The 121,896-nt window shown below is 44.0% G+C and overlaps 3 protein-coding genes and 1 long non-coding RNA gene across 6 annotated transcripts; 3 read left to right on the plus strand and 1 right to left on the minus strand.

Moving 5' to 3' along the window:
* Nucleotides 1–18,747: 18,747 nt before the first annotated feature.
* On the minus strand, nt 18,748–20,681 carry LOC309361373. The gene is made up of 2 exons (XR_014164458.1): nt 19,997–20,681; nt 18,748–19,037 (listed from the first exon to the last, which is right to left on the minus strand). It is a non-coding gene; the product is annotated as an uncharacterized lncRNA (long non-coding RNA).
* A 25,993-nt stretch (nt 20,682–46,674) lies between these two features.
* Nucleotides 46,675–49,229, plus strand: CCDC160 (coiled-coil domain containing 160). The gene is given in 3 exon segments (XM_081897006.1): nt 46,675–46,968; nt 48,214–48,297; nt 48,300–49,229. Coding segments are annotated over 2 exon segments (978 nt in total). The 5' UTR covers nt 46,675–46,968; nt 48,214–48,227; the 3' UTR covers nt 49,208–49,229.
* Nucleotides 49,230–53,125: 3,896 nt separating this feature from the next.
* On the plus strand, nt 53,126–72,360 carry PHF6 (PHD finger protein 6). 2 transcript variants are annotated; one of them, XM_081896742.1, is made up of 11 exons: nt 53,126–53,301; nt 61,498–61,671; nt 62,067–62,168; nt 63,403–63,536; nt 63,724–63,767; nt 65,513–65,673; nt 65,811–65,954; nt 66,456–66,560; nt 67,020–67,153; nt 70,136–70,262; nt 70,586–72,360. In XM_081896742.1, exons 2-10 carry the CDS (start codon nt 61,534–61,536, stop codon nt 70,260–70,262), a joined length of 1,089 nt encoding a protein of 362 aa, XP_081752868.1. In that variant the 5' UTR covers nt 53,126–53,301; nt 61,498–61,533; the 3' UTR covers nt 70,586–72,360. The 2 variants fall into 2 exon arrangements, with proteins under 2 accessions (XP_081752868.1, XP_081752869.1); XM_081896743.1 differs by lacking the exon at nt 53,126–53,301 and adding an exon at nt 53,715–53,768.
* A 20,739-nt stretch (nt 72,361–93,099) lies between these two features.
* On the plus strand, nt 93,100–120,644 carry HPRT1 (hypoxanthine phosphoribosyltransferase 1). 2 transcript variants are annotated; one of them, XM_081897029.1, is made up of 9 exons: nt 93,217–93,363; nt 99,682–99,788; nt 101,528–101,711; nt 103,849–103,914; nt 107,207–107,224; nt 107,794–107,876; nt 115,803–115,849; nt 116,892–116,968; nt 119,652–120,644. In XM_081897029.1, the coding sequence occupies exons 1-9, from the start codon at nt 93,316–93,318 to the stop codon at nt 119,697–119,699; spliced, it is 678 nt and encodes a 225-aa protein (XP_081753155.1). In that variant the 5' UTR covers nt 93,217–93,315; the 3' UTR covers nt 119,700–120,644. The 2 variants fall into 2 exon arrangements, with proteins under 2 accessions (XP_081753156.1, XP_081753155.1); XM_081897030.1 differs by lacking the exons at nt 107,207–107,224; nt 107,794–107,876; nt 115,803–115,849; nt 116,892–116,968; nt 119,652–120,644 and adding an exon at nt 106,005–107,170 and having other exon boundaries at nt 93,100–93,363.
* Nucleotides 120,645–121,896: the final 1,252 nt, after the last annotated feature.

Consider the following 121,896-nt stretch of genomic DNA (forward strand, 5'->3'; position numbering starts at 1 on the left):
AGGCCTTTCTCCTGGGTATGGTCAGCCAATTGGTGCCAAAGAAGGATAGAACATTCTTTATGTATGCTACAACAGCAGCAAGAATACTCATCGCAAAGTATTGGAAGACACAAGATCTACCCACCTTGGAAGAATGGCAGATGAAGGCGATAGACTATATGGGACTGGCAGAAATGACTGGCAGAATCCGAGACCAGGGAAGAGAGACGGCGGAAGAAGATTGGAAGAAATTTAAGGATTATCTTAGGAAACATTGCAAAATTAATGAATGTTAGAATGACGTTGGTTTAGAAATTAAGTGGTTTTCAGCTGTAATGATTAAGTAAAAAGAAAAGAAAGGCTAAAAATTAAATGAAAATTAAGGGAGAGGGTTTGCTGAACTAATAATTAGAAACTGGAATACAGAAAGGGGAGGTATGAGGAGGTCGGGGAAGTAAGTTATAAGAAAATAAGGAATTGAAATTATACTTGTTTTTGTTTGTGTTTTGTTTGTATTATTGTTTTTATATAATTTTTGAAACTTCAATAAATATCTTTTTAAAAAATATATATAAGCCAACATACTTTTTCCTTATATGTTTTGCAGCTCGGGCCACTCTGTGTTACAAAGCCATTATAGGCTGCCATCGTGTTTCCAAACCATCCATGCCCAACCCTTGGTCCTGCACATGCACCCCATCACCAGCCCAGAAGACCCTCCAAGCCCAGGACATCTGCTCCTCCTAGTAGCAATATTCTGCCCACCAGAAAGCAAAGTTTGGGTGAGTTTTCAAGCAAGGGATGAAATTCTGCTGTAGAAAAGAAGCTGAAGAAGTTGGGACTTGTTCCTGGGGGAACTTTGGGGAATCCTGTGGAAAAACCTACAACTTTTCTTTTTAAAAAATAGAATCCTACCATTACAGGAGCACATGTTTTAACTGACTGTAAAAGCGTCTGGGTGGGGGTGAATGATCCAACCAGGAGCATAAAAAACATTAAAATTGTTCAGTAGAGCTGGTCATGTAACACAAATGAATTGGATAAAATTGCACTGGCTTGTATTCAACGCAGCACTCCCTAAATCTGTTCTAGTGGCTCCCTCAACCACCCGGAGCAGATTTGGGGAGGGCAGGTGGAGCATCTGTAGAGAGGGGAGTGCGAAAAATTCCCATGGCGCAAACTGAAATTGCCCCACTCACACCTTCAGTTGAATACTGCCCACTGCACTGAATGACTTCTAAAAAGAAAAGATTATATGGATGTGCAAGCTCCACAATACTGGCTTTGGGAAGGACATGACTGAGGAAGTGCTACGTTTACCAATTTTTATTTATTTTTATTTTATTGGCAATTGCCAGCTATACCAAGGTGAATCTTAGGGAATGCTGACCATGATGAGGGTTGTGTAAACCGTCAGAAAAAAGAAGCTTATTTCTATACTAGGCTAAACTCATTTACCTCACAAGGAAACAAGCAGATTCCACAACTTGCATACATTTAGGCAAACATCCACATGTATTTTGCCAATGACCATCTGCACACCAAATTAAAATCTTACTTAGGCCTTGCTTCCAATTTTTATCAGTAATTTACAGTCATACATTATTATCTAGAACAGAGGTTCCCAAACTGTGGTCCATGAGCTTCATTCAGATGGTGTGCCTTAATATTCACTTAATTTTTAAATTGTAATTGTTGTTGCTTCTTTTATTTCTCATACTGTAGTTTATTTGAGTTCTATGGAATGCAAACTGTAGTACAATGAAACACAAGAAATAAAAGCAACAATAAAAATGCAATTAAAGATCATACATTGTCTCATCGCAGCATATTACAATTGCTACAACAGGCAGAAAAGCCATTAAATGGTCCACAAAGACCATCAGCAATTATCAAGTGATCCATGGAAGTTTGGAAACCACTGATCTAGAAACTTTAAAAAATATGCATATGTTTTGTCTATGGCGGGCTTACCAACGGGACCCTGGAAGCGAACTCACCACTTGGTAACCTTGAGTTGCCTGTCTTATCTCAGATTTAGACTTCACATATTTTTACTTCTTTAGAGGAATGATGAACCAGTATCAGTGGAGCTGTCATTCCAGACAAACACTCAGGACAACAGCTTTCTACCACGGGTTTAACATCAGGAAAAGCATTTGTAGCATGCACAAGAGGCTATTGCCTGTCGTGTAATAGGGGGTTCACTTGAGAATACATGAGGGGATCGTGCTGGATAGCTCAGTCCCATCTCAGCTATGTGAAGGGCCCTATGCATTCATCAATGCGCACGCATGGAACTCCTCTTTGTGAAGGGGATGCTGGGATACTCAAGACCATCTGTTGCATGAACTGGCAGGGGAAACTGATGGATTCTCCTTGCTGTGGCAAGTGACTGAGGTGATAACAAGGCTTTCAAAGCTAGCATAGAGCAAATGGGGAAATATTTGAGCAGAGGCTAGAGACTTCCTTTAACGGGATTTCTGCTTCATGCTAACCATTTAACACTTTGCAAGACTGCTTTCAGGCTGAAGACCTTTGTTTAAAGCTCTACAAGCTGAGCCTATGTTATTCAGAAGCAAGCACCGAGTTAAATGGAGCTAACTCTCCACAGAACAGCGCACAGTCGTGTAATCATAATAACCCAAATCCAGGCCATCTGATCCAAATTCCAGCATGCTGACCACTATACAGTGGTACCTCAGGTTACAGACACTTCAAGTTACAGACTCTGCTAACCCAGAAATAGTGCCTCGGGTTAAGAACTTTGCTTCAGGATGAGAACAGCAATCGAGCAGCAGCGGCGCAGCAGCCCCCATTAGCTAAAGTGATGCTTCTGGTTAAGAACAGACCTCCAGAACGAATTAAGTTCTTAACCCAAGGTACCACTGTACCAGCTTTTGCCAGCTCAGGGATCAACTACAGCTTGTCATGATGAGCTCACACACATCTCAATTTATCTCTATACCATCACACTTTAGAAAGATGACTTCCGTTTCAACAACAGAAATATCTGTGCAAATGTTTTTTATTTCTTCTTTTAAATAAGTGTGCTGAAGTGAAAAAGTGAACAAGTCATCCTTATAGGCTTGCCCACAGGGTCCACAAAATATCAAGATTGCTGCTTAAAACTTGTCTGTTGCTGTGTTAGTGGACTGGACACTGAAGACTTTGTGTCTGTTGGAGAAAAAAATACCGGTAGTTGGCCTTTTAAAATAAAAATGGCTGCAATCAAGTACACGTTTTCAAGACATCTGTAATTATTAGATACAATCAAAAGCAAAACCATTGTTCAGAAGAGAATGACCATTTGTGGGTAGAGACCTCTGGGCCTTTGTCTAAAGCGTAGCACAAAACACACCATTAATTGCTGTGATAATTGAAGCTCATAAGATGTACTTTGGTAATTCAAAATGGCAATGAGCTGAACTTGTGTCATTTAAATTTGTTGGTTAGAGTAGAGGTGGCTCTGCTGGATGGACGAAGCCACCTACCTGTCAATCACCTGACAGTCATTATGAAAAACTTTGCCCACAGAGCAAAAATGAATTCTAAACCATGCCTGCAATTGGACAAAGCCAATGGGTGAATTCCTGAGAGCCGCTGATGCCAGTGGGGCTTGCTGAGTGGCACTCTCAAAGAACAACCAGGAACACAGTTTGAGCTTCTGGCTGGTCCTTTCCGGCTGCGTCTGTCTGCCCCTGATCCAGTATCACATATGACACTGGGTGTGGGACAGGTGGCATGGCTTGAGGAAAGACAGCCTTGAGGGCCAACCGGGGAGCCCTGCTGGGTCTGATCTGACCTGCGAGGCAGAGGTTCCCAATGCCTGGGTTTGAGTGCTGGCTTTGGACCAGGGAGATAATCGCAGGGAATCAAACCCATAGATTCTAATGTGTTTGTAGCCATGCCTGTACTCCTTAACATTGTTTCTGTTAAAAGAGTCACACAAACAAGACAAAATAACAACCAGCAGGGCAGTGATAAGGAAAAAACACACATTTTATTCACACCCCTATCAGCAAGGATGTGGGCTTAAGCCTGAGATAAATGGTTATGCAAAACACTAGGATATGCCCAGGCTTGTTCCAAACAAGAAAAACAATTGGTGCCTCCAGCAGGCTTTAAACACAAGAAAACCACGAGTTGCCTCATGGTATGCTTGTTATGAACACTTACCTGCTATTATCCTAAGGTAAGGCTGATATTAATAACTTTGTTATTACACGGCCCCCGTACATAACAGCAGCCAGTACCACCAAATGATCACAGAAGTGCCACTGATTCAATAACATGGGTAGACCACTAGTGCAAAACACTGTATTCAAAATGATCTGTCAAGCTTTGGCCAATCAAAAGTTAGCAGCCAGCACCACTTGGGGTACAAATCACTGGTACTGCAGCCTTACATCACACTCCTTTCCATTCTACCTGTTCTTGTCAAGGGAGAAAATCTTAGCAAGCCAGCAATGCTTCACTGTGGGAACTTTTACTAATTACTTCCTGTCTAGGACAAGGCATTTTGCAGATGGTTGCAGACTAAGGTAAACTAATATAAATTCACTAAAAATCAATGTTCCAACAGATCTTCTCCATTCCACTTTTGTTCCACTCTGAAAAGGGATTGGGAAATATGACTCTAGATGCCAAGGATTCCAAGGCATGAAGTCACAGACTCAGTGAACTTCGCCCTAGAGAGAGTGTCAAGTCCAGGTGTCCACCCATCACAATCACAAAGGTGATGCGGTGAACCAGGAATGGATTCAGACCAAGACACAAAGAGACTGTGATTTACTTAGCTCAAGGGTAAATAGCTTTGTTTTCTATCATCATTGGGTGTCTGGTGACTGTCAGGAGGGAGGGGCAGGTACCTGAAACTCAGGTTACAACCCCTGGACCTCCCCTTGTGTGACAAACTAGTGATGTAGCAATGATGTATTGATGATGATGTCTGAACTGTATTCTGGGATATGGGGAAAACTTTTAAAAGTCAATGTCTTCTTTTGTTCGGGGTCTTGCCTCTCCCCGTTGGATTAGGTAGGACCCTGCTATAGTACGGCTACCAGATATTTTTCAATGAATCCAGGGACTTTTCAATGTCAATGGATTTTGTATGGGGACTGATTTGTAAATCAAGGGACTGTCCCCGGGAAACAGGGTTGTCTGATAACCTTATGCTATAGCAGTTTGCTTTATACCAAATAAAGGTCAGGCTTCTTAAGCCACTTCACTTCAAGTTATACTCTGGTTGGTGTCCGTTTTTACTCCTCTCCGACCGCGGGAACCACACAAGGATGCACGGGAGAAATGTACTGAAAGGAAGGCACATCCACACCGTGATCAACTCCGCCCAGAAACCAATGTCCCCACTGTGGAAGGACGTGGGGATCCAGAACTGGCCTCCAGTCACTTACGGACTCAATGTTAAAACAGTGCTTATGGAAGATAATTTTACTCAGCTACGAGGGATCGAAGAAGAAGAAGAAGAAGAAGAAGAAGAAGAAGAAGAAGAAGAAGAAGAAGAACCGTGAAGAAGTAAGGACCAAACAGGCTTTCTCCCAGGGAGACATATGTCAGACAATGTGAGGAACATTATAGACATTTTGGAGTTGTTAGAAGTGGACATTAATAGGAAGGCTGTTTTAATTTTTGTGGACGCGGAGAAAGCCTTTGATAATATTTGCTGGAGCTTTATGAAGAAGATGGGGGTAGGCCAAGGTTTTCAAAACGGTATAGGTGCAATATATTCTAAACAAAAAGCAAAGTTAATTGTAAACAATGTGGTAACGGAGGAAATACCAATAGAAAAAGGTACACGACAGGGATGCCCAATATCCCCTTTGCTTTTTATATCAGTCCTGGAGGTTTTGTTAAACATGATTAGAAGGGACCAGTTGGTTAAAGGTATTCAGGTTGGAGTCAAACATTATAAGCTAAGGGCATTTGCAGATGACCTAGTGTTAACTTTGCAACAGCCAGACACTAGTACCAAAAGAGTATTAGAACTAATTGAGATATTTGGTCAAGTAGCAGGATTTAAACTGAACAAACAGAAAACGAAAGTGTTGGAAAAAAAATTAACAATGGAAGAAAAAGAGAGATTTCAGAGTGAAACAGGTTTGGAAATAACGAAAAAAGTGAAATACCTGGGGGTGAACTTAACATCTAAGAATGTGAACTTATTTAAGGACAATTATGAAAAGTGTTGGACAGAAGTAAAGAAAAGATCTAGAAATATGGTCTAGGTTGAGACTTTCCTTGTTAGGCCGAATTGCTGTTATTAAGATGAATGTATTGCCTAGAACGTTATTCTTATTTCAGACGTTACAGATTTTGGACAAGATGGACTGTTTCAAGAAGTGGCAGAAAGACATATCTAACTTTGTCTGGCAGGGCAAAAAGCCCAGAATAAAATTTAAGATTTTAACTGATGCAAAAGATAGAGGGGGCTTTGCCCTGCCGGACTTAAGACTCTATTATGAATCAGCAGCTTTTTGCTGGTTGAAACACTGGTTACTTCTTGAAGATACAGACATTTTGGATTTGGAGGGGTATGATAATAACTTCGGTTGGCACGCATATTTATGGTACGACAAGGCAAAGGTGTATAAAAGTTTTAAAAACCATATTGTCAGGAAAGCATTATACAATGTTTGGATTCGATATAAAGATTTGTTGGAAAGTAAAACTCCCAGGTGGTTGTCACCAATGGAAGCTAAGGCGGTGAAAAAACTTAATATGGACTCTAAATGGCCAAAATACTGTGAAATTCTAGAACAAGATGATGAGAAGCTTAAACTTCAGAGTTATGAGAAATTAAAGTCCAAAGTCCGAGATTGGTTGCATTACCATCAGATAAATGAGACATTTAAGCAGGACAGGAAAATAGGATTTCAGAAGGAGAGGTCAAAATTAGAAACAGAATTGTTAGAACCCAATAGAAAAAATATGTCAAGAATGTATAACTTGCTGTTGAAATGGAATACACAGGATGAAACGGTGAAATCAGCTATGATTAAATGGGCACAAGATATCGGTCATGACATTATGTTTGCTGACTGGGAACAGTTATGGACCACTGGTGTTAAATTCACGGCATGTAATGCCTTAAAAGAAAACATAATGAAAATGATCTATAGGTGGTACATGACCCCAGTCAAGCTTGCAAAAATTTATCATTTGTCCAATAATAAATGTTGGAAATGTAATGAGACTGAAGGTACCTTTTATCACCTTTGGTGGACCTGCCCGAAGATTAAAGCCTATTGGGAAATGATCTATAATGAAATTAAGAAAGTCCTTAAGTGGACTTTTCCTAAGAAACCTGAGGCTTTTCTCCTGGGCATGGTTGGCCACTTGGTGTCAAAGAAGGACAGGACCTTTTTTATGTACGCTACCACAGCAGCAAGAATTCTTTTGGCAAAGTATTGGAAGATGCAAGAACTACCTACTCTGGAAGAATGGCAGACAAAGGTGATGGACTTTATGGGACTGGCAGAGATGACCGGCAGAATCCACAACCAGGGGAAAGAGACAGTGGAAGAAGATTGGAAGAAATTTAAAATATATCTTAAAAATTGTTGTAAAATTGAGGAGTATTAAGATGTCAAGGGGTAAGAAGTAGAGAATTACAGCTGTAACTAATAAATTTAAGGAAATTTGAAAGGGAACTAATTGACAAATTGACTAAAGGGTTGCTGAAGAATTGCAAAATAAGGATGCAGCGAAAGGGAGGTATGGGGAAGTCGGAGGAAAGAAGGTGTATGAAAATAAGATTATGAAATTATACATGTTTAAATGTTTTCTATGGTGCTGGAGGAGACTCTTGAGAGTCCCATGGACTGCAAGAAGATCAAACCTCTCCATACTGAAGGAAATCAACCCTGAGTGCTCACTGGAAGGACAGATTGTGAAGCTGAGGCTCCAGTACTTTGGCCACCTCATGAGAAGAGAAGACTCCCTGGAGAAGACCCTGATGTTGGGAAAGATGGAGGGCACAAGGAGAAGGGGGCGACAGAGGACGAGATGGTTGGATAGTGTTTTCGAGGCTACCAGCATGAGTTTGACCAAACTGCGGGAGGCAGTAGAGGACAGAGGTGCCTGGCGTTCTCTGGTCCATGGGGTCACGAAGAGTCGGACACGACTAAACGACTAAACAACAACAACAAATGTTTTGTATGTTTTTGTTTTGTGTCTTGTTTGTTTTTTATTATGTGTTTGAAAAAATGAATAAAAATTATTTTTTTAAAAAAAGAACCGTGAAGAAGAACCGTGAAGAAGAACCGTGTCCCGTAAGGGCCAGAAGCAGTTATTGCCGTGTCTTTTTCAGTGGGAAAGGTTGTCCAACATCTGGGAACCCAAGGTCAAGAAAGGCTGTTCTCAAGTTTTCATTTCAGCACTGCGATGAGTTTTCTAGGAATAGACTGCCATCGTGTGGCAGAAAGGAAAGAGACCTTGAAGGGAAAACACACTTGTAAGGCATCTTTCATTATTTTAAACAATGGTTTGACTTAAACTTTTACATCTTCCTTCCAATTCCCAGTTCAGAAGTTTGCTATTTAAAATGTAATAGATGCAGCCTTCATATTTATTTCCCCGTTTGTTTGTTTGTTTATACATATACACACATATTCAAATACTGTAGGTATTATAAACAAAACACGAACATTACAAATTACATACAGTTGTACCTCGGGTTACATACACTTCAGGTTACATACACTTCAGGTTACAGACTCTGTTAACCCAGAAATAGTGCTTCAGGATGAGAACAGAAATCGTGCAGCGGCAGCAGGAGGCCCCATTAGCTAAAGTGGTCTTCAGGTTAAGAAGTTTCAGGTTAAGAACGGACCTCTAGAACGAATTAAGTACTTAACCCGAGGTACCACTGTATTCACATCAGTCAAGTATTTATACACATTTCCCTTTCCACATATTCCCTTGTGACTTCTCCCCCCTGTGCATGGCATCTTTAATTCTATTTTATAATATTACTATTGTGTTTATATTTATTATCTAGCACATTCAAAATTCCTTCTTTCATTTCATAAATCTTAACTTTCTGAGATTAATCTATACTTATCAATAAATTACTGTTGGAACATCTTTGTGTCATGTAGTCATCAACACATTTCCATTTCTTTCTAAGATTCTGGTTGGATTGTATTGATTATTGCTGTTATTTTTGCAAATTCATAAAATTCAAGTTGCCAATCTATCACTGAGGGTATTTCTTCACACTTCCAATTTCTAGCAACCAATAATCTAGCGGCAGCTGTAGCATACAAAAAGATTCTAATTTATCTTTTGGACTGTCATTTGAGACTATCCCTAAGAGAAACACTTCTGGTTTCTTACCAAAATTTACTTTAAACATTTTTTTCAATTCCTCATATATGTTATTCCAGAATATTTTTATTTTGGTACAATCCCACCACAAGTGGTAGAGTGATTCTTCTGATACTTTACATCTCCAACACAAATTTGATGGTAATTTATAAACTTTTGCTAATTTAACGAGTCATGTACCACCTGTAACACATCTTCATATATTCTTTAATAGTGTAACAGGTGGTAAAATTGGTATGTTTTCCAAAGCTTTCCCCATTTGTCTAGCCAAATCGCATAACCAAAATCCTGTGCCCATTTAATCATGACTTCTTTAATCTGCTCATCTTTTAATTCCCATTCAAGTAATGTTATACATTTTTGATAGATTCTTCTTAGAACTATTCAGAAATTCTGATTGAAATTTGGACTCTTGGACTCATGCAGAAATGAATTTATCTGAACCAGGAAATAGAATGGAAAATAAAGCAAATGAGACAAAAGACATTTGAATCGGCAGATAAATGTGGGAAACTTCTGTCATGGCAATTGAAAAAGAGGCAAAAATTGAACACGGTGACAAGTCTAGAAATGGACAGAAAAATTATCCACAAACCGAATGAGATAAGTAATTGTTTTCAAAGCTTTTTAAAGAAATTGTATGCACAAGGGCCAGTTAACGAACAAGAAATTGAAGAATTTATTAAAAAATACGGACTACCAAAAATTTCAGAACAAAGCAAAATGATTTTGAACGAGAAAATTACAGAACAAGACATAGAGGGTGCCATTCAGAATATGCAACTGGGAAAATCACCAGGACCAGATGGTTTGACTGCTAGATACTACAAAGCGCTGAAGGAATGGTTAATACAACCACTGAAGGAAGTATGCAATGAAATTTTGGAGGGGAAAAAGGCTCCTGAATCGTGGAAAGAGGCTTTTATCTCACTTATACCAAAAACAGAGCCTGAAAAGAACCAGGTCAGGAACTACCGCCCTATATCTTTATTAAATGTGGATTATAAATTTTTTGCAGACATTTTGGCAAAAAGACTCAAGAGAGTGCTGTTAGGGGAGATTCATAAGGACCAGACAGGCTTTCTCCCAGGGAGACATATGTCAGACAATGTGAGGAACATTATAGACATTTTGGAGTTGTTGGAGGTGGACATTAATAGGAAGGCTGTTTTGATTTTTGTGGACGCGGAGAAAGCCTTTGATAATATTTGTTGGAGCTTTATGAAGAAGAATCTCCAAGGGATGGGGGTAGGCCAAGGTTTTCAAAACGGTATAGGTGCAATATATTCTAAACAAAAAGCAAAGTTAATTGTAAACAATGTGGTAACGGAGGAAATACCAATAGAAAAAGGTACACGACAGGGATGCCCAATATCCCCTTTGCTTTTTATATCAGTCCTGGAGGTTTTGTTAAATATGATTAGAAGGGACCAGTTGGTTAAAGGTATTCAGGTCGGAGTCAAACATTATAAGCTAAGGGCATTTGCAGATGACTTAGTGTTAACTTTGCAACAGCCAGACACTAGTACCAAAAGAGTATTAGAACTAATTGAGATATTTGGTCAAGTAGCAGGATTTAAACTGAACAAACAGAAAACGAAAGTGCTGGAAAAAAAATTTAACAATGGAAGAAAAAGAGAGATTTCAGAGTGAAACAGGTTTGGAAATAACGAAAAAAGTGAAATACCTGGGGGTGAACTTAACATCTAAGAATGTGAATTTATTTAAGGACAATTATGAAAAAGGTTGGACAGAAGTAAAGAAAGATCTAGAAATATGGTCTAGGTTGAGACTTTCCTTGTTAGGCCGAATTGCTGTCATTAAGATGAATGTATTGCCTAGAATGTTATTCTTATTTCAGACATTACAGATTTTGGACAAGATGGACTGTTTCAAGAAGTGGCAGAAAGACATATCTAACTTTGTCTGGCAGGGCAAAAAGCCCAGAATAAAATTTAAGATTTTAACTGATGCAAAAGATAGAGGGGGCTTTGCCCTGCCGGACTTAAGACTCTATTATGAATCAGCAGCCTTTTGCTGGTTGAAACACTGGCTACTTCCTGAAGACACAGACATTTTGGATTTGGAAGGGTATGATAATAACTTTGGTTGGCATGCATATTTATGGTATGACAAGGTAAAGGTGTATAAAAGTTTCAAAAACCATATTGTCAGGAAAGCATTATACAATATTTGGACTAGATATAAAGACTTGCTGGAAAGCAAGACTCCCAGGTGGTTGTCACCAATGGAAGCTAAGGCGGTGAAAAAACTTAACATGGATTCTAATTGGCCAAAATACTGTGAAATCCTAGAACAAGATGGTGAGAAGCTTAAACTACAGAGTTATGAGAAACTAAAGTTCAAAGTTCGAGATTGGTTACATTACCATCAGATAAATGAGACATTCAAACAGGACAGAAAAATAGGATTTCAGAAGGAGAGGTCAAAATTAGAAACAGAACTGTTAGAACCCAATACTAAGAATTTGTCAAGAATGTATAACTTGTTGTTGAAATGGAATACACAGGATGAAACGGTGAAATCAGCTATGATTAAATGGGCACAAGATATCGGTCATGATATTATGTTTGCTGACTGGGAACAGTTATGGACCACTGGTGTTAAATTTACGGCATGTAATGCCTTAAAAGAAAACATAATGAAAATGATTTACAGGTGGTACATGACCCCAGTTAAGCTTGCAAAAATTTACCATTTGCCCAATAACAAATGCTGGAAATGTAATGAAACTGAAGGTACCTTTTACCACCTTTGGTGGACCTGCCCAAAGATTAAAGCCTTTTGGGAGATGATCTACAATGAAATTAAGAAGGTCCTTAAGTGGACTTTTCCTAAGAAACCTGAGGCTTTTCTCCTGGGCATGTTTGGCCAACTGGTGTCAAAGAAGGATAGGACTTTCTTCATGTACGCTACCACAGCAGCAAGAATTCTTCTGGCAAAGTGTTGGAAGATGCAAGAACTACCTACTCTGGAAGAATGGCAGACAAAGGTGACAGACTTCATGGGACTAGCAGAGATGACCGGCAGAATCCAAGACCAGGGGAAAGAGACAGTGGAAGAGGACTGGAAGAAATTCAAAACATATCTTTAAAACTGTTGTAAAATTGAGGAGTGTTAAGATGTCAAGGGGTAAGAAGCAGAGAATTACAGCTGTAACTAATAAGTTTAAGGAAATCTAATGAAAGGGAACTAATAGACAAATTGACTAAAGGGTTGCTAAAGAATTGCGGAATAAGGATGCAGCGAAAGGGAGGTATGGGGAAGTCGGAGGAAAGAAGGTGTATGAAATTAAGGTTATGAAGTTATATATGTTTAATGTTGTGTATGTTTTTGTTTTGTGTTTGTTTTTTATTATGTTTGAAAAAATGAATAAAAATTATTTTAAAAAAAACAGAAATGAATTTATCATTAAGTTTGTAATATTAACTCCAATTTTCCCCCATGTTTTTCTTTTTAACTGAAATAATTTCAAGTGGTGCTGCCCACCAAGGGGTCTTGGGTTCTAATAAACTTTACTTCCTCCAAATTTTTATTAACGAGTTCCCAATTATATGGTTCATAATCATTTGTCTTGTACCTTTGTCTTGTTATCTAAATGGCAGGCATGCCACCCATGTCTATTGTTGTCCCTCTAGATCTAATATATCAGTATTGTCCAATGAAATCCATTCTTTGATCCCGCAGAGGCAAGAGGCCTTGTAGTAGATTTTCAAATCCGGGAGTCTGAATCCCCCCCCCCACTTTCTATCAGTAAGTTATTTATATTTGGTACGAGGTCTCTCATTTCCGTTTTAAAGTGTGTGTTTTTATCCTATTGTTTTAAATGCCCTGGTGCTTCTTTAGGAGGAAAGTGAGAAATTAAAAATAAAATACTTTAAAAATGTTTACTTCTATCAGTTAATGAAAGCATATCCTATTGACAGGTGGGTGCTTACACAAACAGGACATACAATGACCAGTCATTGCAACTGCCATTCTGCTTGGGCATTTTCTTTACTGCTAGGCTGCTGTTTAAAGCAGAGCTTTCCAAACTGTGTCACAACGCTGTGTGCAGGTGTTTTGCACAATCGCTCCCTTCGCTTCTCCCGAAACCTGCCGGGTTGCTAGTAAAACTGAATTACTGTGTTGCAAAATGATGAATGTCTAAAAAGTGTGTCACCAAAATGAAAAAGGTGGCAAAGGTGCAAGCAGAGCTGTGCATCCTGTGAACCTCTTGAGAGACCTGTGGGTATCAGGGGAACTATACAAATTGAATGATTAAATGGTTAGCAAGCAGCCAAACGATTGCAGCTGTCAGTTAACACAACAGATTTAAAGATGCAGGACATTTCGAATTCAAAGAATTTACTTGCACCTTCTCCAAAACTGGCAAACTTCTACTAGATCAGTGAAAGGCATTGTGCCACCATTGCAAAGTCCTCTGCAAGGTTTATCACATCTTGGCACCTTCATTTTTAATCTTCCAGTGGCTTGAGATGGCAACCTCCACAAGGATTAGTTCTGAAATGGTAGAATGCACTGTGCCACCTAGGAAGAGCATCACCCTTGTCAGGAAACTAGAACCTTTATTAGGACCAATGAGAATATGTGGTAATATAGTAATATGCCCCAATAGCCTCCATGTGAAAAGATGCAAAAGAAAAAAGAATGTGTCTGCCTTCAGCAAGCCTGATAGAGGGTGGACCCCCAGTTCTCCTCTTCCAGGTCGGATTCTGGAAGCATGCTTTTCCTCTGAGAACATTGGTTACTTTCTATGCATGTCTAAAGCCAAAGGAAATGTCTCTGCATAAGCCTGTGTGATTTATAGGCAAGTGGTTCCCCAGCAGCCCAAGCTGCAATGACAGAGTAAACCCATCTCAAACATCAGTGCTGTAGTTGCTAAAGAAATCCACTAGTCAAACAAGCTTTCAGATTCTGCAGAACTCTTCAGCAGCCTGCCTATGATGACTGCACTGAAAAAGAAGCATCATGCAGCAGCAAGTCACAAGCAGCACAGGCCGACTGTTCTTTTCAACACCTTCACTTCTGCTGGACATCAATGCAGTGCTCTTGTTCCAAGAACACTCCCAACTCCTATCAGCCCCTGCAACCAGGGCCAGTGGCCAGGAAGATTGGATACACTGGAGCCTAAAAATCTTAAGGGCACCAGGTTGCCTAAAGCCGATGGAAGGTTTTCTTTCTGTGCAGCTCTCCTCTTGAGGGGGTTTTGATTTCTAAAAATATCAGCATTTCAGAGCACATGCAGCCACCAACTACATGGAATCAAAGACGTCAGCAGGAGAAAGTTTCTGTTGCCTCCATCCCTCATTCAACATCACCTATTCTGGGAGAATGGAAAGCTTTAGGGATGGCGCCCTTTGATTTGGTAAGCTACCCCCTGCTTCAAAGTTACAGATCCCAGCTCAAATTCAACAGGCAGAAACCATTTTTTTAATCTCCACTTTATTTTTTGCAACAAATAACCACATGCAGCAGTCTTACAAATTCCTTTCTGATATTTCAGCAGCAGCACAGCCATTGCTGCAATTTGTTATTTTTTTATTGGATTTACCGTATTTTTCGCTCTATAAGATGCACCAGATCACAAGACGCACCTAGTTTTTGGAGGAGGGAAACAAGAAAAAAAAAAATTCTGAATCTCAGAAGCCAGAACAGCAAGAGGGATTGCTGTGCAGTGAAAGCAGCAATCCCTCTTGCTGTTCTGGCTTCTGTGATAGATGTGCAGCCTGCATTCACTCCATAAGACGCACACACATTTCCCCTTACTTTTTAGGAGGGAAAAAGTGAGTCTTATAGAGCAAAAAATACGGTATATCCCACCTTTTCCTCCAAGAACTTCAGGGTGGCATACAAGATCTTCCCCCTTCCTCACCTAATCCCCACCAACAAACCTTGCAGGTAGGGTAGAATGAGAGGTGGTGACTGGCCCTAGGATACATCCACCAGTGGGTTTCATGGTTGAAGGGATCTGAATCCAGGTCTCCCAGATCCTAGCCGGGATCCCCAACCGCTACATCCCACTGGCTGTCAAACACATTCAAGCCTCTCTCTCCAAGGACAGCCCTCAACTCCTCTTCCCCCTTCCACCCTAGAGAAGACTAGAGAACACCAAAGGTCCTGCGGTTTACAGATGGATACCGTGCAATTTTCGTCCTGCTAGTCTAATCAAAATTGCATCGTAATCCACCCGACAACAGCAGAACACGGGCTCCCGGTCCTCTCCTCCCTCTTACCCTTCTGCTCCCGAAGAATTTCTCTCCCTCTCCACAGGCCGGGACAAGTGCAATACTGTCCAGAGAACCCACAAGTAATGCAACAAATCCCAACCCAGGGAAAAGCCAGTTTTCTAAAGCTGCCTTTGAAAGCAAAGCGAGAATAAAGTGGACAAGGGGAAAAGCCTGTCCCTCCCAGCCCTGGGGGGACGGAGCTCCTCTCTGCTCACACCACCACCGTCAGTTTTGCATGGATTTGCACAGCAATGGAAACCAAGCTGGGATGCAAACCTGCAAAACGGACTGTAGATCAGCACACGGTCTTCTCAGACGCTCCTCTGCCCGCCACCGGCCCCAACGTGGCATTTGGTGTCTAACAGTACTGTAAGTGCCCATATTACAGTAGATCTGGATGCACAACTACCTGCACTATGAGCACTTTGCCACTGCTAAGACGAAGCAGAGATTGCTGGGAATCCTTCGGGAAAGCATTTTGGATAGGGAGGCTCAAGCTTAGCAAGGGCAAGAACAAAGCAAAAGTCAACAGCACCCATCTGCATTAGTCCCTACTGAACCAGCATGATGCAACAGGCCCCAGGTTCAAATCTCTGCCATTTGTCATTAATCACTCTTTTGGCGCTACAGAACCACCCTTTGGAACACCCTGCCTCTTGACAACAAGCAGGTGACTCCACTAGTCTTCTCAGCTAAGGCTTTGTTTAGACAAACTTACCCAGACACGCAGACATGTATTTTAATCTGGTGTTTCACTTATCACATGATTTTTTTAGTACAGTGGTGCTGTTGTTGTTTAGTCATGTCCGACTCTTCGTGACCCTCTGGACCAGAGAACACCAGGCACTCCTGTCCTCCACTGCCTCCCGCAGTTTGGTCAGACTCATGCTGGTAGCTTCAAGAACACTGTCCAACCATCTTGTCCTCTGTCGTCCCCTTCTCCTACAGCGGTACCTCGGGATAAGTACTTAATTCGTTCTGGAGGTCCGTTCTTAACCTGAAACTGTTCTTAACCTGAAGCACCACTTTACCTAATGGGGCCTCCTGCTGCACGATTTCTGTTCTCATCCTGAAGCAAAGTTCTTAACCTGAGGTACTATTTCTGGGTTAGCAGAGTCTGTAACCTGAAGCGTATGTAACCCGAGGTACCACTGTAGCTGTTTTAATTGTTTTTATTGATAATTTTATGACATTGGGTTTTTTTGTAATTCACTTACGAGGTTTTTGGGTTGTTGTTTTTTACAAGGGAGTAAATTTTATGAACAGAAAAAAATCACCAGGCAGGGCTGGAAAGGACCAGGTCTGAAACTGAGGAAAGCCTGTTACTCAATGCAAACCATAGTGAGCTGGGTGGGCCTTTTGCCTGACTTGGTGAAAAGGTCTTCCTGTGTTCCCAAGATGCCAAGGCACTTTTAAAAGCTAGCGTGGAACATGGAAGCCCATCTGCCTGACCACTGTGGCAAACAGGATGCTAGATGAGCACTGAGCCCTAAACCTGAGAACACAAGAGTATGTCTGAACAGGCCAATGGCTCATTCAGTCCAGCCCAGGGGAAGCCCTCACGTGGTTTCCGGCCAAGAAGCCTTGCTGCCTCCAGCCTCTCCTCCCTCCATAGATTTATCCAAGCCTCTTTCAAAGCCATCCAAGGGGGTGGCCATCCCTGCCTCCTGCCGGGGGGGGGGTAACTACGTACTGTGTGAATTAAGACTTCTATGTATCCTGAATCTTTCAACACTCAGGTTCATTGCCTACCTGTGAGTTCTACTGTCAAGAGCTCTTGTGCTTGGCAATTCGTATCAGTAAGCCTTCTAAATCAATTTTGGGGGACCTGTGGCCCTCTAAATGTTGATAGGCTCTAAGCTCCCTTATGCCTCACCCAGTGTAGCCAGTAACAGGGATAATGGGAATTGTGGTACAGGAAAATCACAGGTTTCCCTATCCCTGTCCTAAATGGGCAGTGATGTGTTTTAAGTCCTCACCCTATGCATCTTGAAATGAACCAAAGGTTTTTTTAAGAGTGGAGAAAGCACACTTTAGTTATTTTTGCTTTCCCCCATATGAATTATGGAAAGAGTTTTGCAGACTTGAATTTAAACACCCTAAACCATGGACCTGTTTCAGCTTTATATGGGATATGTTTGTGAATTCTGCCAGGCAATATTATTGTTTCCATTCGCATATGTCCACGTATTTGAAGGCCACAGCTCAGCAGCAGAGCACCTGACTTGCATGCAGAAGTCCCTGGATTTGATCCCCAAGGGCATCTCCAGGTGGGGCTGGGACAGACCCCCTGCCTGAAACCCCAGAGAGCCATTGCTGCCAGAGAATGCTGAGCTAGATGGACCAATGGACTGGGACAGCATTAAGGTAGCGTCCTATGTTACAAGGCAAGGTTTTGCAACAATTAAACGATATATAAATTTCATTAAATAAAATATCAAGTGAAAGGGGCAAAATTGTTTCGATTCAGAGTTGGGTAACCTATATTGCAACACCAAAAATGACTTTTGCTATCCCACTGGATATTAGACTGGATTATTGCAATGCACTGCATGTGGGTTCTATGTGGGGTTTCAGCTGGTGCAGATGACATGAACATGCTTCCACCAATGCATGGCACCAAGGTTAAAAGATCTGGCACTGGTCACTGAGCCAAGCCCATTGTCCTCATGTCAATGAAGAGTCAAGCCTTTGGTGTTGTGGGTTCAAAGTTATGGCATGTCCTCCCACAAGAAGTTAAGCAGGCACCACCCGTGAGTTTCACACACCTGGTCAGAACTGTTTTGTTTCAGGAGACTTTTGATCCCTAAATGGTTCTCAGATGTTTTATGTTTATTTATTTTTAAACAGATTTTAAATTCATTAAGTTTAAAATTTTGGAGGTTTAATTGGTTTTAATTTTTGTATATTGTGCAATTTATTGTTGTAAACCAATTTAAATTTAAAGTGGAATATAAATCTTTAAATAAACGAAACAGCATTTGTTGTATCAGAAAGTGCAGGTGGTATCCAAATACCACTAACTTTTCATACTCCTGAGAAGCTAGGCATACCAGGTTTAAAAAAGAAAAGTGCAGACCCAGTAGAGTTTAGGCAAGCTGGTGAAGAGTCTGAGTTGCTGCAAAACTCCCAGGGGCTGAAGCAGCTCAGATATAAAAGGTCTGCACTACCAAGTTCCCAGTTTATTGCATAAAACCATGCAAAACATCACACAAAAATACAAACATAAATAAAAGAATGCTTTTTTAAAAAAAATCAGCCCTCCGTAACCATTTCAGAGGCAAGCAATAAAAAGGGAGAGCTCATGGTGTTGCAGTGGTTAGAGTTTTGGACTAACCTTAACTCAGCCATCAAGCTCACTGGGTGACCCAGGGCTGGGCACGGTCACTCAGCCTAACCTCCCTCACAGAGTTCTTGTGAGGACAAAATGAAGAGAGCCACGTGAACCACCTTCGGCTCCTAGGAGGAAAGGTGGGGTAGAAATACAGTCAATCTACAGAAGCCACAGAGAAACCAAACAGGGTCCAGGACGCAGTTTGCAAGTTAAGGTGCATTTCTACGGGATATGTGGATAGGAGCAATTACTGCTTACAGTTTCTATTAGGCAGTTGTTGTTCTGCAAGAAAAGTGAGAACGTGGTGCGTATCAGGTAGGGGGCAGATGTGGTTTCAAACCCAGCAGGTTGGAGTGCCAAAGGTTCCCCACTCTACTCTTTTCAATAACCTTTCATTCAGCATTCAGAATTCACCAGGCACATTTTACACCTGGCTACTGGCCACTTGCAACCAAGTGGAGATGACTGGGCACCAGAATGGCACCTGCCATCTCTACAATGCCCAGGGATCCTTGGATTTTCCCTGTTTGCACCCCATCCTGTTAAATTCTATCCATTCTATTTTATCTGCACAATCAGCATGAATTTCAGGAACCAAACAGTTGAAAAATACGACTTTCAAGCTGACTGGCCCCAAAATGGCAACTAGGCATTCCGTTTTGGAGAGTGTAACCCTGGTTTAAGGAGCCATGTGGCACCTGGCTTATATACCTGAGCCTCTAACAGTGCTTCCACTGGTGGAGTAATGCTGCACTCCCACATTTTCTGCAAGGTTGACTTAAAGGCTTCTGGTTGTGCACAAGGCATTCTGAAAGAGGCAGCTGTCTTGCTGTCATTGTGACTTCAGTCCAGACTCCCTGCCAGCTGCGTGTGCCAGAAGGCGCATCCAGGGCAGTAGATTCTAAGCTATTCCACTCACTGCACTAGATGCACCTTAGCACAAACAGCCTTAGAGTATCCCCAGGCAGATGGAAAGGGAAAGAGGGCCAGCCTGCTCCTCCACCTGAGGAAGGGGGGCAGCCATCACACAGATTGCCACACTGATGCTGAAGTGCAAAGACTGCAGTAGGTGATGAAATACTACCTGCACTATAAGCACTTTTGCACCACTGATGGCTCATGCAGAATGCAGAAGACTCAGAAACTTCCTTGCTGCAAAATTCTTCTGCAAACACTGATAAACTGGCATCCGTTGGTTGTCCGAAGGACCATTGCTGCTCTATTCCAGGGAATAACTGTTGGGGTTTTTTTTAATTAAAAAAAAGGGAGGGTGAGAGAAGAGAGAAAAAAAGAACTAAGTTAGCACTAACTTGCACTAAGAAAAAAATGCCCAATAAACTCTCAAAGACCCTCTCCCCCACCCAAATACAAATTTTCAGTAAAAGGGAAATTTGCAAGAAATTGGGTGCAAGCAGTTTATCAAGGGTCTGAGCTCAGTACAGTGGTACCTCAGATTACAGATGCTTCAGGTTACAGACGCTTCAGGTTACAGACTCTGCTAACCCAGAAATAATACCTCGGGTTAAGAACTTTGCTTCAGGATGAGAACAGAAATCGTGCTCCAGCGGCGCGGCAGCAGCGGGAGGCCCCATTAGCTAAAGTAATGCTTCAGGTTAAGAACAGTTTCAGGTTAAGAACAGACCTCCGAAACGAATGAAGTACATAACCAGAGGTACCACTGTATCAACAGGCAGCTCATCACACTTTGACTGACCTTTTCCTCTCTATCAGCAACTGATTTTCGAGTGCAACTGGTTCTGCAGCAGCAGACCCCTTGCTGTTTTTTTAACAAAACTGTTACCAGGAGAAAAATATAGGATGGTGGTACTCAAGGTTTCCAGTTAACTCAACTGGAAACCTTGAGTTATTTATACATTTCACAGGAGATAAACCAGGTTTACAAATCATTCTGGAGTCCTGAATGTTATTTTAGGCTAGGATTCAAATCCCCACTCCTGCATGAAACTCACTGTGACCAGGTCCTATCTACAACAATCCCATGAAACTGCCCTGTGCAATTGGGTTCCTAATCAGTCTCCTTCTCCTGACCCATTTTTTCATTGTCTATAACAGCTTCTAATGGTTAGCAACGGTTGTAAGCTTGTGCCTTCCTTAGGGGCAAATGGCAGGTACTGATATTATATTATAATCATTGAACTGGCAATCGTGTCATTAAGCTGTGCCAAAATGCAAACATGCTTTGTCTTGGAACATGCCCATTTATAGTTAGATGTTTCTTTGCAAAAAGAACTAGATGAAAGCTTCCACTTTCATTGTAAGTTTAGTACAAGCCAAATGTCTTTTGTTCAAGGCTTCACAGGCACCTTTTCCAGCCTTTATTCCAAGTTATGCCTGTGCTCTCCAAGGCTCAGTTTCACCATCTTCTTCAGAGAAGTGGGAGTCAAGGCAAAGAAGAAATTCAGAATTATTCTGCACTACATTTTAGCTATATAGCATCACTGCACACTTCTAGTATCTTCCCTACAACATGGAGATACGGAATTGCTTCTTCTGAAAAGATTATAAAGTTTCTTGCATACAATAATTAAAGATGATGCCAAAGACCAAGCCAGCTCTCTGATCCAAAACACCAACCTCAGGTCAATCCTGTAGGTTCTGCTTAGAGAATATGAAGTCTACAGATCAATGAAGGGGAGTTGCATTTTAGGGAGATTATAAACCCAATCACAAACTCCTCTTCACCCCACAAGTAGCATTCTGCCCTCTTAATGCTGCTAAATTTGTTCTTTTTAATATTGACAAAGTGCATAATTCCAACAATACACACCCAACACACCCAAGCAAGAGTAAGCTCAGTCCTTTGAAAAGGCTGCCTGAATTAATCAAGCAAGATTCATAATTGTACACCCTACTAAGGTTAATTGAGCTGCGTTTCTGGGCTTCCTTCAAAGATTCGCATAATGAATCAACAGAAAACCTAAACGAAAAATACATCAACTCTGCCTTCTTTCCTCCCCCCCCCCATCAAACTGCAATAAAGAAATAAAAAGCTTTTGCAGCTTTCAAAAATGTTGAAGCCTCACGATCTGAGAAGTTAAGGAAACTGTGAGGGGAAGGGAATTAAAAGGTCAGGCAACCTGCCCCTTTGCAGCCCCCTCCGCATCTGGCCAGGTCCTTAAACGATGCGGACAGGGGCAGATTCATTATGAGGGGCTCTCACCGCTAGTTCCTGGGAGAGCTTGGAAACAGTTTTTCGAGGGGTGGGGGGCATCCGTAGCCCTTTCCTCCAAGCCCACCACGTGCAAACGGGGACGGCGGGCAAGAAGAGCGCGCGCCCGGGCTTGCGCCCCTCGTGCTGCGATTAAAGAGAAAGGGACCGCCGAGGCATTGTGGGAAAGGGAGCTCGCTATTCAAAGTGCCAAAAACGCGCCAAGCCCGGCCTCCCCCGCCTCGACAGCCCGCAGCTCACTCGCGCGAACCCACGCGGGCTAAGAGGCTGCGAAACCCACCAACCGCCCGCGCGGCTGAACTCAGGAGAGCCCCCCTCGGACCCCCCCCGCCCCTGCAATCAAACCCCGCCGACCCTCGCTGCAAACTTCCACTGCGCCTTCCTTTCCTCGGCCCCCCCAGCCGAAAAATGAAAGGCCACACCATGCACGGGCTCCCTCTGACTCTGCAGAGGTGACGGGCGCATCGCATTGCCCCCAGGAAGGCTCGATCTCGTTCCTGCCGCCCTGCAAACTCCGAAGCGCGCAATGCTAAAATAAATAATTATAAACTTCCTCGGGGACTGTCGCTGTACAGCGTTTGGTTTTCGCTTTTTTATATATATATGCATATACTTTTGCAAAAGTTTCCCGGCGCCGATCCCTGCCTGCCTTCCTTCCGCAGGGCGATGCAACTCCCGCCCCTGACCCAAAGCCGGAGCGAGAGAAAGGAGGGCGCCTCGGCGGCCAGGGGCCCCTTTGTCTCCATGCCTGGGCTGCAGACGCGGGCGGCAGCGTCGGTGCGCCAGCCCAGCTCTCCTCCTCCCTCCCCCCGCCTTCCCAAAAAAGTTTGCGCACCCTTTGCGCTGTTACCCCGTAGGCGAGATGCTCGGAGCGGCGGAACGACGAAGACACCGGGTGCGCGGCTGCCTCCCCCGCGTGCGCGGTGCGTGCGCGGTGGCTGCAACCTGGGCTCCTCGAGTCCCGGGCGCACCGCTTCCTTCGCCTCCAGCGCGTGGTGCTGCGAGCCTCCTGCCAGGGAACTACAAGCCCCGGCATACCTCGCGGGAAAGCACATGCGCGGAGGGGCAGACGTTCTTCTTGCTCCCCCTCCCCCCCAGAGAAAGAGGGAAAACCTCCCTTCCCACCCACCCCCGACCCCCGCCATGTGCACGAGCAACAATGCATCTTTTAAGAGATGCAAGGAAATAACGTTTTTAAATGATTATTTTTTGTTGGGGCGGGTGGAAACCTGCAGAAGGAAGCGATGCGCTCCTCGGACGCGTGCACGCGTAAAAACAATTTAACACCCCTCTCCTCCCATCTAGCCGGGCTCCTCTTTTTTTTTTTTTTTTAGGGAAGGATCCCAGGACAAAGGGAAGGATTTTGCAAAGGATGGAAGGGGCGCTGGGAGGATCTCGCGCCCTCACCCTGCGCAAAGAAAGGCAGCGCCTGCATTGTTGCTGCGCTTGCTGGAGATCCGGAGACGGCAGCCATGAGCGTCATGCGAGTTTTGCAAAAGTGGTATCCGCCGCCGCCGCCCCCCCCCCCGGACCTTGGCCGGCTGCACTCGTAAGAACGGAGTTTGCAAAGAAAAGCACCATCCCGCGCACCCCAAAGCCAGCAGATCCACGCGCAAAATGTGTGCACGCGCTCACTCCCACTCCTACAGGTGGCTTTTCACACGAAAGAGGCGGCCTTTGCAAAAGGCTGGATTTTGCAGCCGCTTTTGCAGATTTGCAGGGAGGAAGCTGCAAAGTACGTGTAAGCGCCAGAGATCAAAGGAAGGAAGGCGCTTTAAAATCAAAGGTGCGCGCGCGCTTTGCACCACCTCCCCGCTTGTTCTGCTGGAAAGAGCAAGAGAGGAAGATAAACACGTTACCTTTAGGTCCTGGTGCAAAAGGCTGCTATTAAAAAAGAGAAGAGAGATTTACGAAAGTGGCGCGAAGACAATGTCATGTGACCACCACCCGAGGCGTCCCCTTTTGCCAGACAGCCAAATGAAGAAGAGGGGGAGGAGCACATCCGCTCCCCACGCAATCAGCATAATTAATTGTGTCCTGCAGTTGAGCCCACTTGGCCAATAGGAGCCCAAGGAAATCCAGCCCCGTCCGCGCATCTTGGAGGAAGAACAACTTTTTTATTTGGCGGCACATCGTTCTGTGCAATGATACAAGCATCCTGCAAAGTTTTCAGCAGCTTCATTCACAACCTTGTGGCCGAAGAGAGATTTGAAACGACGTCTCCCTCGTGTATGATGATGATATTTTAAAAAATAGTTTTTGATGCTACTTCCCAAGGTAAAAATGTAAAGCCATCTTCATTTAGAATTCTCTGACTGGATATTTTAATAAGGCTACAATCATAAACTTACTAAGTTGTGCCAAACATTTTGTCATCTTTATGATTACAGTACAGACTTATTAAAATCTCCAGTTAGAGATTTAAATGAAGATGGCTTTACATTTACTGCTTAATATGTAAATGAAAATAAATGTATATACAGCATTTAAAACCAAGAATACAAAGAAATACGTCCGAAAGAACAGAGAACCCATCAACGGAACATTCAGTTTAATATAAATAGACAATAAAACAGAAGTGTGTAGTGAACCTTGTAAGCCCGGGAATGCTTGTTTAGATAGATGGGTCTGTAGGAGGTGTTTAAAGCTTTTCAGTTTCTGCCTCTGAACAGAGTGTAGGAAGGAGGTTGTTCCAGACTGGATGAGACCCCAGCAAAAGCTGTGCAGTACCTCTGAATAAACACACTTGGGATTGAACTGTTAGTGCTTTTCGTTCCTTAGACGTCCCTCTCCTTTTATGACAATATAATTTTAAAGTAGGGATTGATGATGATTATTATTATTATTATTATTATTATTATTATTATTTTGCAAACACCTCTCCTTGTCAGAAGGGATTGATACATATAGTGGACTGATCCACTCTGCAGCCCCAAGTCAGTCTGCATTTATTTTCTATTTCTATGTATTTATTTGGGAAGCTTTGCATATCAGATAATCAAACAGCTCTCTAAGTGGTGCACATGATAAAACTTTCATCACAACATCTCACAATATAGATAGCTAAATTATGTCCGGACAGGCTTACTGAAATAAGCTTAAGCAAGAGAGGGAGGGGTCTTATGCCAAGGGTCAATAGGCAGAGGGAGAATGTACATCCTCATAGCAACTTTGGGCTGCGAGAGAGTAGCTGGCGCAGGGGCTCACCAGGTGAAGCTCATGTATGAGTGGGGAGTTGAACCCAGATCTCCCCACCCCATGTCCAACACTTGAACCACTACCCCACAGGGACACAGGGGCTCTGCACATAATGAGGAGGGCATTTCACACATTGGATGAAGTAGTAGGCTCTCTTACAAATTGGTTAGCCATTAAAGTGCTACAAGACTATTTGTTGTTGTTCTTAATAAAGGAGCAATTCAATGTCACCTCCACCTCGATTGCCTGAGTCCTCAGCACCTTTCGCCACATTTCGTGGAGTTTCACAAAGATCTAACATATTCAGAATGTACACCACTGGTGTCCAGATCGATTTTTATGCTAGACACAGATTATTCTACTTCACATATTTTATGTTTTGTTTCATTTTTAATATACTGCACAGCACTCAGAAAATATTTGCATTAGCAGTCTGTAAATTATAATAAATAAATTTGTTTTGGGTTTTTAAATTCTCTTATTCACACTGAAATAAAAAAACTACAACATATTAAAAAGGAGGATTAGATTATTTCAGGGAATGGAGATCTCTACAGAACAAAAGGTAGCCTCCACATTCTCTACCCTTCTCCCCCCCCCCCAAGAAGAATGTGTTCAAAACAGCTACAGCCCGCAAAAAGCACGTGATCCCCTCCTGTTCTTTTTTAACCAACCCTGTGGTCAAGCTGAGGCTAAAAGCTAAGAGCTTGTGACCCCTCAGTCTCTCCCCTCCCTCCTCCCAGGCCACTACTGCCCTGAGCTCCAAAACGAAAGAAAAAACTTAGTGATGGTTGTCTTTTAAAAAAAAATGTTAGGTGAACAATGCTTAGCTTTTGCTCTCTCCCTCTTCTGCAGTGCAATCCTATATACGTATACTCAAAAATAACTCTCACCAAGTTCAGTGTGAATTCCTCCCAAGCCAGGGCATGGAGGATCACAGCCTTAGACCACCACCCACCAGAGGGAAGAAAGGGGCCTTGTTTAACCAAAATGTGTTAGAGGCTGTGGAGTCTTTGGGGTATTGCTGGTGTTCCCCTCCAGTTTCCAGTGCTAAACTGCGTGAACATTTTCTTTCCAATCTAGTCTTTGCTTCTAATTACCCACAGTGCTTTCAATAAATGCATTTCATTTTTTTTAAATATAATTTTTATTGAATTTTCAAATTTTAATACAAAGCAAAAAAGAAAGAAGAAAGAAAGGAAAAAGAAGAAAGAAAAAAGATTCAATAAATGCATTTCAGGGGTTCAAATTATTTTTCTCATCTCACTGTATCAGGAATTACCTGAGAAACAGTAAATACCTAGGAAAGTGGAAGCAAGGAGGCCACAAACTACCTATTCTCTTTAGATCAAAAGTTTTTTTAAAGATCCCATTCACCCTTTTTCCTGAGAGGGACTTCTAAACCTGATTCAGATCACAGGATCTGAAGAAGGAATGCCAGCTCAGTCAACAACATGAGAAGCATATTTATAGAGAAATTTGTGTGCATAATTTGCAGCTGACCTTAAATGTGCATTGGCAGGCATTGAAAGAGGATTAGATGCAAGCAATACATATATACATGGTGTATTCAGTATTCTACGATTAACAAACCTCCCATTTGATTCTGAAATAAAATTAAGTACCTCTTCTAACCTCAACTATTGGCAACTTAGATTCGAACAACAGCAAAGGGGGGGGGGAGTCAGTCCCCATGGAAACCAGCAAGCTTTGTTTGTTGCACAAGAAGAAATTAGCTCTTGTACAACTGTTATTTACTACAGTTTATTTACAGTTTGCTACTGTTATTTACTACAGTTAGTTTCTCTTTTTACAGTCTAGAGGGCCAACTTAATTTATATTTTAAGGGAGAGCCTTCTGCAGTTCTATTATAGTTGTTGTTTTGGCCAGTGTGCATATCTGAGATTAAGCAAAGGGCCCTGCCTAACAGGCATCAAATACAGCAGATTCCACAGATGATGTGGGAAGAGGCTATTTTGTCACTGGATACATTTGCAAAAACGATCTGCGTCCTGAAACAATTTGAGCAGACATGTTCCTTTGTGTTGCTCAGAGTGTGGTGTTAGATTTCTCACAGCTAGATGAAATGTTTTCTTGCTGCTTTATACACACACCCAAATATCTATGTGTCCTTATTAAGTGAAGTAAATCATTTAGGGAGCCCAGAGCCCCAAAATGGAGAAGAAATTTAAGCAATGAAATTGAAAACTGCATTTTTAAAGTTAGTTTCATTCATGGCAATTTGTCAATTTTTGAGAAAATCAGCATTGTGGTGAGCAAATGGAAACAAGCATTATATTTGCTACAGTGGGTGTTTTAAGAATGTGCAGTAGCAAACAGAAAACTACTTTAGAAGTTAGCTGTAGTTATTTACCTGATTAAATAGTTAATTCGGTTTTTAAAAAGATAACACCCACTAAAATATTTCTCAGAAACATGTACATCCCAGGAAAAAAATATTTGTCCCCTGTACAAACTATTTGAAGATATTTTAGAATAATGCTCTGCACGTTTCAAGAGATAAATTTTCTGGCTGCATTTAAATATATATTAAAACAGTTTATGCAGTACAACTTAGGAATCAATTAAGCATTTGTTTATGTCAATTTAATAAAGACAGCATGTGTATTTCTGTAACTTTATCTGCTTCCCAGACCCTTTTGGCTTCTAGTTCAGCATATCATCCTCTGGGTTTGCAAATGAAATGGAACCTCAGTTAAAAAAGGTGATTAATATAAATATAAGTTACCCTCTTGTTTTTACCCAGTTAACAAGTTAGCAGAGAAAACTAAGTAATTTTACTAATCTATGCTAATTTTACTAATCTATGCTAATTTTACTAATCTATGCTATGTGAAGGGTTTTTCAGAATGCATAATTTGCACTCTTTGTAACCTTTCAAAGAACACTTAATAATATTAACACATTAAATTTTAAGAAGTTAAGGGATATATACACAATACACATACAGATTTTAAGCACCTTTTCCCTACTTATTTTCTAGTTATTCTGAGTGTCCCTTTTCTAGTTTTTAATGTGCTTTTTCCTGCTGGATTCACACTCTTTTAAGTATTGTCTTGAGTCTTCTTTTCCAGTCTCAGAATGAGAAGAATATATTGACAGTTTTTGTGCTGGGGAGAACTAGTCTCAGTGAAATCTTATTCATATTAAGGGAACGAAAGCATATAAAAAGCAGCAAAAATAAAGGCAACCTCGCCTCACTATCACAATATTGCAGGGAGGAAAGTTTTTCATATAAAAACCTATAAAGATTCCCTATTCAAAGAGGGGAGCAGAAATAACCCCCAAAGCTCTAGAACCCCGTGGGAATCTTTGCTGCCATTAAAAATAATTTAGAGGTTCAGAATACTGTATGAAGTCAATGGATGAGCAGCTACTAGAGGGTATTCAGGATTGTGTAATGTAATTCTTTTAAAAAAAGTGAATGTCATTTTCTTGAAGCCTTTCTCATTTGATGGGGGGGGGGAGAGACCTTCTGGCAGCCACCGTATGTATTGCTGACTCCAGTAAAATAGGTGGTGAAATCACTTCCCCACCCCCTGCCAATTAAATTAATTTATCACAGATCGCAATAAACAGTATCTTCAATGTCAATAGCAGAATAGTGTTCTAATGTCTTGATGACCTATGCATTGTGTAAAGAGTAAAGTTCAAACATGCAAAATGTTAGCCATTATTTCCATAGGTTTAAATATTTATCAACACATTGCTTTTGTTAAGACTATATTTGCAACATGTAGAGTTTATTCTCCTTGTGTTTGCAACAGAGTCCTATCATTTTAATTTTTTCACTTCTGAGTCATTTTTCTTTTTTGTTTACTTATAATTTCACCAGTAAAATCAAATTCTTTCCCTGCACAAATTTAGGAACATGATAGATGTCCTTTCCTAGAGCTCTTTCTCGCAAAGCAAAAGGAAGAATTAAGAAATATCTTCTTATGATTGCAAAACATAACCTATTCATATGTTTTGTAAATTAAACCTTCTGCAACTGTTTTGCAAATGAAAAACTGAACCAGAGGTATTTACATACATGTAAAATTGGCCACACCTGCACCAATGTAAAAAAAACAACACCCCACAGACTTGTTTTCATGAACACATTGGGCAAACAGTATTATGCAATCTGATATATTATTATCATCATCATCATCATCATTATTATTTTATTTATACCCCGCCCATCAGGCTGGGCCTCCCCAGCCACTCTGGGCGGCTTACAAAAAAATATTAAAATATAGTGGTCTGCTAAACATGAAAAGCTTCCCTAAACAGGGCTGCCTTCAGATGTCTTCTAAAAGTCTGGTAGTTGTTGTTCTCTTTGACATCTGACCAGGGAGAGTTCCTCTTCTCCTATTCCTCATAAATTCCCATTTTGTCTTTTTTGTTGTCTTTTGGGTGATGCCTTCTTAACATTTTGTGAGTGTAAATTCCCATAGCCGTCCTCCTTTGGTGTTCAGTTCCCTTTCCCCACGGGCACTGCGGCTGGATGCCTTATGTCTCTCATGCACATGCGTACAAATACTTGCACATGAACTCTTAAGTCATCACATAGTCCACAGCCTGCCAGGCCCCGTACACATTAACAAGGCTTATTTGGAATGGTTCATAACAGAATGTAAGGCTATCACTCTCATGGCTTTATGAGAGTTTGAAGAAAACAGAAACAGCAGCAGGGTAAAGATCTTCAGCAATATTTAAGGTGGCAAGGTAGCTGTGGTATCCAGCACTGTTCCTTGCTATGCAAATAAGAGTGTTGCAAGTGTGTATCTGTGAAATTTGGAGGGGATGGTGCCCCCCCCACCGCCAACTGGCACTCTGTGGAGCACCCAATATGCTCTTCCCCTAAGACCCTCCTGTCTCAGCCACCTCACATTTAAAGATACAACTACCTCTCTGAAAATACTTTATATCTGTCCACTCCCAGAAAATGTACCCCCCCCAAAAAAAAAAATCCCCTCTATGAGGATTGAATGGGGGCAGTACAGAGCACATGGTGGCTGGGAAAGAGCAGCATTAATAATCCAGTTCATCCAGACGTTCAATAGATAGCACTCGCCAGCAAATAACACCTTCCCCCCCAGGCTTTTACCTGTTTTTGGATCACAAAAAAATACCAAAGCAGTTTACAACAATATCTGTGTACAATATAAACCATACTGTATAAACATGTAAAATCAGACACTGTCAACTAGCAGTTTATTGCCTGCATAAGCCTTGCAGCATAGACAAGTTTTTGGCAGGTGTTTTAAGGCTGAAAGAGAAGGCATCCAGTGAATCTCTAGCGGCAGAGCCTTTCCCAGGACTGGGCTGATGATGCTAAAGGCTTTATTTCATGTGGTCAAATAAGCCTCGTCAACTCAGGGGGGTCAACCAACAAGAGTCCTGCAGTTGTTCTCAGTAGTGGGACATAAGGGTCCAGGTTGCCCCTAAGGTACCCTGGATACAAGTTGTAGAGGGATTTGTAAATTAAGGCAATTATGCAATTTTTAATCTGAACCTATGCTGGACTCAAGAACACTCTTGGGAGCAGATGCCTGTGTCACACAACCAAGTCTTGAGAAGTCTCAGTTAGCTGACATCCACTTCCCTGGCTTTTTGCTTACCTTGTTCTTAGACATTTCGCATCTTTAAGAATCTGTGCATTAGGAGGATATTCCATTTATCTTGACGGTTTTTTCATGGAAATGCCCAAGTTTTCTTGCAAACAGGGATGTTATTGTGGAATCCTGGCACCCCTTGCAGAAGCTCATTTGGTGGGACACTGGCCTCCCTTGGTGTCACCCCCCCCCTTTTGATTTCCCAGTGGTCACAGGATCCAAAGGTCGCTGAAAGTGCATCCTTTTGTTACAAGGAATCAAAAATGTTGTGGCAGGGAAGGAAAGGGGAAAACAAAGGTCTCAAAAATATTACAGAATTTGGGTTAGTAACCTGAAACTATGGTTAACTTGTACAAATCCTACTCTGCCTATAAATTACATGAGTACAGCTAATTATTTTAATTTTAACTTTAAAGCAGTTACTGATTTCTGCCCCCTCCTGGCCATTATAAAAGGACTGTAACACACACAAAAACCCGCAATGCCTGAAAATTTAATTTAATAATCAACTTAATAATCATCATTATTATTCATGTAGTGTCATCCATGAATATGATGCTTTTCAAATAATGAGAGAGCCTCTTGCCCCAAGGGGCAGAAAGCAAAGAAGTGTTGGGAAGACTTTGCTCTGGACGCCTCTGGGGGTCTTGAAGGGTGGAGCTGGGGGCTGCTGTTTCAGCAGTGATGCAGCTTGGACTGGGGTCTTCTGCAGGAGCTGTGGGTGTTCCCTTGCTCCTGGCTCTCAACCTGAGTGAGCAAGGAGCACCAGGAAGGCTTTGTCCATTCCTCCCTCAAATGCATTACATTAAGCCTGCTCCTCATTCTCATTCCCCTCTCCCTGGACACCTGGGTCCTTCATTCATCCCTCTAGAGACTGAAATGGAGGGTTGGAAGTGGCCTTCTTGAACACCCTGCCCCCCACATTCCCTGAACATTTGTAAATTTCCACCTGTTTAGTAGTGCTGTGTCTTTTTTTATCCTACTGGGTGTGGGTTTTTTATTCATTTTAAATACTTTAAAAAGATGGTTGTTGGTTTTCTTAATGTTCTTGTTATTAATACCTGTGTGTATGTATTTGGAGGGGGTTGGGGGGGGTGTCTGCACATGTGTGAGCCACTTCAAATGTTTTTAAGAGCAAGAGGTTATAAAATAGTAATGCTGTTTTAATGACAGTTGTTGTTATTTTCCTAACTGGTTTTTATATTTTATAAACTGCTTTGAGCACTCTCTTTTTGGAGGGGACAACCAGGGTATAAATAGTATTCCATAAACAAGCTGCCTTCTACTGACTCAGAGCCGAGGTCTCTCTGCCCCTGCATTGTATTCCCTGACTGGCAGCCACTCTCCAGGGTCCCAGGGGACGGGTCTTTCTTATAACCTGCAACCTACATACACACAGCTTTTTAAAAAATACTGTTGTAAAAATTGATACGATCAATAAAAGGAGAATAAAAGCACAACTTGTTTACAACATCTTCGATATTAAGAAATGAACATGGAATGATTGGTCAGGGTTTAAATCACTCTGAAATAATTCACTCTGAAATAAGATCAGGCACTACAGTGGTACCTCTGGTTATGTACTTAATTTGTTCTGGAGGTCTGTTCTTAACCTGAAACTGTTCTTAACCTGAAGCACCATTTTAGCTAATGGGGCCTCCCACTGCCGCTGGAGCACAATTTCTGTTCTCATCTTGAAGCAAAGTTCTTAACCCGAGGTACTATTTCTGGGTTAGCAGAGTCTGTAACCTGAAGCGTATGTAACCTGAACCGTCTGTAACTCGAGGTACCACTGTATTAGCAAGAAAATTAATTGGCTGAGGAAGGAAGCTGTTTGCAGGAGGTCTAGGCTAGGCAAAAAGGAACTCCCATGAGGGAAGACAATCACCTCCTCCAGAGGGATGCATGAATCAATGGAGGTTTGTACAATGCACTATTATTGTTTATAAAAGTTATAAACGGGAGCCACACTATGTCAAGGTGATATTGTTTAGTCATAACTTGCACAACTCTGTGATAGTGAGTCGAATGTCAATGTAGCGCCTTTGAGGTGAACTTGTGGACTTAAGCATGGGGGAGTTCCCTGGGAAGAGGGAACCAATTTAGAAATTGTAGCTCTGGAAGGAGAAGAGGGGCTGCCTAACAACTCTCAGCACTCTTAACAAACCACAGCTCCCTGAATTCTTTGCGGGCAGCCCTTACTGTTTAAGCTGGCATAATAGGGCTTTAAATGGATGATGTGAATGTAGCCAGTATTAGGTGGCTTCCTATAGAATATGAGGAGACACTCCTTGTTGTACAGTAGAAGTAACTGCATGGACTTGAACTGAATCCTAAAGCTAATAATTGTCAGCTAGAATTGCTAGAATCTGCAAAATGCACTACATGCTGGTAACAAGAAATTTTGAAGATTTTTGCCTATGAAGCTTCAGAGCCATCTTCAAGAGTAGCCTCTATTGTAAAGCACTCTACATGATGTAATCAATCCTTGAAGTTACCAAGGGAGGGGTGGCTATGTCAAGATCCCTCCTCTCCAGCAAATGACAACACTGAAAGGCAATTTCCAAATATCAAATACATTTTTTTTAGTCCATTGCATGCTCCCCTTCTAACTAAATACAGTGGTATTTAATTTGTTCTGGAGGTCCGTACTTAACCTGAAACTGTTCTTAACCTGAAGTACCACTTTAGCTAATGGGGCCTCCTGCTGCTGCTGCACCGCTGCTGCGCCATTTCTGTTCTGATCCTGAAGCAACGTTCTTAACCCGAGGTAATATTTCTGGGTTAGCAGAGTCTGTAACCTGAAGCGTATGTAACCTGAAGGGTATGAAACCCAAGGTATATTCCAAGAGTGTGCTTCATAATTTTCAGGCTGCATTAACAATAGGATAATTTCAAAGTTGTGAGAAGAAATAATTCAATGTTATTTTGCAGGCATGAAGTCCTCTTCTGGGATAGTGGCGTCACTAACTAACCCTCTTTTTCCCTATCAGCAATTTTTGGGCATCCTAAAGCACCGTGAGTCCCAGTGAAGATAGAGTTTTTGCAGGAAACGCTTCCCACCCTATCTTAAGCAGCAAAAGAAGAATTGCTATGGAGCTATCTTAATGCTTGAGGCAGCACTGGAAAAGCAGCAACAGATGATGAAGAAACAGGCCCAACAATGGCCCAGAAATCTGCACGCTTTTCTAAAGAAAAGTGTGCCTTTCTAAAACATTGTGAAGCAATTCCAGAAAGAACACTGCATTCAAGGACTTCAAAAGCAAGACCAACATGGAATGGAAAGACCTATCAATAAAGTTCACAGACCTATCAATAGCCTTAGCTAATGAAGCCCTGGAAAGAGGAACGTGTCACAAATCTGCCATTAAAAAACTAACCAGAATGGCTTCAAATCTGCAAGTTTGCATGGAGGCCTAGGAGGCCTGAAGAACCAATTTGCGGGTAAGAGGACCTCCATAACGTGCTACAGGGTGCAACATGGCATAAACAGTTGTGAACTGGTTAAACCAGTAATTTCCCACTCCAAATGTAGTTCTATATGATGCAGAAAGTGTTCACAGAGCGCTGGTACTTCCACCTCCAAGATGTCCTTGTGATATTTAACTGAAAATTGTGCATTCCTCACAAAAAGAAGGAGTTAGGAAGGCAGCCAGAGAATCAGCAGATGTAAAGGGCAAAAAGTTTACATTCTTAAGTATTTATGTGCAGAAATACTGCAGAAAAGAAGAGATATTTAAAAATATATATCACTCTGCTATGTGATGCTGGAGTGAGATATAGATGGGGATTCCCATTTAATTTAAGCTGATTATACACAAAGCAACAATAGCAACTATTCATGCAGAAGCCAAATAAGCATTGGAAAAGCTGGGAATTCAAGGCACAGAGCAAGAAGACAGTCAGAAGAGACAGGAGGAGGAGGAGGAGGAGAGCAATGCCATGGCAGCACAAGTCAAAGAAAAGTAAGAAAGCCATGAAAAGCATGGACAACGTTCTCCTATATCCTGACTGTTTGGGGCTATTTAGTTTGTATCGCTATAGTTTGCATTATATGATGAAACCTTCGACTGCAGTTGCTAGAAGAGATGGGGAGGAGGACCCAGGTAAGCTATCTCATTTCTTAACGTTGCTGTATAAGTTGAACTGCTTGGATGTTGTACAGGGGTGAGTGGGCAAGTAGTAAACGTGATTTTTATCATTTCCTTTATAAACTTCTTACCCATGGACACTTAATTAGGATCCACACTGAGTCTCTCCCGAGAGGCTCCATGGAGGTCTCTGTCTTGGTTACAGTCATATTTTGTTGCTACAGTGTTTTTTTGGAGGCGGAGGGGAGGTAGAGAACAGAACGGAGACCAAACAATTTTTGCTTATGCCACCACAAAAATAAGTTTTTGAAACCAAGGCTAAATAGTTTTTGCACGTGCAGCAACCAAAATATTTTTTATGGAAACAAGTGTTTAATATAAAAAGCATTCGTCCAAAATGTCTGCGTTGTTAAAATAAAAGGAGAATGGTATGGAAATCCATTTTAAAAAGCAATGAGAGTCAGCCACTGATAAGCACTGATAAGCATATCCAAAGGGACCTGGCAGTCAGCTGCAGGTTTAGCGCAAGCTGCTCTGTCAAGCCTCCTCTGAAAGGGAGTGGGGCTGGGGGGGGGGGCGCTGTGAGAAGAGCAGAAGGGAAGGAGGGGTGAGGGTATAGAGGGGGCTGAGACGTAAAGGGCAGGGGATGGGAGGGCTTGGTCAGGTCTGAGAGAAGGGCAGCTGGCAAAGGGGTTGGCAGATAGAGGGGCTGGGGAGGAGGGCGGGCAGTGTGTTTGTTTTTAGTCTTGCAGTAGACTCTGCAGTCGACACATTTTGAGCATGCTGCTCCCCTTGCTAAACCACAATGACAGCAAACTACTTTGCAAATGGGACTCTTTACATCCTGTGTAGATCCACAGGATCACTCCTGATCAGCAAATGCAAAAGTAATTGCACTTGGGGGGGTTATCTTTAGGCCTTGGGACATTGCTGCTGCTGCTGCTCTACCTGTGAGTATTGGGGAGGACTGCTCCTCCTTGAAGCCCGTTTTCCACCCTGGGCCTGGGAGCGGGCCCCATACTCACCACTGCAGCCTATAAGGCTCCAAGGAGGCCTCGGGTGTTTGGGGTGGGATGGATGTTTAGTCAGGTGTAGGAATTTGTTTAATTTTGGTGAGTTTGTAACTTTTACTGGTTTTGGTTTTTATTTTGTTTTGTTTTATTTTGTTAGTTTGTTTTTTTGTATAGGTTTTAATTTGATTTTAAGGGGAGGGGTCAGGGCTGCCTAGGAGTGGGTCCCAGTCAACAAAATAGTCATGGCATGTTCCACAGGGGGGATGCATTGGGCCAATCAGTAATCACGGGTAGGAGGAGGAGTTACGCTAAGACCAGACCATGTCATTACTGAAGAGGCAGGTTTAGTCGTTGTTTGAGGACTATCCCTGCCTCCAGGTCTGGTCTTGTCAGGACAGATACTGGAATCAGCAAGGGATAACCATACGACCTGAAGGTGCTGCTGTGCAATGCCAGGTCAATGATCCATAAGACCACTGCCATCCATGACTTGATCATGGATGGAGGACTTGACCTGGCCTGTGTAACAGAGACTTGGTTGGATGATGTAGATGGGCCTGTCCTTGCTGCTGCTTGTCCACCAGGTTTCTCTTATGCACAGCAACCCAGGCGTAGTGGGCGGGGGGGGGGGTTGCAGTGATTTTTAGGAAGTCACTAGTTTGCACCAGGCGTCCTATTGGGAAGACCCAGTTCTCTGAGTGCATGTTCTGGAAGTTGGGCAATGGGGCAGTACAGGATTCCAATTGGTGTACCGACCTCCCCGCTGCACCAAGGATTCCCTGCCTGAGCTGCTTCAGGTCGTGGCAGATGTTCTCCTGGAGACACCTAGTTTGGTGGTCTTAGGGGATTTTAACATCCATGCCGACACAACCTTACAAGGGGTCACTTGGGACTTCATGGAAAGCATGGCCTCCATGGGGCTGTCCCTGAATAAGTCTGGCCCAACTTATAGCCGTGGACATGCCTTTGACCTGGTGTTCACCTCTATGGATGTTGGTGATCTGACACTAACTAAAAGTGAAACAAAAGAAGTGCCATGGTCAGATCACTTCCTGGTGCAACTGGACTTCTCTGCGACCCATCCCGTCGGCAGGGAGGTGGGACCAATTCGGATGGTCCGCCCTCGCCACTTAATGGATCCAAATGGTTTCCAGGGAGTGGTAGGGGATGTTTTATCCCATGTTGATGGCCTTTCAGCTGATTCCCTGGTGGCCCGCTGGAATGTGCAGTTAAACAGTACTATTGACTCTCTGGCTCCGAAGCGCCCTCTCCGACTGCATGGAGCCCGACAGCCCCATGGTTTTCCATGGATCTGAGGGCAATGAAACAATCACTGAGACGGCTAGAGCGCCGCCGGCAGATAACTAATTCTGAATCTGACTGGACATGGGTTAGAGCTCAATGTCGAGCCTACCCAGTGGCGATAGTGACGGCAAAGAGGACTTTCTTCGCCGCCTCTATTGCATCTGCAGAAAATAACAGCAGGAGACTCTTTCAGGTGGTTTGCCCCTGCTCCATCGGGGCCCAGTACAGGTCACATGATCTTCTGCAATGATTTTGCAAAGTTTTTTTGCAGATAAAGTCACTCAGGTTCGGTAGACTCCACCATGGGAGCAGGGCTGGGGTGGGAGAGTGCTAGAGCTCTATCTGGTCAAGTTGCATGGAATCAATTCCAATCTCTTACCTCCGAGGATGTGGACAGGCTGCTTGGATGCGTGAAACCAACCACCTGTCTCCTGGATCCTTGCCCATCCTGGCTTATAAAAGCTAGCCAAGAAGGGCTGGGAGACAGGCTTCATGGGGTGGTGAATGCTTCCCTCGGTGAGGGAGCCTTCCCAGACCCGCTGAAAGAGGCGGTTATCAAACCGCTTCTTAAAAAACCATCTTTAGTTGCGGCCAATATGGCCAACTATCGCCCAGTCTCAAATCTTCCATTCTTGGGCAAGGTGATTGAGCTGAACAACTCCAAGCACGCCTGGAAGAAGCGGACCATTTGGATCCTTTCCAGTCGGGATTCAGGCCTCATCATGGGACTGAAACTGCCTTGGTCGCACTGGTCGATGATCTCTGGTGAGCTAGGGACAAAGGTGAGAGCTGATTCCTCGTTCTGCTGGATCTCTCAGTGGCCTTTGATACAATCGACCATAACATCCTTCTGGACCGTCTAGAGGGGCTGGGAGCTGGGGGCACTGTTATACAGTGGTTCCGCTCTTTCCTCCTGGGCCATGTTCAGAAAGTGGTGGTGGGGGATGAGTGTTCAGACCCCTTGTGGGGTGCCTCAGGGTTCCGTCCTCTCCCCCATGCTTTTCAACATCTACATGCAGCCGCTGGCAGAGATCAGGGGGTTTGGGCTGGGTGTCCATCAATATGCGGATGATACCCAACTGTACTTCTCTTTCAAATGAGAACCAGTGAAGGTGGTGAAGGTCCTGTATGACTGTCCGGAGGCAGTTGGAGGATGGATGGTGGCTAACAGATTGAGGTTAAATTCTGATAAGACAGAAGTACTGTTTTTGAGGGACAGGAGGCGGGCAGGTGTGGAGGACTCCCTGGTCCTGAATGGGGTAACTGTGCCCCTGAAGGACCAGGTGTGCAGCCTGGGAGTCATTTTGGACTCGCAGCTGTCCAAGGAGGTGCAGGTCAATTCTGTGTCCAGAGCAGCTCAATCTGGTACGCAGGCTGAGACCCTCCCTGCCCGCAGACTGCCTCGCCAGAGTGATGCATGCTCTGGTTATCTCTCGTTTGGACTACTGCAATGCGCTCTATGTGGGGCTACATTTGAAGGGGACTCAGAAACTACAACTAATCCAGAATACGGCAGCTAGACTGGTGACTGGGAGCGGCCGCTGAGACCACATAACACCGGTCTTTAAAGACCTACATTGGCTCCCAGTACATTTCCAAGCAGGGACGCAGGTGGCGCTGTGGGTTAAAGCCTCAGCGCCTAGGACTTGCCGATCGAAAGGTCGGCGGTTCGAATCCCTGCGGCGGGGTGCGCTCCCGCTGCTCGGTCCCAGCGCCTGCCAACCTAGCAGTTCGAAAGCACCTCCGGGTGCAAGTAGATAAATAGGGACCGCTTACCAGCGGGAAGGTAAACGGCGTTTCCGTGTGCAGCTCTGGCTCGCCAGAGCAGCGATGTCACACTGGCCATGTGACCCGGAAGTGTCTCCGGACAGTGCTGGCCCCTGGCCTCTTAAGTGAGATGGGCGCACAACCCCAGAGTCTGTCAAGACTGGCCCGTACAGGCAGGGGTACCTTTACCTTTACCTTACATTTCCAAGCACAATTCAAAGTGTTGGTGCTGACCTTTAAAACCCTTCAGGCAGCCCTGTTTAGGGAAGCTTTTAATGTTTGATGCATTACTGTATGTTAATATTTTGTTGGAAGCTGTCCAGAGTGGCTGAGAAAGCCCAGCCAGATGGGTGGGATATAAATAATATGGTAAATAATAAATTATTATTATTATCATCATCATCATCATCATTATTATTATTATTATTATTAATAATAATTCAATGCCGACAAAGCCTTCATCTGCAGAGAATTTGGACCATATGACCTTTACATGTGTAGAATGGACCTCTTCTCATTAGATGTTCATGAACAGTACATGAAATGTTCTGCAGATTACATATGGAAAAATTGCCATCTGCAAAAGGTTATTTTATTTCCTTCTCTCCAGAAAAAAACACAACATTTCTGAATTCCTTTCAAATCTTATTGCTGACAGGAAAGTATGTGGAGGAGGCATGGTGCCACTATGATGTTCCTGGGGAACCGTAGTCATAAAATCTCTCCCTGAAGTGAGCACAGGAGATCAAAGTTCCTCAGAGGCGCCACCTGCCACGCCTGTACGCTTAGTTTCTGAAGATGCAGTGGCACCTGCAAACATTATACTTTCTTGAGGAGACTGTACGTCTTTAATTTTTGTCATAGGAGGGTGCAGCAGCAGAATCCTGACTACACAAGTCACAGGCACGAACAGCTACACAAAGAGCACTAGGTTACATTGTGAGCTTCTGGTGCCCTTTGAGGACCCTTATTGGCCTGAACAATAGCCTTCCTCCATGCCCCCACCCTTTGGGTCCCCCAATGGCCACAGAGTTCAAAGGTCAGGCAGAGTGCAACCTTTTGTTGCTTTCCCTTAAGTATCCTATATAAAAAGGCAAGCTTGAAAGGACGCCAAAGGTGGGTAAGAAACAGATACCATTTTGCTCTGCAAAAGTTTGCAAGGAGAAGGACTTTAAAAGCAGTTACAAGCCATTAAATAATCAGTCTATATTTGCCACAAATGCAAATTTTGGCAGAAGAGTCAGTAAATGTTTGGTGCCTTCTTTTGCTGAGAAAACTAAAGCATTTAATATAAAACAAGTGTGAACTGCATTGAACAGTATGCTTTTCTCTTTAAAAACCAACACTATGTTAACTACACAGGAGAAAAACTTATAGAAGTGCAGGTGTGCAGCTAAAAACTGCCGTCAGGTTTTTGCTCATTTCAGATGTAACAACAGCAGGCAGCTAGGAGCGGGACTGCAGGGGATGCAGAGTAAACAGGATCATTTACACGTTCTGGCCTCCAAATGACCAACTAACAAAAAAATCAACAGAGTGTGCCCCTCCCAACACACCGAAAAGGGACAAAAATAAGGGGCAGTGATGATGGGGTCAGGAAAGAGTAAAACGGGGACAAGCCCTGTTTGCATTTGAGACAAATTCATAGCCCTAACTCTGACTTTATGCAAAGCCTCGTTCACAACATACATTTAAAGCTTTCCACTTTCAAAAGCTGTTCAGGGGTCAGCACACTTTTTCAGCAGGGGGCCGGTCTACCGTCCCTCAGACCTTGTGAGGGGCCAGACTATATTGGGGGGGGTGAACGAATTCCTATGCCCCACAAATAACCCAGAGATGCACTTTAAATAAAAGTTACAGATAGGTAGCCGTGTTGGTCTGCCATAGTCAAAACAAAAAAAATTCCTTCCAGTAGCACCTTAAAGACCAACTAAGTTAGTTCTTGGTATGAGCTTTCGTGTGCATGCACACTTCTTCTACTCAAGTAAAAACACACTGATTCCCGGACTGTCCGCAGGCTGGACTGAGAAGGCGATTGGGCCGCATCCGGGGCCCCTGGGCCTTAGTTTGCCTACCCATGGTTTAAAGAGTCCTGAGAGCTTAAATTTGTTAAGGGTGCTAAGAGTTGTTGAGAGACACCATCCCCACCCCTAGCTTCCTGGAATAGAGATTGACAGTTGGACGAGACCACTCTGAGAATTGCCATTCTGTGAGGGAAATGGGCCTCCTAACAATTCCTGGCACCCTGAAGAGACTACAGTTCCCAGGATCCTTTGGGGGGAAACCCTGACTGTCAAAAGTGGTACCATAGTGCTTTAAAACCATCCCTCTGGACCAGACTTTGCAAAGCCCCAGGGGAAGGAAGAGGCTGCTTTGCAAAGGCAGGCAAGCAGGCAGCGGGGCTTCACTTCAGAGCAGGGGGTGCTCACTCCCTGAGAGATGGGAGGCCCTTCCTCTCTCAGCACAGCCTCAGCGCTGTTGCTAAGGGAGCCCTAGCAACCATTTGCAGCCTCTGGGGCAATGGTGAGAATGGAAGCCAGCTCCAGGGCAGCAGGTGAGTCCTTTGAGGTGGGTGGGGGCAGGATGGCGTTAGGGCATCTCTTTAAGTTTACACCTTTTATTTGCCATAGCATCATGTGAACCGGGATCCTACCATTCTTCTCATTTCATCTTTTTACTACTCCTTAGCAGCTGCAGCGTTTTGGCTTGACACAATATCATCCCCTTCAGGACTCTCACCAGCGTTGTTAGAATGCCCTTTTGTTGAATATATATATATATATATGACAAGATGTTATGTCGCAGCCCAGCTATGACATCCATGTACTTTCTTGTAAAAGGATTGATATAATGTATCAGCGTGGTGGACAGAGATAAAGCATCAATTTTTTTAAAGAAAAGAAAAGTGGAAGACAATCATTAAAATGGCTGGCCAATCAAAAAAGGCATCAGGTAGCTGCGTAGGCTTGTAAGCTTTTTTTGTGTGTCTTTATCACATGCCTCTTCCATTCACAGAAACAGCTGGATGGGTGCAGCACTATTTTAATAGTAACAGGAGCATGCGGGAAAGAGGGGCTCAATCATCCCCTCTGCCACTGTTTTTAAAAGCGCTACATAAGAATATATGACAAGCATAAATGTCTGTAATGAACATTAACTTACTAGGTTGCCAAATACACAAGCTGGCCCTGGTGCTTCTGCTTCTTAGCATTGGCGACTTACTAAAACGATGTTTAAAGGTACAAGATACATTTTAATTATGACACCACCCCTTAATCTCTCCTCAGTCAGGAGTAACAACCAGTCCTACTGGTTCTGAGAACCCTAATCCCTTCTCTAGCATTAAAGCAAGGGCCAAGCTAGAGAAGACATGGAGCTGCACAGTGAGATCTCTTGTAGAAAGCTGTGGGGCGAGGGAGAATGAATCAGGACTGTGACGCCGGGGAACAAGGCTAACCATCTGGCCCCCACCCCTCTATATTCATGATGAACACCCCAATCCCCAAAGAGCCGCTTCCCCCATGCACCTGAAAGTTTCCCCAGACTGGGGAGGAGTGTGAGGTGACACTCCCCAAAGTGTTGCAGCCCTGAACGAAATCACCCTGTCCTGGGGCCCAAGCGGGGGGTGGGGGACCCTCCCCAAATTCTACAGTGATCCTCAAAAAGATGCGCCAGGGTGAAGCATCTTCATCCCAACACATCCCTTTCACGAAGGTAAGGTGGTGGGTGGGGGCCCAATTTGGCCTGGCCAGGTTGGGAGGAGGGGGTGGCGCACATGTGATGTCATTCATGCATGATGGCCCCTTCCATGTCCGGGGCAACTCAGCACGTCTGCCCCTATCTCTACTGCATATGCTAAAAAAATTTTTTTTAAGGGATCAGAGGTCTGACTTTGGCTCTCTGTCATCTCATCTAATTTGGCCCTCAAGACACATGCACACAGCATGAATGAGGAAGACGAATGATAGCTCCCTCAGGCGGTGTGTGACTCTGTGTTCGTTCACTGGCTTGTAGTGGGAGAAATGCCCAGGGCCAGAGCTTGCCCCTGGCTGAGGGCCTCACTGCCTCCAAAGGTTCCCTCACCAGCTCAAACCCCTTAATGTGCTCATTTCAGCAGTGTCTCTCTGTGTGTGCTCCCATCTGCCTACTACAGTGGTATCTCGGGTTACAGCAGAATGAAACGGGGGGGGGGGGGCATTTTCTAAGAAAAGAGGCCAGGAAGTCTTATAGAGACTGATATCAGGAGCCTTACAATAACTCTTCTGTCCAACCAAATCAAAGTTAAAACTGGACTCAGATATTTTTCTTAAAAGGAAGACCATACTTTCATAGGCATATGCTTAATGAAGTACATACAAGGAGGAAGACTCTTTTGAGCCTCTCTCAAATAACAAACATTTATATTTATATATATAAAAAAAACATAACAAATAACAAACACTTCATTCTCATTTTTGTCTTGTTTAAGATTGATAACGCCCAACATGGCTTTCTTAGATTTAAAATTTTGGAGCAGGCTTGCATTTTTATTTTAGATGGCACATTTAAGATAAGCAACTGCTGGATGTCACCTAAGTACAATTTAAACACAGGAAAAATGTTTCTTAAACACAAATTGAAGGGGACTGTCAGAGTCCAGGTTGGAAATAAGCGCCAACTGGGCTTCTTTCCCATCAGGAGTCTGCAGGTTCATTTATTTTGATTGAGGTGCACCCATTTTAAGAATTTTAATAGCGCTAGCTTCTACTTTTTAGGGACACAGGTGGCGCTGTGGGTTAAAGCCTCAGCGCCTAGGACTTGCTGATCGAAAGGTCGGCGGTTCGAATCCCTGCTGCGGGGTGCGCTCCCGCTGCTCGGTCCCAGCGCCTGCCAACCTAGCAGTTCGAAAGCACCTCCGGGTGCAAGTAGATAAATAGGGACCGCTTACCAGCGGGAAGGTAAACGGCGTTTCCGTGTGCAGCTCTGGCTTGCCAGAGCAGCGATGTCACGCTGGCCACGTGACCCGGAAGTGTCTCCGGACAGCGCTGGCCCCTGGCCTCTTGAGTGAGATGGGCGCACAACCCCAGAGTCTGTCAAGACTGGCCCGTACGGGCAGGGGTACCTTTACCTTTACCTAGCTTTTACTTTTATACTGCAGCCGGGGTTTTATCCCCACTTTTCAGGAAACACAATAAATAACCCACAGTAGACTCAATTTGGACAACTCCGAGAATTAGTACTGTGACACACCGCCGTTCGTCTGGCCTGACTTACTAGGCTGGTACAGCTGTTTGCCTTTCCTGGATACTAAGCTAACAGTGCGGTCAGCGATCTCAAACCCCCCCTTTGGTCATTACTCAGCCAGGGAGCCCACAGCAACCTCCTGCCTCTTACAATCTAACCTGAGAGTTCCCTACTGGACGCTTGCGTAGCGCATTGCCAGATTGGGACTCAGAAATGTCAAAGAAGGAAAGGAATCAGGTGCCCTTGCTTTCTCTGCTCACAGGTCATCTCTAACAAAGATCGCCATGGCAGAGGTGCGGCTGCACCTGGGAGTTATAGTTTTCAGTACAGAAGAAAAAGCACGACCTTTTTTCTGGGCAAAACTCCGAAGGAATAGGTCAGCATATAGACTGTAGAAGGGAAATGAAAGAAGTCACACACAACTTTTGCCTGGGCATACTCCGAAGGGCTAGGGCTGGTGTTGAAATCAAGGGGACAGAAAGGAGGAGAAGGCAATTTTTAGATGAGGAAAAAAGTAGAAATTTTAGATTTGAAGGGAAAAGGAAGAATTAAAGAATTTTGGTTGCTGTGGTTTAGAGAACCCAACCCACTACCCGTGTTTCCTACTTAATACTCACTTCCGCATGCGCTGTTCCTGGTGATCCCACGATCTCTTGACTGGTTGGGAAAAGAAAGAATTAAAGAATTTTGGTTGCTGTGGTTTAGAGAACCCAACCCACTACCCGTGTTTCCTACTTAATACTCACTTCCGCATGCGCTGTTCCTGGTGATCCCACGATCTCTTGACTGGTTGTTTAAGGCCGGCCTGATCAAACGTTGCTTCCTCTGGTTAGCCCCGCTGAACCTCCAGTTATTTCCAGACCCTGGGATCGATGGAAGACTGGCTATTCCTCCTGGCAAACTGCCTGGTGCGCGCTGGATAACCAGTCCTTCCTTGCTTCCAGAATCCGGGTAACCAAAAGTCCCTTCGTGCGTGGTCGCCATCTGTTGTAAATAAAAATATGCCCTTTTCCCTTATGGGGTATCCAAGAGCCCATATAGAGTCCTTACATAGGTTCCCTATTGGTAGGAGAAAATAACAGAGGCCAACCAGAGAATATTGAGAAGCAAAGCAGCTAGTAAGCTTGATCTTTATTGATCTGTTGCAACAGGGTGCTCCCCTCACACGCAGGAGAAGAGAACCCAGAACAATGCTGAGCAAGGGTTTATAAAGACTTTTGAAATTCCCATTCTGTAGATCAAGACCACCCCCAGAAACATTATGCATACATCACAGAAGGGGTGTAACCTAAGACCACCCCTCAGATATATCCCACCTACATCACAGAAATTTAAATGTTGTTTTTCTCTTGTCACAGTTTATCTCCTGTCGCTTTATTTCCTGTCTGGCAGGTTACTTGATTGGATTTCTTGGGGAGCCTGGGCAGTCTTGTAATGATAAGGCTCACACCCTTATTCAAACACAGATTAAGACAGGATTTGTGAAGGAAGAGACAATGGGGAAGCTTTTTCCATTTTGACCATGCAGAGAAACATTTGCTCAGTTTAGGAATCAAAATGGTTCCAGGTTGGCTTTCCTGTGCTGATCTATGTACGTGTGGTTATGAACGTTGCCATATATCTAAGACCATAAAATTCCTATCACATTATAAACTCCGCTAACCAGGAAGTGGTTGTTCCAGGTTAAGAACTTTGCCCCAGGGTAAGAACAGAAATCGTGTGCCAGCAGTGCAGCAGCAGCAGGAGGCCCCATTACCAAACGCATGCCTCAGGTTAAGAACCGTTTCAGGTTAAGAACGGACCTCTGGAACGAATTAAGTTCTTAACCCAAGGTACCACTGTATTATTGTGGCAACGTGCTCAGTGAAGCCATTTTGAGAGTTAAAATGTTAAGCAAGGAAGCCATTTTGTTGATCTAGGCCAGGCCCATATCCGGTACATACACTCAGACACCCACGACCCAGAGACACACAGAGACAGGCTGATAAGGATTACCAAGAAAGGACAGGGAAGGCTCAGGTCCAACTCCTCATGCCCTGTCTCTAGGTTGAACCTAATGTATCTATCTGGAACATACTCTCCAAGCACTAGGGGCCTGGAGATGAGGGCAGTTAAGTGGGGTTTCTGCCACTGCCGTGGTGGCAGCAGCTAAAGAAAATAAGGGTGGCTGGATTGGAGCAGGGTATTGGTGGCCCCATGCCAAGGGTTCTTCTAAAAGGTTTTTTTTTGCAGGGCCTGCCATGTTGTTTTTCAGGCAGGACTTTTGTGCCTTTAAAAGACACACCTTCAAAAGTTGCTCTCCAGTGCTAGAAAAAGCTCCACCTGTTGAATGTGCAACTGTCAAAATTCTTCTAGGAACAAAGAGGAAGGAAGAGAAGGAGCTGCCTTAATTTTTCTGCCTTTGTTTTATCTTGTGGCTTAGAAGAGGGGGAGGGGAGCCACAGAAAATACTTTACACATAAATTTTTAGAGGTCTTTAGCAGAAAATAGGAACAACAAGGAAATAAAACAAAAGTTTAAATTTAGCCACTGAAGAATCAGTCTGTGTCACTAGGAAGATTCACAAAACTCACAAGGTGAAGAATTGACAGATACACAGAGAAAGAGAAGAGAAACTATTGCATACGGATTTTCAGTTAAAGGACCTGGTGAGAACTTCTTGCTCTCCCCTAACCAACAGAACAAGGGAATAGTTAGTCCTGGGAAACCTCCTCTTCTGAAGCTGGAATTCATGCACAACACACACACACACACACACACACACACACACACACACGGATGTCCTGCATTTTAACCTCTTGAATCTGGCAAGCCAGGTGGTGCTTGAAAATCATAACCTATAGGCATCCCATACTATATGACTCAAGGCATCATATTAATTCAAATTGCTTCCCGCCCCCCCCAGCCCCTTCCAGATACATTTACTGCTAGAAATAAATAAAGTTGTTCCTTAGACCAAGGCTCCCTGGAAAATGCAACTGAAATATTCCTGGCTTCCCACAACATCTAAAGTTCAAATTTTGAGCTCCTTAATAATAGGAAAAGCACAGCTAAGCAGACAATTTTGTGAGTAAATGGCAAAGTGGCTTAATCTACAACTCTTTCCATTCCAGAGTGAAGAACGAGGGGAGCACGGGGGGGGGGGTGTAGAGGAGGAGTTATTGGAGTTCTCGTCTTGCATACATGGAGTTCTCGTCTTGCATACATAAGCCATCTCTGCCCAGTTGGGAAGCCAGTGATCAAAAGAGGATCAGGAATGGAATATGATTATTTCTGTAAGTCAGGCTGGACTACTGGCAGCATTGTGGTAAAACTCTGAATACACTGCCATTTGCTCTCACTGACTTCTACTATAAATTTTGTCTCTTTGTCTGTCCATTTGTCAGTCCGTCTGTTCTCTATGGATTTGGCTGCCTCTCGAGATATTGTTGCCAAACTCAGCACGAGAGTTCCTAAGGTGGGGGAGATGATAGGGTGCTGGGTGTCATATAGATTATGCCAGACCGAAATGTGACGGTGCCCATTGTTTCGACACAGGTGCAGCTGCCACTGGAGATATCACTGCCGAACATAGCATAAGGGTTCCTGGGGTGGGGGCTGGTGCTCTTTGCCTAGATACCAGGTGTCATTTTGAACTGACATGGTGGACCAAAACATGACTCTGGGGTGGCTTAGCCCAAGGCCTTGCCTGCCAATGAGAAGGACCAAGTTGGTTGGTACTGGGGAATGTTGAAAGCTGTGTGGGCATTTATAACCATTTTCTCCAGACCACCTAGTTTAGTATTCCACTCACTACACCATGCAAAACATATTTTTTAAAGAATTAATTGACCCCAAAGCCTCCAATCAGTTACTGATTTAATTTTATTGCTTTTCTATTTTATTCCGTGCAGAGGCAGCCTTTGCGATGGAGAGCTCAAACCAACTTTGGCTGGAGAGGCTGTTTCCTCCTCATTTCAGCAAGGAAGATTTCTTCAATGGTCCCATCAGCCAGAACCTCTGATTTGTGAAAAGTTTGCTTTGGGGAGGGCAAGAAGGACTGAGCAAATCTACAACAAAACAGCTAAGGCCAGTTTTCATGAGGATCAACAGTTCCAAAGGAAAGGATCTCCCTCCAAACTCCTTGTGAGGGAGCAGGAGTTGAACTTATGGGGAAGAAAGAGAGAAAATTCAAAGGAGTTTAAAGATGGGGATTCCACCCGCAGGGGATCTGCTAATTTAGATGTTGAATCAGGAGAAAGGATAGCTGAAACAAGAGGTCATTGTACCTGGAATACAAAGGAACTGGCAGTTTTAAGACAAGAGGTGTGCAAGGAACACTTGGAAAATATCTCTTTAAAGCTTCAGGTGTCCCTTCTCAAGGCGGAGCTGGTGGAACTTAAAGCCAAATACAAAACATTAGTGGCAGAATCTGAACAAGCGACGCAAGAACTGAGCGACTACAGAACAGAAGCTTGGTGTAAAACTGTCTGGCTGGAGCAAATTCAAAGGCAAAGGTTCGAAAGAGATTCCAAGATTGAAGTGTTTCAACAAGGCCTACTTGAGAAATCAGACAGCACCAGAAGTTTAAAGGAGGAACTGAAACAAACAAGAGGAGAAGTCACACATTTAAAGTTGCAGAAGAAGGATTTACAAGAAGAGTTAAAGGAATTCAGAGAGCAGCAAGATTTTCAAAACAAGTTACTCACAGAAAACATGAAGCTCTGTCATGATATGGAAATGAGAAAAATACAAAAAGAGCTGGAGGATGCTAAAGGAGAGCTGGATGCAGAGAAAGCCTTGAATACAAAGAGTGCTAAAGATCTAGAGATGCTGAAAATACACTTTTCAGGCCAGCCATCACATGATTTACTTCAATTTGTTTTATTTAATGCAAATCCATATTAAAAGATTTATTTTAGTTAACTAATCTATTATGCTCCACCTTTTCTCCCCTGAGTTCTCCCCATTTCTCCCTTTTATCCTCATAACAACCCTGTTAGGTAGTTCAGGCTGAGAGAGCATGGCTGACCCAAGGTCACCCAGTGAGCTTCCTGGCTGAGCAGAGGTTTCCATTTGGGTCTCCCCAGTCCTAGTCCAACACTCTTAGCCACTATGCAAACTGCTTGCAAATCCCAGGTTTAATGCCATGGACAGTCTCTCCTCTTTTCCTCTAGCCTGGGGAATTTTTTTTAAAAGGCAGTCATCTGTGATGATAAAATAGTGTATCTTTCATTTAGTAGAGTTTTGGTTTGGGGGAGATTCTGGTTTGATTCCATCTTGAGAGGCACAGACCTCTGTTACGTCGCCCCTGTTTGCAATACTAGGCTATGATTTTCAACAAGAGAACAACTTTGCCAATGAACCCTCATTCTTATTGAGGGAATCATGTCTGAGATACTGAGTTCAAATGCACCATTTTATATCTCTCATTGTCTATTATTGTGTGAATTGACAAAAGGATGGATAAACTTGATTGTAACATGCTGGAATTTGCCTGTAAATTAAAGTCGCGGTAGTGGAGAAATTGCCCCAGATTAAACAGCTGCTAAGTGATAATAAGGGACGCGGGTGGTGCTGTGGTCTAAACCACAGAGCCTAGGACTTGCCGATCATAAAGTCGGTGGTACGAATCCCTGCAATGGGATGAGCTCCCGTTGCTTGGTCCCAGCTCCTGCCCACCTAGCAGTTCGAAAGCATGCCAAAGTGCAAGTAGATAAATAGGTACCGCTCCGGCGGGAAGGTAAGCGGCGTTTCCGTGCACTGTTCTGCTTCGCCAGTAGCAGCTTAGTCATGCTGGCCACATGACCTGGAAGCTGAACGCCGGCTCCCTCGGCCAGTAAAGCGAGATGAGCGATGTCGCTTTACTAGAGTCGTTTACGACTGGACCTAATGGTCAGGGGTACCTTTACTTAAATGATAATAAAGCAGGCCACCATTATTTCTGTAACCTTATTTCAGGCCAATCTTTTTTCTTTTTGCAGTTTTTAGGGTGTGTTGCTGGAGTGTGTTTGGCAGCAGCACATGCAATTTTAATCCTTACCCAGTAGGGGGCAGTCCTTGCCCAGCTGTTTTTGGTTTTCATAATGTGCTTTTAGCCTCTGGTGCAGACAAATGAAATGAGAGCCTGTGGATATGCAGGTTTTAGACTTACACAGAACTTATCAGCCAGAAGTGGTAGGTAAAATAACTGAATCCTGTACAACTAATTCCAGTGAGCAGGTTTATTATGGCAAAATCTTTTGTAGACTTCATCATCTACATGGAGTGTTACCCTTGGATGCGGGAATTGTGGGTCTGTAATTGTTGCTGGACTGCAACTCCCATCATCCTTGATTACTGGGGCCAAGTTGGCTGGGACTGATGGGAGCTGGAGTCCAACGACCCTTGGAGAGTCAGATACCAGTAAATAGTGGGATGACATAGCAACCAAAGGCAAAGTGTGCAGTTGTCTGTGACAATTCACTTATAGCTCAGATATATGCAAAGTAGGCTTAGGGAACATTTGCACTAGCAGCAGTAATGATAAACCGTGATGATAAATCAACAACAGTGGAGCAGGAATCCATCTGATCTGTTTTCTGTCCCAGGGAGCAGCTAAGACAATGCATTATCATGTCCTGTGTGTGCTGCCCTTCCTCTAGAGATTTCAAGGTGGCAAGCTTCGGTTATCCCAATTTATCTTCCCAACTGCCCTGTAAGGAACACTGAAAAGGAGTGACTGTCACAAGTCACTGAGGAAGTTTCATACACGAGTGAGGAATGTGACCCAGACCTTTTAATCCAAATCTTCACCCACTATTATCTCCTGCAATAGCATATTTTCACCCTCTCTTGTCTTTTCTTGTTGTTTAGCACCCAGAAACTTCATCGTTTTCAAGGGAGTGGGAAAACAGGCTTAATTTGCTGGCTGCATTGTCTGTGGTCAGCTTGGTTCTAATGGGAAATTGCGGGGCAGGGTGTGAGGATGTCCTTGCTTTATAGAAAGACTTCTGGAGGGTGCTGGATATTCCAGCTCTCCTGTTAAGACTTGGATACAGATCAAAACAAAAGAAAACAACAAAACACAAAAAAGGAACAAACACCTTCCCAAACTACTGTATTTGGTCAAATGTGTATTGTTATTAATTCTAACTTGGACTAAAGATGATACATATAAGCAAATGGTATCCAATTTGCAATTTACATATTTTTATATGATACAATATCTTTATTGTCATTGTCCTTTGCGGAACAATGAAATTGAAAACTACATAAAACTACATTAAAACTACATAAACTACCAGAAAACTACATATATATTCCTGATGTTTGTGGTGAAATACGAGAAAAGAAATGAGGGAGTGGGGCATGGATGTTGTTAGGGTGTTCTCCCTTGCAATGAAGAGCCATTTAAACTAATGAGCATGGTTTATTGATTTTCACAGGTCTGCTATATGACATAGTTCAAAACAACCATAAATGCTTCAGGATACAAACTTATGCACTCTTACCTGCCAGCTGAGCTGATAAACTTGAAGCTGAACGGTACTGGAGGTGAATGGTGGTCCGTGGGCCCAAGCATTGGGAAGGTGACCTGTTTTGCTAGTGGGTCAGCATGCTCCCAGAAGGAGCAGCTGCATAGCTTGGGGAGCTCCTCAATTTCAAACGATCACTGCAACCTTTTGTAGCCTCTGATGCGAGGGTCACTTTTGCCTGGCTACAGCTGATTCACCAGCTATGGCTGTTTTGTAGTCCCAGCACCCCATGGTAACTTCTGGGATAGACTGCTGCAATATGTTTTCTGTTGAAGATGGCCCAGAAGCTGGTGCAGAATGCTGCAGCCCGGCAGGTGGCCCAATGAGGGTTCATGCCCGGTGCTGTTCTGGCTTGCTGGTAAGCTACTGGGCCCCAATTCAAGGCCTTGCCATTAGCAGGTAAGAGCCTAAACTGTCCAGGGTTGTCTGCCAAGATATTGACCCGCCTGCGCACTGCGGTCATCAGGAGCGGCTCTGCTCGCTGCCTGCCCACCATAAAAAGCCACGAGGCAGGGAGCGCAAGGGGTGCCTTGTTCAGTGGTGGCCCCTCTCCTATGCCGTTTCTCCTCTGAACATGCACCAGAAGCCTGAGAGTCGCCTTCCTTTTTTGTCCCACTGACCGGTGATAGGTAACACTTCTCCCCTCCCCCCCCGCGCCTTCAGGGGCCATGATCCGATAGTTCACAGTCCTGGTTATTTTGTCCCTTGGAGAGTGAGATTTTGCTTTTCTTTTCTTTTTTACAAAACTTTGGCTTGGCGTATTTTTCTGAGGGGGGGTGCGCAAACACATTCCGTGCAACCAGTGCTTAAAACACTCCCACATGCCCCTAAGCGCTGACGGGTCCAGCTGCGTTATTCCCACTAAATGTCCGGGGTGGAATTAAACAAATACATTTATAATCGGGAGAGGGGCGCATGCTCAAAACCGCTCAACCCTTTCAAACAGCCGGACGCGCCGCCTCCTCTTTAACAAAATCAAACGAAACAAAACCTGCAGCGGCGGCAGCAGCGCATGCGCGGGACTCCTCCATTGGAAACAAGCGCGCGCTAGCCACTCCGCCTCTTCCCGCTCCCTTTTCTGCGCAGACGCGCGACTGGTTAACCCCTACTACTCCTTCTATCCCGCCACCAAAGGCGCGTGAGGGAAAGTCGAGCCCCTCGCAGTCGCCATGTTAGTTGGGTTTTTTAAAAACCACCCCAATCAGGGCGCATGCGCAGTAAGCGGCCGCCGCGGCGGCCAAAAGGGCAGGCGAGCCGCTTGGTTTGGCTGAGGGCGTGGCATAAAACGCCGGTCTCGCGGGCGTCAGGCGCCGTTCGTGCGTGCTTGCGTCAAGCTTGGCGGCGGCGGCGGCGGCGGCGGCGTCTTTTTCCTCCTGCTGCTGCTGCTGCTGCTGCGGAGCCTCCGGAGGAAAAGGGCGGTTGACGCCGAGCGAGGAGCTGCGCCCCGCCCGGCCGAGAGGCGCTCCTTCCTGCCCAGCCGACCGGGTGAGTCCCACGCCCCCCTCCCGGAGGGCCGGGTTGCCATGGGAACCGCTCCTCGCTGCCCTGGGGTGGGGGCCGGGACACCCGCTTCCCTCGGGGGGACCTGCCGCCCTCGCCCCTCCGGCGGCCCTCAGAGGAGCCGGGCTGGGAGGGTCGCCCAGGGGTCATCTAGTCCAGCCATCCCGAGGGGGGGGCGCTGCCTTTCCCTCCCTCTCTCCTTGCCCAGGAACTAAAGGGGAGGCTGCTCTGCCTCCCTCCCTCCCCCCCCACCCGCAGCCCCAATGGCCATTGCGTCCCGTCGCCGGCCTTTCCAGGGGGCCCTGCAGCCGAGTTGCGGGTCAGCTGCTGCTGCTGCCGCTGCTGCTTCGCTGGGTCGTTTGCTGAGGTTGACCGCGCACTTTTCTCTTCCAGGGGCTCGCCGCCAAGTACAAGGTTCCTCTCCCGCTCTTCGCAGGAGCCTTGAGAGATGGGTCTGTAAGGGGAAGGGGCTGCGGGGCGGGGGGCGGGGGAGCGGTGCAAGGTCAGTCAGCTACTAAGTCCCACCTGGGCGGAGGTGGGCCCACGTGTCCTAAGTCTTCGTGTCTACACCTGGGCGCTCTAGGCCTAAACTCGCGGTTTGGGGATGGGACTGACTGACAGGGAAACTGCATTGAGGTCTCTGGGGCTTGCACCCAAGCAAACCTGTACTGAATTCCACCGACACATACACATGCACAAGCAGAATATCTGACTAGTAGAGATGTTGCGTTAAACACCTGTTCTTGGAAGGAAAACCCATAGCATTCAGTGAGACTTATTCCTTGATACCATGCATTGCCTTGCTGGCTTCATAGGAATGTCATCTTAAAAACAAGAGTTCATGTGTTTGTAATACAGCAATGCTTCAGAATTCCAGTACTGTAGATGGAAACCACAGGAGGTGGAGAGCGCTTTTATGCTAGAATCCTGCTTACAGGTTTCCCACAGGCATCTGGTTGGCCGCTGTGAGAACAGGATGCTGGACTAGATGAGCCTTTCACCTGATTCATAGAATCACCAAATTGTAGAGTTGAAGGGGACTCCTGAGGGTCATCTAATGCAGCCTGCTGCAACGATTCAGCATGCTCTTATGTTCACAATAGCTTCATTGTTAGCTGCACTAAGCTAGCACATTTTCAGATGCCCAGGGTTTTGTGTGTTGTTCAGTTGTCCTTGCCCTGCTACTCTTAAGTTCCTTCCCCCTTGTTGCAAATCTGAGTGTTAGGGCACAGTGGTTTGCTTTAAGCTGCCCACCCATGTATGTTTACCTGGGAATAAGTCCTGAGATGTTCAGTGTAGTTTACTTTCTAGTAGATACTCAGGATTGCATCCCTAATGAGTTTGTGGCTGAGGTGAGATGAATGTGGGACTTCCAGCTCTTAAAATGTGCCTGCTGTCTCTGCTGTAGAAGGGTTGGGAAGGGCTGCAGCTTTGCAGTATAGCTTCTGCTTTGTATACAGAAAGTTCTAGGTTCAAGTCCCAACAACTCTGGGTATGATTGGGAAACATTCCATGTCTGCAGCACTGGATGGATGGCTACCAATCATTATAGACAGCACTGAGCTGCTAGAGGCATCAAGGATCTAACTGTACAAGGCAGCTTTCCTATGCCTGCGATTACAAGTTATCCTATTGCCCTCTGCCAGCCAGCCACTATAGGAATGAGTGTTTAGAAACTGGTGCCTGAGTTTTAGTTGTTATTTTCCTCTTCCCTTCCCATCCTTCTTCCCTTGTATATCACGTTTTTTAAGATTCCAAGCCTGGTACTATGGACTGCCTTGTTTTGGTTGTATGTTAGCTGCTCTTTGACTAAAGATTGGGGTACAAATTCAATAATAAATCCTCTCCTGGTTTCAGGCATAGTCTATTGGAAGTGCATTTATCTGTTAAAAAAAGGTACAGCAAGGAGTTTGGTGAGATGATGTTGCTATAGTAACATTTCTATCTGGGCACATAGTGTCCCATGTTGGTTGTGGACCAGGGGAGTTCTGTTGAAATGAATTTTTCTGATCACCCTGCCTGTTTCTCTTTTCATTTCAGTATTACTTTCCTGTAGCTATGGTGTGTTTGCAGAGCAGTCAGGAGGAGAGACAAGTACATTTCCTGAGATCTTGAAAAATATGTATGGATATGAATATGAAACTTCTTAATGTTCTCTATAGCCTCTTCACATTTGGGTTTTGTTTCACTGGCCTTTGGTAGAAGACAAACACCTTTGGAGAGCTTTGACCAAGTGTCACCGATTCTCTGAACATTCTGAGTCTTGAGTAATTGTCTTGCTTCATCTTGAATAACTTAAAGCTCATTCCTTATGGGACTGACAGTAGTTGTCACTTGTATTAAATTCTCGTAATGTGTAAAACTTGAAAGGGGCTTTTTATATAGAGAGATGTTTGGTTCCCAGGCCATCTCCTAAAACTTTAAAAAATCAAGCTTTTGTCATCTGCCTCCACCTCCCCAAACCTCTGGGAGAAATTTCTTGGTTTGATATGCACACAGGTATTGGTGAGAGCAGTTAGAATGCTTGTACTACTGTATTCTGTCTTAAGTTCCGTCAAAATGTGAGTATCCCATTAGAATATGCCCTACTCAAACTGCAAGGGTGTACTATGTTGTGCTCAGCTGATGATCTTAGCTGAGTGGATTTAGCAAACAAATAATGGAAGGTAGCAGTTCCCTAAAATATATTGTACCAACGCCATTTAGGGACTTCAAGGTTGAATTGTGCCTGACTGACAATGGAGAACAAGCACATATGTTGAAGAGCTGGCACAGAGTGTGCCTGGCACAGGTGCTTATTTGCCTCTTTGGATATCTGTAGCACTCTGGCTTTTGATTTGTGGCTCCCATTGCTGATTCACCCAATAAACACCCCAAGTGTTTGAGACCCATTGCATATAATTGTTTTGGGTGTGCAAATAAAAATTCTGCACATACTTGTGAAGATATAAAAGCATACCAGTGGGCAATGGGTGTCTGCCAGCTTGTCTATCAAAAGGATGAACATGTTAGCTGGGATTGACCAAAGTTCCCTGTTGAGTGCACTGTAACAAAACTAGGGTCTGTTGCACAAATATCTTTAAGTGGCAACACAGTTTTAAAGTCTACTATTTTTACATAGGGCTGGAAGCCTAAATCAATGTGACTTCCATTTACTGCTTTGAATCTGACTATTAATCTTTTCCTACAAACACACACACACAGCAGAATCCAGGTCAAGTTAAGCACTTCTTTTCTCTATTTTCTAGTATTTTGTTACAGGGCTTTAAAGGGGAATGCCATAGTATTCACAGTTGGCACCATGGATGCTAACCCTTTTCAGACACATTCTTGGAGCATTAATTTGCAGTCCCAAAAAGAATTTTGCCATTTGTTCCATAATTACTTTGTTTACATTTCTGAAAGCCAAGCACAAAGATTTCCAGTGATCAATTTCAGAAATAATGCTAGTGCCGCAATTTTTTTCAGTCCAAAAGCACCTGATCATTTGCCTACATTCCTCTTTGTATGTTGCTACTGCATTACTTCTCAGTTGCAAGATCTCTTGCAAACCCAGGAAATCCTAAGCATGTTTTTGTTATAACGTAAATGTGAAGTATACCCAATCATACTAAAATGTTTGGCCGTTTTGAGACCTCTGAAGCCCTGCCCTCTTGGAGAAATGACATGCTAGGACTTGACTCTAGCAGCTAAATGGAGCATGAAGACCAGCTCTTGAATTTCCCTCCTTTCCATGGCTTAGGTGACATCACTGCTGCTTTTCCTCCTGTACTTAATAAATAGCCTGCTGGTTGAAGCTTTTTTTGAGCCAGCCTTTTCCCCCATGCCTTAGAAATGAGCCATTTAGAAAAGTGCAGTGGGGCCACAAGAAGGGCTTAAGACACAATAGGCATTTATAGGGGAAATGGTCACATTTCTATCTTTGTTTGTACCCATAAAGCCATGCTATGGAGAAATAAAGCCTTGAATATTGTTTTGAAAGGAGGTGGGGTTCCCTCCCCAGTTTTATTCTGCTAAATACATCATGGTAGTTATCAAACCTTCATAAAGAATCCACTAGAACATATTGGTGATGCTTAAGGCCCTGATTCAGTAAACATACATGTTTAACTTGATTCCTGAGTACTCTTGCAAGTAAGAAGTTGGGATTCTGGGTTGGCAAATTAAGTATCTTTGGAATGCATTTATAGGCAGTGGCAATCTTTAGTCTGGAACCATTGTGTTGCTACTGTTGATGTTTCTGGAAGAAACTTTTATGCTGTGTAAAGTGGCATGTGACTTCTGTTATTAGCTGGGAAATTGTCAGAAGAGTTTCCAGTTCAGGAATGTGTGTGCATATTCAGGTTTCTATGGTGCATTGACTTTTTAAAGTTGGTGGTTCCTGTTCAGTTGGTGGTTTTTTCAGATTATATTGCAGGAAAGCTTGAACTAAAACTGGATTTTAAAGAGAAAAACATTGTAGGCCATAAACATAGGAAACCGCCTCATACAATGTCATACCACTGGTCTGTTTAGCTCAGTACTATGTACACTGATCATAGCATCACTCCAAGACTTCAGAGAGCAACATATCCTAGTCCTACTTGAATATGCCAGGAGATTGAACCTGGGGCCTTTTTTGCATTTAAAGCTGATGCTCTACTTCCACTGAGCTCCAGCATCTCCCCATAAATCAAGGACAGTGTTGTGAGGACAAGTAAGGCAACTACAGTATATTGCAAAGGCCAGTGAATACAGCAGCCTTCCCCAACTTGGTGTCCTCCAGATATTTGAAACTTTCTTCAGAAGGAGTGCATTGCTATTGTTGCTTTTATACAAGGGAAGGTTGAGGAGATCACTCTGAGGGATGGGCATGAACCAGTAGTGAGGAACCTGTGGTCCTCCAGATGTTGCTGGACCATTTCTGGCAACCCCAGTTGGCATGGTCAGTAGCCAGGGATGATGATGATGATGATGATGATGATGAGTCCAATGATGTCTGGAGGACCACAGGTTCCATGCCACTGCCTGTTTACTGCCGTGGTGGCACCACCCAATCAGAAATGGATCTGTGTCTATCTGCATAACTGAGGCATTTATTGATTACACTAGAGTGCAACAAGGATTGTTCTCAAAGGTTCAAAGTGGTTTAGACTAATATTTAAGTTTTCATTTTAAAAAATCTCAAAAGAATGGAAAATTTTACTGCATTCTGAACAAGGGTAGTCAAACATCTCATTCTAGAAAGTTTTGCCTGATTTTTATAAATGTCAAACGGTGTTAGAATTATGATACTTTGAAGATTAAAGGCACTAACAAACTAAATTTTAAGTAAAAAGCACAAACTTAGCAACAGTTCTGTTAGTTTCATTAGATGCCTTAGAAATTGTTATGTTGGAAGCTGAAGTATTTTATTAAATTTCTTGCCTCATCTTGCATTTTGCTGTGCTTGCATTTCTGAAGTGTGAAAATACTCAGTATTCATTTTAAAATATGATACTGATTGTAAGCTTGGGGGGCATGTTTTGAAAGGCCCAATATAAACCCTTCAACAATAAATAAATTTTTTTCTTCTTCTTCTGTTAGCCTATTTTTTTGGTAGTGAGCTGAGCTCCCGTTACTGGGTCAACAAATGACCACATATATTGTGACGAAATAGGGACGCAGGTGGCGCTGTGGGTAAAACCTCAGTGCCTAGGACTTGCCAATCGTATGGTCAGCAGTTCGAATCCCCGCGGTGGGGTGAGCTCCCGTCTCTCGGTCCCAGCTCCTGCCCACCTAGCAGTTCGAAAGCACCCTTAAGTGCAAGTAGATAAATAGGTACCGCTTTATAGCGGGAAGGTAAACGGCGTTTCCGTGTGCTGTGCTGGTGCTGGCTCACCAGAGCAGCTTCGTCACGCTAGCCACGTGACCCGGAAGTGTCTTCGGACAGCGCTGGCTCCTGGCCTCTTAAGTGAGATGAGCGCACAACCCTAAAGTCGGACACAACTGGCCCGTACGGGCAGGGGTACCTTTACCTTTATTGTGACGAAATAAAAGTAGTAAGGGTGACATGTTTTGCCAGAGCTGGCAAAAAAAATCACTTCAGTCATTTGCCACAAAACTAGTTATCAGTCCCTAGAAATTTAACATACTTTTTCCAGCTCCAAAATGTTCAGTTATTTTGTGGATATGTAGAGAGGTGGAGAAACATGTACACCAATGGTTCCCAATTAGCTAAGTATTGTGGACCCGTTTTTCTAAAGCCAAGCTTTTGAAAAAACCCTTCTTTTGAAAATTTTGATATCTCTATGGTAGTTTTTGTTATGTGAATGGTGCTATGGACCCCCTGGGTGGGTTACGGACCCCCAGTTGGGAACCACTGGTGTACACCACCTGGAGGAGTAGTGGGATATAACTGAAGAAGATGGTGGTGGTAATATGTTTGAAGTCATCCCATCTCAAAAAGGATACATTAGAGCTGAGAAAAGGCAACCAAAATCATTATGAAGCTAAACCCACTCTGGTAAAAGGAAAGGTTCCAAAATCTGATGCTTTCCAGATTTTTTTGGGGGGGGGGCACCCGGCCATGATGCTGTGGGGAAAGTGAGTGGTGGTTGTCGTTGTTATCTGCACCTGTCATAATACTAGAATAATACTAATAATAGTAGACTGGAGCATCATAATACATAATACTAGACTGGAGCATCAAAAGAAATTGATTCAGGCTAGACAAAGAAGCACCAGTTCTTAGCATCTGTCTCAAGAGACAATAAAGTGTGCCTCCAGGAGTGAAGTCAATCTGCTATGTTAGTAGCACTGAAGTGACCTTCCCAGGCACAAACCTGGACAGTGGACATGGAGATCCTGGGCCGCCCAGGCGACAAGACACACACACACACCGGCCTCACTGATGTGGTCCAAAGGAAAGCAGAGCAATACATTGCACAAGCTGCCACAAGCTGTGGTGTTGATGGCCTTAAAACAGGGTTAGACAAAATAATGGAGCATTGTGTCAAAGGCTTATTAGCCCTGGTGGCTACAAGGACTGCCCATGTCCATATGCAGGATGCCACTGGACCTTATTGCAGGGGAGCAACAATGAGAGGGCAGTTGGCTTCAAGCCCCAGCTGTAGGGTTCCTGGAATGATCTGCCCAGCCATTGTGAGAAGCAGGATGTTGGATGAGGTAGGCTCTTGGTATGATGCAACAAAGAAGTTACTTTATTTGGTGGGGGGAATAAAGCGTGTGTGCGCGCTCACACACATGCATGTGCACATACAGCTTCTGGATGTTGCTGCAAAGAATGGTTGACATTCTATGTTCTTCACATGATTACAAGTGTGCTGTCAAGACCAGAACCACATGCACAGCTTCTGAAGACCAGAGTGTTACCTGCCCAGTGGCATAGCGCTGTGCTGTTAGTGTTTGTGTGGTTCATTCAGTCTTCTGGCCAAAACTCCTGTAGCTCTTTGCACATACATGAGAAAGCTATCCATGCCATAGTGCTGGTCTGTATCATACTGCACAAGCTTATGAGTTTGTAGCTGCATGTGTGACTCAATGAGGCAATGGCACTTGGAGGCTTCTAATATTCTTATTTTAGAATGATTGGGAAATCTGGTTGGTACCAGATAGCCACATTTTAACTAATTGGATGAACATTTCTACCTGACAAGCTCAGATGTTGATGCTTTCTGTAATGTGCATACCCCATGGATGAGCAAATTAAATCATTCATCAGCAGTTTGCCACAAGATACATTTTGATCCTCTGTTATTTACAAGCTGAGCCTGCAAATGAGTGCAGTGTTGAGTGCTTTCTATTACAATATTTTCTAAAAATTTGTATTAAAATACAGTTGACTTTCCTAGGGCAGCTTAAAATAAATCAATAGCAAAAGCAGGGTGGGGCTCAAGACTGATTTATAGCAATCTAAGTTCAAGATGGTATGATATCCATTCTTCTCAAATGCTCTTTGTCTTTTTTCAACTTTCTTTATTTGGGCACTCTTCCTGTTGGGATTTTTGTCAGTTTTCATTCCTTGCAGAAGGGCTGCTTTGGCAACATGCAGATTTACTTGGAAGCACCATGGTCCACCACCAGGCATTTTAAATCTTGAAGATGCTTTTGATAAGGAATGCTAAATAGCTGGTGAACTAGAGAGTGGCTAACATGATTGTTTGTACCCTCTTTTTTGTTGTTCTGTGTTGCATTGGCAAGGCTTGAAGTAGCATTCTTCGAACTGCTGTAAGAATCATGTCGGCAGCAGCTGGACAGAAAAAGGGACCCGGCAGGCAGCGCAAGTGCGGCTTCTGCAGATCCAACAAAGATAACGAATGTGGGCAGCTACTGCTTTCTGAAAACCAGAAGGTGGCAGCACATCATAAGTGTATGGTAAGTGCTCCCAAACACTGCTGGAAGCTGCTCTTAGGGCAGAACACTGCTGCTGTGGGCTAAGAGGAGTTTGACAGGTGGAAGGGGGTACTTGAGGCTTCCTCCACCCTGATAATTCTCCCCTCAATTGCCTCTCATTGTTATTTTTAGTGTGATCCCCCCCCCCCGGCAGGCGTCAACATTGTTGAATTCATAGGACTGATGTCCAAGTAAGCTTATGCATAGGATCATACTGCCCATTAAAACGCTTTAGAACAAAACATTATATATTCATAACTTCCTATAGTACTGCATGTTAAGAAACCTCTCTCTAATGTAGAAGTTCTGATATTGTTTTTAATTTAATCAGTTCTGAAGTCACAATTAGCTCGTTCTCTCTTTTGGTCTCTTTTTAGCTTTTTTCATCTGCTTTGGTATCTTCACACTCTGATAATGAGAGTCTTGGAGGCTTTTCCATTGAAGACGTTGAAAAGGAAATAAAAAGAGGTACCAAGCTGGTAAGATGGCATTTCTAGCTCTTGAAAGTGAAAAAGCTCAACTCGAAATGAAATTTTGTTCAGTAAGTTGATAAAACTGCCAGCAGAGAAGCAGCAGTGCCAGTTTCCAGGAAGGTGTCAGTGAAATCTTGTGAACTCTTCCAGAGATTGTGAGATCTCACAAGGTTTTGCTGGAAGGTGATACCGCTGCCAGCGCTTTGCACCAGCATGCAATGCAGGTAAGAGAGACATGACGCGGGCAGCAGGAAGGGGGCAGCACATTTCCATTTCATCTCCAGTTGCAAAATGGGATGCAACACCCCTGGGTCTTTCTGCTCCATCCTGTGAATGTATTTTCTGGCACAGCAAGGTCTAGGGAGCTTTAAAGTGAATTGCCACTGTTTTTGAAGAAACCCCCTCCTTTGTGTGTGTGTGTGTGTGTCTATACCACTGCACTGTAATGTATTTGTGTAGAAAGCTGCCATAGGAGAACAGAACTGCAACAAAACAGTGTTTGGAGGAGGCAATAGGCACACTCTCTTATGCTGCTTTTGTGCTCAACAGTAGTTTTGTAGCTGTTTTCAGTAACAGAATTGTCTGCATTGCCAAACATCTGATCTTGAAAAGATTTTAATAGAAGTTGTTTTGTACCCCGATAAGTTTTCTAAAGTGATTGGATTGTGTTGCAAATCATGGATTAATTTGGCAGCTACTTAAATACAACTGTTTCACTTCTTGCCTAATATACAAAGCTAGTTGTATTTGGGGCTTCTGCATTTCCTCTTGATTTCAGTGGAGTGTCTGAAGATCATGTGTGTGCCAGACAGATTCACACAGTGTAACTCAGAAGTGTAGCTTTGCTACTTATCCGAGTTAGTAGGTGATATATAAGTGTAGAATATCTGAGTCTAATGGCACCTTAGACCAACAATGGCATAAGCTTTCATGGACCATAGTGCTCAAAAGCTATTATACCATAATTAGTTGCTTTTTAAGGTGCCTTTAACTTGTTTTTTTGCTGTAACAGACTTAACATGGAAACTGAAGTACAGTATAATCCCTGTTTATTCGGACTGAATACACATTTCCTCTCTCTTTAATTTGGTGCAGCTTTCTTTTCACATTCTAAAGTATCATGCAAAAGAAATAGCAGTACCAATTCAGTACAATAAGCTTTCTTTCCCTCAGTTCTGCTCTAATCGCCTTGGCTGGTAAGAAAAAAGGTTCCAAATGTGTGTCTTTTTCCTGCTTTCAGATGTGCTCCTTATGCCACTGTCCTGGAGCAACTGTTGGTTGTGATGTAAAAACCTGCCACAAGACTTATCACTACTATTGTGCGTTGCATGATAAAGCTCAGATCCGAGAGAAACCTTCTCAAGGCATTTACATGTAAGGACCACTTGCATTTCTCCACCATTAAAGGAACCAGCTTTCGTACTTAAGCAGAGATTTTCTGAGGTGGATTTCTTTCAGTGCAAAGTGCCTTGAAATCTTGTTAGTGACGGTATAGTTCTAAGCAGATATAAAAGCTTTTCCTTTGTGGCTGACTTTGCTCTCTCCAATGTTCTATCCTTAGGATATTATGTCGAAAACACAAGAAAGCACCACACAACTCTGAAGGTAAAATTATTCATAGCTCATTGTTTTAAGTAGTTCCGCATCAAAAAGTACACGCTTTCCAGTCAAGAGAAAATAGGATGAGGGCAGAAGCATATTAATAAGAAATAAATTACTCTTTGAGTAAACCTTCCTTGAACACAAGCATAAGCAAAGAAGAGTCCTTAAACAAGCCAAAAGCCAGCTCAGCTAATCAGGGTTTGAGCCAGAATCCCTGGGTCCTATGACATGGCAAGTCACTATTCTTCTAAAGTGACACTAATCTCTGCTGAAGTGGTAGAAGGAGGAGAATGGGAAGCTTGTCCACGGATCACTAAACCAGAGCTTTCCAAACTGTGTCGTGACACACTAGTGTGTCAGTTACAGTGTGTGGGTGTGTCGCATGAATGCTCCCCACACTTCTCACTAGGCTAGAAAGGGGTTAGATTAACCTCCAGTTTGCTAGCAAAACTGAATTACTGTGTCGCAAAATGATGCATGTCCAAAAAATGTGTCACCAACATGAAAAGTTTGGAAAGCTCTGCACTAAACCATTGCCTCTGAAAACTGAGGTTGCACATGGGCCTATCATCCTCTCTGAATTTGTCTTTTAATGCCATTTAAGCAATCAGCACATCTTATTCTAGCAACCAGTAGCACATTGTGTGATGGTCTAGTATTATGGGAGTAGGAGGAAAAAGTTCTCTTCACACTTTCACCACTATTTGCAAGAGTTTATAAACCTTATGATGTGTTGCTTTCTTTCTGAACTAAATCCTAACACTACAGAGACGAGTTCCTCAAAGTTTATCTGCAGGTGTGGTGTCTAGCTTTGTTTCTGATTTGAATGCATTAATTTGCACACTAATGTTGTAAAAAAAAAAAAGAATTGGCTGTGTATAACATGCTCCATAAAGCGAGATGAGCGCCGCAACCCCAGAGTCGGTCACTACTGGACCTAATGGTCAGGGGTCCCTTTACCTTTACCTAACATGTTCCATTATCTGGCCTAAATTCGACTGTGAATTCTAACCTGTCTGCACACGTGGAATTACTTTTCCCTCAAAAATACCAAAAAGGCTGTTCCCTCAGCCTTTGGTGTGTTCCCTCACTATTGGTTGTTCCCTCACTATTGGTGTGTGGCTGAAGTTGGGCTCATTGAAAAAGTGTCCACATTTTTAATCAAAACTCCATGAGCAGAGTGTGCTTTGACCTCTAGAGAAATGGGAGCCTGCATGTTTTCTTGTCTCAAAAGACTTATTAGCAAGAACAGAACAACAACCTATTCAGTGTACAGTACATTGAACAAGCAGAATAAGCAAGCCCTAATGGTTTGAGTAGACATTCTAATAACTGCACTGTTTAATTCAAGGAACACTGTAAGAAAATACTTGTTTTTGCTCTTTGGCTGCTTATTCTGGGAATCTGTTATGTATATTCAGAAGTAATGGGAGAAGTGAACATGGGAGAACTTTAGCCGTATCAGTTCCTCCCTTCCTATAACTGGAAGTGAGCTTACATAAGTTATTTGGAACTTGCTTTCCCAGGTTATTGTGATTATGGCAGTGGGGAACATTGGGGTCTTATAACACAGGTTTTCAAATAATTAAAAAGTAGCCTGGGTTTAGCCCAATAAATTGCTGCTGCCATGTCAAAGCAAGCCCTGCTTTCTTCCCCAGGCAATCTTTTGTGCCGGTGGGTGGGTACCCTACAGGAGCTTGTGAAAAACCATTCTAGCCTTTTTATGTGTGGGGGTTTTCTTCCTTCAGATTTAGGAGAAGGTTTAAATGAACTAAATGAGTTGGAAACATCCCCTCCCAAAAAGAAGGGGCGCAAAGGAAGGCCCAGAAAATTGAGTCTCAAAGGGCAGCCAGAAGATACTCGATCCACATCTTCACATGGCACAGATGATGTAGAAAGCAGTTCTTATGTAAGTGCATTCTATGTTTGTTTATAAACCTCTCAAAGAAGTCTAGGTCTCTTTTTTATAATGAACTTACTTTGTTGCCTTGTGTTGAAACCATATTTCTTGTTCTGGCACATTTTAGAAAAGTTTTTTTCTTCCAGAGAGACAGATCGCCACACAGAAGCAGCCCCAGTGATACAAAACCTAAATGTGGATTCTGTCATGCAGGTGAAGAAGAAAATGAAGCTCGAGGGAAGCTTCATATATTCAATGCCAAAAAGGCAGCTGCACATTACAAGTGCATGGTGAGAAAAGTCATTTTGTCCTTATTCTCTGGGAGTTCAAACATTTTCAGTGAAACTTTTCCCATGACATAGTATCATAAGCTGGATGTCCACCTCCTCAGAGCTTCACATTAATTTGAAATATAGCCATCTACCAGCCAGGGCTTGCACACTTCACGGTGCCACCTAGTTTAATGACATAAAAAGTGCTTCTGGGTTAAACCAAAAGTTCATCTAGTCCAGCATCCTCTTTCCCATAGTTACCAGCCAGATGTTTCCAAGATGCCTTTATAAACAAGCCTTGAAGCCAAAACTTATCCCCTCACTTTGTACTGCCTCTGAACCTATATAGCTAGCATACTTAGTAGTCATTGACTGATCTCTTTTGCCCTCAGTGAATGTGCCCATACCCCTTTTAAAGCCTCAGCACATCGCCATCTGCCTGTCACATGTCCTTTTTTGACGTCCCACACAGCCAAGTTTTCCCACATTCCTAATATTTTGCCTCTCCTTTCTTCCTAGCTGTTCTCTTCTGGCACTGTACAATTGACAACAACTTCAAGGGCAGAGTTTGGTGATTTTGATATTAAAACTGTACTTCAAGAAATCAAACGAGGGAAAAGAATGGTATGTCCTTCTTGTCTGAGCCTGACCTATCCACCCACCTTGCTTTTACCCTGCCTCTTCTCCAAAGAGCTGAGTGCTGCAGACATGATTCCTTGCACCCTTTCTTCTCACAGCAACTGTAGACTTGAGAACAGTGACTGACCCAAAGTGACAGAATAAGCTTTGTAGTAAAGCAGAGGTTTGGAGCCAAGTCTCCCCTGGTCTCTCACATTAGCCACTACTGCAGATAGAAAGTAATGCATGTTGAGCGGCTGTATCTACTTTTAAAAGTTTTAATAACATGAATTCCCGAGCAAACTGCTTGCATGCTGTTGAAAAATGTTACCAGAAATGAGAACTTTAAGAATATGAAATTTATTGTGAAGCAGGAAGATGTAGATTAATACCTCTCTCTCTCCCCCCTACCCCCCCTCTCTCTCTGTGTCTCTGTCTCCTCCCTCTAATGTCTCTGTGTAACAGAAATGCACCCTTTGTAGTCAGTCTGGTGCAACTATTGGATGCGAAATCAAGGCCTGTATCAAGACTTACCATTACCACTGTGGAGTGCAAGACAAAGCAAAATACATTGAGAACATGTCACGAGGAATTTACAAGTAAATGCATTCTCTTTTACTTTGCCACACACTTTACTGGAGCATAGGGCAGGCTGGCCATGGGGTTATCATTTCTATGTAGTTGAACTGATGTGAATAGAGAGGCATGTATGTTTTGGCCAACAGGAAACTCGCATGAGGCAGTATATTTCAATTTGTTCCACTGAAGACTGTAGACTTCTTCACTATGCTTAACACAGAATGTTTCCGGTAAGCATTCTGTTTTGAAATTAGGAAGGCATTCTGCCAAAGTTAAACTTGTGTGTTTTAATGTATTAAAAAGCATGCTTTTGAAACGTTGCTCTACAACCATGTTCTTTGTGTTCCTAAATGTAGTGCAGGGGTGGGGAGTCTGCAGTCCTCAGTTGTAGGTGGCTTCTAACTTCCATCAACCCTGCTGAGCATGGCCAGTGGTCAGGGGTGATGGGAGTTGTAGCCTAGCAACATCTGGAGAGCCACAGGTTCCCAACCTCTGATTTAGTGGGTCTGTATTAATAGCGTTTTCTGTACCTGGGATGGGGAACCTGTGTTCCTTGTAGCTGAACTACAACTCTCATCATCTATTGGCCACGCTGGCTTGGGCTGAATTGAGTTTACTTACATCTGGAGGGCTACAAGCTCGCCACTCCTGTTTATAATTAGCTGAATAGTTCTTATGCAGTTATTTCTTCGCGCACGCCCCTCCCAAAGCAAATAGCAAGTGGAAGCTGAGAAGGGATTTGCTGAAAGTGATGGCCAAAGTGAGATGACAGCACATCAGGCTGTTTGTCCAGCCCAGTGTTGTCTCTCTGGGAGCTCAGGCCATCTGACCCTTTCTAGGTGGTTTCAACACCAACTGCAGTTTCCTATGACAGTTCTTCTTACGGATGACTGCTCTCCAGCACCCCAGGTTCACACCCAAATTGCCTAATGGCCTTATTGCCATTGTGTCTGACCCCAAAGGTCTGACCCCAAGTGGCATTTCCTGAACAGTGGGGTGCAAGTTCTGTCTCTTCAGATTTGGTGGTTTGGCTTCATGTTGCCTTATTTGTTTTTCCTTCTTTGAGTGTCTTAGCTTGATTTACCTGGAAAGTGCCTTCAGATGTCTTGAGCACAGTCTTGTTGGATTGCTTTGCAGTGCAGGGAGGATAGAATGGTACTTAGTTCTGGCTTTTTGTGCCCAACTGATTCAGTTAGTTCCTCCTAAAGAATTTGCAGTATTAGGAACCTGGAAGGAAAGCCATGGCCAATTGATTGAGTTCAACAAGTGCTTTTCACACCCAAAAACAGCATCTTAACAAGCAGTGGTGTGAAGCAGAAAAGCTCCCACAAAGCTTTCAGCTGCTATGTATTTTTTGTTGGGACTTGGAAAAAACATATTCCCAATATAAAATTAATTAATAACTTAATAGATTTTTAGTTGTATGCTTATTGCTATTGTTAGCCATGCTGGGAACAAGAATATGTACTGAAGTATTCATTGGGGGTATACATTATGTATGTAAATAAATATATCTGTACATGGACAGCTTGAGAATTGTAGTGAACTTTATTCAGGTGGCTGTGATAAATATATGTGTGTGTGTGTGTGTGTGTGTGTGTGTGTGTGTGTGCGCGCGCACTTAGGGCTTTGTGCCATGTTAGAATTAGTACTCTAATGGTTTCCGGTGCCTTCATTCTGCCCCCCCCCCCCAGCTCTTTAATTTAAGCCACATAAACTGACACATGCCTGAGTTGACATGGCTTATAATATTTACAAGTGTTTCAGTAAAATGTGTTTTATAAATAAGCTTTGAATTGGATTGAGTATAACGCAGAGTGATCATTTTTGTATCTAATTAGAAGTAAGATTCATTAGGTTGTTTCTGTACACATTTGATGAAAAATAAGTCCCATTGAGTAAAGGAGCCGTTTACTTCTGAATAGACATGCTTGGATTGGGCTATTAGTGTAGTTCAGCAGTGCTTATTTTTCTCCCTAATCAAATATTCCAGTACAGATATTTTGGCTACTGGAAAATCTTGAGAGATTTTAAATAGCATATAAAATATAAATGCTATACTTCTTTTAGTTTTGTTGATTAAATCAGTGCTAAGTAAGTGCTAAATGAGATTCCAGTAGACATAGGGCACTGGAAAATTTTCAGGGGGAAAAAGATTTAAAATATTAATGTACATTAATTTCAGTTGGTTAACTGTGAGTAGGACTTGTGTGAATACCAAATAGATGCTAGATATTTATTGTCTCCATTTCACCCCTTATATGCTACTGAATACTGAACAGAGATGAATACTTTCCACACTCCCTTATGTAACTACCCAAATAAATGGCAATGGTCCATTGTATTTCACAATTGCATATTAGGCTTTTAGATTAACCTGGCTGCTCTGAAGGGGTTAGGAATTATTGTGGGATCTGCATGTGACCTTATCTGCATGTATAAGAGACCTATGAAGGACCAGCAAGAACTGGATTAGCACAGATTTGGTCAAACACTCCAAAGTCTTTTTATTCTCTGGACAGTAGTTTGGTGGAAGATATTTTGCTGCAAGGAAAGAAAGGGTTTTGGTCAAATTCAGCCTCACTACTAATACCTTCAGAGATCAGTCCCATCCTACTCTCCCCCCCCCCATTAGCTTTACAGTGATTGAGGAACCTTAGCCCCATTTATAGATAGTTGGTGACAACAGCAAGGAAGCAATGCACAAGTGAGAGACACGATAACCTTGCGTATCTCAAATTTAGAACCACTAAATCTGTTTGGCTTGCCCTAAGGCCAGAATATTTACCCATTCATTTTGGTTATTTAAAACATTTCTATCCCTGGTCTTAAATTAAACATTTTCAGGTTGGTTTTACAATAGCTCATAAAACGCAACTGGTGAAATACATTAAAAAGCAAACGTAAACATAATCACAATGGCACGCACTGGACTAGATGAACACCCTGTGACATGGGTTGTTCCCCCCCCCCCCCGCCCCTACTTTGTATTGTCTTCTTAGGCTTTACTGTAAAAACCACAGTGGAAACGATGAGCGAGATGAAGAGGACGAAGAGCGAGAGAGTAAAAGCCGCGAGAGGTCAATAGCTGACCATAGTGGAGTTTCGCAGCAGCTCAATGGAAACTAGGTATGGAAGTTCTCACCTGCCAGCCCTCCAGGGGTGCCACAGTTAAAATAGTGTAGTTATTTGTGGTATATTTTAAGTTGAGCAATTGCCAATGATTAGGTTAGTTTTTGTTACTTTAAAAAAAAATCCTTTTACTTTTAAAAAATCCCTGTTGCAAAAGAATCCAGGGATATTTCTCAACCTTAGCTAACTTTACGAAAAACTCTGCCTTTCTGCCAGTAAACGTAGCTGTCATGTTCAGTTAAGTAACCTGCTTTTCTCTCTTGATTTATTCTGTACTATTTTAAAATCTGCTCTCTCCCTCCCTGTCATCTTTTAAACAGGTTCAAGTTAAACGGAATGAATAAGACATCCATGATTACTAATTTTTGTTTTTGTTTTGTTTTGTTTTTTAAAAAAGGCTTTATAAAGCCTGAAAGGGGTTGGGACCCCCCTTTTTTCTTTCTTTTTTTACTGTCTGACTGTTAGAAATGTCATTGAGCTGCCAGAAGTGTTCTCGTGTGAGCCTTCGATGAGCGGCATGTCAATATTATGTAGCTAGTTAGTCTGCAGTGTTTGGAGAGAACAACACACCTACCCTGAAACACTATACAAATGAGATGTAAATGTGTACAGTGTCAAAACAACAGCAAACATTGAAATAGGAAGCATGGTTTCTGGACTAAATGAATCTTCCAAGATGCGGAATATGTTAGGTTCAATGATTTTGTGCAGCAAGGGAAAGACAGGAGGTTTAACGTGCAAAGCGGACATGACTGTGCCATAGGAAGACTGTAAAGAAGTGCATTTTGCATTTACCTTCACTTAAGAACCATGGAGGGAAACTGTTGTCCTCTCTTTTGCAAAAGCACACAGTGCATAGGAAAAAAAGAAAAGAATCCTGCAGCTCCAAGAGCATGTGCTGAACCATTTGGATCTTTATTCCTGTTAAGATGGTTTCTACTGCCTAGCATTCCTTGCTGGAGATGACTCAAGCTGCTGTTGACTATAAGCTGTGAGCTTCAGTACTCATGCCAAAGGGCTGTGGTTCATTCTTTCCCCCCTGCTCCCACCCACTCACGACCTCTTCTAGTCTCCCTGCTTTACCCGTGGCTAATGGCAACTGAAAACCAAGTCTTCACTTCTGGAGGCTGCAGGAGTGGGGGGAACACTCAACCTGTCTTAGATTTAAGAGTTCCTGCTTAACTCTCACTATGGAATTTAGCCACCTTTATTGGACATCATACCTCAATTGCTCTGTGCTGCGTGGAACACATCATGTTTTGTCCAAAAATAAAATATGTACAGATCCCGTATGCTGTAAGAAGAATGCAGAATAAGATTCTGGGTTTTGGTTTTTTTGTGTTCTTTTTTTAATATAGAAAGAGGTCAGTATTTATTTTGAGTCTTGTGACCGCTATATGAGAATGTTCTAGTATTTGATTAAGGCTTCCTGGCATATCAGCAAGTTAAATGCTGTTAAAATCTTCCAAATGCTCTGCTGGAGCCTAATTTATGCCAAGTCTTAACATCCCAGTTATGATGTCATTGAATCTTGGTATTTCTATTCATTTCTTCTGTTGTCCTAGTAAAGCCTATTGTTTTCAACACAACCAAAAAATATATATATATACTTGTTTGCAAGCTAGCAAGTTCACTCTAAATGTTGTTATCTCTTTTGAATTCAAGGCAAAACTGCAAAAGGAAATATACTGACCATTGGTCAGAAAACCAGAAAGGTTCACTAGCCGTGGATGTGGCAAAAAGCACTCCATGAATATGATTTATGTTTCTGACTTCCGTTTCTGAAGCCTTTTTGAGTTTCATTTTGTTTTTGATTCTTTATTGTTTTTTTAAATGCATTTAATTGATGTGTTGAGGGACTTAACTATTGTGTATAAGAACAAATACTCCCTCAAATTGAAATTCAATCCAGTTGCATTTGAAAACTTCCTGGAGGAATGCAGTTTTCGTAGAAAAGTTGTGTATAAAAGTTAACTGCTCTTATGCCATTGACCAATTTTTATTATTATTATTTTTTGTATTGTAACATTTAAGATTAAAGGCGCAACTTGTACTGAAATAGATTTCCGCCAGGCTCTGCACTCTTTCAAAAGCATGAGTTATGTGTGTTTGTTTATTCCTGTAATCGTTTCTAAATACACTCATAATTTATTATATTAGACCAGTGTTAGGGTTATTTTACTTCTTTTGGGAAGCAGTTTCAAAATCTAGTGTGAGTCGTGATGCATTCAGAATGGACATGAAAAATGCCAGCAAAATTCCAAACAATTCTTTTAAAAAGCCTGCAGCCACACCACTCTGAAAGCACCCAATCCCATCTGATCTTGGAAGTTAAGCAGGGTCGGGCCTGGTTAGTACTTGGATGGGAGACAAAGAAAAACACATGGTGCTGTCAATCTCCAACCTCTGTAATGACACCCAGGGACATAGAATATTGACCATGTCAGGGTTCAGAGTGCCTAGGAAGGCTCACTATTGATAAATGGGAATAAGCTTAAGTTGATACCCATGATCATACTCAGCCTTTCTGTGAAATAAAGGGAGAAGTCTTGGAAGTAAACAAGCTGTTGAAGCTTTCACTCTGCTCGGGAACAGAAGCACACTTGTTGGCAGCATCTGTTTGCTTTTCAGTCAAAATTGGCTAACAAACCAGCTTCCACTGAAGAGGTACAGCATATTTGGTGTGGGGGTGGTGGTCTCTTCTGAGCCTAAATATACCATAAAGGCACTTTCCTCTAGAGCAGGGGAAGCTGTTGTGTGGTCCCCTTGGATATTGGGACTATAGCTCCCATCATCCATTGTAATTTGCTGTGGCTGATAGGAGTTGGTAGTCCAAAGCAGCTGGAGAGCCTGTGTTAGCCACTCCTGCTCCTAAAGGGAAGAAACAGAAGAATTTAGGTACTGGCTGATCAAGATACCAACTGAGGAGCAACCCATTCATTGATCTGGGCAGTTGCTGATACCATCCAGTTTCTAGAACGTGGGGACAGCTCTGTCTCGCTTGGGGAAGGTTTAAAGCTCACACAGGGTATGCCTGCCAGTTCACTTATTTCATCACTGCAGCTGAATTTAAAGTGCTTTCCCCACAGCATTAGCTACCCAAGGGCCAAGTATCTGGCTGTGGACACCCAGAGACATTTTTATGATTGTTGGAAACATGAATTGCCATGTATTAAAGGTAGCCTTAAAAAGTATTTTTGCTGGATCCTTCAGTGTGTGTGAGAGAGATCTGGTTCCAAGTGCTTTTTGGGAATACAGTGGTACCTCGGGTTACATACGCTTCAGGTTACAGACTCCGCTAACCCAGAAATAGTACCTCGGGTTAAGAACTTTGCTTCAGGATGAGAACAGCAATTGTGCTTCAGTGGTGCGGCAGCAGCAGGAGGCCCCATTAGCTAAAGTGGTGCTTCAGGTTAAGAACAGTTTCAGGTTAAGAATGGCCCTCCAGAATGAATTAAGTACTTAACCCGAGGTACCACTGTACAGACAGTATATTCACACAGCACCACCCCAAGGGTAGCAGTGATAGGGTTAATATTTAGATGTTCTTGAGCAGAGTTTGTCTCATATCCAAAAAAGCAGATCCATTTCATTAAAAGTATGTGTGGCTTTAGGGCTGCCTGTATATCGTAACTCTACCCCTTGGGGTGTAGGGACGCAGGTGGCGCTGTGGGTAAAATCTTAGTGCCTAGGGCTTGCCGATCGCATGGTCGGCGGTTCGAATCCCCGCGGCGGGGTGAGCTCCCGTAGTTCGGTCCCAGCTCCTGCCCACCTAACAGTTCGAAAGCACCCCTATGTGCAAGTAGGTAAATAGGTACCACTTTCTAGCGGGAAGGTAAACGGTGTTTCCGTGTGCTGCGCTGGTGCTGGCTTGCCAGAGCAGCTTCGTCACGCTGGCCACGTGACCCGGAAGTGTCTCCGGACAGTGCTGGCCCCCGGCCTCTTAAGTGAGATGGGCGCACAACCCTAAAGTCTGACACGACTGGCCCATACGGGCAGGGGTACCTTTACCTTTTACACCTTGGGGTACAGCTTTCTCTCTCCTGCCTCCTTTAACAAGCACGCCACACAGTTTAGCTTTAAAAACACAGCATCTAACAATTTAGCACAATGTTATATGGGGTGAAATAGGCTGCTGTTACTGTAGAAATTTTATTTACGTCTATAATTCAGTAACTCCTTTATGCACAAGCTATAGGCCAAGGGTGAGAAACCTGGTGTCCCCTGTGTGGACTCTCATTTGCACAAGCACTCCAAGGTATTGGGAGTTGGAACTGGAGGGGTGTAGGTTCCCTGTCTCTAGTCGGGACCAGGAGAGCACTGACTATACCTTTTTAAAAAATAGAGGTAGGCAATAAAGTATAGCAATCAAGATAGCATATGAAAACCAAAGTGGGAGGCTGTATCGGTGACCTTGTAGAGGGGAGTGCAAATCAAAATAAAAATGCCATTACTGTGCAATGTGGAGTGGAAGGCAGTGCCAAGGCCTAGGTGGTACTGTGGAGAAAGCTATTTCTCATGTCAGTGTTAACTGGTCTGTGCTTATCACTATCAAATAAGGGCTAGGAGGCAGCAGTGCTTCTGAAAAACAGTTGCTGGAAGCCTGGGGAGGGGAGGGGGCCGCTTGCTGTTTTCCCAAAGGCAACTGTCCAGCCACTCTGAGAGCAGGATGTTGGACTAGATGGCCACTGACCTCATCCAGCAAGGTTCTTCTGATTTATGTTCTTAATCCTCTGTAGATTTTAATTGGTAGGCAGTTCTTCAAGCACACTATTTTCTCAAGCCTTTAGAGCTTATAATCAGCATTTTCAGTTGGGCTTTGAAAGCAATTGGAGCCCAATTATATTCCAAGTAACTGGTACCTGATAATGCTGTCTTGCCAGCAGCATTCTGAAAAGACATTTCAGAATCCATGTTTCCCCAGCTTGGTGTCTTCCAGATGTTTTTGCTGGAGATGATGGAAGTTCTTAAGCAGGTGGGTGTCACCCAGCCAGCAAGGGTTGGTCTAAGCCAGGCTTACTCAGCCTCCGCCCTCCAGATGTTTTGAGACTACAATTCCCATCATCCCTGACCACTGTTCCTGCTAGCTAGGGATCATGGGAGTTGTAGGGCAAAAAAACATCTGGAGGGCCGCGTTTGAGGAAGCCTGGTCTAAGCTGATGAAGAAATAGATGGTGCTAGGAAGTTCAAAAGTTCCTTAAAAGTTAAAATTAGCAATAATGATTAATTTGGAAGTTTGGAGACTACCAGCAAATAAAAGGTGGGAACCGTTTTCTCCAAACTAGCATGCCTGGATATCAAATATGTTCCCTATTCCCGCATAGGTGGGTTCAGAGGAAAGCTACTTCTAAGCAATTGCTCTAGGCTTTATGTGGTGTAGAGGTTTTTTACATTTTACCACATGTAATATGTAACATGTAATATATAATATGTAACATGTAATACCACCATAATATCACAGTAAAACCATTTGTAAAGGACAAGTCATTAGCAAATGTTGATATGCAGTATTTAAACTAGGATAATTGAGGTGGTTTTACTTTTTCCCTCAATCCCTACTTCTGCATTCTTCATAGTGACAAGTGATGCACTGCTGTTTTGGAAATGAGGATTGTCCAGAATTGCTGCATGTGTGGCCTTTTAAGCAAAGCAGCTCAATTGAAACTGAAGGGCACCAAGGAATGATGGTTCTAGCTGTAGCTGTTATTTAGCTGAGTCAGAGCTTTCCAAACTTTTCATGTTAGCGACACACTTTTAGACATACATCATATTACGACATAGTAATTCAGGTTCACTAGCAAACCAGAGGTTAAACTAACCCCTTTCCAGCCCCAGGAGGAGCGCAGGAAGCATTTGCACAGCATAATTACACATTGCAGCCGACACACTAACATGCCGTGAGACAGTGTTTAGAAAGTTATTTAAAATGTATTTATTTTCTGGATGAAAATCTCATCCTCCTCTTGTTCACTCCAAAAAGCTGTGTGGCCTGCCTATGTGTAGATGGCCTGTGCTGTCGCTTACAGGGACATTTCTTCCTCTGCAGAGTTGTTGTTGTTTAGTCGTGTCCAACTCTTCGTGACCCCATGGACCAGAGCACGCCAGGCACTCCTGTCTTCCACTGCCTCCCACAGTTTGATCAAACTCATGCTGGTAGCTTCCAAAACACTGTTCCACCATCTCGTCCTCTGTCGTCCCCTTCTCCTTGCGCCCTCCATCTTTCCCAAAACCAGGGTCTTTTCCAGGGAGTCTTCTCTTCTCACAAGGTGGCCAAAGTATTGGAGCCTCAGCTTCACGATCTGTCCTTCCAGTGAGCACTCAGGGCTGATTTCCTTAAGAATGGATCAGTTTGTTCTTCTTGCAGACCATGGGACTCTCAAGAGTCTCCTCCAGCACCAGAATTCAAAAGCATCCATTCTTCGGCGATCAGCCTTCTTTATGGTCCAGCTCTCACTTCCATACATCACTACTGGGAAAACCACGGCTTTAACTATATGGACCTTTGTTGGCAAGGTGATGTCTCTGCTTTTTAAGATGCTCTCTAGGTTTGTCATTGCTTTTCTCCCAAGGAGCAGGCGTCTTTTAATTTCGTGGCTGCTGTCACCATCTGCAGTGATCATGGAGCCCAAGAAAGTAAAATCTCTCACTGCCTCCATTTCTTCCCCTTCTATTTGCCAGGAGGTGATGGGCCCAGTGGCCATGATCTTCGTTTTTTTTGATGTTGAGCTTCAAACCATATTTTGTGCTCTCCTCTATCACCCTCATTAAAAGGTTCTTTAATTCCTCCTCACTTTCTGCCATCAATGTTGTATCATCTGCATATCTGAGGTTGTTATTTATTCCGGCGATCTTAATTCTGGCTAGGGATTCATCCAGCCCAGCCTTTCGCATGATGAATTCTGCATATAAGTTAAATAAGTTAAATTCCTTTCCCAATTTTGAGCCAATCAGTTGTTCCATATCCAGTTCTAACATTAGCTTCTTGTCCCACATAGAGATTTCTCAGGAGACAGATGAGGTGAACAGGCACTCCCATTTCTTTAAGAACTTGCCATAGTTTGCTGTGGTCAACACAGTCAAAGGCTTTTGCATAGTTAATGAAGCAGAAGTAGATGTCTTTCTGGAACTCTCTAGCTTTCTCCGTAATCCAGCGCATGTTTGCAGTTTGGTCTCTGATTCCTCTGCCCCTTCGAAATCCAGCCTGCACTTCTGGGAGTTCTCAGTCCACATACTGCTTGAGCCTTCCTTGTAGAATTTTAAGCATAACCTTGCTAGCGTGTGAAATGAGTGCAACTGTGCGGTATTTGGAGCATTCTTTGGCACTGCCCTTCTTTGGGATTGGGAAGTAGACTGATCTTCTCCAATCCTCTGGCCACTGCTGAATTTTCCAAACTTGCTGGCATATTGAGTGTAGCACCTTAACAGCATCATCTTTTAAAATTTTAAATAGTTCAGCTGGAATACCATCACTTCCACTGGCCTTGTTATTAGCAGTGCTTTCTAAGGCCCATTGGACTTCACTCTCCAAGATGTCTGGCTCAATGTTAGCAACCACACTACCTGGGGTGTACGAGACATCCATATCTTTCTGGTATAATTCCTCTGTGTATTCTTGCCACCTCTTCTTGATGTCTTCTGCTTCTGTTAGGTCCTTACCACTTTTGTCCTTTATTATGATAATCTTTGTACGAAATGTTCCTTTCATATCTCCAATTTTCTTGAACAGATCTCTGGTTTTTCCCATTCTATTGTTTCCCTCTATTTCTTTGCATTGCTCGTTTGAAAAGGCCTTCTTGTCTCTCCTTGCTATTTTTTGGAAATCTGCATTCAATTTCCTGTATCTTTCACTGTCTCCCTCGCATTTTGCTTGCCTTCTCTCCCCCGCTATTTGTAAGGCCTCATTGGACAGCCACTTTGCTTTCTTGCATTTCCTTTTCATTGGGATGGTTTTCGTTTCTGCCTCCTGTATAATGTTACGAGCCTCCATCCATAGTTCTTCAGGCACTCTGTCCACGAAATCTAAATCCTTAAACCTGTTCCTCACTTCCACTGTGTGGAATTTGATTTAGATTGTATCTTACTGGCCCAGTGGTTTTTCGTACTTTCTTCGGTCTAAGCTTGAATTTTGCTATAAGAAGCTGATGATCTGAGCCACAGTCAGCTCCAGGTCTTGTTTTTGCTGACTGTATACAGCTTCTCCATCTTTGGCTGCAGGGAATATAATCAATCTGATTTCGATGCTGCCCATCTGGTGATGTCCATGTGTGGAGTCGTCTCTTGTGTTGTTGGAAAAGCGTGTTTGTGATGACCAGCTTGTTCTCTTGATAGAACTCTATTAGCCTTTGCCCTGCTTCACTTTGATCTCCAAGGCCAAACTTGCCAGTTGTTCCTTTTATCTCTTGATTCCCTACTTTAGCATTCCAATCCACTATAATGAGAAGAACATCCTTCTTTTGTGTCACTTCTATAAGGTGTTGTAAGTCTTCATAGAATTGATCAGTTTCTTCAGTACCAGTAATTGGTGCATAAACTTGGATTACTGTGATGTTAAAAGGTCTGCCTTGGATTCGTATCGAGATCATTCTTTCATTTTTGAGATTGCATCCCAGTACAGCTTTCGCCACTCTTTTGTTGACTATGAGGGCCACTCCATTTCTTTTACGGGATTCTTGCCCATAGTAGTAGATATGATAGTCATCCGAACTGAATTCGCCCATTCCCGTCCATTTTAGTTCACTGATGCCCAGGATGTCAATATTTATTCTTGCCATCTCATTTTTGACCACATCCAACTTACCCAGGTTCATGGTTCTTACATTCCAGGTTCCTATGCAATATTTTTCTTTACAGCATTGGACTTTCCTTTCACTTCCAGAGATATCCACAACTGAGCGACCTTTCGGCTTTAGCCCAGCTGCTTCATCAGCTCTGAATCTACTTGTACTTGTCCTCCGCTCTTCCTCAGTAGCATGTTGGACGCCTTCCGACCTGAGGGGCTCATCTTCCAGCGTCATAACTTTTATATGCCTGTTGTCTTTGTCCACGAAGTTTTCTTGGCAGGGATACTGGAGTGGCTTGCCGGTTCCTCCTCCAGGTGGATCACATTTGGTCAAAACTCTCCACTATGACCTGTCCATCTTGGGTGCCCTGCTCGGCATAGTTCATAGCTTCTCTGAGTTATTCAAGCCCCTTCACCACTGCAAGGCAGTGATCCATGAAGGGGTCTGCAGAGTTAAGACCTTGCAACAATGAAATGGAAAGGGTAGTGGGCTGCATGGCCCAATCGTAGGAAGGTTTCCTCGGAGGCAAGTCCCACTGTGGGCAAAATTTTTAAAAATGGCATGGGGAAATGGGAAGCTGCAGCCTTTGAGGCACAGTTGGTGGGATTTGGGTCCCAAATGCACACACACCTCTGAAGCCTGCCTTTCTAGCTGTAAAAGTAAGGAGAGCTCCTGGAGGTAGAAGTGGCGCCATGGCCAAGTAGTAGCATGTACAGAACAAGGGAGGCAGGGATCCTTTGGGCATATGGGGGTCTGGTTCTCATAGGATGCGGTGCAAGCAAAGGCTTCCTTGTGGTCTGTAAGGAGAAGCCCAGGAGCAGGCACTGAGGCAACAGCCAAGGGGCACACCTCCTAGTCCAGCAGGAGGACACAGCATTCTTCATGGATAGGAGAGAATGTGGAAAGAAACCTGTCCCCATTTCAAGAGATACTCTAGATCCTGGCTGGATGCACCAGCTGACCAACCTGATGTGTGAACCAGGCTAAACAGAAGTCAACAATGCTATGCCCAGACCCAGCTCTGTGGGTGACGCCCACTGAGCATTTCCTGCTCAACAGTTTTTTTGTGGGGAGAGGAGGAAAGTTCAGGATGAAGCCTATATTAGCCAGACCCAAAGAAAAGGTGAGATGAAAGGGAAGATTGCAAAGCTGATAAGGACCAAGGCCTCTTGAGAATCGCTCTGCAGGACACTGGCTCAATAGCTGCTGTTTGCAATCAAAAAACAATGGGAGGATGACATAGGCTATGAGACTAACCCCACTCAATGGACCAAAATATGGTCTAAACCCCCCTTTAAATCCATATCAACGAAAAGAAAATAACTCTCTCTAAAACTCATCTACAGGTGATACCTAACACCAAGAAAACTAGTGTTAATACGCCCAGGAACCTCACCAAAATGCTGAAGAGGGTGCACCTCCACAGGCACATACCTCCACATTTGGTGGGAGTGCCCCAAAATCCAACTATTCTGGACAACAACCATACAATAAGTAAAATAACCAAGTAAATATTAGAAATCACCCCAGAATTGGCCTTACTAAACATCTTCCAAGACAATAATGCCCACTCACATCACAATGAACTCATCGCCCACCTACTTTCAGCAACCAGAAGCAGCATAGCCAGACACTGGAGAGACCTGTCAGGAGTAAGCATGGGCCAATGGTACCAAATAGTATGGGAAACAGCCCTACTAGAAAAAATAACCAATAAACTGAAACTGACACAGAAACAATTTTTTTTAAAAAAGATTTTTATTAAGGTTTCAACAGATTTATAATAACAAACAAGACAAAATAACACAACAACAAACAATAAACGATAAAAAACACAAAAACCAAACAAAAATATGTAAGTTCAACTCTTAATTTCATATAACTTACTTTCCTGACTTCCTCACATCTCCCTTTTCTGTATTCAAATTTCCAATTTAGTTTCAGCAAATTCTTCCTCTATTTTGACTAATTTTAATATTTCTTAATTTCTTATAAATTAACCATTCCCACTGCTGTCCACTTATCTTCTAATCCCCCATCATTTGATTAATTTAACTGTGTTTTTTTATTTGTTACTCATAAAACATCTTTGCACATTCCTTTCAGCTTTGTCACTAATGCCACATTGTCTCACTATCCTGCATCACTTTAACATTCAAATAATTTACAATGTTTTTGCAGATAATCTTTAAATTTCTTCCATTCTTCTTCTGTTTGTTCTTCTCCCATGTCTCGGATTCTGCCAGTCATTTCTGCCAGTTCCATGTAGTCTATCAATTGCATCTGCCATTCTTCCAAGGTGGGCAAATCTTGTGTCTTCCAATACTTTGCGATAAGTATTCTTGCTGCTGTTGCTGCATACATAAAAAAGGTTCTATCCTTCTTTAACACCTTCTGGCCAACAATGCCCAAGAGAAAGGCCTCTGGTTTCTTAAGGAAGGTATACTTAAATACCTTTTTCAGTTCATTATAGATCATTTCCCAGAAAGCCTTTATCTTTGGGCACGTCCACCAGAGGTGAAAGAAAGTTCCCTCAGTTTCCTTACATTTCCAACACTTATTGTCAGGCAAATGATATATCTTTGCAAGCTTGACTGGTGTCATGTACCACCTGTAAATCATTTTCATAATATTTTCTTTCAAGGCATTACATGCCGTAAATTTCATACCAGTGGTCCATAACCGTTCCCAGTCAGCAAACATAATGTTATAACCAATGTCTTGTGCCCACTTAATCATAGCTGATTTGATGGTTTCATCCTGAATATTCCATTTTAACAGCAAGTTGTACATTCTTGACAGTACCTTAGTTTTAGGTTCTAACAATTCCGTTTCTAATTTCGATTTTTCCACCTGGAAACCTATTTTCTTGTCCATATTAAAGACCTCTCTGATTTGGTAATAGTGTAGCCAGTCTCGCACTTTATCTTTTAATTTCTCAAAACTCTGCAATCTCTATGTATCTCCATCATGTTCTAATATCTCCCAATATTTCGGCCATTTGGCCTCCATATTGAGTCTTTTCAGAGCCTTAGCTTCCATAGGTGACAACCACCTTGGGGTCTTGTTTTTAATAAATCTTTATATCTTGTCCAGACATTAAAAACTGCTTTCCTGACAATATGGTTCTTAAATGCTTTATGAGCTCTAACCTTGTCATACCACAAATATGCATGCCACCCAAATGCATTGTTGAACCCTTCCAAATCCAGAATGTCGGTGTTTTCAAGAAGTAGCCAGTCCTTTATCCAGCAGAAAGCTGCTGATTCATAATATAACTTCATGTCTGGCAGGGCAAACCCCCCTCTTTCTTTAATGACACAGAAACAAATAGAAGAAGACACCTTCACCCCGGTATGGCTCCCCTTTATCACATACACAGCCCAACAAGACAATGACAAAAACCCACCAACAGCATACAAATCAATATGGCTAACCTGATCCAAAACACCCAGCCACCACACTCACACATGAAAACAAAGACCACCACAGCCAACCACAAATGAACAACCACATCCTAGGCCAACCCCAACCTTTCCCCCTTTTCTTCCCAATGTCTCAACAAATGAAACGGATTTGTAAAAATGTTACATGGGGGGAAAAATACGAAAGAGACATTGCAAACACTTCTGTAAAACAAGAAAATCTTTAATATATATATTTTTTTAAAAAGCTGCTGTTTGGGGCTTCTGGGTGTTGCAGCCCATAACATCTGGAGCCAGCCCCTAGAAGACTTTACTAAGGCAAAATCCCTTTGATGTTTGAGGGGGTCACTAGAACAGTGACAGAATCCTTCCCATGAGGTCCATTTTTATTTTTGATTTGCTAGAGGCATGGGCGAGGGGGCAGCAGCTCCCCTACATCAAGCAAAACAATATAAATACTAAACTAACTGACCAATCATGTCAGTTCTGTCCCCCACCTAACAAAACTCCTGCTCTCCCCCCAAACAAAAAACCTGGCTACGCCATGACTAGAGGCCTTCTGCAAAGCAATCTCAGTGCTACTCACAACAGTGTTGAACCCAACAGGAATGAAAACAAAAAATGCAGGAGACAAAAAAACCAAGTCAAAATGCAAAACTGTCCTTTTGCTCAGAAATAAAACTCGCCACCAACTCGCCAGTTTACAAACACCGCCCCCGACCACCACCCATTCAGAAAAATATAGTACCTGGCTGGCATCCCATCAAATGCTTTTCACCAACAGGGTGATAGTGTTGTGCTTGTTGGACCTCCACGGTCAGTCTCTGGTGGGGGGGTGGAGGTCAGAGGGTCACAAACAAAAAGGTGTTTGTTGCCACCTTACAAAACTTTCTCCCGAGGGCCCTCCAGAATGTGTTTTGTTCCGTATGGAAATAGCTAATGAGAAAGGTGATAGCAATCCTAATTAGACACTGGCAATTCTGACTTCTTTTTTCAACCAGTTTGCAGAGTTTCTCTGTGACAGAAAAATAGGCAGCAGAATTGAAGAAACATCAAAGTTATGCCTCCACTTAATGACTTTTACTTCAAAAAAGTTTGCAAAGAGTTTCTCTGTGATAATAGAGTTGAAGAAACATCAAAGTTATGCCTGCGCTTAATGACTTTTACTTCAAAAACTTTGGCATTTGTCAGTGAAAAGAAGAACTACATCAAGAGGGGGAGTGCTTCAACATTTTCTGCAAGAAGCAGGTTTTGTTCTTGTGTATTAATTGTACGAGGGACGCGGGTGGCGCTGTGGGTAAAAGCCTCAGCGCCTAGGGCTTGCCGGTCAAAAGGTCAGTGGTTCGAATCCCCGCGGCGGGGTGCGCTCCCGCTGCTTGGTCCCAGCGCCTGCCAACCTAGCAGTTCGAAAGCACCCCCGGGTGCAAGTAGATAAATAGGGACCGCTTACCAGCGGGAAGGTAAACGGCGTTCCGTGTGCTGCGCTGGCTCGCCAGATGCAGCTTTGTCACACTGGCCACGTGACCCGGAAGTGTCTCCGGACAGCGCTGGCCCCTGGCCTCTTAAGTGAGATGGGCGCACAACCCCAGAGTCTGTCAAGACTGGCCCGTACGGGCAGGGGTACCTTTACCTTTTACCTTTATTAATTGTACTGGTTCCCTTGAGTATTGTTTTCAAAAGGGGGGAATGATATGCTCAGTTTCTGTATCTCTTAAAGCCACAATATTCAACAATTGATTGATGTTGTCAGCTCCCATTTTTATTAGTTTTTGAAGAAAAAGACTTGTTAGAACACTGACATTCTAGGTCCTGTGGACCTGAAGGCCTCACATCTTCACTGTAATTCAGCTTCCTGTTTAATTAGTGCTCATGTACGAGAGAAGCTGACAGCAATGGAAACAGCTTATTGTGGACTAGGTTAAAAATAGGGTGATGTTATCCATGCAATTTCAGTAGGAAATTATCTTCCCATCCCCATTTCAGCCTGCAGTAACTTTCCATCATGTGAACTTCATGAAGTCGGATTTTCAAAAGGCCTGCTTCTGTTCTTTACCTGAAACTTCCCACACTGGAATCAACATATGAATATTAATCACTGATCTTTTGCCTTGAAACAAACAAACAAACAAACAAACGTGCTCAATACAAAGCTTGTGAAAATCTGGGACCCTGATCCAGGAACACAACCCATAGTATGAGTTGTGGAGGTCTTCTAATAATAACAGACAGAGTGACAGGAGCGAGCCAGCAGTAAATCACACAAAGTAAGTGGAGTTAACTCTTTATTAGCAAAAAAGTGTTCTGAACAGGAGTGCCTGGCTAAATGAGCACAGCAACTCATCTCCGACAGGTCTTGCCCCCATTAAGCAGTTGCTGGGACTGCCTTCCCACAACTGCCTAAGTCCCCAGGGTTTTCCCCAAGCAATCTGAGACTGCTTGCATGATGCTAATTTCTCCTCTGCCATATTCATGCCTCTACTGGTTCTGGGAGACCAGGCCGGGGGGGGGGGGAGCTTGTCACAGCAGGAAGGATAGACCCCAGTGCATCTTCACCAGCCTGACTCATCTCTGCCTCTTGGCCTTCCTCCTCCCTCTCTCCTGCTTCTGCCTCTGCTTCTGGACTTTTCTCTGCTACAGGCTCCCCCTGCTCACTAAGCCTTCTAACCTCTTCAGCTTCTGAAACCTTTTCCCAGTCTTCTCCCTCTGACCACTCATTGTCATCCCACCACCAATCCCTGGGCTCTGACCATTCTTCCCTTGGGGCCTCCCCAGATGGTTCCTGCTGTCAATTTAATGCATCCAACCAGTCCCTGACACCCAGCAGTTTTCTTGCTTGTGCTGCGGATTCTTAGACTAAGGCTACCCCTACAGCAGAAAAACAAGGTGGTAGGAACCTGGACTGCACTCCTTCAGACTGCAGCTGGAGCATGGATGGGGAACTTGTGACTCCCATCATCCCTGGGCATTCACTGTGCTAGCTGACAGTGATGGGAGTTGTAGTCCAACAACATCTGGAGGGTCACCATTCTCTATTCCTGAGCTTTAATGCTCACCCACATTTTTTAAAAAAGAAATCCCTGTATGCACACTCCCTGCTGTACATGTGTTCTGTTCTGCATGTGTTTCCATAGGGCATGTTTCCATAGGGCACCTTTCAAAATTGTGCTTCCTTAACTGCCCTCTGAAGTTATATGTTGAATGGATTGAAAGTGCAAGGAAGCAAATGCCAGCAACACAAAAGGAAAAGCTTCCTAAAGGTCACGGGGTCTGACAGATACAGAATGCCTTGGAGGCAGTGGGTTCTTCTTTGCTGGGTGGTGGTCTGCTTGGGATGCTGCACTGAGCAGGTGGCTGCTGCATCGGTCAAGCCTTCAAGCAACGGTAGCTGGTGCACATTAGCACTGGTCAGGCAGAAGGCAGGGAGCCCAGCACTCAGTGGAGCCAGAGCCAAAACAGGCTTAGCCAACTAGCTCTCGTTTTGTCCATCTCCTCCCTGCTGAGCTCTACAAGGGCAAAGCAGGCTGAATACTCACCAAACCTCTAAATCACATATGTCCCCTGCATGGTCACTGTACCTTACCCCCCTTACCCCTCAGAGAGTTGCAATATCCAGCAACCTTTAATACACTTCAGTAGCCCAGAATTATTTGAGGGCTATGAATATACGGTACTTTAAAGGTACAGTGTGTACACAGTCTAAGGGGGAGGGGGCGAAGCTGACTGCTAGGACACTCATCCCTCAGGCTAGCTGACAGACAGCTGTGGCCTAGATGAGGGCAGACTGAGATTGGTGGAGCAGACTCCATTGCCTTCAGAGTCTCTTCCAGCTCTTCCATGATTCTCAATAACGATCAGGTTTCAGTTGGGAGCTGCTTTACCCTGTCAGACCAGCCAGCCCAAGTCACTATCTAGCTCAATAGTGACTATACTCTGACAAGGCGTGCCTCACCAGATCTTCCCTAGCCCTACCAGGAAATGCTGTGCATTCAAAATGTGTTCCACCCGCCCCAAAGTCTGCTTTTAAAAATTGTTTTATTTTTAAATGTATAGTTCTGCTGGAATAACTATACAGGATACTCCCCCACCGCTACTCTTGCACAGGGCTTTGTATCTTTTGGAAACATGTTTTTGGTTCTTCAAACAACCTACAGGCTTTCATGTTTTTGTTCCAGTTCAAGCCATAGAAGCATCTCATCTTAGAGAGCTGCTCCCCCTCATTGGAACACAAGAGGAATGCTCAGTTCATTACTAGATAAGCTCTTCCTCCCTCCCTCTCCACGTCCTGATTGCCTGCTTATCTAATTACTACAGTGGTTAGGCAAAAGCAGCTTTTAATTGTGTTTTGCATTCTTTAGTATTAAAAACAAGCCCTTATCAATACCAGCGATGTCAGTGCAACCTTGTAACTAAAGATCCCCTTAGCAACCGTTCAAGAAAGGAGGAAGCCTGTGCTATTTTTTCTAGGGCAATATTGATATAGCAGCTGTACTCTACTTGCATATCAGTTGAAAACACACTCAACAGGAATCTGGAGGAGAGCAGTATAAAATTTTAAATTGCATCTGGCATGCTGCAGAGCAGGGAGCTGAATCTACTAGCAGGAAATAGAATAAGAGGATGGGGAAAGGACAAGATGTTAAAGGTTTTCCTGTCCTTTTGCAATGTTTTAATTATAACTAAGGAATTTGTGTTCCAGTCTTCAATTTTCCCCAACCTTGAGTGGCTTTATGACATGTAATAATAAAATACAACCAGTTAGTAGCCTGAATAGCTGGAGAGGGTGCATAGCCCTGATTTTTAGCTGGCCCATCTATCCTCCAAGGTGACCATGAACTCCTCCTGCATGCAGTGACAATGAAACCTGTGGCTTAGGGCAACTTTCTTCAGTTTGCTGCTCTCCACATGTTGCCTATCAGCCCCAGCTAGTACAGCTGCACTCCCATCAGCCCCAGCATCATCCCACTGTGCTGGTTGCAACTGTCCAAAACTACAGGAGAGCACCTGGCTGGGGAAGGCTGCTTTAAGGCATGCAGTAAACAGACCACTATAAGGCTTCCTTAATCTGAGTGTCCGGAACGTTTTACTTTCTATAGGAAAACAATGTTTGCTGGTAGGGTGTGTAGATTATAATCTGGGGCAACCTCTCCTTGGGTTGATTCAGTTCTGTGACTTTGGTCATTATAGATGCAAACGCTTGAGCAAGGAAGACGCAACACAGAGGAGACAAACTGCATGCTCTCTCCACCCAAGGAGACCTTGCAATCTATATTTGCTCTGCCAAAAGAAGTCCAAAAGAGCACATACAAAGAAAATAGTAGCATTGTGTACAACTCACGCCACTAGTTCCCATGGGACTCAAGCTACAGAAGGTTGTGCTGGCAGCAGACCAGTTTCCTCCACTCATAGGTGCACCTTCTCCTTTAAAAAATAAAATGCTGTAACACAATGTTCTCAATAGTTCAGTACAGAACGATGGCAGAAGAATGACCAGCACAGCTCAGAAGGATGATTGTTCTGATCTTTCCTGATTGCCCATTCACCTCCCAGTTGAACTTTGGTGAGGCAGGACAACTACGGTACTTCTACCATCTGAATCTACCTTCTACTGCAGGACTGGGAAACAAGATCCAAGCAGCGGATTGTAGCCTTATCTTCCCTACCCGCCCTACAGGCCAAGTTTGACCAGTGAGTGGGACTGCCTACCTGTCAATCACTTGACATCACAATCACCTGACAATCCTTTTCCCCCCTTCATTAACAATCCTGCTGATCACCAGGCATTTCTTGCATAACAATGTACAGAGCTATGCAATTCCTGACAATAAGCTGGTAGTTGGGGCTTGCAATGCACTGCCAACCAGCTAGTTGGTGGTCCCTGCCACATCTTTTTGATCCAACTGCATTTTTGCCACAGAGCCTACAGAGCTGTGTCTTGCCCAAGACAGTTTTGCTGGCTTCACCAACCCAGCAGAATTAGAGGTAATCTCTACATGGTATATGACTCTTCATCAAATACTAAATTGCATGCAATATGCTGATATAAATTGAAGGGGAGACCCCCACCAACCCAAGAAATTAATGAATGTCAGAATCCAGCTAATATTTGGAATAGGAAGAGAAAATGCAAGCTACAGAACTGTGCCACACAAGAAATCCCTGGGCTGGCTCATGCAAACCAGCCTAGATAGGCTAGTGAAGTACAGAGCCCTTAAGAAACAATCATAGGCCATTAAGGGCTATTGGCAATACAAAAGAACTGTCCTCCCCACTTCCAGCTATGAGGAACAGAGACAAGAGAATTGGCAGGTTACCAAGGTGATGGTGGTGTGTGTGTTGACAGAAAGAGTGGGAACAAGAAAAGAGAACAAAGGCCAGAAGGATCTTGGCTGCCTGACTACAGAGGCTGCAATCCAGAGACTGGACCCAAGCTGCCTCAAGCTGTGAGAAAAGCAAGTAAAAACACTCTGAATATGTAAATGCTGTGAACTCTCTTCTTCATGTAGCTCCTGGTGTATATAGGTGTAAAACAAATCATATACCTTAAAACACTACAGCTTCCACTATGCCCTGAATTCAGAATGCCCCTGGTTGAGCATCTGGAACCCTTGAAATTTTGCTACTGCTTAGAAGAGAATGGGACGGCATTTAACAATATATTATATAGCTGTCTCCTCAAAAGATTCCATCAACGGTGTCTCCAAAAATTTTTACACATCACTTAGGAAGACAGGCGAACTAATGCCAGTGTACTGAAAGAAGCAAAGATCACCAGTGTCGAAGCAATGATTCTTCGACATCAACTTCGTTGGACTGGTAATGTTGTGCGGATGCCTGATTATCATCTTCCAACGCAACTACTCTATTCTGAACTTAAAAATGGAAAGCGTAATTCTGGTAGTCAACAAAAGAGGTTTAAAGACTCTCTCAAGGCAAATCTTTAAGAATGTAGTATAAACACCAACAACTGGGAAACACTGGCCTCCAATTGGAGAACAGCCTTGACCAAAGGTGTCATGAGCTTTGAAGACACTCAAACTCAGGACGAAAGGGAGAAATGCGCTAAGAGGAAGGCATGCTTGGCAAACCCTCACTGTGATCAACTCTTGCCTGGAAACCTATGTCCCCACTGTGAAAGGATGTGTGGATCCGAAATTGGCCTCCACAGTCACTTAAGGACTCACTGTTAAAACCGTGTTTATGGAAGACAATCTTACTTGGCTACGAGGGATTGCAGAAGAAGAAGAAGAAGAAGAAGAAGAAGAAGAAGAAGAAGAAGAAGAAGAAGAAGAAGAAGAAGAAGAGGAGGAGGAGGAGGAGGAGGAGGAGGATATAGCTGTCCATACAAGGATGCCACAAACATTTCCTTTTGGCCCATCACAGGATGGCACCAATTAAAACATGTCTTCTTGGCAAACACAGGGGCTGAAACTACTGGTCCTGTATGCGCAGTCTGGAGTTTTTGGCATCAAAGTGCTTGCATGCATGTTTACTTCTTCCCATTCCTTTCAGACCACTCCAAGACCTTTTGATGCCTGAGGCAAAGGACAATGGTTAAAATTTCTTTGTGGATGGGTTCAGGGCAGGGTGCAGTGATTATAAAATCACTACAATCAAAAGCAAAAACAACGGGAAAAGCAATATTGGAAGTGAGCTGCCAAGAAGGAGTCAGAGTCTTGTGTTGTTTCCGGCAAGCAGAAGACTCAAGAAAGAGACATTATACTCTCGCCTCCTAAACCACTGCTGCTGACAGCAAAGAAGAATAGGGGTTGCTTGAAAATATGCCGCTTAATATTGAATATGCTCCCTTATGTTACAAATAGCCCACTGACTCGAGGGTCCATAGATGCATGTGTTGCTGTCACTCTCCAGCCAGAACTTAAAGCTTCAGGCACTGGAGCTGTCAAGGCCTGGGAGTCCACCTCCTCTTCTGACATGTTGTGTCCTGAGGTTGTTCTTTGGGTACCAGTCCAGCAAACCCCTCAAGGGTATCCTCAGCATTGGACTCAGGGGGCCCTGCCTGCTCCTCAAGGTGTTCTACCTGTGGGGTATCCAGTTTGTCCTTTGACACCTACATTTTCATTTCATTTCATTTGCTTTTCTGAAATTAACAAGTACCAGTCCTGGCACTGGCCAGTGTTGAGAAGGCCCTGGCTTTGGTTGAGGCTAATCTGACTTCCTTAGGGCCCGGGACCACTAGGGTGTTGCTCTATATGGACATTAGGGTCCTCCGTAGGGCATACCGGGAGAGGCGGTCCCGTAGGTACAAGGGTCCTAGGCCGTGAAGGGCTTTAAAGGTCAAAAGCAGAACCGTAAATCTGACCCTGTACTCCACCGGGAGCCAATGTAGCTAGAAAAGCACTGGGTGGATATGCTCCCATAGCAGAGACCCTGTGAGGAGCCTCGCTGCAGCATTCTGCACCCACTGGAGTTTATGGGACAGCTTCAAGGGCAGCCCCGCGTAGAGCGAATTACAGTAGTCAAGCCTGGAGATGACTGTCGCATGGATCACTGTGGCCAGGTCGGGGCAGGAAAGGTAAGGGACCAACTGCTTGATGCGGCGAAGGTGGAAAAATGTCGCCTTGACTGTTGCTGTAACTTGCGCATCCATGGAAAGGGAGGCGTCAAGGATTACACCCAAACTCTTAACGGAAGGCAATGGCACTAATTGGGCCCCCGCAAGAGAAGGGAGTTGGTCCCTCATCCCCATGCCATCCCGACCTATCCATAGGACCTCTGTCTTCGAAGGATTTAGTTTCAATCGGCTCCCATGAAACCATCCAGCCACAACTTCCAAGCATCTGGTCAGTGTGTTCGGGGCCGAGTCGGTGTGGCCATCCATCAGCAGATAGAGCTGAGTGTCATCAGTATATTGGTGACAACCCAGCCCAAAGCTCCGGGTAATCTGGGCAAGGGGGCGCATAAAGATGTTAAAAAGCATCGGGGAGAGGATTGTGCCCTGCGGCACTCCACACACCAAGGGGTGGCGCGACGACATCTCCCTTCCTAGTGCCACCCTCTGTACCCAACCAGAGATAAAAGAGCACTGGCACCTGCTGCCATATGGGCACCTCTTTTTTCTTTTTTGACCAAAAAATAAAGCGCTGCATATAGTTATTGAGGCTCCAATTATAAATATGTTTTCTAAAGAATAAAGAAGCCTAGTATTGGACTGGAGCAGAATCACAGAACTATAGAGCTGGAAGGGATCATCCAGTCTGACCTGCTGTAGTGCAGCAATCCTGGCCACAGCTGTCCCTGAGTGAGCTTGAACCACCAACCTCCTGGTTAACAGCTAAAATACATATAATGGTGCTTCCAGAAATTGTAAATAAGTGGCTGAGATGTCACAAAGCAGTTGTTGGCAACATGTACCTTTGTTCTTTTTAGTTTATCAACTTTCCCCCAATTCTAGATTCAGGTAGGTAGCTGTGTTGGTCTGACGCAGTCAAAATAAATTTAAAAATTGTCCAGTAGCACTTTAGAGACAGTTGGTTTGTTCTGGATATAAGCTTTAGTGTGCATGAACACTTTTTCAGATACACTGAAACATGCACACAAAAGCTTATACACAGAACTAAGATGCTACTGGACAATTTTTTAATTATTTTATAGCTTTCCACCAAGAAAGTGTAAATTGGGGTGGAATTGAGGGAGAGCGGGTACAGGGTGGCATTCTGATGGCAACCACACTGTGAAGATGTTGCAGAAACAGAAGAAAATCAACCCCTTGCCTGCATGAGGCATACGTATCTGGAGCAGACCTGCCCCTTGGGCCCTTTCAGGCTTACTCATGAGCAAACTGGGAGGGTTTCTTATCAAAGCAAATAGGCGGAGGAGGGAAAGGACCGCCCGGGCTCTTGTGGGGAGGAAGAGGGAGTTGCGGGTTGGGCGACCCCAGGAGCCTTCTGTGGAGGGGGGGGGGCGATGAAAAAACGCTGTCCTGGGGGTGTGTGTGCGAAAAATAGGGGTTCTTAACAACAAAAAACACTACCCCACCCCGCCCTGTTGATCTCGGCGAGGGTTACTTTGGAGTAGCCACATATAAAATGGTCAGCTGAACTCAAAGCAAGCAGGCTGTCAATAAGGGGCAGAGTGCTGAGGTCCTTCCCATTGTTATTAAGGGAGGGACAAGTCTCATATTATGTATATATATAATAAATGAATAAATAAATCGAAAATAAGTACTCGTAAAAAAGGAGGGTGCTGAGATATACAGATACAGATAGAGATAGATAGACAGATAATCTCAGCACCGTTAAGTGCAAGTGTGTGTGTCAGTACCCTCCTTTGCGAGTACTTACTTTCGATTTATTTGATTGTTCGTTTAGTATTATTTATTTGGGGTGGGGACCGCCCTCGTTTTTATACGGGGGTGTTGAGTTTCCCTTGCCCTCCTCTATGAATACACACACACACACACACACACGTGTGTGCTTCATCTATGGGCGCTGTTGTTCTTTTATATCTATTTATGTGTGGCGGGGAAGGGGGGCGTTGTTTCCCCTCACCTTATGTGGAGACCTATGGGGGTGACATCCCCCAGGGCTTGTTTCTCGTGAGGCCTTGAGGCGGCGGCGACGACGCCCCCGCACCCCCTCCCTTGGTGGCGGCGGCGGCGGCCATGTTGCGCGCGGCGGGCGTCGCGGGAGGCGTCCTCCTCACGAGCAGCGCTGGGCTGGGCTGAGGCGGTTGCTGCCAGCGCGCCGCTCCTTCTTCCCTCTCTTCTCTCCGGGACGTCTCTCCACACGCCGCGCCGGCAGCCGCCCAGCAGCCCTTCCTGGCTGCCGGAGCCCCGCGACCGAGGAGAGCCTCGCCGGCCGGCCGGCCGCTCCCTCCCACGCCGCCATGGCCGGCCACAGCGGTCACCCCCGCGCCAGCGCCGCCTGCATCGTGGTGAGGGGCCGAGAGGGAGGGGCTGGGGGGGGCTGCGGACATAACCCCACATGAGGCGGGGGGCGACCCTCAAACCCCCGCCCTGCAAGGCACGGGGGCATCGGGGCTTTCTCCCCCCCCCCGCCAAATGGGTAGCTGGGGTGGGGGACCCATAATGTGGGAAGGTGCTGGAAGGCCAAGGGCAGGGGGCCTGGAGCCTGCGGTGGGGGCCCTGAGGGTGTCTGGAGATGTGGGGTCCGCTTAAAAGGAGGTAGGGGGGAGAGGCCCTTGTGGACCTCCACCTCCCCCGCAGTTATCCCCTCCACACGCCACCCCCAAAATGATTGTGATGGTGTGCATATATTATTTCATAAAATTCATACACCAATTGATGGCCCCCCAAAAGAGAAAAACACATTTAAAAGCCTCAGATCGGTTTACAAAATGTGATAAAACTCTAAAATCAGGGAAGGGGATGATTGCAATGCATTATAATGTACAAGAAGTTTAAAACACCCAAACAGATAAAGAGGCACACCACCAGCATTTCTAAGAATCTGGCTATATACCGTAATTCCAGGTTTTGTTAAGGGACAGTTGGTTGACATAGGAAGAGTGTGCTGCCTTTGGGAGTGAAGCCTTGGAGGGTTTCAGCTGTGGCTGCAGAGCCCAAAAGGGGAGAGGCATGTTTTGTTGCAGGCAGGGCAGGCGAAGGAGGCTGATTTGGATCAGGGTCAGCCGTCCTCCCCACATCCCTACTTTTCGAAGGGGTGCTGGGGGAGGGCAGGGTTAGCGCCTCCTCAGGAAACTCTGGAGAGGAGAATGATAACCTGGAACAGAAGGAAAAAAGATTTTGTTACATTCAGAGAGTTGGGGGAATTAATATGTACCCCCAGCTAATAGGGTTCAAAGAGGAAGGAAGGAGAAGGTGAATGGCTTTAAACTGGAGGTTAATCTGGGGAGGGTTGAAGAGTTTAAGTGGAGGGGGGATATTCATTTCGTGTCTCAAGGAAAAAGAGGTTTTTAAAGGGGGAAACGACGTTTTTCAGTAGTGTTACTGATAAGGGATAGAAGGCTTAACTTGTACAAGCACTCATGACCCTGACCATAATCTGTATTTCTAATATACTAGGGTTGATTTTTTGAGGTATAAATAAAGAATCAGGTTTATGGGCATATTCAGAATGCCTTCATCTCAAGTTATGCCTTTTGCATCAAACCATTACAATAATTTATCTGTTTGTATATGGATATTGCCAGAGTTAATATCTACAAAAGTATGCAACTATTTTTTGTGTTCTTAAAAAAAAATTAGGCCTACTGAGGTCAATCAGCTTATTTCTAGGTAAGTGGTTTAATGTTGCAGCCTTAGACACATTTGGGCTGCAATCCTAAACCCACTTGCCTGGGAGTAAGCCCCACTGAATTCAGTAGGACTTACTTCTGCATTTACATGGTTAGGATTGTGCTGTGTAACCTATTAAACTCAGTGGTGCTTACTTCCTAGTAAATGTGCATAGGACTGTGCTCACCAAGCACATGTGAAGATGAGTAATTTCCTGTTCAAGGAGTCTAGTTCTGAAATATGTTTCTTGTGTGTCCTTGACTTAGCTTGAGCTTGAGCTAGCCATATTTGGGTTTGATGCAAATAAAAAGGACTTCAACTGATTTCTGTAACTGAACATGTCAGCATGTTTAGTTGGATAAGAGTTTACACCATAAGTTTGAACATTTTTCATTAAATTAACCCAATGCCTTACTTACTATGAAAGTGGATTTTGAATTTCAGTTTTCCTCATCTCAGGATAGTTATTCTTTCTTTCTGCAATACATAAGTATACAGTATACAACTGTATACAATACTTATACCTATATTATATTATATTATAATTATAACTTGAGGGGTAGAATTAAGGTGGGGTGTCAAAAGCCAGATTTAGTAGGGAGAGAGAGAGGCATCACCACAAGTCAGGGAACCTCAAAAGTTTCCTCTGGTGAAATACTTTGAAATGTCAGCAACATGGCATCTTTTATGTTATCATTTGAACCCAGGCTTTCTAAACTGATGTTCATAGAGGAACCGCTACCACTGCCTGACTCCTACTTCTTGAATTGAAGGGGTACAAAAGTCTGGATTGATCAGTTGCTGTTTAACGCTGGTCAAGTTCTATGCAAGGAGCTTGGCTCCCTGATATACTGCAGAGCTTAGGGCATAGACAAGCTTGGATGTGGCTTGAACGCAAATGAATGAAAACTCCAGTGGAATGCAATTGAACACTGGCGAGCGATCATCATCAAGCTTACTTAGTGGCAGTGAATGATAGCAAAGTATGCCTCCTCGTTGTGCTGTCCAGTACAGAGCTTTTCTGGGTAGTACCGGACCTTTTACAGTTGGGAGCAAAGGAGGTGGGAGAACAGACAGTAGCTCACTGTGATTTGGTTGCAAAGCATTGGATAAAACTGATTACATCTGCCAGGATCTTGACGCCACTGTTAACAGCAGATGAATCTCGAGGGGTGTCCAGAGCACAGTCTAGTCCTGTTGTGTTGGATGAGTTTCCGTTAGTAAGGCTCAAAGACATGGACAAGGTGCTAGGATCGGTCAGGGCACTCACTTTCGCTCTGGACCCTTGCTCCTCCTGGCTGATAGAAACTAGCAGGGGAGGGACAGCTGGCTGGGCCAGGGAAGTGGTTAATACCATCTTGCGAGAGGAGGAGGTGGTCCCTGCCCGCTTCAAGGAGGCAGTGGTGAAACCACTCAGCCAAGAAATCCTCCCTGGATTCAGAACATTACTTCTGTTGTCTATGCTCTGGTAACCTCTAGGTTTGATTGCTGTAATGCATTATATGTGAGGCTTCCTCTGAAGACAGTTTGGAAACTTGGTGCAGAATTCAGTGGCCAGGTTGCTCACCAGGGCAAGCCAGTTTGAGCATATTACACCAATCCTGACCCGACTGCACCAGTTGCCAATTACCGTATTTTTCTTTCTATAACACTCACATTTTTTTCTCCTAAAAAGTAAGGGGAAATGTCTGTGCGTGTTATTGAGCGAATGTGTGGTCCCTAGAGCCGACTGGCCCGAGTGCAGGAGCAAAAATCAGGCAAAAATCAGATTGCACGCTGCAGAGAGGAGGCTGCTGCTTTCCTGCATTCTGCCTCAGGGTCTTATTGCCCCCCCCCCGTTTTCAGTTGCTTTGTTTACAAAGTTGTAAAAGCTGTTTTCGGTTGCTGTGGTTACAAAGCCCAGATCCACATGGATTCTCAGGATTTTTGCATTGGCTTACCCCAAACTCACCGTCAAATCACATGTCTGTGGCCACAGCACGAAGCACCAAAATGATACATCCACTGTTTCATTCAGAATTTTTTTTTTCTTGTTTTCCTCCTCTAAAAACTATGTGCGTGTTATGGTCAGGTGCGTGTTATAGAGCGAAAAATACGGTATTTTCCAGGCTCAGTTAAAAGTGCTGCGTTTTGACTCAGAACTACAATACCTCAAGGACCACCTCTCCCCATATGAGCCTACCAGACCCTTCTTTGTGTGCCTCCTTCATGAGAGGTCCAGAAAGCCACAACATGAGAATGCCTTTTCTGTGGTGGCTCCTTGTTTGTGGCATTTAAGGGAGGCTCACCTGGCACCTTCATTATATATCTTTAGGTGCCAGGCAAAAACATTCCTCTCCTCCCAAGGCCTTGGCTAGTTTAGCAATCTACAGCCTTTTGAATTGTTTTTGTTCTTTACTATGTTATGTATTTGGCCCTTCACCTGTGATCCTCTGCTGAAGTGCAGTATAGAAATTTTAATAAATAAATAAATTCTCTCATAGTAGGCACTGCAAGTAGTGGAACCCAATCTGGGGTCTTCCAGACACCAGTAATGCCCACTGATAGAACCACTATCTCTGGCAGATGAACTGAAATGCTCAGTTCAGTGGAAAGATGAGAAAATGTTATTTGAGGAACCTAATAATAAATGCAGAGCCACTAGGGTTCTGCACAAGCCTTCTGATAAATCTAAACATTTGCTGTTTATGGATTGCTGCAGCATATTTTATTCTAGCCCTTCACAGTGGCGTAGCGTGGGTTGTCAGCACCAGGGGCAAGGCAAGTAATTTGCGCCCCCTAACCCATGGATTTGCGCCCCCTAACCCTAACCTCCAGATGTTGTGCCCGGTGCGGCCAGCCCCCCCTGCACCCCCCACGCTACGCCACTGGCCCTTCAGGTGTTTTTGACTAGAGGGTACCAGTTTGGGGAAGGCTGTTCTGTTCCAAGTGCTACAGTCTCCGTGGAACATTAAGACACATTTTCAGCATCTATTTATCACAAGCCGGGTTCAGTTTCTTTCTGCCATGTGGGTGTTAACCAATTGGTTTATGAAGAGGCAAAGGAGCATGGTATTCCTCCCAAGGCCATTGCATAAAAGTGCGTCTGGCTTGCTGCTGCAATCAAATTAGTTGTTTCAACCTGCAGAATGTTTCTCACGAGACTATAATTCACAACGAGGGATTCTTTAGCTGTATTGCTGCTCAGTAGCATACAGGACAGCCAAGTGTGGTTTGTAGCAGAAGCAATTAAAAAAACCACACACACATAATCAGTATGTTGATCTTAGCTTTGATAAGGGGAACATGCACCTCTCCATGCTTTTAAAAGTCGCCAAATGTATCTCTAGGACTAATAAGGTCTGGTCACTTACTGCTGTTTGAAACTGAGGTTTTCAGTATTCTCTAACATATTTTAAACATTCCGAACAGTGTTTTGTTTTTGATATCTTGGGGTTATATTATTTTAGGAGCTGCTTGTAGTGGAGTATCCTGGGTTTTTCTCAAACTTTTAGGTTTTTTAAATCAAATTCCACTCCCCCCCCCAAAAAAAAACTTCTGCTGTTGCTGTTTTCAAAAAAGCCTCAGAAATGTGGGAACTGAAAGGGTCAGCATAATGTTGTTGAGTCGTTTAGTTGTGTCCTACTCTTTGTGACCCCATGGACCAGAGCACGCCAGGCACTCCTGTCTTCCACTGCTTCCCGCAGTTTGGTCAGACTCTTTGTAGCTTCGAGAACATTGTCCAACCATCTCGTCCTCTGTCGTCCCCTTCTCCTTGTGCCCTCCATCTTTCCCAACATCAGGGTCTTTTCCAGGGAGTCTTCTCTTCTCATAAGGTGGCCAAAGTATTGGAGCCTCAGCTTCACGATCTGTCCTTCCAGTGAGCACTCAGGGCTGATTTCCTTAAGAATGGATACGTTTGATCTTCTTGCAGTCCATGGGACTCTCAAGAGTCTCCTCCAGCACCATAATTCAAAAGCATCAATTCTTCGGCGATCAGCCTTCTTTATGGTCCAGCTCTCACTTCCATACATCACTACAGGGAAAACAAGGTCAGCAACCACACTACCTGGGGTGTACGGGACATCCATTTCTTTCTGGTATAGTTCCTCTGTGTATTCTTGCCACCTCAGCATAATACCTAATCACAAATACTGTATTGTCCTCCTCAGGGTCTACTTCTTCCCCAAAGCCTCTCCCAAACTACTTCCTCCCCTGCCACTTAATTCCCCTCAATCCTTCCCCACTTTCTCTCCCTGGTCCCTGGTTGCTGTGCGTTCTGTGCAGTGCCCAGCATTCTCTTGGTGCTAAAGTATGCCTGTAGCAGAATCACGATTCCCAGTTCAAAGATGGGAGGAGATTGTAGTTGTCTGCAGTTTTCAACTGGTGCATTCCTCCCAGAGTCAATGAGTCTCTGAGTAGGATGTGAAGGCTGTGGTGGCAGATAAACCCATGAGTAGTAGCAAATATACATCATTCAGCTTGCCTTCCTGGAGGAGCCCTCTTTGCTGGAGGGTGGGGAGGAGAAAACTGTACTTGCATGCTCTGCTGTGGAGCTTTGCTGTCATGTATTTTGAGGATTCAAGTCAGAAATGGTGCGCCATTGTCCTCTGTTGATCCCACTGACTCTTCTATAGCTCTGAAAGTTCTCATTGCCTTGCCTAGTCCTTAGATGATATTTTCTCAATATTATTTTTATTTAACTTTTCCCATTTTTCCATTATAAATGATAACCCACCCCCAACTGCACAAACTATCTTTGCATCAAAATATTTTTCCTGCATCTCAAAGCTAATTAACAGAATAAAATCCATTCTCCGATATCTTTTTCACTGGAAATACCATAGTTGAAGCCCCCTGGAGCCTCACACAGGCAAAACATACACTCTGCCAATAGATTATAGCTTTGAATTTTTGAGTAATCCCAGATTATGAGGCTTTTTTATATATTTTTGTTCTCTGGGAGGATATGTAACACATTGTACCTGACCTCACCTTTTCTGTTTTCCTTTTAGATTGGAGATGATGAACAAGGATATGACCTAGACTTGTTTTGCATACCAAAACATTATGCAGAAGATTTGGAAAAAGTATATATTCCTCATGGGCTTATTATGGACAGGTTTGTTTTACTCTCAGCAATATTCAAAAATGATTATTTGCATGCAAGCCTCTGCATGTTTGTTCTAAGGAGGTTTTACTTTATGGTGGCTCTTGCAGCTTGCTTGGAAGCAGAGTCTGGTTTACTGGAGTGTAGATAAATTGCCCCTGTACACAGTAAAGGCAGTTGCTGTGGAAGGGAACATCTCCTATGCCAGCAACACAATGCTCTGAGGAGCACACAGCTCCTCCTGGGTTGGACTTTCTAGTTCAGTGGAACCCAAATTGTGGTCTGCGGATGACTGCTCCATTCCGCCTGTCTACAGCATTTATGTAGATTGTGGCTGAAGACAGGAGATGGCACATCCATCACATTAAATATTGATACTAATTCGTAATAGTATTTTTATTGTGTCTTTTAATTCTTATATTGGGTTTTAATTTGTAATACAAAAAGTACAATATATAAGAAGTAAAAATGCAATTGCAAATCAAATGGCTTCTAGTGGAGTACATTACCACTGCTACAGTAAACAAAAATCCTTATGTGGTCCATCAGCAATTTTGAGGTGGTCTAAGGGGGTGGTGAAGCTTGGGAACCATTGCTCTAATTTCCTGCACCTCTAGCAAATTGTTACCAGTTCCTGGCCCATAAAAAGACAGGTAATATGCCCATAATTCATATGTTAATGAGAAAAGGGATATAAGGACATACTGTAAATTAAGTGTGTGCATGTGTATATATTAGGTAACAAGTTTCCTCACTGACACACTGGTGTATAAATCTTGAAAGCACAGAACTTTAAAAATTTGAACAGCTTTCTGTTTCCTTGTTTCTGAATTTCCGGAGTGTATTGTTGGTGCCTTACTAATCCAAGCTGCAATATGCTTTAAAAAGTGAATTAATTTACCTTCTGAAGACCTGTATGCTTCATATCTTTTGAAAGTTGTCCAGTAACTAGGCAGAGACTGAGATTTACTTTGGCACATGCTGCCCTGTAAAATCAAGGGAGTTTGGCAGTACTGCTATTAGATTAACCTTGACAAGTGAGAAAAAGCAGAAATGTCACTGACCAGTAAATAGCCCTATTTTGTCAGATGGGAGATAAATACAATATCAGGGAAAGATGCTCTGTTAGCTTTGTCTTTGCATGAATGCTTACCATGGTTTGTCCAAGCCAGTGGGGGTGAATAATAACATGATATAATGAGAATGATTTTCAGTCTCAAGTCCTTGAAGGAGGGCCTCTCCTGTTACTTGTCAGTCTGGGTGTTGAAATCTTATTGGGACACCCTTCTTGCAATCCCACTGGTGATTTCTACTCAGTGAGCAGTTGTGTGGGGAAGAGTCTTAATAGTCTTAAGGCCCCATCTGCATATATTTTTTCTCCTCTCTCCAGAACTATGGCTGACTTCTTTCTTACTGAGTTTTCCATGTGGTGTGAAGACACATCTTTTTGGGCAGGCCTTAGAGTAGCAGTTTGATTTTAACTCATGTTCTGACTGTTGGTCTTTTGGAATAGTTTTATATTTTTATGTTGTAATTTATTATTCTTATGATATAGATTTGTATATGCCCTGGAATCTCCTTGGAGGAAGGCTGGTTTAGAAATGGTACAAATAAGTGTGTGTGTGAGAGAGAGAGAGAGAAAGAGAGAGAGAGAGAGAGAGAGAGAGAGAGAGAGAGAGAGAGAGAGAGAGAGAGAGAGACACCTGGCACTGGGCTTGGTGTGGCAAATTAGTTTGTTTCTCTTTACACAGAACAGAAAGACTGGCACGAGAAATCATGCAGAGTATGGGAGGGCATCACATCGTGGCTCTCTGTGTACTTAAAGGGGGCTACAAGTTCTTTGCTGACTTGCTGGATTATATCAAAGCCCTGAATCGAAACAGTGACAAGTCTATCCCTATGACCGTTGACTTCATCAGGCTGAAGAGCTATTGCGTAAGTGTGTCTGCAGTCGCTCATGCAGAGGGCTATCCAACCACTGTTTAAAAGCACCAATGAAGGAGAGTCTGCCACCTTCCAAGGCTGCCTGTTCTACTGTTGAACGGCTCTTACTGTCACAATGTTCTTCCTAATGTTGTGTCAGGATCCCCTTTCTTGTAATCTAAACCTGCTGGTTCTGGTTCTGCCTTCTGGAATAGGAGCAAACAAGCCTGTTGCATCTTCCATGTCCTATTCAAATGGCGCTGGAGGTTTTAAAGCAGAGGTTGGATCTGACAGGGATTCTTTAGTTGTGATTCCTCCATTGTGGGGGGTTGGGCTACATGACTCTTGGAGGTCCCTTCTGTGGGGATGTTTGAGGGGATATATTATTTTATGATATCCTTCCTAACTTGCATCAGCAAGTTCCATAACTTAGCAGAGTTGTTAAACAATCTCCCTTTTAAATTACACAGCAGTTAGCTAGTTGCTTGTCTGAGCCTCACTATTTAGGATTCCTGGTTTCCCTTTTATATCCCTCCTAAAAGAATAGACACAACCATATGATTAAAGTTAACATAAAACTAGTTTACTTACAATCATGCAGTTCACAATAAGATCCCTGAAGGCAGACTTAATTTACAGAACAGCCTATAACAATGTGAACTATCCCATAAGGGAAATAGTGTCAAGTGGCTGCGATTCAGCAGTTACTTCTCCTAACTCTTAGGAACACAAAAAATGGAAAACAAAAAAGGCGGAACATGGAGGCCGTGTGCTCATCTGTCCAAGAACAGACCACACCCACACTAAGTCACAGGCAAAGGAAGTCTGTCCCAGCTCAGGAGGAACTAGCAAGTTTTCTCCTGAGTGATACATTGCATATGTGCATTGTGGGAATGTTGTATTTGACTGCAATACATTTTTACATCCCACACCTTCCAACTCTACAGTTCTGTCATTCTATGAGGAATACCATTGATGTTAACATTTAGCTGAGGCTTAGGTCCAAGGAGGATAACAACTTGCTTTTGGAAATTATGTGCTTGGTTTTATTTTTTGATTATTAAAGGTTTTTCTTTTACTTTAAGAAGGTAGGTGATTGTTCAGTGTAACATTTATCATTGAGGAAACAGAAAATACTTGGGAGTTTAAAGTCATATAAGAAAAACTTAAACTAAGAATTTGAAAAGCACATATGGAGTATATTATTTCTGTGATCAGGGCACTATACTTCTGTGATCCCATTCCCCTTAACTAAGGACCTGATTAAAGTACACAAAAAGGAGGGGAGATAAGTAGAAACAACCTAATTGGAAACATAAATTTATAATTTGCTTGAGTTGTCTGTGAAATTAGAAATTAAATTGTTTACAGAGTTTTGAGGGTTGGGATTAGGCAAGTTTACAAAGTAGGGTATTGACATCACATGAGTGATAGTATATTTCTTTTTAGACATCAATTTTTAAAGGCAATTCTTGTTTGCTGTCAAAAGCACAGATACAAGTATGATAGCTTCCTTCTTCTTAAAACTACAAATGGAAACATTAAGTGCCTTCTTTTCTAGATGTTTTGTACCTTTACACTTTGGTATGTCCTCATATTTAAAAATAATGTAGATGTACATTATCCATTCTGTCAATCGCCTTTTTAGTCCTTTTTAGTCCTTGACTGTCTCTTCTAGACAGACAGCTTTGTGTTCCACTGTGGGTGGGAGTGATGTTTTATGTTCATTTTTAAGAGGCTTAGTCAAGGTGGAGGAGAAGCACTCCTGTCTTTGTAAGTCGCTTTGAGTTCACATTTCTGAAAAAAACCTGATGGGAGGAGGAGGAGGAGGAGGAGGAGAAGAAGAAGAAGAAGAAGAAGAAGAAGAAGAAGAAGAAGAAGAAGAAGAAGAAGAAGAAGAAGAAGAAGAAGAAGAAGAAAGAGGGAGCCTTATTCTGTGCAGGATTGGGAAAATTTTCCTCTTCCTCTGTTGTATGGTGAATGTTGCCAGCCAGGATTTACAAACTTTTTAAAAGCTTCATTTTTCGAGTAGGGCTTTTGGTTGGTGGTTGGTTGGTTGGTTGATTTGTTTGTTTTTGTGTTTAGTGAAGATTCACTTTATTATTATTCTCCTCCAAACCCTTTCTTTTTCTTTTCTCTCTAAAATCAGAATGACCAGTCCACTGGTGATATAAAGGTAATTGGTGGGGATGACCTCTCAACCTTGACTGGCAAGGTATGTAATAAATGGCGATATATAGATAGAGATAGATGATAGATAGATAGATAGATAGATAGATAGATAGATAGATAGATACGGAAATTTCTGTGAAGCACTTTTGTATGCTACTAATTTTCCATCACCTATTAGTTACACTTAAAGACAGAGCACAATTGAATCCATTCTGTGAGATGCAAATAAAGGTGAGAGTGCACATGCACCAGGTTGCAAGGTCCTCTTCTCTCGCTGGCTGTATTTTGCAACAGCACAATTGCTGTGTATGTTTTTGTCGCCCCTTCCTTAGGGGCTTAAAAAAATCATAGAGAAAAAACACATCAATTCCTATTAGCTGTTATAGTGAAGTAGAACTTCATTATACAGAAGCAGCAGAGCTCTCTATACCAGATGCTGGGGACAAAATCTGGGGAAGGTTATTATCCTCATGGCCAATTTGTAAGTCCCCAGAGGCACCTGAGAGTCACTGCTGGAATGAGGACTAGGCAAGACTATTGTTTTGATCAAGTAGCCACTGACGGATGTGGCTTATGTTGTCTTTTGTAAATGGTAGCACTTGCTACTAAGAAACATTATAATAGAACATGGCAATATCAACTGCATGCAACACCTTAGGAGCAATTTCCCTCATTTTTGTTCCAGTGTTCCATGCTGCAAAGTCTGTTTGTGGAAGGCAATCTAAATTTGAATAAAATAAACTGCAAATACTCTTCGGGAGTCTTGTTACTTTAGAAGTAAAAAAGGAGTATAAAAGAAGTATAAAAGGATACAACTGTGACCAAAGAAACATAATGCTACAGTAATCAAGTCAAGGAAACAATTTTTAAAACCAAAGTATAAGACTTGAAATCTGAATCAGTGAAGTGCAACCTGTGAAAAGAATATGCCTGGCACAGATGTAGGCATATTATGTTTATTTGTGGCATTTTGTTGGTTCAGGTTTCAAGTTTTTTTTATTTCCCCTGACACTTTTGTTTCTAGGATTAGCTCTTGCAGTCTGATACATCTTCAAATGAACACAGGAAGCTGCAGGTCAGACTGCAGGCATTTTTCCTTTCATCGCGCCTCACTTTGTTGCACTTCGCAGATACTGCTCTTTACGAGGACCAGGGTGCAGCTGCAGGCAGCCCACTCACTTCCAGTGGAAGAAAGCCACCCCCCTCTTCTGGCCACAGCAGTGGAGCTGGCCAGGGCTGGGGCTGGGTTTTTCTCCTCCTGCCCTTGGTTGCAGGGGCCCCTTGCCTAGACTACAGCATAGTGTAAACATAGCTTTTATATCCAAATGGAAACAACAACAACAAAAAGTGTGACTTGCTTTATTGCAATACAAGCTTTATTGTGGTGGCATGGAACCGAGCCTGCAATACAGTGGTACCTCAGGTTAAGTACTTAATTTGTTCTGGAGGTCCGTTCTTAACCTGAAACTGTTCTTAACCTGAAGCACCACTTTAGCTAATGGGGCCTCCAGCTGCTGCCGCACCTCCAGAGCACGATTTCTGTTCTCATCCTGAAGCAAAGTTCTTAACCCAAGGTACTATTTCTGGGTTAACGGAATCTGTAACCTGAAGCGTATGTAACCTGAAGCGTATGTAAGCCAAGGTACCACTGTATCTCCAATGTGGTATGTATTTTTGTCCCCCTAACCCAGCATTGTTTGCTCCAGTTAGCAATGGATATCTGGCAGCAAAGAGTTTCACCTGATCACCTACCAACCTGACCCTGGAGGGGCTTGGAGGGTGTTGAACTTTGGGCCTTTTGCATGCAATGCAGCTGCCCTACCACTGAGCCCTTCCCCTTATCTTTACAGTATTGAGAAGAATACAGTATATTCTTAAAATATAATTCTGGGGTGGGGAGCTTGTGCCCCTCCAGATGCTGCTGGATTACAACTCCTTGTGATCATCCTTGACGGTTGGCCGTGCTGGCAGTGGCTGATGTGGGTTGGATTCCAACAGTCTCTGGAGGGCCACAGGTTCCCCCACTCCTGCACTCGAACATCTTCTGAAGTGCATCTTGTCTTCTTTGTAGTGCTGCTTCTGTCTAATAGCAGCATTCATCTCATCCTCTATTTTGTGCCTACTGCTGTATAGAGCAAGAAATGTCCCCCAAAGGCTGTTGCAATATTCTGTTACATCTCCCCTCTCCTGGTTCTGCCGTACAAACAGAGCTGCTTGTCAAGACATTCAACTTTCATTTGTCATGTAAGGTGTGAAACGTTTCACTTCTAACAGTAAATATTAATGACAGTAGCAAGTAATGCTATAAGGATCATACAAAATTTTTGAAAACCTTATCCCCTCCCCTGCTATCAGTTATTCTCTAAGCTTTCACAGAAGGCTTCCGATTGTGCCTCCCAGTAGGTATAGAGATGCAGGATTGCACAGGACGTCTTGAGGTTCTGTCTGCAAGTGACCATACCAATGATGCCTCTAGGGCCCTTGGGTGCTCCCTTACTTGCACTCTGCAACCTCTAGGCTTTTTTATGTGGGGGTTGGGGGGTTCACCCCCTACTCAGCTTCTTCATGGATAGATAGCACATTCACATTTAGGTACATTATTCAGTTCTAAATCACTCTCTACTTTAAATATGAAGACAACTCATGAAAATATGAATGAGTACTCCCTGTTCTGAATTCTAATGTGGCACTAGTTATAAACTGCCTTATACATAGTCAGGCCATTGACCCATCAAGCTCAGGATGGTCTTCCCTGACTGGCAATTTCTCAGCAGGGTTTCAGATGGAACATTTCCAGCCCCTCCTGGATAGCCAGGCATTGAAATTGGAACCTTCTGCTACTGATCCAGGGCTGTCCTAATTTTTACAAAGCTGTTCTGATGATGAATGTTCAATATTTTTGTTGTTGTCAGCTTGCCCTTGAGAAGGTGCCTAAACTAGCTAAGCAATATCAGTGCATTAGAAAGAATAGGATGTGGCACATGTTGTATTTCCTCTGGTACTAATGCTTCCCCGCCCCCTCAGTTGGTTCTGAAACTTGTTGCATTGAAATTGGTACTTTATTTCCGAACTATGATAAACTTTCGATTTTGAGTTTGTGCTAATGAGCAGTAGAAACCTGAGTCATTTAACCACAGGGCATAATTTTGTAGCCATTTTCTGCTGGTTTGCTTCATAGTTGAAGTATCCACCTATATTTCTGTGCTGGTTAATCAGGGAAATGAAAAACAGGCATCCTGAAAAGGTTTGGATAAATATAAATTGGAAACCAAGTGTTGACTTAATTAAACTCATGAGCAATTACTAATGAGTTTCTATTTTTCTCTTTCTCCTAGAATGTCTTGATTGTAGAAGTAAGTACAACAGTTTACATTTTCCTTTTTTAATAGGTATGATTTGAGGTAATGCTGTGAAACCAGTACAAATAATGTAGCACCATTTTACTCCAGTACAATAACTATCCCTAAGCTAAAGTATGGATTGAAGCTCTCTCAAAAGAAAAAGCAACTTCTCTTGTGCGAGCAGCTGCCATCAGGGGGACACTTAATTCGCATGCAGTTTTTTTTACTACTAAGATGGATAGCCAAGAATGCATTGTTGAACTGATTCTGCTTAATTGCATTGTGACTTAATTCAGCTGGAGCTTGTTAATATTTTACACAAAAATGCTCTTGTTCTTGTGGAGACCATGTAAAGAGCTGATCAAGTTTTGGTGTGCACTTCAAATTCTGGGACCATATCCATTTGCAGATATGTTCCCTTCATCCCCCCCCCCCTTTATAATTACTGACAGACACAAATGAGCACCAAATGACCCTGAATTTTTTTCCTCCTCGTATGTATGATTTAGTTAATTATGAACCTGTAAGAGGTGCTTGGCTGCAGCTTCACTTCACAAGGCTCTTTTTGTTTTAAATGTCAGGATATAATTGACACTGGTAAGACAATGAAGACTCTTCTGTCTCTGCTTAAGCAGTACAACCCAAAGATGGTGAAAGTAGCCAGGTATGTTTAATTCCTGCATTTGCTACAATTTGCTTTCTCATGAACTTTTGCAGAATGATGAAAAAAGGTGGTACAGTTAGACATCTTTTTGTATCCTTTTGAGGTCAGTTACGTTTAGGAGTTAATAAGTGCAAGGTTGGGGGTGTTAATTTTTCTCCATTGCTTGTGCTGGATATTGATCATTACCTTTGTGATGAAGGTGCCCATAGTTAAAAGCAGTGGGCTCTCAATCCACCTCTATGCTTCAGCTGCCCAAGACTGAATGCTGTTAACAAAGAGAACTAGTCTAAGGGAAATTGCTTTATTAAAAGGTTTTAACAGTTTAGTTTTTGGTCTAAAAATGAGTGTCATCTTGGATCACTTCTCTCTTAAACACCCACATATTATACTTACTCTTAGTAGACCTTCTGCGTTCTTAGTACAATGACTCTTGCATCTCATCCAGTAGCTAGCTTAAATACTAATTTTTAACTTTAATTATCAGAGTAACTCTGCCTTCCTAAACAAACTTCTTTATTTATTCTGTATATTTTGAGGAAAGTCTCCCACTGTCCACAGTATATTTTGAGCATAGGTAAAGTCACTTTTCTGCTGCACAAGTTCCATGGCAGTGCAGGGGCCTAGGCAGGGGGGAGATGCTTCTGGCACAGAACGGTGATGTGCTGAATTTCCCCTTCTGCCACCACTGAAGGAGGAAGAGAATACTTTTCAGTGCCTGCTCCTCCTCAAACACAATTGGTCAAAGAGCAGCCTTTGTTGTTGTTGTTTAGTCGTGTCCGACTCTTCGTGACCCCATGGACCAGAGCACGCCAGGCACTCCTGTCTTCCACTGCCTCCCGCAGTTTGGTCAAACTCATGCTGGTAGCTTCGAGAACACTGTCCAACCATCTCGTCCTCCGTCGTCCCCTTCTCCTTGTGTCTTCAATCTTTCCCAGCATCAGGGTCTTTTCCAACAACCGCACAATCGCACTCATTTCACACCCTAGCAATGTTATGCTTAAAATTCTACAAGGCAGGCTTAAGCAGTATGTGGGCTGAGAACTCCCAGAAGTGCAAGCTGGATTTCAAAGCGGCAGAGGAACCAGAGACCAAATTGCAAACATGCACTGGATTATGGAGAAAGTTAGAGAGTTCCAGAAAGACATCTATTTCTGCTTCATTGACTATGCAAAAGCCTTTGACTGTGTTGACCACAGCAAACTATGGCAAGTTCTTAAAGAAATGGGAGTGCCTGATCACCTCATCTGTCTCCTGAGAAATCTCTATGTGGGACAAGAAGCCCGGGATGTCAATATTTATTCTTGCCATCTCATTTTTGACCACATCCAATTTACCCAGGTTCATGGTTCTTACATTCCAGGTTCCTATGTGTCACGGCCACCCAGGACGGGTCCCAGCTCACAAGAGACCTCACTCCGTTGCAGTTTATTTACAGGAAAAGTTTATTGAAGATTTCTGCTTCTCGTACAGTTCAGCATCGTGGCCGTACGTCTGTCACGTTAGACCGCTGCACCACCCCTTGTTCTGCTCTCCACCCTTTCCGGCTGAACACCTTGCTCCAACCCCCTTTCTCTGTTCTCTCCTAATCCTGCTCCCTCCGAGAGGCTGACGACTCCACCCCCTTTACTCCGTTCCGGCTGAGACGCCTCTTGCTCCGTCTGTCTTCCACTGGGCTCCTCTCCGCTTCTCCCTTCTCCTCCCCTTTGCTTGATTAAGGTAACCCCCTTTTGAGAATCCTCTGACTCGCTGCTCAGACTCGTGGATTCCCTCAGAATTCCGTCATCTTCTTCCTCATCCTTCTGCCCCTCCTCCCACTCGCTCTCCGTCTCCTCTGTCATCTCCTCCTCTCTCCCAGAAACCCTGACATCCATCCCCCCCTCGAAGCCCCCCCTTCCCCCCTCCCGCTCGCCGGGTGCAGGTTGAGGAAAACGTGGTTCTTCCGGGGTCGGTTCAGGATACAAGTTGTCCACTTCAACGTTCTCCTCTGTCATCTCCGTATATGTGTGTTCGAACTCGGGTTCCCCACCCACAGACCTCACAGTCTCTTCCTCCATCACTGCTTCTCCTGGCGCTGCCTGCCAAGGACCTACCATCCATCTCTGACTCCATGCCTCCCTTGGCTGATCCACCCACCAACAAGGGCCTGTCTCCTCCCCCCCCAGTCTCGGATCCCTGGTCGGGCTTGTTTCGGGCGTATGGCCCTCGGGTGAGGAGAAACCCTCGAACGTGCTGTCTGACAAAGTGGGCGTGAAAAGCCAATCATCAAAATACTCCTCGGGCATGGGCTTGTGCGGAAAAAGTGCATGGAACTCCTCCTTCAACAGGGGTTCGTCCAACGCGTAACCCGGCACCCAGCTATTGGCAGAGGCCGGAGTGCCTTCCCTGGCTAGAAAATATTCAACTCCCTCCTCCCCCCATCTCGAGTCCAGTATCTCTGTGACCTCGTTAAGAGGTTCTGGTCTTGGCGATTCCCCCCCCTCAGGCGCCCTCCTACGTGGCTCTGGGAGTGCTCCTGACTCTTGAAACCTGTGTGGGGTTTTGTAGGGAGTGAGCACCGACCTATGAAAGACCGGGTGCACCCTGGAACCCTCCGGAAGGGCTAGACGAAAAGCCACCGGATTGATCTTAGCCTCAACTTGATATGGCCCTAGCTGCCTGTGTCCTAACTTCTTCTTGGCCAATGACCTGGCCGGCATCGCGTGGGCTGCTAACCACACCCAGTCCCCAATCTGGATGTCCTCTCCCGCCCTCCTGTGCTTATCGGCCTGCACCTTATACGCCTGTTTTGCCAGCTCCAAATGTCTCCGCAGCTCCTCGTGCACCTCTTGCAACTCCGCTGCAAACTGGTCGGCATCTTGAGGCCCCCCCCCTCCTGGTGCCGCAAATCTCGGGAAGGTTCTGGGATGACGGCCATTGTTCGCGAAGAAAGGCGTCACCCCGGTGGATGCGTGTTTCGTGTTGTTGTAGGCGAATTCAGCCATCGGCAGATAGTCCACCCACGCCGCAGGTCGCTGGTTGGCGTAGCACCGCAGGTACTGCTGCATGATCGCGTTGACCCTCTCCGCTTGACCGTTGGTTTGTGGATGTCTCGCCGATGTCAGGTTGATTTTGACGTGCAAGATGCCCAGAAGCTTTCGCCAGAAAGTGGAAACAAACTGGCGCCCCCTGTCGGACAAGACGGACTGCGGAAGTCCATGCACTCTGAAGACGTGATCGATGAAGAGCTTTGCGGTCTGTTCTGCCGTCGCCACCTTGGCACAAGGGATGAAATGCGCCATCTTGGTGAACAAGTCCACCACCACTAACACCGCCGTCTTACCTCTGGAGCTGGGCAGGTCCGTAACAAAGTCCAACGCTACCCTCTCCCACGGTTGCTGCGGTGTCTCCAGCGGTTCTAGCAATCCCGCCTGCTTCTGGTGCACTGGTTTGGACCTCTGGCAGATATCACACCTGGCGACGTAGTCCGCCACCTCTCCTCTCATCTGGGGCCACCAAAAGTCTCTAGCCACCAACTCCATCGTCTTCTCTTTGCCGAAATGGCCTGCACTAGGGGCGTCATGCAATTGTTGCAGAACCTTGGCTCGAAGATCGTCGGTGGGCACGTAAAGGGCACCCTTACGAGTCAAAAGTCCATCTTGCAATTGGAACTCATCGTTGTCTCGCGACCCTCCGCGTAGCTCCTCCATCTTGGACTGTGCAAACTGATCCCTTTGCAACGCGCGTCGCACCGCGTCCAGGTCGACTGCGATGGTAGCGCACGTCCACGCCTGCGGTGCGAAAATGTGCTTTGCTGCGATTGGAGCTGCTTCCTCCAAGTATTGCGGCTTTCGGGACAGCGCGTCTGCAATAACATTGGAGTCTCCTGGGATGTATTCTATTTTGAAGTCGAAATCCGCAAAGAACTCCGCCCAGCGCATGTGTCGCTGGGTCTGTAACTTAGCCGTCCGCCAATACTCTTAAGTTCTTGTGATCCGTGCGGACTTGCACCGTGTGCTTGGCTCCTATTAAGAAGTGTCGCCACGCTTTGAAAGCTGCATGAATGGCCAACAACTCCCTGTCCCATATGGTATAATTGCGCTCCGTCTTGCTGAGCTTCCGGGAGTAGAACGCACCCGGTCTCCAGTTGCCTTGTGAATCCTCTTGCAAAAGAACGGCCCCAACCGCTCTGTCTGACGCATCGGTCTCTACCCGCATGGGTCTGCCGGGATTCACGTGGAGCAGCTGCTCTTCGGAGGCGAAAAGACCTTTAAGCGTCCGGAAGGACCGCTCCGCTTGTTCGGTCCAGACGAACTTCTTCTTCTTGGAACTGAGGGTGTCAGTGATAGCCGCCGTCGCGTTCGCAAAACCTTTAATAAACTTGCGGTAAAAATTGGCAAAGCCGATGAACCTCTGGACCTCTTTCCGATTTCGAGGGCTTTTCCAGTCCAACAGCGCTTGAACCTTAGCCCTGTCCATGGCCAGTCCCTCGTCGGACAACTTGTAGCCAAGGAAATCAACCTCTCTGACATCAAACTGGCATTTTTCCAACTTGGCGTACAGCCTGTGGTCCTTCAGCCTCTGCAGGACCTCCCTCACGTCCTTATCGTGATCCTCCGGCGATTCCGAGAAAATCAGGATATCGTCGAGAAAGCAGACACACTTCTTGTAGAGGAGACCTGCTAGCACGTGGTGCATAAATGCTTGAAAAACGTGGCTGCCATTTTGGAGACCGAAAGGCATGACTCTGTATTCGTATGTGCCCAGAGGGGTGAACATGGCGGTCTTCCACTCATCTCCTTTCCGGATGCGGATGAGATTGTAAGCTCCACGTAGGTCCAGCTTGGTGAAAATCTTGCCCCTCCTGACGGTCGCTAAAAGGTCGTCAATCTTGGGCATGGGGAAAGCTTTGGGCTTAGTCAAGCTGTTTATGAACCTGTAATCCACTATAAGCCTTTTTTGGGGCGTGTTTTTCTTCTTCACAAAGAACACAGGGCTGCCACCCGCTGCTTTAGATTCCTGGATGAAACCTCGCTTGAGGTTATGGTCTATGAACTCCCGAAGCTCTTGCATCTCGTCTTCCGACATGGAGTACAGCTTGGCAGCAGGCAGTTGCGCCCCTGGCACTAAATCAATCGCGCAGTCGTAAGGTCTGTGAGGCGGCAACTTGTCAGCTTCCTTCTCACAGAAAACCTCCAAGAAGTCCTGGTACTTGTGAGGCACTGTTTGCACCATACCCAGATGCAACTGCTGCTCGGCTTCTCCTCCCTGATCGGTCTGAAAGCAATGCTGAGCACAATACGATGAACAAAAGGTGATCTGCCGCTGGTACCACGCAACCGCGGGACTGTGCCTCTCCAGCCAACTCATGCCTAACACGATGGGTGTGTCCGATAAGTGGGTGACATTGAAACTAATAAGTTCTCGATGGTTGCCAATCTGCATCATCATGGGAGGGGTTTGCTGCACCACTTGCCCCCCCAGCAACCTCCTGCCGTCTACCGTGACCACGTTTAGAGGCGTCGTTGCAGGCAGGAGCGCCATGTTGTGCTGCTTAACGAACTGCAGTCCCACGAAGTCGGCGTTGCTTCCCGAATCGATCGTTATTGGAACCTCGAGGAGTCTCCCATCAGGCAACTGGAGTGTTGCTGTGAGCAGAACTGCCGGTCTGGGAGGCAAAGGGTCCACGCTCTGCAGTGATGCTGGGGGCTTGTCTACAGATCCGCCTGGCTGAGCCCCAGTAGCTCTGCTTCCAGCCAGGCACTGTCGTTTCCCTGAAGCTGCTCCCCTGGTTGCACCTCTGCTGTTACAGTTGCCAGTGCTGCAGTGTGCTTCTGGAGCCTCTGGGGGCACTCTTTCGCCATATGGTGCGCACTGTCACAGATGTAACACTTCCTGGTTCCTCTAGGAGGCTTCGCTTTGGCTGCACCAGGGACAGGGCTCTGGGATGGCTTCTGAGCCCTAGCACCACCAATCTCCATTGGCTCCTCGCTGTCCTTCCCCATTGGCGAGGGGTGCGCACGGCTGAAATCCCTGTGCACAAAAGGGAGAGTCCTCGCTTGCGCACGCGCTTGGGGCCCGTCCTCCTCGTGCCACGGACGTCCCTCATGTCGAATTCCAATAGCTAAAGCCCGTTGCACCACGTCTTCTAGGGTCTGGGGTCTGTCCCCCCTAGCGATCTCATCCTTGATGGGGGGGCTCAATCCCTCCCAAAAAAGATCTCTGACCGGCTTACTGTCCTTTGGCCAATCTAAGGCGGTGAGCAATGCAAAAAATTTAGAGTGGTATTGGCGCACAGTCGCTTTCCCCTGCCTCAGCCCGTGCATTTGACGGCGCGCAATGTCCACATCCACAGAGGATTGAAAACAAGAATCCATCGCTTTGATGAACGCAGTTGAATTGCGACGGGCCGGTCCATCTTCGCGCCACAGATTGCGTAGCCAAGCCCTGGCCTCCCCATGCAGGTGCGAAACAATGAACCCCACTTTCTCCTCCTCATCTTTAAAATCGTGACGGAGTAAATGCAGTGCATATACGACGTCCGCTCTGAAATTGGGATAGTCTTGCAAGTTGCCATTAAAATGCGGAACCAGGGCACCCCCCCTCCGTCCAAGCGCAATGCCCTCCGCTCTGGAACCTGGGGCCCCCGCCCTGTCCGCGTGTTCCCACCTTGCCTGCAAATCCTGGCACGTCTTCTCCAAGTCGTCATTCTTCTTCTGCGAAGCAATGACTGCCGATGTGAGAGCGGTAACCTGATCCCGCAGTGCAACCAGCTGCTCCTCAGCGCTCATGGCTGCTCCCGTTCGTGAGCTTCGCAAAAAAAATTTTTTGCTTTCTGAGAGGGGACTTACTGTCACGGCCACCCAGGACGGGTCCCAGCTCACAAGAGACCTCACTCCGTTGCAGTTTATTTACAGGAAAAGTTTATTGAAGATTTCTGCTTCTCGTACAGTTCAGCATCGTGGCCGTACGTCTGTCACGTTAGACCGCTGCACCACCCCTTGTTCTGCTCTCCACCCTTTCCGGCTGAACACCTTGCTCCAACCCCCTTTCTCTGTTCTCTCCTAATCCTGCTCCCTCCGAGAGGCTGACGACTCCACCCCCTTTACTCCGTTCCGGCTGAGACGCCTCTTGCTCCGTCTGTCTTCCACTGGGCTCCTCTCCGCTTCTCCCTTCTCCTCCCCTTTGCTTGATTAAGGTAACCCCCTTTTGAGAATCCTCTGACTCGCTGCTCAGACTCGTGGATTCCCTCAGAATTCCGTCATCTTCTTCCTCATCCTTCTGCCCCTCCTCCCACTCGCTCTCCGTCTCCTCTGTCATCTCCTCCTCTCTCCCAGAAACCCTGACACTATGCAATATTTTTCTTTACAGCATTGGACTTTCCTTTCGCTTCCAGGCATATCCACAACTGAGCGACCTTTCGGCTTTAGCCCACCCGCTTCCTCAGCTCTGAATCTACTTGTACTTGTCCTCCGCTCTTCCTCAGTAGCATGTTGGACACCTTCTGACCTGAGGGGCTCATCTTCCAGCATCATAATTTTTATATGCCTGTTGTCTTTGTCCATGGAGTTTTCTTGGCAGGGATACTGGAGTGGCTTGCCGGTTCCTGCTCCAGGTGGATCATGTTTGGTCAAAACTCTCCACTATGACCTGTCCATCTTGGGTGGCCCTGCACGGCATAGCTCATAGCTTCTCTAAGTTATTCAAGCCCCTTCGCCATGGCAAGGCAGTGATCCATGAAGGAGAGAGCAGCCTTTATGCTCACTTAAAACTTGGCAATAGAAAGAACCCTCTAACTGCCACTGTAATCCAGATTCAGTGTTTCCACTGTGATATAGCAGTGGGGGAGTACAGAACTTAATGGCTTGGCATGCAGGGAGCATGGAGTGCATTTCATGAGTTAATTTCTACCCACAATTTACTTTTTTTGCTTTGGGGTCTTTTTAACAGCTTGTTGGTCAAAAGAACACCTCGAAGTGTAGGATACCGTCCTGACTGTAAGTGAAGTGTTCAGTGCACCTTAAAATATATACATTTTTAAAGCAATGTAAAAATCTCTATATTCAGATTGAAAGTAGATGAAATTTGACTGCAGGGAGTCACTGGCCTAAAGAACAACTGTAATGTTACAAAATGGGGAGGGAGGGATAAATGAGGACAGAAAAGAATTATAGGAGCTGGAGCAGAATTAAGGAGAGTGACCTGGCCTCTGTGGATATGTACTGTACTTGGTTTGCAGTGTGTTTAAGTAGAGATACCTGAAGGACTTGTGAAATGGGTAACGGTGCAATCCTGGGCATATTTACTCCAAACTGTGTTCAGTGGAGCTTTCTCCCTATTAAATGTGTCTAGGATTGCAGCTTAAATTGCAGCTTTTGCAATAATTTAACTCCTTTCAGTGGTATGTGTTTTTCCACTCATTTGGGGCCTTGTCACCTAGTCCCTATCGTGACGTGGGTGGCGCTGTGGGTTAAACCCCAGAGCCTAGGACTTGCCAATCGGAAGGTCGGCAGTTCGAAACCCCATGACCGGGTGAGCTCCCGTTGCTCGGTCCCTTCTCCTGCCAACCTAGCAGTTCAAAAGCATGTCAAAGTGCAAGTAGATAAATAGGAACTGCTCCGGCAGGAAGGTAAACAGCGTTTCCGTGCGCTGCTCTGGTTCGCCAGAAGCGGCTCAGTCATGCTGGCCACATGACCTGGAAGCTGTACGCCGGCTCCCCCGGCCAATAAAGCGAGATGAGCGCCGCAACCCCAGAGTCGGCCACGACTGGACCATTAGGTCAGGGGTCCCTTTACCCTTTACCTTTTACCACCTAGTCCCTACTGTCTCACTCCTTTGGACATGGTGTAGCTTTTCCCTGTATCAAAATGTACCGTCAGTTTTATGTCTCCCTGTTTTATCCTTGTTACATTTTTTAAACAATGCCAATAGGCAGCATTATCAAATAAGAAACTGGTTATGAATAATCCAAATAATGTAATATGATTATCTAAACACTGCCCAAATTTAACATACTGATGAATTCTGGCTCTTTTTCAGTTGTTGGGTTTGAAGTACCAGATAAGTTTGTGGTGGGATATGCTCTAGATTACAATGAATACTTCAGAGATCTAAATGTAAGTAATGAACAAAGATTGTCTTCTGTATAAATTGAGGAAGAGTATCCCCCCCCCCCGCTCCCCTTCTGCCTGATCTTTACTGTCAAGTAGGAATGTAGGAAACTGGCTTATGCAGAGTCAAACCACTGGTCCAGTATTTTCAGTGCTGACTGACAGAACTTCCCTGGGTTCAAGGCAGAAGGTCTTTTCCATTCATAACTGGGGATACTGGGAATTGAGCCTGGGGCCTTCTGCATGCAAAACAGATGCTCTGCCACTGAGCCACAGCCCCCCTTCCCCTTGGTGCAACATTTCCTTTGCTTCTTTTACCGGTGGGTAGAGAAATGCCAGAATGAGGTTTTCGGCAGACGCATATTCTGCTCTTGGGGAACCCCAGGCTCTGCTGGCCATAAACTTTACAGGCACATAATGGGGTGGAGGGGGCTTACGCACACTCCCCACGCAGAAGGGCTGTTTCCTTTATTTCCCACCCAGATCCGTTGGGCTGCCAAACAACCCCATTAACCTGACAGCAGTTTAGGTTCTCCTCCAACCTCAATTCTATATCCTTAAGCCTTATTGGTCAAGTGTGACATTTCGCAGGAGAGATGGGCAGAGAGCCTGTCTCAAAGCAGTTTTTGCAAGAAAGGCTAACTAGTATTTACTGAATTTCTATTTATGTTTTTAATTATTTTCTTATATATATTTATATTTTATTATAGTTTGTATGTTGTAAGCTTCCTTGGTATACTTTATGAAAGTGGAATGTGTGTGTGTGTATGTGTGTGTGTGTGTGTGTGTGTGTGTATGTGTGTGTGTGTATATATATATATATATATATATATATATATATATATATATATAATATAATAAATAATATATATATATATATATAATAAATGAATAATAATAATAAATAAATGGCCATTTTAGAATCTACTGAGGTAGGCAGGTGAGACAGCTGACATAGCTTCTGTTGTTTTAAATATCCATGCAGCCAAGCTGATGCTAGTGTTACAGAATATCATAATTTTGTGGCTTGCTGTAATTAGACTGAATAGCTACCCCTTCAGGTTCCGTTCCTGATGATAATGAGGTAGAAGGAGCCCTGCAGCTTCGTCAGTGAAAGGTCCATTTCTCCATCACCCTGTTTCACACAGTGATCTGTCTCTAGGCTTCCTTCTGCAAAGCCCACCAGGCACTAGGCCTTTTCTGCTGTGGCACCACCCCTCTCACCACCCCAGGCAGCTGTAACTCAGAGATGCGCTGCCTCTGAACCTGGTTATGATGGTGAACTGCCATGGACTTTGCCTAACCCCCTTCTAAAGCTGTTTGAGCTACTTGCCACCCCCATATCCTGTTGCTGTGTATTTGGAAAGTTAATTGTGTGTTTTGTAAAGAAGTCTTTTACTTCTTTTTCGGTCCTGAATTTATTGTCAGTTTTATTAGGGGATCCGAAATTCAAGTATTATGAGCTATGGGGAGATTTTCTGTACTCCAAGCTTAATTTTATGAACCTCTCTCACAATGTTGTGTTTCCCCACCAACACCACAGTGATTTTTTCCCCTAAACTAGAAATAAGAACAGAAGATTACAAAAAAAATGTACTGTCCTTTTCACCCCTCCTGTGTCAGCTTGTCCAGAGTTTGCAGCTGCTGTCTCTCAGACTAACTGCTTCACTCTCCACTATTTCTTTTTATCATGAGCTGTCAGGGGTCTTTTCCATTACCTTTTTTTATTATTTTACAGAAGGATAGTCAGTGCTTGAGGGGTAAATTTATACACATTAATTAGTCACGGATACAATTCTAAAAGAATGTGAAATGTTGCAGTTGATTTGGAAGAGAGTAATTCAGAATCAAGGACTTGTGAAGCGCTCAGTTGCTCCTGAATACAAGTTTCAAGAGTTGGAAATGTTGGATTCTTTTAAAAACTGAAGGATTAGTTATTTGGAAATAAATTCACCAAATAATTTGTCATTGCAGGGAATAGAGCTACTTACCCTGAGAGTCATTAGTGGCTGATAAGATGGTGGTTATTCTGTGAACTCTTCCTGTCAGCAAAAGGATTACCCTAGCAAAATGGGGCTTCTCCCCCACTCCTCCCCAGATCTTCTCCAGAGGGTTGGGAAAACCCCTAGAACTGATTTAGGGGACTCATGGGGGAAGGGAGGAGGGGAAGTTGTGTTGCAGAAGAATAAATCTTTGTGCTGATTGAACTTACTGTTACTCTTATTATTTATTAAATTTGTATACTGCTCTGTACCTGCAGGCTACATAGCCCTACGTTGAATGCATCCCAAGAATTCTAAGGCAAATCTAACATAGAAAGGAAAGTGTATGGTGACAGGGCTTTATAGTGGGAAGGATATGCCCTTATTTGAAGGACCCCCTAGAAATGCAGTGTTGGAGAGGAGAGAGAGGCGCAGACGTGCTGGGGCAGGGAAGGAGCTATGCCAGGACTGCAGCAATGCCTCCACTCACTTCCTTTTCTCCTTCCAAAAAAGAGGGTGCTCTGCTTGGGGCATCTACTGGGGCAGTTCCTCACGCCCCCAGGGTATTTATGAAGAACGGGATGAGCTTCTCCCCTGGGTCCTATTTCTTGGTCACACTCAGTGGTAACAGGCTCTGCAGAGTGTTTGTTCATCTCCTAGCTGTTAAACTCCTAATCCACACAGTGCTTTTACCCTCTCTCTTTCAGCACATTTGTGTCATAAGTGAGACTGGGAAACAGAAATACAAGGCATGACAGCAGTTGCTCCAGCACCACAGTTACGGGACTTTGAAATGTGCATCCACAGTGTCCATTTTCCTCTGCCTTTGGCTCTGGTCACCAGCTTAAAATTGTAGAGTTCTCCAACTTTGTTGTCATTTGCTTGCTATAACTTATTGCATGTACAGTATAATAACCTCGTCTTGTTCATTTACATTTGAGAAACAAAAAGGGGGTGCCGTTGTGTGTTCTCTCTTTCTCTTTCCTTTTTTAAGAAAATTGCACTATGAATCTACTGATTCTAGCTCCTTTCCTAGTGGGATTTGCTGTGTGTTTGACCCCCAAACATATTCCTCCCTCCCCGCTTTTAAACTTCAGAACTCAAATAGTTTTAAGTACTGTAAATGTATAAGGCATTTTAAGATGGGAAATTATATTAGTAATATTTTTTTAAAAAAAACCAAGTAATTTAAGTTTTATATAGTAATGAAAGCAGAAATTAAGGTGATTATTGGATATCCAGGGTGTGCCACCACCCTACAACAGAGGCATGATGCTCTTGAAGGAGTATGGATAATGTTATGCTAAACTGCTTTCTCTGTAGTTGCCTTACTTGCCTCTTACAGGAGCTCTGCACAAAAAATAATGCCATTTCAGCCTGAAAAGAGAGCAAGTGACATATAGAATGATGAAGCAGCTACCAGGCTTTTCACCTCCTATAAAATTAATTGTATAGTCCACCTGGAACTTCTCTTACACAAACCCAAGGGGAGAAGAAAATGGGAATTGATTCACATCAGGATTGTCCCCTCCCAGCTCCAGGTGGATTCTGTCTTAATTTTCCTTTCCCTTCTCCATCAGTTGAGCAAAACTGCCTTTCAGAACTATCTTCCTGTATTTCACCTCAATGAAAAATGATTGTAATGTTGACTGTATGCACAACCAACATACTTTTAAATAAAGGCTGTTTCTCCAAAGGTAGCACCTTGACGACTGCGCTGGCCTCTTCCATCTGCCAAAACATCTGCGGTACATATGCCTCCTCAGGGTTCGCTACACCTTCCCTCTCTGCTGAAGGAAGCAAGGTCTGTGGGCCCCAGGCAGGGGGCACAGCACTCTGCACTAGATGAAACCAGTGCAACCAGTGCCCTGGCAAAGATCAGTTGTTCACAAAGCACCCATGTGTGGGCCATCAGAGGATGCTTTGCAAGTTATCCTTCTATTCTTTTTCCCCTTAGCTTGTTTCTTTGTGGGCTTTTTCAAATGGGTGGTTGGTTCTCTATTGCTCTTTCCAGGTAGGAATTTTATTGAGCCACATCAGAAATGCATTGAAGTGCTGGGCAACCACAACTATCTTTTAGTTTACTTCTCCCCTCTCACAGGTAAGGTCATGGTTCTGTGTCTTTTTAAGTCATTCATTTACTGCTGTGCAATGAAGATTTAAAGTGTCCTGTTTTGCTCTTGCCAGGCCATTGCTTCAAAAGAGTAGAGGTGGTGCTTTGAAACTGCAGTTCAGGGTTGCCCCACCTCTGACCCCCCTGTATTTTACAGAGACCTCCGCCTTCTGTTGAACCTTGCAAAAGCAGATTTTAAGCTGATATGTTGATGCATTTGAACGTTGCTCTTGCCTCAGCTGGCAGTAAAGCCTCAGTGGGAAGAGATTAAGATGTTGGCTGAGCATCAAACTTCAGTGTAAACTTAGTAAATCTACATTTACAATCTACATCTCATTGCAGCCAAATTGGACAGGTCAGAAAGGTTAAAAATCTTCACCAAAATAATTGTTTGGTTAATTTAAAGCAAAATTGCTCCTCTATTTGGCAAACTGTATGTCTTCATCCATTTGGTTGTCAGTTTGGGTCACTGTTTTTCAACCTAGTCACCCTGTCTTTTGGGTCATGGCCCATTGGTCTTGTTTCTTTACATTTGCATTTTGGCCTTCAGCACTGTGGATTTCTTCAGAGGGCCCTCAGAGTCTCAGTTACCTAGCTTCTGTGCTCTTTTGCGCATCCCTCTTCCAAAATAATAAATTGCCTATTCTGCACTTTTCCTTTGAACTTTATTGTCTCTCCACAGTCTGCAACTAGACTTATGAAGCTATTTCCTCAGGCTGTATGAAGATCAAATCCCAGCCTCAGTAGAAGCTGGACTGCGAAATATACCTATGGATTTTACCTGAGCAATTTTTAAGTTGTTGAACAATCTGTGCCCATCATAGCTGCTCATCAGGTCA

The sequence above is a fragment of the Podarcis melisellensis genome (assembly GCF_964234715.1).
Source record: "Podarcis melisellensis genome assembly, chromosome: Z".
In the NCBI taxonomy this organism is placed as follows: Eukaryota; Metazoa; Chordata; class Lepidosauria; order Squamata; family Lacertidae; genus Podarcis; species Podarcis melisellensis.

Excerpts from the sequence above, each read along its gene's own strand:
- PHF6 (XM_081896742.1), top strand. The coding sequence starts at position 61,534 with ATGTCGGCAGCAGCTGGACAGAAAAAGGGACCCGGCAGGCAGCGCAAG. Across the intron at positions 62,169-63,402 it reads TAAAAAGAGGTACCAAGCTG|ATGTGCTCCTTATGCCACTG; the intron begins GTAAGATGGCAT and ends TCCTGCTTTCAG. Across the intron at positions 65,955-66,455 it reads CTGCACATTACAAGTGCATG|CTGTTCTCTTCTGGCACTGT; the intron begins GTGAGAAAAGTC and ends CTTTCTTCCTAG.
- HPRT1 (XM_081897029.1), top strand. The coding sequence starts at position 93,316 with ATGGCCGGCCACAGCGGTCACCCCCGCGCCAGCGCCGCCTGCATCGTG. Across the intron at positions 115,850-116,891 it reads TGTAGGATACCGTCCTGACT|TTGTTGGGTTTGAAGTACCA; the intron begins GTAAGTGAAGTG and ends GCTCTTTTTCAG. Across the intron at positions 116,969-119,651 it reads AATACTTCAGAGATCTAAAT|CACATTTGTGTCATAAGTGA; the intron begins GTAAGTAATGAA and ends TCTCTCTTTCAG.